Raw genomic sequence first — 144,179 nt, forward strand, 5'->3', positions numbered from 1 at the left:
CCTCCATATATCGGCATATTGGTGTAAGATAACCGTGAAAGATCAATATATATTTATAACATATATTTGGAAATTAAAATATTTATTCCTCTCTCTTTGTTTTTAGGTTTTATATATTTTCACACTATTGGATGTGGATCCTTGAATTTCTGCCTCGGTGGACGATTCGGCCCAATATGGACATCAGCGTCTTTATATCCATGCGTTATTTTAGACACATATTTGCATTTTTATGATATGACTGTTTATTGGAGAGTGATTATCACTTTATGACTGCCAAAATTACCAGCAATGGGCTCAGACTGCCGGCGGAGATCATGGAAATGCTCTCCTCTGACACTCACGGTCTTCTGGTCAGGTGTCTCGCTCGCAGGGTCGGGATCCCGGTCCAGAGGCTGGTGTATGTAGGAGATCCCTACAGCGGTCGCATACTTACAAAACGATCTTATTTCTACAACAGTCACATATATAATAAGAATAGAACTGTAGGGTGGAATTCCCTTAAGCAAAATGGTGCTCTTGCGCCGATCGCATGGAACGCATGCGCATGAACTCCACACTATGACTCACACTATGAGGTCAGTGTGAACATGCACAATGAGGAGTCGAAGACAGGCAATGGACGCAATGGTATATGTGGGCCCCATCGCCACTGAAGGCCGTGTTTCTGTGATCCACATGCAATAAGTCATTCATATAATTATGAATTTACCTAAACAAAGTATTGTACACATTTTTGCTTTCGTTGAGGGGAAGGTATCCCTAGAATTACACATTATATAGCACTTGTCACTTTATGCACTTGCACTTTATTGATTTGAACCAGATGTATGTAATTGCAATTGATTGTAACCACACCTTTATGGGTTGGACACTTTGTAAATGCCTTTATATGCTCTTACTTTCACTGTTATTATGCTTGAGGAAGGCTCTTGTGAGCCGAAACGTCGCAAGACTTGCCATATTATGGGTGAATAAATCACTGCTATTTTACCACATTTGGAGTGCAGTCCTACTTCTTCGCTTTATATATATTTATATATATATATATATATATATATATATATATACAAACTGCAAAACCAAAACCCACTTTTTTTTATTACAAGGTGCAAACTCAGCAATTTAAACAGAATACCAATGCCAGTAGATCATCCATGTATTTTATCATTTAGCTATAACAGCCCGTTCAGACCTGAGCGTTTTACAGCGCGTTCCCACGCGCTGTAAAACGCTCAACAGGCAAGAACCAATGATTCCCTATGGGAATGGTTCTCACCTGAGCGTTTTACAGCGCGTACGATCGCACTGTAAAATGCCCGACGCCCCAAGAAGTACAGGAGCTTCTTTGGGGCGTCTTGTCGCGCGTTCCCGTACATAGACTTCAGCGGGAACGCGCAACAATGGGCGTTCGCTTGTCTCTGTACAATCGCGCATACAGAGCGTACGTTCAGTACGCTCAGGTCTGAACCCAGCCTAATAGGCAGCCTACATTAAATGTGCTAGGTGCCATAGGTTTGCCACCACTGTGCTATTCTAACACATGGTAATATACCTTTTTTGATTATACCTTTTCTGAATAAACCTTTTTTGAAAGCAAAACAAACATTTTTTTAGGTAATCCCCAAAAATGTTATATAAGAAAAAATAATAATAATAATTCATAAGTCATAAAGGTCCCGAGAGCACGAATACTAGTCAGAATAGGAGGTAGTGGGCTGCGGGAAGACCCGTGCAGCACTTGGACCTTGGACTGGAGGAGGAAATTAATGATGCATCTAAGACATTGAGACATTGACGGCTGATTCAGTTGTTTCTTAGCATCATTGTCGTACACTCGCATTGGCATAGTTGTGCCTGCAAATATCTCCAGAACAGCTGTCAAGGAATAGGGATGAGCGAACTCGAACTGTATAGTTCGGGTTCGTACCGAATTTTGGGGTGTCCGTGACACGGACCCGAACCCGGACATTTTCGTAAAAGTCCGGGTTCGGGTTCGGTGTTCGTCGCTTTCTTCGCGCTTTTGTGACGCTTTCTTGGCGCTTTTTGAAAGGCTGCAAAGCAGCCAATCAACAAGCGTCATACTACTTGCCCCAAGAGGCCATCACAGCCATGCCTACTATTGGCATGGCTGTGATTGGCCAGAGCACCATGTGACCCAGCCTCTATTTAAGCTGGAGTCACATAGCGCCGCCCGTCACTCTGCTCTGATTAGCGTAGGGAGAGGTTGCGGCTGCGACAGTAGGGCGAGATTAGGCAGATTAACTCCTCCAAAGGACTTGATTAACTGATCGATCTGCAGCTGTGGATCATTGAGCTGCTGATCCTCAATTGCTCACTGTTTTTAGGCTGCACAGACCGTTTGTCAGTCACATTTTTCTGGGGTGATCGGCGGCCATTTTGTGTCTTGTGGTGCGCCAGCACAAGCTGCGACCAAGTGCATTTAACCCTCAATGGTGTGGTTGTTTTTTGGCTAAAGCCTACATCAGGGTGAAGCTGTCACACCAAGTGCATTTAACCAGCAATAGTCTGTTCATTTTTTGGCCATATACAAAATCAGGGGCAAGCTGCGCCTGTCACCAAGTGCATTTAACCCTCAATGGTGTGGTTGTTTTTTGGCTAAAGCCTACATCAGGGTGAAGCTGTCACACCAAGTGCATTTAACCAGCAATAGTCTGTTCATTTTTTGGCCATATACTAAATCAGGGGCAAGCTGCGCCTGTCACCAAGTGCATTTAACCCTCAATGGTGTGGTTGTTTTTTGGCTAAAGCCTACATCAGGGTGAAGCTGTCACACCAAGTGCATTTAACCAGCAATAGTCTGTTTATTTTTTGGCCATATCCCAGTCTAATTCTGTCACTAAATCCATACCGGTCACCCAGCGCCTAAATACTAGGCCTCAAATTTATATCCAGCTAAATCTGTCCCTAGTGCTGTAGCTGGGCGAGTTATTTAGTGTCCGTTCAAGCACATTTCTTGTTCTGGGTTGAAATACAATTCCCAATTTAGCAATTTCATAATTTAGTGGTTTCTGCTATATCAGAGCTATTTGAAATCTATCCCTAAAAGGGTATATAATATTCAAGGTGCACATTGGGTCATTCAGAATAACTTCACACACACCCGCTACTGTGTATTTCCAAGTCTAATTCTGGCACTAAACCCATACCTGTCACGCAGCGCCTAAATACTAGGCCTCAAATTTATATCCAGCTAAATCTGTCCCTAGTGCTGTAGCTGGGCGAGTTATTTAGTGTCCGTTCAAGCACATTTCTTGTTCTGGGTTGAAATACAATTCCCAATTTAGCAATTTCATAATTTAGTGGTTTCTGCTATATCAGAGCTATTTGAAATCTATCCCTAAAAGGGTATATAATATTCAAGGTGCACATTGGGTCATTCAGAATAACTTCACACACACCCGCTACTGTGTATTTCCAAGTCTAATTCTGGCACTAAACCCATACCTGTCACCCAGCGCCTAAATACTAGGCCTCAAATTTATATCCCGCTAAATCTGTCCTTAGTGCTGTAGCTGGGCGAGTTATTTAGTGTCCGTTCAAGCACATTTCTTGTTCTGGGTTGAAATACAATTCCCAATTTAGCAATTTCATAATTTAGTGGTTTCTGCTATATCAGAGCTATTTGAAATCTATCCCTAAAAGGGTATATAATATTCAAGGTGCACATTGGGTCATTCAGAATAACTTCACACACACCCGCTACTGTGTATTTCCAAGTCTAATTCTGGCACTAAACCCATACCTGTCACCCAGCGCCTAAATACTAGGCCTCAAATTTATATCCCGCTAAATCTGTCCTTAGTGCTGTAGCTGGGCGAGTTATTTAGTGTCCGTTCAAGCACATTTCTTGTTCTGGGTTGAAATACAATTCCCAATTTAGCAATTTCATAATTTAGTGGTTTCTGCTATATCAGAGCTATTTGAAATCTATCCCTAAAAGGGTATATAATATTCAAGGTGCACATTGGGTCATTCAGAATAACTTCACACACACCCGCTACTGTGTATTTCCAAGTCTAATTCTGGCACTAAACCCATACCTGTCACCCAGCGCCTAAATACTAGGCCTCAAATTTATATCCCGCTAAATCTGTCCTTAGTGCTGTAGCTGGGCGAGTTATTTAGTGTCCGTTCAAGCACATTTCTTGTTCTGGGTTGAAATACAATTCCCAATTTAGCAATTTCATAATTTAGTGGTTTCTGCTATATCAGAGCTATTTGAAATCTATCCCTAAAAGGGTATATAATATTCAAGGTGCACATTGGGTCATTCAGAATAACTTCACACACACCCGCTACTGTGTATTTCCAAGTCTAATTCTGGCACTAAACCCATACCTGTCACCCAGCGCCTAAATACTAGGTCTCAAATTTATATCCCGCTAAATCTGTCCTTAGTGCTGTAGCTGGGCGAGTTATTTAGTGTCCGTTCAAGCACATTTCTTGTTCTGGGTTGAAATACAATTCCCAATTTAGCAATTTCATAATTTAGTGGTTTCTGCTATATCAGAGCTATTTGAAATCTATCCCTAAAAGGGTATATAATATTCAAGGTGCACATTGGGTCATTCAGAATAACTTCACACACACCCGCTACTGTGTATTTCCAAGTCTAATTCTGGCACTAAACCCATACCTGTCACCCAGCGCCTAAATACTAGGCCTCAAATTTATATCCCGCTAAATCTGTCCTTAGTGCTGTAGCTGGGCGAGTTATTTAGTGTCCGTTCAAGCACATTTCTTGTTCTGGGTTGAAATACAATTCCCAATTTAGCAATTTCATAATTTAGTGGTTTCTGCTATATCAGAGCTATTTGAAATCTATCCCTAAAAGGGTATATAATATTCAAGGTGCACATTGGGTCATTCAGAATAACTTCACACACACGCTTCTGTGCATTTCCAAGTCTAATTCTGTCACTAAATCCATACCGGTCACCCAGCGCCTAAATACTAGGCCTCAAATTTATATCCAGCTAAATCTGTCCCTAGTGCTGTAGCTGGGCGAGTTATTTAGTGTCCGTTCAAGCACATTTCTTGTTCTGGGTTGAAATACAATTCCCAATTTAGCAATTTCATAATTTAGTGGTTTCTGCTATATCAGAGCTATTTGAAATCTATCCCTAAAAGGGTATATAATATTCAAGGTGCACATAGGGTCATTCAGAATAACTTCACACACCCGCTACTGTGCATTTCCAAATCTAATTCTGTCACTAAACCCATACCTGTCACCCAGCGCCTAAATACTAGGCCTCAAATTTATATCCCGCTAAATCTCTCGTTACCGCTGTCCTGTTGTGGCTGGGAAAGTTATTTAGTGTCCGTCAAAGCACATTTTTTGTTCTGGGTTGAAATACAATTCCCAATTTAGCAATTTCATAATTTAGTCGTTTCTGCTATATCAGAGCTATTTGAAATCTATCCCTAAAAGGGTAGATCATATTGAAGGTGCACATAGGGTCATTCAGAATAACTTCACACACACGCTTCTGTGCATTTCCAAGTCTAATTCTGTCACTAAATCCATACCGGTCACCCAGCGCCTAAATACTAGGCCTCAAATTTATATCCCGCTGAATTTGAATACAATACATTGGGCCAAATAATATATTTGTTGTTGTGGTGAACCATAACAATGAGAAAAACATCTAGTAAGGGACGCGGACGTGGACATGGTCGTGGTGGTGTTAGTGGACCCTCTGGTGCTGGGAGAGGACGTGGCCGTTCTGCCACATCCACACGTCCTAGTGTACCAACTACCTCAGGTCCCAGTAGCCGCCAGAATTTACAGCGATATATGGTGGGGCCCAATGCCGTTCTAAGGATGGTAAGGCCTGAGCAGGTACAGGCATTAGTCAATTGGGTGGCCGACAGTGGATCCAGCACGTTCACATTATCTCCCACCCAGTCTTCTGCAGAAAGCGCACAGATGGCGCCTGAAAACCAACCCCATCAGTCTGTCACATCACCCCCATGCATACCAGGGAAACTGTCTCAGCCTCAAGTTATGCAGCAGTCTCTTATGCTGTTTGAAGACTCCGCTGGCAGGGTTTCCCAAGGGCATCCACCTAGCCCTTCCCCAGCGGTGAAAGACATAGAATGCACTGACGCACAACCACTTATGTTTCCTGATGATGAGGACATGGGAATACCACCTCAGCATGTCTCTGATGATGACGAAACACAGGTGCCAACTGCTGCGTCTTTCTGCAGTGTGCAGACTGAACAGGAGGTCAGGGATCAAGACTGGGTGGAAGACGATGCAGGGGACGATGAGGTCCTAGACCCCACATGGAATGAAGGTCGTGCCACTGACTTTCACAGTTCGGAGGAAGAGGCAGTGGTGAGACCGAGCCAACAGCGTAGCAAAAGAGGGAGCAGTGGGCAAAAGCAGAACACCCGCCGCCAAGAGACTCCGCCTGCTACTGACCGCCGCCATCTGGGACCGAGCACCCCAAAGGCAGCTTCAAGGAGTTCCCTGGCATGGCACTTCTTCAAACAATGTGCTGACGACAAGACCCGAGTGGTTTGCACGCTGTGCCATCAGAGCCTGAAGCGAGGCATTAACGTTCTGAACCTGAGCACAACCTGCATGACCAGGCACCTGCATGCAAAGCATGAACTGCAGTGGAGTAAACACCTTAAAACCAAGGAAGTCACTCAGGCTCCCCCTGCTACCTCTTCTGCTGCTGCCGCCTCGGCCTATTCTGCTGCTGCCGCCTCGGCCTCTTCCTCCGCCTCTGGAGGAACGTTGGCACCTGCCGCCCAGCAAACAGGGGATGTACCACCAACACCACCACCACCACCTCCGTCACCAAGCGTCTCAACCATGTCACACGCCAGCGTTCAGCTCTCCATCTCACAAACATTTGATAGAAAGCGTAAATTCCCACCTAGCCACCCTCGATCCCTGGCCCTGAATGCCAGCATTTCTAAACTACTGGCCTATGAAATGCTGTCATTTAGGCTGGTGGACACAGACAGCTTCAAACAGCTCATGTCGCTTGCTGTCCCACAGTATGTTGTTCCCAGCCGGCACTACTTCTCCAAGAGAGCCGTGCCTTCCCTGCACAACCAAGTATCCGATAAAATCAAGTGTGCACTGCGCAACGCCATCTGTGGCAAGGTCCACCTAACCACAGATACGTGGACCAGTAAGCACGGCCAGGGACGCTATATCTCCCTAACTGCACACTGGGTAAATTTAGTGGCAGCTGGGCCCCAGGCGGAGAGCTGTTTGGCGCACGTCCTTCCGCCGCCAAGGATCGCAGGGCAACATTCTTTGCCTCCTGTTGCCACCTCCTCCTTCTCGGCTTCCTCCTCCTCTTCTTCCACCTGCTCATCCAGTCAGCCACACACCTTCACCACCAACTTCAGCACAGCCCGGGGTAAACGTCAGCAGGCCATTCTGAAACTCATATGTTTGGGGGACAGGCCCCACACCGCACAGGAGTTGTGGCGGGGTATAGAACAACAGACCGACGAGTGGTTGCTGCCGGTGAGCCTCAAGCCCGGCCTGGTGGTGTGTGATAATGGGCGAAATCTCGTTGCAGCTCTGGGACTAGCCAATTTGACGCACATCCCTTGCTTGGCGCATGTGCTGAATTTGGTGGTGCAGAAGTTCATTCACAACTACCCCGACATGTCAGAGCTGCTGCATAAAGTGCGGGCCGTCTGTTCGCGCTTCCGGCGTTCACATCCTGCTGCTGCTCGCCTGTCTGCGCTACAGCGTAACTTCGGCCTTCCCGCTCACCGCCTCATATGCGACGTGCCCACCAGGTGGAACTCCACCTTGCACATGCTGGACAGACTGTGCGAGCAGCAGCAGGCCATAGTGGAGTTTCAGCTGCAGCACGCACGGGTCAGTCGCACTACAGAACAGCACCACTTCACCACCAATGACTGGGCCTCCATGCGAGACCTGTGTGCCCTGTTGCGCTGTTTCGAGTACTCCACCAACATGGCCAGTGGCGATGACACCGTTATCAGCGTTACAATACCACTTCTATGTCTCCTTGAGAAAACACTTAGGGCGATGATGGAAGAGGAGGTGGCCCAGGAGGAGGAGGAGGAGGAGGAGGAAGAGGGGTCATTTTTAGCACTTTCAGGCCAGTCTCTTCGAAGTGACTCAGAGGGAGGTTTTTGGCAACAGCAGAGGCCAGGTACAAATGTGGCCAGCCAGGGCCCACTACTGGAGGACGAGGAGGACGAGGATGAGGAGGAGGTGGAGGAGGATGAGGATGAAGCATGGTCACAGCGGGGTGGCACCCAACGCAGCTCGGGTCCATCACTGGTGCGTGGCTGGGGGGAAAGGCAGGACGATGACGATACGCCTCCCACAGAGGACAGCTTGTCCTTATCCCTGGGCAGCCTGGCACACATGAGCGACTACATGCTGCAGTGCCTGCGCAACGACAGCAGAGTTGCCCACATTTTAACCTGTGCGGACTACTGGGTTGCCACCCTGCTGGATCCACGCTACAAAGACAATGTGCCCACCTTACTTCCTGCACTGGAGCGTGATAGGAAGATGCGCGAGTACAAGCGCACGTTGGTAGACGCGCTACTGAGAGCATTCCCAAATGTCACAGGGGAACAAGTGGAAGCCCAAGGCCAAGGCAGAGGAGGAGCAAGAGGTCGCCAAGGCAGCTGTGTCACGGCCAGCTCCTCTGAGGGCAGGGTTAGCATGGCAGAGATGTGGAAAAGTTTTGTCTACACGCCACAGCTAACTGCACCACCACCTGATACGCAACGTGTTAGCAGGAGGCAACATTTCACTAACATGGTGGAACAGTACGTGTGCACACCCCTCCACGTACTGACTGATGGTTCGGCCCCATTCAACTTCTGGGTCTCTAAATTGTCCACGTGGCCAGAGCTAGCCTTTTATGCCTTGGAGGTGCTGGCCTGCCCGGCAGCCAGCGTTTTGTCTGAACGTGTATTCAGCACGGCAGGGGGCGTCATTACAGACAAACGCAGCCGCCTGTCTACAGCCAATGTGGACAAGCTGACGTTCATAAAAATGAACCAGGCATGGATCCCACAGGACCTGTCCGTCCCTTGTCCAGATTAGACATTAACTACCTCCCCATAACCATATATTATTGGACTCCAGGGCACTTCCTCATTCAATCCTATTTTTATTTTCATTTTACCATTATATTGCGATGCTACCCAAAGTTGAATGAACCTCTCCTCTGCCTGTGTGCTAGGCCTAAATATATGCCAATGGACTGTTGCAGTGGTGGCTGACATGAAGCCTGATTCTCTGCTATGACATGCAGACTAATTCTCTGCTGACATGAAGCCAGATTGTCTGTTACGGGACCTCCCTCCTCTGCCTGGGTGCTGGGCCTAAATTTATGACAATGGACTGTTGCAGTGGTGGCTGACGTGAAGCCTCATTCTCTGCTATGACATGCAGACTGATTCTCTGCTGACATGAAGCCAGATTGTCTGTTACGGGACCTCTCTCCTCTGCCTGTGTGCTAGGCCTAAATATATGCCAATGGACTGTTGCAGTGGTGGCTGACGTGAAGCCTGATTCTCTGCTATGACATGCAGACTGATTCTCTGCTGACATGAAGCCAGATCCTCTGTTACGGGACCTCTCTCCTCTGCCTGTGTGTGTGCTGGGCCTAAATATATGCCAATGGACTGTTGCAGTGGTGGCTGACGTGAAGCCTCATTCTCTGCTATGACATGCAGACTAATTCTCTGCTGACATGAAGACAGATTCTCTGTTACGGGACCTCCCTCCTCTGCCTGGGTGCTGGGCCTAAATATATGCCAATGGACTGTTGCAGTGGTGGGTGACGTGAAGCCTCATTCTCTGCTATGACATGCAGACTAATTCTCTGCTGACATGAAGACAGATTCTCTGTTACGGGACCTCTCTCCTCTGCCTGTGTGTGTGCTGGGCCTAAATATATGCCAATGGACTGTTGCAGTGGTGGCTGACGTGAAGCCTCATTCTCTGCTATGACATGCAGACTAATTCTCTGCTGACATGAAGACAGATTCTCTGTTACGGGACCTCTCTCCTCTGCCTGTGTGTGTGCTGGGCCTAAATATATGCCAATGGACTGTTGCAGTGGTGGCTGACGTGAAGCCTCATTCTCTGCTATGACATGCAGACTAATTCTCTGCTGACATGAAGACAGATTCTCTGTTACGGGACCTCCCTCCTCTGCCTGGGTGCTGGGCCTAAATATATGCCAATGGACTGTTGCAGTGGTGGCTGACGTGAAGCCTCATTCTCTGCTATGACATGCAGACTGATTCTCTGCTGACATGAAGCCAGATCGTCTGTTACGGGACCTCTCTGCTCTGCCTGTGTGCTAGGCCTAAATATATGCCAATGGACTGTTGCAGTGGTGGGTGACGTGAAGCCTCATTCTCTGCTATGACATGCAGACTGATTCTCTGCTGTCATGAAGCCAGATTGTCTGTTACGGGACCTCTCTGCTCTGCCTGTGTGCTAGGCCTAAATATATGCCAATGGACTGTTGCAGTGGTGGGTGACGTGAAGCCTCATTCTCTGCTATGACATGCAGACTAATTCTCTGCTGACATGAAGACAGATTCTCTGTTACGGGACCTCCCTCCTCTGCCTGGGTGCTGGGCCTAAATATATGCCAATGGACTGTTGCAGTGGTGGGTGACGTGAAGCCTCATTCTCTGCTATGACATGCAGACTAATTCTCTGCTGACATGAAGCCAGATTGTCTGTTACGGGACCTCTCTCCTCTGCCTGTGTGTGTGCTGGGCCTAAATATATGCCAATGGACTGTTGCAGTGGTGGCTGACGTGAAGCCTCATTCTCTGCTATGACATGCAGACTAATTCTCTGCTGACATGAAGACAGATTCTCTGTTACGGGACCTCCCTCCTCTGCCTGGGTGCTGGGCCTAAATATATGCCAATGGACTGTTGCAGTGGTGGGTGACGTGAAGCCTGATTCTCTGCTATGACATGCAGACTAATTCTCTGCTGACATGAAGCCAGATTGTCTGTTACGGGACCTCTCTCCTCTGCCTGTGTGTGTGCTGGGCCTAAATATATGCCAATGGACTGTTGCAGTGGTGGCTGACGTGAAGCCTCATTCTCTGCTATGACATGCAGACTAATTCTCTGCTGACATGAAGACAGATTCTCTGTTACGGGACCTCTCTCCTCTGCCTGTGTGTGTGCTGGGCCTAAATATATGCCAATGGACTGTTGCAGTGGTGGCTGACGTGAAGCCTCATTCTCTGCTATGACATGCAGACTAATTCTCTGCTGACATGAAGACAGATTCTCTGTTACGGGACCTCCCTCCTCTGCCTGGGTGCTGGGCCTAAATATATGCCAATGGACTGTTGCAGTGGTGGCTGACGTGAAGCCTCATTCTCTGCTATGACATGCAGACTGATTCTCTGCTGACATGAAGCCAGATCGTCTGTTACGGGACCTCTCTGCTCTGCCTGTGTGCTAGGCCTAAATATATGCCAATGGACTGTTGCAGTGGTGGGTGACGTGAAGCCTCATTCTCTGCTATGACATGCAGACTGATTCTCTGCTGTCATGAAGCCAGATTGTCTGTTACGGGACCTCTCTGCTCTGCCTGTGTGCTAGGCCTAAATATATGCCAATGGACTGTTGCAGTGGTGGGTGACGTGAAGCCTCATTCTCTGCTATGACATGCAGACTAATTCTCTGCTGACATGAAGACAGATTCTCTGTTACGGGACCTCCCTCCTCTGCCTGGGTGCTGGGCCTAAATATATGCCAATGGACTGTTGCAGTGGTGGGTGACGTGAAGCCTCATTCTCTGCTATGACATGCAGACGAATTCTCTGCTGACATGAAGCCAGATTGTCTGTTACGGGACCTCTCTCCTCTGCCTGTGTGTGTGCTGGGCCTAAATATATGCCAATGGACTGTTGCAGTGGTGGCTGACGTGAAGCCTCATTCTCTGCTATGACATGCAGACTAATTCTCTGCTGACATGAAGACAGATTCTCTGTTACGGGACCTCCCTCCTCTGCCTGGGTGCTGGGCCTAAATATATGCCAATGGACTGTTGCAGTGGTGGGTGACGTGAAGCCTGATTCTCTGCTATGACATGCAGACTAATTCTCTGCTGACATGAAGCCAGATTGTCTGTTACGGGACCTCTCTCCTCTGCCTGTGTGTGTGCTGGGCCTAAATATATGCCAATGGACTGTTGCAGTGGTGGCTGACGTGAAGCCTCATTCTCTGCTATGACATGCAGACTAATTCTCTGCTGACATGAAGACAGATTCTCTGTTACGGGACCTCTCTCCTCTGCCTGTGTGTGTGCTGGGCCTAAATATATGCCAATGGACTGTTGCAGTGGTGGCTGACGTGAAGCCTCATTCTCTGCTATGACATGCAGACTAATTCTCTGCTGACATGAAGACAGATTCTCTGTTACGGGACCTCCCTCCTCTGCCTGTGTGCTGGGCCTAAATATATGCCAATGGACTGTTGCAGTGGTGGGTGACGTGAAGCCTGATTCTCTGCTATGACATGCAGACTAATTCTCTGCTGACATGAAGACAGATTCTCTGTTACGGGACCTCTCTCCTCTGCCTGTGTGTGTGCTGGGCCTAAATATATGCCAATGGACTGTTGCAGTGGTGGCTGACGTGAAGCCTCATTCTCTGCTATGACATGCAGACTAATTCTCTGCTGACATGAAGACAGATTCTCTGTTACGGGACCTCCCTCCTCTGCCTGGGTGCTGGGCCTAAATATATGCCAATGGACTGTTGCAGTGGTGGCTGACGTGAAGCCTCATTCTCTGCTATGACATGCAGACTGATTCTCTGCTGACATGAAGCCAGATCGTCTGTTACGGGACCTCTCTGCTCTGCCTGTGTGCTAGGCCTAAATATATGCCAATGGACTGTTGCAGTGGTGGGTGACGTGAAGCCTCATTCTCTGCTATGACATGCAGACTGATTCTCTGCTGTCATGAAGCCAGATTGTCTGTTACGGGACCTCTCTGCTCTGCCTGTGTGCTAGGCCTAAATATATGCCAATGGACTGTTGCAGTGGTGGGTGACGTGAAGCCTCATTCTCTGCTATGACATGCAGACTGATTCTCTGCTGTCATGAAGCCAGATTGTCTGTTACGGGACCTCTCTGCTCTGCCTGTGTGCTAGGCCTAAATATATGCCAATGGACTGTTGCAGTGGTGGGTGACGTGAAGCCTCATTCTCTGCTATGACATGCAGACTGATTCTCTGCTGACATGAAGCCAGATTGTCTGTTACGGGACCTCTCTCCTCTGCCTGTGTGCTAGGCCTAAATATATGCCAATGGACTGTTGCAGTGGTGGCTGACGTGAAGCCTCATTCTCTGCTATGACATGCAGACTAATTCTCTGCTGACATGAAGCCAGATTGTCTGTTACGGGACCTCTCTCCTCTGCCTGGGTGCTGGGCCTAAATTTATGACAATGGACTGTTGCAGTGGTGGCTGACGTGAAGCCTGATTCTCTGCTATGACATGCAGACTGATTCTCTGCTGACATGAAGCCAGATCCTCTGTTACGGGACCTCTCTCCTCTGCCTGTGTGTGTGCTGGGCCTAAATATATGCCAATGGACTGTTGCAGTGGTGGCTGACGTGAAGCCTCATTCTCTGCTATGACATGCAGACTGATTCTCTGCTGACATGAAGCCAGATTCTCTGTTACGGGACCTCTCTCCTCTGCCTGTGTGTGTGCTGGGCCTAAATATATGCCAATGGACTGTTGCAGTGGTGGCTGACGTGAAGCCTCATTCTCTGCTATGACATGCAGACTAATTCTCTGCTGACATGAAGACAGATTCTCTGTTACGGGACCTCCCTCCTCTGCCTGGGTGCTGGGCCTAAATATATGCCAATGGACTGTTGCAGTGGTGGCTGACGTGAAGCCTCATTCTCTGCTATGACATGCAGACTAATTCTCTGCTGACATGAAGACAGATTCTCTGTTACGGGACCTCTCTCCTCTGCCTGGGTGCCGGGGCCTAAATATCTGAGAATGGACTGTTCCAGTGGTGGGTGACGGGAAGCCAGATTCTCTGCTATGGAACCTCTCTCCAATTGATTTTGGTTAATTTTTATTTATTTAATTTTTAATTTAATTCATTTCCCTATCCACATTTGTTTGCAGGGGATTTACCTACATGTTGCTGCCTTTTGCAGCCCTCTAGCTCTTTCCTGGGCTGTTTTACAGCCTTTTTAGTGCCGAAAAGTTCGGGTCCCCATTGACTTCAATGGGGTTCGGGTTCGGGACGAAGTTCGGATCGGGTTCGGATCCCGAACCCGAACATTTCCGGGATGTTCGGCCGAACTTCTCGAACCCGAACATCCAGGTGTTCGCTCAACTCTATCAAGGAAGCCACGCACATATGTTGTCTGGATCTTGGTACCCTTTGTAAGAAAGGCCCCAGGCCCAGCACAATGCTGTCCTCTTGAGTTTCTGGCTTGTTTCAGGATAAATACTCAAGAACCTGACTATCAATCAGGTCTCTAGTACTTGTTCCTGAAACAGGCTGAGGAGGATTCCTTTTGCGTTTTGAACCCCTTGTGGTAATGTCTGCCTGTGGATACGGGACCTCGGGTGTTATTATGATCTCTGGCGGTGGTGTCACAGCCATTGGTGGAGTGTGAGCTGGAGAGGAGGGCTCCTGTGGTGACATCACTAGAGTGCTTTCTGCAGACTGTTGGCTTGCTGCGGGCTCATCTTCGAGGCTGTCGATGATCCTTTATAAGAGAATAAAAATAATAGAAATATATTTATGTGGATTGGTAATTAGTAAATTTATAATCCCAAAAAATCGACAATATTCCAACTTACAGTCTCATCTCAAAGATCGGCTTCAAAAATTGTACTTGCTGTGTGTAGAGATTCTGTGTGTAGAGAGGGCTTCTTTTTCTTTCCACCGCTACACTTTTTCCTTTACATGCTGTTTCTTCATGCTGGAATTGATCCCGGCAGGAATGCCATCAAGTCTTAAGATTTTTTACTGTGACTGAAATAAAAAATTATTTAAAAATGTTGTGGGGTTATTTTTGGAGAAAAAAAAAAATGATGTCTGTTTTATCTAGTGTACATGCATGTAGAGTCTAGCACGTGCAGCATGCTCAAAGAAGTTTTCAAACTTCTCTGAGGATGCTGCACATGCTATATACTACACGTATGTAGACTAGATAAAACTTACATCATGCTTGTGCACTTAGAAAATAAGTGCTGGCTGTTCAGAGAAGTTTGCAAACTTCTCTGACCATGCTGCACATGCTATATACTCCATGCATGTAGAGTACATAAAACTTACATCATGCTCGTGCACTTAGAAAATAAGTGATGGATGCTCAGAGAAGTTTGCAAACTTCTCTGAGCATGCTGCACATGCTAGAAAACCTAAACCCAATTTAATTTCAAATAAAAATTTATCTAGAAATATTAAAATATAAGTTTACTAGTGTTGAGAGTGAATATTCGAATAACTTTGCTAATTCGCGAATATTTCGAATATAGTGCTATATATTCGCTATATCGAATAGTCGTCATTTTTTAACATCTGAAAACATGATTCCTCCCTGCTTATTTCTTGTGGGTCAATGAGTCATTGGCCCACAAGCAACTTAAGCAGGAAAGAATTATATTTTCATATGGAAAAAAAATGATGAATATTCTAAAAAACAAATATATAGCAATATAGGGAATATATTAGCTATTTAGAATATTTGCATTTTTTTCCAATCTGTACAGTTGTTCGCATACTCCTCCCCGACAAGCTTCCCCGTCACCATGGGAACGCCTGTGAGATTGTGAAAACTCAGATCCGATGGTATAGTCTAACCCACAGGCGTTCCCATGGTGACTGTCGGGGAGGAGTATGCCAAAGTGGAATAACAGTACAGACTAAAAAAAAAAAAAGATGAATATTCTAAATAACGAATATATTTGCTATATTGCTATAACTTCGTTTTTTAGAATATTCGTCATATTCTAAAACAAAAAGTTATAGCAAAATAGCGAATATTCGTAAAATACACATATAGACTACAATTTAGCTAATATAGTGCTATAGTATTTTTTTTATAGTGTACATTGTTTCCAAATCTGAAGATCAGAAGAAAAAAAAAAGTGGACACAAAAAAAAAGATTATAGCACTATATTAGCTAAATTGCAGTCTATATGTGTATTTTACAAATATTCGCTATATGCTATAACTTCATTTTTTAGAATATTCGTAATATTCTAAAACAAGAATATATAGCAATATAGCGAATATTCGTAAAATACACATATTAGCCATAGCCAACTAATAGGAAAGTTGCCTTATATAGTTAAAATTGCAATACGCGAATAATTTAATAGCATTTGAATATTCGCAAAATTGAATATGGCACCTCCCGCTCATCACTAAAGTTTACTTACTAATCCTTTTATGGACTTTACCATCTCCCTTGGCCCACTTGTCCAACATGGTCGTGGTACAATTCTGAACAAGTTTCCCACAACTCTTTTTTTTCCTGGATAATAACTATCATCTTCTTCACAGAGAAAGCCATGTCAAGCAACTCACAACTCACAGCCAACTCACAAAATAGTTTTTCTCTGTCTGAATTTGCCCAGACAGACCTGTCGGATAATGTATAAATTTTTATTTGGGGCTGGGTCAATAAAATTGTGGACCTTGATCCGCAAAAATGCAGATTACATACGGAAACATTTAGACTTTTATGGGTCCACGGAACGTTTTATGCTGACAAGTATAGGACATTGAAGTTTATTTTTGCGGAGCCGAGGTACGGAATAACTATGCGGACAGCACACGGTGTGCTGTCCGCATCTTTTTAGGGCCCATAGAAATGAATGGATTCCCAGACCTTCTGCAAAATTGCGGAACGGGTGCGGATCCGGTCATACAGTCGCATGAATGGGCCCTAAGAATAAATAATTTACAAACAATTGTTTATTGAATATGTAAAATAAACACTGCATTTAAAGGGCATCTGTCAGGAGATTTGTACCTATAAAGCTGGGTGACCAGTTGTATGTACACTTGCCAGCTGAAGGCATATGTGTTGGTCTCATCTACCGTATATTTGTGCACCCATTGCTGAGAAAAATGTTGCAATGTATGCAAATGACCCTTTAGGAGCCATGGGGACATAGCTGGTACTCTTAAAGACTCCACTTTCTCTGCATCTTCTGCACCCTCTGCACTGATTGGCAGGCCCAGGTGTGGTGACATTTTCACTGTCTGGTCTTGTGAATCAAAGTGCAGAGGACATAGCAATTGCAGAGGGAACACAACCTCTAGGAGTAATGGCAACACCTCCCTTTCTCCTAGAGTCTCATTTGCAAGTATCAGCAGCATGCCATTGGACCACAATTGGGGAAAGGGGGGGGTGGTGCCATGGGGACACTGGTTTTAGAGTCTAGGGACTCTATCAGTGGGTACTTGTTCTGGAATTTTATAAGCAGGGATTTTTGTACTGGCACACATTTTAAACGGGCATTTATTTTCCACTGGCACACATAAGGGGGCATTTTTTGTACTTACATTATAAGGGGCATTTTTTTGGTCTGGCACACATTATAAGAGTGCAATATAACTACTGGGGGCATTATGGTGGCCTTTAATACTACTGGTGAACCATGGGGAACATTATTACCATCGGGGGCACTGTAGGGGCATTATTACCACTCTGGAAGAGTATTATTACTATTAGTAGTACTTTTGGGAGCACTATTGCTGTGGGCACCCTGGCACAGTATCAGTTTAACACAATTATTTTGGGAGGACACTATGTTTAAGGCACTATTGCTGTCAGGGTCACTATTTGATGGGCATGATTATTTTTGAGGGCACTCTATAATTACTGAAGGAGGCACTGTCTGCGTGGCAGTCGTATTTTCAAGGGGACTATCTGTTTCTGCAGTATAGTATTGGGGAACACAGTGGGCACAGTATAGGGAGTTGCAGGAAGGAGAGGAGGATGATAGAAAAGTTGGAAATTAAGATGTCTGTGTGTCAAACTCTGCAGATGAGATGCGGCTGAAAGAAGTCATAATGGCAGTCTGGTCCAAATAGAGAAGATGACAAAAGAAAACATTTATATCAGAGGAGACCTCACTGGATGATATGAGTTGTATTCTCCTGTATGTTTGGTAGCGCAGAATGTAATTTAAATAGTAATGATGTGAGGTTCAAAACATAATGTATTTTTCCCAATAGATACACAGGACACCGCTGGCTGGGCCCACTGAGGGAGTGCAGGGTGACATTGAACACCCCCATTGTGCATTAAAAATATGAAGCTATTTTAATATGTCACCTCTTTCAAAGGTTATTGGTGGTCACAGGCCCAACAACTGAGGTTCTGCAATGAACATTTCATGACAACAGGGGTATATTTGGACACACTGGGGCAGATTTACTAATAATGTCTAAAAGTAAGTGTAAATTTAGACTAATGTGACTGATCCTGGATGATAAATCTGTCGCATCTTTATGCGGTCTAGTCTAAGTTTATAAGTTGGCTTAGTTTTACTCCAACAATAGATTAAAATTTCTGGCGCACTGAGGTGTATTTAAGCCATGCCCCTTTTCCTGTGAAGCCATGTCCCTTAAAAAAAAAAACATTTTCAATAGCACATCTGCCCCACTATGATCTTAATCATGATTTTTGGCACTGGTATTGAGAAAAGGCAATAGCACAGCAGCATCATATTTCAGATCTTTACATTTCAGTATTCATAAGCATAGCAGGCAAGCATAGTAAGATATTTAAAAAAAAAATCATATTCATATTTTTTGGATGGATATTGAATGCCAGCACATTTCCTTTTATAGTCCTGCTCTATATCCAACAGCATATGAAAATGAGTTAACATTTTTATTTGTTTGTTTGTTTTTTTTAGTTGTCCAAACTTATGTATTTTAGGAAGAATATGGAACATCTCTTTTCTGGGATTTTTTAATGCCATGCGTTACATAGTGAGGGTGTTTTGACAAATAAAACACTAATTTGTATGTTGCAGGTAGCATCTTTCCTTTCCATTCAACCAGCACAGTGATAATGGGTTTTATATGACTTCAAACTTGAAAGTTAATATGCAAGTTGCATACTCTACTCTTTATTTATTTATAATTTTCAGCAGTGCAGAGCGCAACCGAAAATTAAAGTATATGAGGTGTAAAACTGTTGTAATCAGTGGCCAACTACATGCTTTGTAAAACATAGTCAATGGATATGATGACAATAGATTTCATTTACTGCTTGTTCTCGTATGTCCCCAAAGGGATAAACCCAAGGGCAATCAGTGCTTATGTTTGCCTTGACCTTTGGTTGAAAAGCACCTTTACCAGGTTAGATTTATCACAAATGTAAAATATTTAGGGGGGTGTTTATTATGGTGTTTACGCCATTACTATGGCATGAAAAATGTGCAAATTCTGACACACACCATATTTATGGCAAAGTTTCTAACTTTTCCCCCTCCTCATCACATTTCAGAAGAGTTGAGATAAGGGGGTGTGGTGAGAGCAGGAGGTGCTGGGTTAGGCCTCGTTCATGAAAATTCCACACATTGGACTTGCAGCTCCCGTCCTGACCTCTCAGCATTGACAGGGTCGAATAACATTAGATTGATTTATGATGTCATGCAACAGTTCTGGAATGTATTAGATAACAGTAACAGTATAATATAAGTGTTATACAATACATTCCAGACCTCTAAGGTTTGCATAGCATCATAAATCAATATAATGCTATGCGACCCCGTCAGTGTGAGTCCAATGTGTAGAATTCACTCGTCTGAAAGGAGCCTTCCTTAGGGGGAGCTCACATCACCATTATTTTTATGTTCTTCTGATCTGTCAGAAGAACAGAAAAATACATGTAAAGGGAAACAAAAAAGGAAAACAAAAAAGAATTTGGCATCCCTTTGAGCCATTTCCATCTGAGATCTGTTATTTTAGAAGGGAAAAAAGTATTGCATGCAGGATGCAACTGATGCACAGGATCAAAAAGAACGAAAAAATAACGGTGATGTGAACTCTACCTTACTTGCATTCACATCAGTTTTCTGGCCTGAATTAAAACATAAGTCTATGGCAGCTCGGCGACTGACATAGATTGTAGTCTGACACATGGTCGGCAGGAGGATGTGCCAAATTTATGAGATGCCTGCGCATACATTTTCTGCATCTGCCAGCTGCACAGGGGGAATCAAGACTGGTGATGAAAACACCTGTCTTTATAAATGTCCTGCTTAATGTTGTAAGATCTTAGTAAGGGCTCATTCAGACGACCGTTTGTGTTTTACGGTCCGTTTCAACGGATCCGTTGTTCTGTTTTCCATTCCATATTGTTTCCGTTTTTGTTCCGCATCCTTAACGTTTTCTTATACAATGATGCCTATATGTGTTCCGTAATTACTCTGTTTTTTGCGGATAAGAGAAAAAAAAGGAAAACGGAAATGGACACAATTCAGGCATTTTCCCTTTTTCACACCCCCAATATAAGCTGATCATGTGACTGCTGCACTATTGAGAGCTCAGTAAGAATCCTGTGCTTGACTGGCATTTGTTTCTGATTACTTCTAACTGTTGTATCATGGCTGACAGCTCTGTGGAGGACGCTCTCTTGTGCTGGGTGGTTTCTCGGCAATACGGGCAGCAGTCAACTATGCTGAATGCTGAACCTAGGAGGAGGAGACATTGAGTTTATCCAATTGTCTCTCAGCAGCGCAGTAAGGACCATTTCCACACACTGTACATGGATCTGCAACAGCATCCTGAGAAATTTCATGGATATTGTTGTGTGTCCGTGGCCAGTTTTGACATTTTGTTAGCGTATCTATGTTCTTCCATCACATACCAGAATACTAATATGAGGAGCTGCATTTCACCAGAGGAACGGCTCATTGTGACATTGAGGCACCTACACATTTGTGACAATACAATGTTTTGTTAGGATTTTGTCTGCCTTTTGGACAAGTTTCATGGAGTTCCTTTTAAAGGCATTCATTGTAGTGTGCATTGTAATGTTTTTAGTTTTTGTTGGTGTTGGTTGTGTAATGTTGGACTAAGAGTTAATTATCTTATATTTTCAGAATTAATGTGCAGTATTGTATATTGATAGTACTGTTATAATAATACTGTTTTGTTTTAGTTTTTTTAGATTCTTGGCAACCGGCAATTCATTTGCATCGCTGCATTATGAGTTTCTTCTAGGCATCTCAACTATTTCTCTGATTGTTCGTCAAACCTGTGAAGTGATTTGGCAGCAATTCTGGGACATGGTGATGCCAGAGCCCAAGGTGGAGGATTGGGTCCGAATTGCCATCCTTACAGATGGCACTGGACAACGCCACCCTGGTTATTCAAGCATGTGTGATCCTGCATAACTTTGTCAGGATTCATGGTGGTCTTGAGCAAAGTGGAACATCTTCATCAGGAGGATTGGACGAGTCCCATCATGGATGACCTGGAATTTAAGGGCTTGCTGTTCGGGAGATCTATGCAGAGTATTTCACCAGCTCTGAGGGAGCATTGCCATGGCAGATGGACGCAGTTCGTGGCAGACATTAATGTATTCTGGACTTTGGGTTCTTTAATTTTTTATTTATTTTCAAGGTAAATGAGCTGTATTTAATTTTCATGTAGATAGGGTTAGGGACTCGCAAGCAAATGAGGACCCTTGATGTGGGCTTGTAGGCTGCTGTATAATGTAGGCAAAAATCAAAGTCATGTTTATCAATTTTAGCTTATGTGCATGCCTCATTATATTTTTTTTTTACAAAAAACACTGTTAAGTTACAAATGCCAAAATGAGAAAACATACATATGTGTAATGTTTGTGTTTTTTCCATTATTACAGGAAATTATCCATCTTGTGGCATGGCGTGTGCAAACAAGTTAAATGGCGCTCTCCATGGTACCTGGATATTTTTCCACTGGACCGGGGGTCGAGTGGAGGGGTGGACCGTAGGCGCAAAAACGCAACCAGAGTATTTTTAGAAACCAATGTTTTTTTATTATTGCCAGGAGCTAGAAGCAGCGCTCTCTCCACCAGCGGTTTCCACCCACCGACTTGAAAAAGGGGTCCGCAGAACCCCGAAACGCGTTGTCACTATAACAATAATAAAAAAAACATTGGTTTCTAAAAATACTCTGGTTGCGTTTTTGCGCCTACGGTCCACCCCTCCACTCGACCCCCGGTCCAGTGGAAATATATCCTATTCATTGACCCAGACGGCGGCTTGGCCCCCGCCAAAGGGGAACGCGGACGGAATCGGCAGCATCAACCAGTGAGACGTAATCAGTCCTATCCACCTCCAGTCCAGTTGCACCAAACAATAGGTGCATCAACAACAGGTGAGCAGTACCACTCTTCCTGTTGCTCTGGAGGCTCGGCTCTTAACTTATTTACCCTATGAGCGCCTTTTTCTCTCCTTGGCCATTATCTACTCCATGGTACCTAGAAATGAACTTCTGACACTGCAAATACCAACAGGAACTATCTTGCTGCTAATACTGGAAAAGTATTAACAATTTCAGTGGACTAACGGTCCTATTACACATGCTGTCAATTGTCAGCAGAATCACCAAGTCCTATTATACCTGGTGATTCCGCTGTCAAATGTCAGGAATAAACCTGCCAATCCTCTGCTCTCAAGCATAGGAGAACACTCCTAATACAGGCAGTGAGATCCTCCTCATTATGTGCTCTAGCAATGAATAATTATATTGCTAGTCCCAGTGCTGGTCTTTTCTTGTCAGTAGATCATGCTGTATAATCTGGAATTTCGGGATTATACAACATGATCTATTGACAAGAAAAGATGTTTGCTAGCCGTTGCTAAGTATTCAAAGTACCCTGTAAGAAGGTATCTGAAATCATCTTGGATGGAAGGTATGTGTCACCCAGTGGCTGATCCAGAGCCTGGTCTCGGGAGGGGCACTTCCAGATTGTTTTGTGGGGGCGGACCCTCTAACTTTATTTAACCTCTAACCTTATTTAAAAAGTCACATTTATCTTTCCAAATTACAGATTTTAAAAATTACTAACAAATAGGTGACATTTAACCACGTGTAACTTTATTATTTAACAGTTTTGGAGACATTTTCATCAGGAGTTTGTATACTGATTCTAGAACAGAATATTCCCAGACAAAATAGTAACAAACCATCCACAATTATGTGTAAAAAGCTAGAAATATACTGATAACGGTGTCACTTTCCAAACACTAAAAGCAGAAGACACATTACATTTGTACATTAAATAACATGAACAATTTACAGAATTAGCTCAATTCTGCATTTTCCTTGCTTTGCAAAGAGCTCAATTATTCGTTCAGTATTCACAGGAACATCTCTGTGAATGTAAAGCAAACTCAATCCATTTAATCTTTCCTCTGACATTCGTGACCGAAGCCATGTTTTAACACGACGGAGGGTTGAGAATGATCTCTCTGCAGAGGCCACACTTACAGGTAGAGTTGTTAAGATCAGAAGTAAACTTCTGATGGTTGGAAAGAGGTCCTGGTCACACACATCTAAAACTTCAAGGACTGTTTGTGGAATTTCATTGTTTTGGGATAACTCCCTTTTCCACTTTGTGAGCCAGAGACAAATTTCTCCCTGAAGTAATGTCTCCACTATCCTCAGGCTACCATCAGCTAGAAGAGGGTGGAAACGGTTTGATAAAGAGTGGACAGCAACAGGATCCATGGCTTCAATTTTGTTTTTTACAAGTACGGATGGCATCAATATTTGAATCTGGAAACACTGCATCGAGTTTTCTGCAAACAAGCTTTTAAATCGTTAATAATGTTATCCAGCAAAGGAATATACAAAGATTTCCTGTAGAATTCTTCAGTTGATCCTGCATTGTAATTTGATCTGTGCGCTTGTCTTTCTACAAGACGTGGCAATTTTAGTTCCACTCCAAGTTCTGAGGCCAATTCTGTAGCCTCCATATGCAAAGTGGAAAAAGTCTGATCAGCGTTACATCGCATATTCTGCAGGGTTGTCATTGTGACATTCAGACATTCAGATGCGCTTGTCAAATCAAGTTTGGAGATTGAAGAAAACGGCTCAGAGGTAGTGTTACTTTCAGAACATTGATAAGTGATATCAAGGAAAAGATAAATTCTGCACTGCACAAAGAATGGATGAGAGTAGAGGCTGATAAGCTAGAGCTTGAGCATTTCCATTGAGATATTGCTGATAGTGTACTCACCACTTTAACTAGTCCATCTCGAAATCTTATAAGAGAATCATGGCGCTCTACCCATCTAGTTTCAGAAAGACTGGTCAGTTGAGAGCGTAACTCCTGCTTTGAAACAAAATGACGCTTTGCTGACTGGTTGACAATGAAATGGTTGATTTGACCACTGCTGCTGCATTGCAAACTGCTGAAACTTGTGAGGACTTTGAAATGGAATTGTTCAGAGAATGGTTGTAACAAGGACATCTGCAACTGTTGGGCGTTGCTTTAATAATTTCTGAAGCGGCACCAGCCACCTCTGAAGACATAACCCTGCAACTGTCTGTTCCAATGCCAACACAATGAGTGATATCCAGGGAGAGGTCTTTGATAAGTTGGATTACCATCTGACCTAAAACCTGTCCTGTAAGCCTTAGTTGTGAATCTGAACTATCCAATCCGGACTCACTCTGAGTTGCAAATTCATAGGCATCTACGAATTTTATAAAATCTTCATGAATAGATCCATTGTAGACATATCTAAAGTTAAGTGAAAGCTGTTCTATATGTGAAATATCTGTAGTTTTATCAAATATTACACTAAAATAGCAAACCTCTTTAATTCTACCAACAATAATATTGCAGATTTCATCACCACAACACTTGATTAAATCGTTTTGTGTGGATTTTGAAATGTACGTAGCACGTGAAGATAAGGTGCTTCTCTAACATTTTGTCTCCAGATGCAACGCGGTATCTCAGCAATTCCCGAAAGTCCCCTTCATTCACGTCCGGAGTGGAGTCATCCATTAATGCACCATCATCTCGGTGGCCACGTAGAGGTATATTTTGTCTACCCAAGAATATAATGGACTCAATGATAGGACGAATTCGCTCTTGGTTCTCCTTAACCTTCTGAAGACGATGTGAATTTATTTGATTGACAATTTCATTGTCAGGGGAATGGTAGGTTTTTAAAAATGCTTTTCCTTCAGTTACACTCTCTTGGTGATAAACAAGTCTTGCATGTACTTCCAAATCTCCTTCCTTACGCTTAAGCTTTTTAAAATTTGTAAGGGGCTCAGTTAACAATTTTCCAAGTGCCATGCCTTTGTTATGACCACCTTTGCGATGTTGTCTAAACAACGCACAGTACTCGCAGAACAAACCCTTCTTAACAGCTGAATATACTAGCCAAGGAAAACTGTCAATATGTTACATAGAAACATAGAATGTGTCGGCAGATAAGAACCATTTGGCCCATCTAGTCTGCCCAATATACTGAATACTATGGATAGCCCCTGGCCCTATCTTATATGAAGGATGGCCTAATGCCTATCCCATGCATGCTTAAACTCCTCCACTGTATTTGCAGCTACCACTTCTGCAGGAAGGCTATTACATGCATCCACTACTCTCTCAGTAAAGTAATACTTACTGATATTACTTTTAAACCTTTGCCCCTCTAATTTAAAACTGTGTCCTCTTGTGGTAGTTTTTCTTCTTTTAAATATGCTCTCCTCTTTTAGCTTGTTGATTCCCTTTATGTATTTAAAAGTTTCTATCATATCCCCTCTGCCTCGTCTTTCTTCCAAGCTATACATATTAAGGTCCTTTAACCTTTCCTGGTAAGTTTTATCCTGCAATCCATGTACCAGTTTAGTAGCTCTTCTCTGAACTACGGTTTTTGGAAGGCAGATTTTGCTGGACTGTTTTTTTTGACACCATGTCCCATTTGAAGCCCCCTTGATGCACCCCTAGAGTAGAAACTCCCAAAAAGTGACCCCATTTTAGAAACTACGGGATAGGGTGGCAGGTTTCTTGGTACTAGTTTAGGGTACATATGATTTTCGGTTGCTCTATATTACACTTTTAGTGCGGCAAGGTAACAAGAAATAGCTTTTTTAGCACTTTTTTTTTTTGTTATTTACAACATTCATCTGACAGGTTAGATCATGTGGTAATTTTATAGAGCAGGTTGTCCCGGACGTGGTGATACCTAATATGTATACAATTTTTTCTATTTATGTAAGTTTTATACAATGACTTCATTTTTAAAACCAAATAAATATTTTAGTGTCTCCATAGTCTAAGAGCCATAGTTTTTTCAGTTTTTGGGCGATTATCTTAAGTAGGGTCTCATTTTTTGCGGTTTAATTGGAATTATTTTGGGGTGCATATGACTTTTTGATCACTTGCTATTACACTTTTCGTGACGTAAGATGACAAAAAATTGCTTTTTTTACACCGTTTTTATTTTTATTTTTTTACGGTGGTCACCTGAGGGGTTAGGTCATGTGATATTTTTATAGAGCCGGTCGATATGGACGCGGCGATACCTAATACGCATACTTTATTTTTATTTATGTAAGTTTTACACAATGATTTCATTTTTGAAACAAGAAAAAATAATGTTTTAGTGTTTCCATAGTCTAAGAGCCATAGTTTTTTCAGTTTTTCAGCGATTATCTTGGGTAGGGTATGATTTTTGCGGGATGAGATGACGGTTTGATTGGTACTATTTTGGCGTACATGCGACTTTTTTGATCACTTTTATTACCTTTTTTGGGAAGTAAGGTGGGCAAAATTTCAATTTTCTCATAGTTGTTATTTATTTATTTATTTTTATGGCATTCACCGTGCGGGGAAAGTAACATGACCATTTTATATATCAGGTCGTTACGGATGCGGCGATACCTGATATGTGTAGTTTATTTTATTTTTTTAATTTTTATTCAGTGATAAGTGTTTTTTTTTCTTAACTTTTTTCACTTTTTTTTACATTTTTTTGACCCAGACCCACTTGGTTCTTGAAGATCCAGTGGGTCTGATGTATGTATAATACAGTACAGAACACTATATAGGGTTCTGTACTGTATTTTACTTACCCTGAACAGATCTATGCTTTTAGCATAGATCTGTTCAGCACCATGGACAGCAGGACGCCTGAGAAGGCGTCCTGTTGCCATGGGAACCTTCCCCGTCTGCCACAACTTCGCAGATGCGGAAGGGTGAGCACGGGGCTGCGGGGGGATGTCGGGGGGCTCTCTCCCTCTCCATCGGGGGGCTGCAAAGGCACAGCAGCCCCCGGATGGGAGAGGGAGGGAGCTCCCTGACCGATGACAGTTAACCTTTTCCATACCGCGGTCCGTACGGACCGCGGTATGGAAAGGGTTAAACGGCTGACATCTGCACAGATGTCAGCCGTCTATACCAGGGTGTCAGCAATGTGCTGACACCCTGGTATAACCACTAGAAGCCAACGAATTTTCAAGGGGAGGCGGGCGGGGGATTGCAACGTGCGCACCGCCTGCGACACCCCCCCTGCACCACCCGCCCACATAAATCATGCAGGGGTGCAGGGGGGTTGCAAATCGGCATTTTGGGCATTTTAAAAGTTTCTGATCCCCGCGGTCAGGGACCGCAGGGATCAGAAACTGCAGACATCGCAGCAAACCGCAGGTCTAAATTGGCCCCCCCTGGCGTTGTGACAGGATGTCGGCTGAATGATTTCAGCCGGCATCCCATTGCGATTAACCCCCGCGGCGACGGAATGCCTATTTAAAGTTAGGACGTACCGGTACGCCCTGAGTCCTTAAGGGGTTAAAGCACAATAAAGCTAGCCTTCTAATGTAATTAATTTTGCCAATAAAGCTTGCACTCTACTTCAGATATCAAATAAAGCTCATTTAACATCTGTGTTTAATAGATCGGTCAGTCTAGGTACACCCGGTTTGATAATTTAAGGTAACCCCCCCCCTCCCCACAATCTGTCACTCACTGATAGCAGGCTCAGGCTGGCAAGGCAACTTGAAATGTGCTAAAATGGCTGGGCTAGGGCCATTTTAGTGAACTCTTGTGAGAGTCAATTTGCATATGGTCACGCCGGTCATTAGGCCATAGTGTCACTATGACACTATGGCCTAATGGCTAGCGTGACCACATGCACATTGAAGCTCTAGACTATGGCCAGTCAGTGGCTCTAACTCTATGGAGTAAAAACCCCTTTAGGTTTAAAATACTAAAGCCGGGATGTCCAACCTGTGGCCCTCCAGCTGTTGTAAAACTGCAACTTCCACCATGCCCTGTTGTAGGCTGATAGCTATAGGCAGTCTGAGAATGCTGGGAGTTGTAGTTTTGCAGCAGCTGGATGGCCACAGGTTGGGCATGCCTACACTACAGAAAAGTAAAAACACATTCTGTGAAAGCCTCTCTAGGCAGGAAGGTACTCACCACTCTTCTCAGTCCAGGCGTTGAGCTCTTTGGATATATTTTTCTTTTACCCCAAGTAGGTCACAGTGTCTGAGGAGCCTAAAAAGCAGAACAATTAAGACAGCCCTGGGGGTAACTTACTCACTGACTTATAGCAGTGACACAGAGAAAGCATTACCTACCTCCTGAGTACACTGCACAGGGCTGGTGGGGGCCTGTGTAATTTCCAGTTCAAAACACTAGCATCCCATTATCCTAAAAATTAAAATAGAAATCAGTGACCGCCTTTGATCTACAATAGAACTGTAAAGCTTGCCACAGATGTATTCATTATAGATATAATCCAACAGCCTCATAACAGGTCTCTTTTCCTAAACTTTATGTGCTCATATGTAAAAATAAAATACTGCAGAACTCATGAGATTAGGAGACAGTATTTACATCCTTGACAATGTGCTAATTACATGATCAATGCAACTTAAAGGGGTCCTACAGTTTGTTTTAACTGATCTATCCTCTGGATGGATCATCAGCATCTGATCGGCGATGGTCCTTCTGACACCTGGGAGTGGGACCCCCGCTGATCAGCTGTTTGAGAAGGCAGCGGCACTCCAGCAGCGCCGCAGCCTTCTCACTGCTTACCGCAGTGAGACTACTCATGACATCAATGGGCCAGCGGTAAACAATGAGTAGGCCGCGGCACTGCTGGAGCGCCACTGCCTTCTCAAACAGCTGATCAGCGGGGGTCCTGGGTGTAGGACCCCGCCGATCAGATGCTGATGATCTATCCAGAGGATAGATCATCAGTTAAAACAAACTGCAGAACCCCTTTAACTGACTACAACAATTCTCCCATTGTTTTCAGAAACAAGAGGGCAGCAGAGCTCAAACATGCCAGTAAGTTTCTACAAAAGGCGGCAAGGCCACAGACAGATCATGACTCTGCTGCACTGCTGCAGCCCTATTTTCAAAGATGGAATTTGGAAAGCTGGCTCTGCTCTGTTCTACAAAATGTCTAAGTGTAGCCCGGCCCCCAGCGCAGCCAGCCAAACTATAGAGAACATGACTGTGTCACCTGTACCGATATATATGAGGCTTGAGCCTTTACGTGATTTCAGAATCTGTGCATTGAAGTTGAACTTGAAGCAGTAGCAGTTATGTTAATTAAAGGGGTTCTGCACTTTTTTTAAACTGATGATCTATCCTCTGGATAGATCATCAGCATCTGATCAGTGGGGGTCCGACACCCGGGACCCCTGCCAATCAGCTGTTTGAGAAGGCAGCGGCGCTTCAGCAGCGCCGCGGCCTACTCACTGCTTACCACTGGCCCAGTGACGTCACGACTTGTATCAACTGGCCTGGGCGGGGCTAAGCTCCATTCAAGGGAAGAGCCGACGCCTTCTCAAACAGCTGATCAGTGGGGGTCCTGGGGGTCAGACCCCCGCCGCTCAGATGCTGATTATCAATCCAGAGGATAGATCATCAGTTTAAACAAAGCGCAGAACCCCTTTAAGGGTCCATTCACATGTCCGCAATTTCATTCCGCATTTTGCGGAATGGAATTGCGGACCCATTCATTTCTACGGGGCAGCACGATGTGCTGCCTGGATCCGGAATTGCGGATCCGCACTTCCGGCTCCGCAATTCCGTTACCGAAAAAAATAGAACTTGTCCTATTCTTGTCTGCAATTGCGGACAAGAATAGGCATTTTCTATTAAGTGCCGGCGAAGTGCGGTCCGCAAAATTCAGAACGCACATCACCAATATCCGTGTTTTGCGGATCCACGGATCCGCAAAACACACACGGACGTGTTAATGGACCCTTATACTAACTAACTAGGGAGGTTACATTATCAACCTGTCCTGTGCCATCTCCTCCTGTCCGGGCCAGGCCCGGGCCGGGGGCATGGACAGGCAGCGCTATATGTCACACACACCCACTGTCCTGACTCCTGAGTGTCGTGTCCTCTGTCTGAAGGGTAACTGGGTAAGGCTTTTGATTTGACTGACCCCTTTTGAATTATAAAAATTTTTACACACATAATACACATGATCATCAATTTACTACTTAGTACTTACTTACTAATACTGCAGCCTTCTAATCTACTCCTCAAGTAAACTGTCTCACATTCAGTGACAGTCTCGACTCTCTCAACAAGCAGCGACTGTCAGTCAGACCCCTCAGTCCTCACCTCACTACTCTCTCAGACTGACACTGACATCAATTGATATAAAACTAGAATAGACTGGCTGGTGCTGGCAGCAGCTGGCCGTTGCCCCAGCCGCGTAGCAGGCACGCACGTGACGTCACTCACTGTGTCACTCACCAGCTCAGCCCCTCCCACTTTATTAATAAAGCAGGAGGACATGCTGGAGCAGGGCCGGCGCTGACGAAGTGAGTGACGTTGTTAGTTTACTACTTAGTACGCACGCTTTCCATCCATACACCGCTCCAGCTCCGGCCAGAGACTGAGTCAGAGACCTGCCTGCTGCTGTGCGCAGGCGCAACCTGCTGCGCTGCGCTAGTACTACTAATTCTGTGTGAGTGTGGTGAGTGACTGTTAGGTAGAGACAGTGAGACCCGTTGTGGCCAGCGGGGGGGAATCTCGGGGGGGGGGGGAATTGCCCCGTTGCCCCCCCCCCCCCCCCCCGGATCCGCCAATGGTGTCACCAAGGTTCGTGGCCTCGGTGGAGTAAGAGCCGGTATTTTATGTGTCAGCAACAGCTATTGCTAATTGACACCTTGAGAGTTAGCATGGCTGTCATAGCTGATCCGGAACGGCTCTTACTGGGAGTAGTCAAAGTGCTGGATGGGTGACTACTCCCCATGTACCAGGCCAGGTTTTTTCAGGCATAAAAAACAGCCAGCACTGTCAGGTGTGTGTCTTTACCTCGCTCTGACAGTGGAGCTCAGGAGTCTGTGTGCTGTGAACTGAGGGCTGTGCTGGGATCTGAGATTTAAACCACGCTGGAGGACTTAGGCCCCTCTAAAGGCAAACAGGCCACCTATGGACTTTGGTATTGTAATTGGCAGCAGGAATACTCTTGTAGCTTTTCGCAAACAAGCGGTCTTAATAATTCATGTTTGTAATGATTGTCACGATTATCTTCTCATTTCATGTATCAGCTTGATATTTATTGCTGAAATAATACACTAGAATACTTGCTTTTCCTAACAAAACATATATTTTAATAAAATAAAAAAAATAGCATCAAATAAAGACAATTGTGCTGTTTGTTTTTTAAAAACAATAAATAATGTAAACTGGCTCAAAAGTCAGCTGTGAAATATAAAAATAAAATACTGTATCTAAAATTACATGTCAAAGAGTTCCATACTGAAAGGGCCAGGTGGGGGTCTTTGTTAGCCTCCGATATCCCCATGTTGGGGATAATTCATGGGGTGAGTTGGGTATCCCTGCCTACTATAGAATTGCTGGTCCTGTGAGAACATAGGCTTAGATAAAGAACTCTGCCTTGGAGCCTGTGTTGGCATGCTTGCACCAGGCTGATCAACATTTTGCTGACCTACTGCCCGATATTTAATTTGATCCACTGTGCGCTGCAACTCCAGTGGTTCCATTGGGCTCTCTAAAATACTAATGACCCGAACTCAGCACATTAGTGAATATAGTTTTCTTCTCAGTATAGAAGATTCAGATGAGAGGAGCAAAGCCTTTAAGCAAGCGCTCCTCGGTCTCCTCTCCCCTGTTCCTGTTCAAATACTGGAGCACCTCAGCATTAATCACGACTCTAGTATCTGAAACAGGAACATTGGATACCCTAGCCCCCCTTCTTTTTTGGCGGTGGCGTGGCCTATCGTCAGGGCTTGATTGTAGAATAGGTGGTGCCTCACACATGGAGGATTCTTCCTGCCCTTCCTCGGGAGCAAGATTATCTTCTTGGCTGATTGGTGGTTCAGCAAGCCATGTGCCGGCAATATGGGGTTAGCCGACGCTGCCTCATCCTCACTGCTGCTGCTATCTTGGCCACCCTTAAATCCCAGCCAGATTTTTGCAAATCGGACATGTTTCACTATATGTGGTAATAACTTTGGAATGCTTTTTCTTATCTAAGCCATTCTCAGATAGTTTTTTCGTGACAGATTGTAATTCATGAATTTGAGTCAATATATTTCAACTTTATTTATGAAAAAAATCCCAAATTTACTAACAATTATGAAAAATATGCAATTTTCTAAATTTCTATTTCTCTGCTTTTAATATGTGTAGTGATACCCCATAAAATATTTATTACTTAACATTCTTCATATGTCTACTTTATGTTGGCATCATTTTATATATCAGATAATGGATGAAGGGATTCGCTCACCTTCGTCTTCTCAGGATAGGTGCTCTAATCCAAATATTACACCCTTCAAATGTTTAAGTAAATCTATGTTAGAATAGAGGATTGGCACTCATATATGGCACAATATGGAAAACACACAATTTATTAATGAGTCGGCTGATTGATAATACAATGTATTACTGCTAAAAGAAAAAAAAAGGGGTGGATTTTAACATACATAAAATAATAAGGTGGGTATATAAAAACGTTGACCACTGATAGGTACAATATATGTGGTTGATAAAAAATACAAATTGCAATAAAATGGTTATCACTGTAAAATTAGCAATAAGTATATAAAAAAGAGAATTAAAGCAGAGGCCTGGTGACACTAAATCTCCTCTCCTGCATCTTCCAATGCAGACCGGTGTCAGTCCTGGATGTTAGATACGGACTGATATGTAGGAGAAATAGTACAGTGTAACCAGTCTCCGCTCAATAGAGTGGTACTCCTCAATACATTCAATCTTTCAAAAATACTACTATAAAAAGTTCCGACAGATATTCCAACAATCACGCTATTTGCGTTAATACATCGCTATGTGTTGCTTCGTTACTGCTCCATGTCAGAGAGGTTGATATACGAGCACAGGTAATTTGTGCTAGGTGTCTCAAATAGCAAATGCCCCGGTCCACATATGCTTTATATAGTAACACTCCACATAGTCCACCCCTTTTATTTTTATTATTTTTTTTAGCAGTAATACATTATCAATCAGCCGACTCATTAATAAATTGTGTGTTTTCCATATTGTGCCATATATGAGTGCCAATCCTCTATTTTAACATAATTTTATATATGTCATTTTATTCTTTAAGGACATTAGAAGGCTTAGAAGTTTAAGTCAAATTTTCAACAAAATTTCCAAAACCATTTTTTTGAGCACCAATTCAGTTATAAAGTGATTTTGAGGGGCTTATGTAATGAAAACCACCCATAAATGACCCCATTTTAGAAACTACACCCCTCAAATTATTCAAAACTGATGTTACAAACTTTTTTAACCCTTGAGGTGTTCCACAAGAATTAAAGGTAAGGCTACTTTCACACTAGCGTTCGTCGGTCCGCTCGTGAGCTCCGTTTGAAGGGGCTCACGAGCGGACCCGAACGCTTCCGTCCAGCCCTGATGCAGTCTGAATGGATGCGGATCCGCTCAGACTGCATCAGTCTGGCGGCGTTCAGCCTCCGCTCCGCTCGCCTCCGCACGGACAGGCGGACAGCTGAACGCTGCTTGCAGCGTTCGGGTGTCCGCCTGGCCGTGCGGAGGCGTGCGGATCCGTCCAGACTTACAATGTAAGTCAATGGGGACGGATCCATTTGAAGATGCCACAATATGGCTCAATCTTCAAGCGGATCCGTCCCCCATTGACTTTACATTGAAAGTCTGGACGGATCCGTACGAGGCTATTTTCACACTTAGCTTTTATATGCTAATATAATGCAGACGGATCCGTTCTGAACGGAGCCTCCGTCTGCATTATTATGATCGGATCCGTTCAGAACGGATCCGATCGAACGCTAGTGTGAAAGTAGCCTAAATGGAGGTGAAATTTAAACATTTCACTTTTTTGGTAGATTTTTTTATGTTAATCAATTTTTTGTTGCAGCACAGCAAGGGTTAACAGCAAAATAAACCTCAATATATATTACTCTGATTCTGCAATTTACAGAAATACCCCATATGTGACAGTAAACTGCTCTATGGGTACGTGGCAATGGTCAGAAGGAAAGGAGCGCCATATGGATTTTGGAGGCAGATTTTGCTAGAATGTGACACCCATTTTGGAAACTACACCCCTTAAGGAATATATTAAAAGGAGTACTGAGCACTTTGACCCCCTAAGCATTCCACATCTGTAAAAATAAAGTTTGGTTTCTTCTCATAAAATGTTGCTTTAGCCCCATATTTTTCATTTTCACAAGGTGTAACAGGAGAAAAAGCACCCCATAATTTGTTACCCATTTTCTCCTGAATACAGCAACACCCCATATGTGGTGTGTGTAGTTCACCAACTGCTGTGGGGGCACATGGTAGGACTCAGAAAGGAAGGAGCGCCATATGGCTTTTACAGTGCAGATTTTGATGGATAAGTTTATGGGTGCCACTGGTTTTTATTTTTTAAATGATTGTCTTATGTGGGGGCTCATTTTTTGTGGGATGAGGTGACGGTTTGATTGGTACCATTTTGGGGTACATAAGACTTTTTAATCGCTTGGTATTAAACTTTCTGTGAGGCAAGGTGAAAAAATTTGCTGTTTTGGCATAGTATTTATTTTTTGCTTTTTTACAGCATTCACCTGAGGGGGCATATAATGTGATATTTTTATAGGGCAGGTTGTTAAGGACACGGCAATACCTAATATTTCTATCATATTTTTTTTGTTTTATACAGTGAAATCATTTTTGAACACAGTCAAATCTTGTTTTTGTGTTGCGATTTTCTGAGAGCCCTTTTTTTATTTTTTGGTCTTAGGTAGGGGTTTATTTTTTCTGAGATGAGATGACAGTTTGATTGGAACTATTTTGGGGTGAATATATCTTTTTGATTGCTTGGTATTACACTTTTGATTGCTTGATGTAAGGTGACCAAACATTTTTGGCACTGTTTTTTTTTTTTTTTTTTACAGCGTTCACCTGAGGGGTTAGGTCATGTGATATTTTTATAGAGCAGGTCGTTACGGATGTGTAAATACCTAATATGTATACTTTTTTTATTTAAGTTTTACATAATAAAATCATTTTTGAAACAAAAAAAATCATGTTTTAGTGTCTCCATAGTCTGAGAGCCATATTTATTTTATTTTTGGGGGGGGCGATTGTCTAGTTAGGGGCTCATTTTTTGTGGGATGAGGTGACAGTTAGATTGGTACTATTTTGGGGTGAATACGCCTTTTTGATCGCTTGGTGTTCCACTTTTAGAGATGTAAGGTGACATAAAAAGTTTTTTTTTTAGCAGTTTTTATTTAATTTTTTTGACGGTGTTCACCTGAGGGGTTAGATTGTGTGATATTTTTATAGAGCCGGTCGATATGGACGCGGCGATAACAAATTTATTTTTTTAACTTTATTTTGGGAAAAGGACGCTTTTTTTTTTTTTTAACTTACATTTTTGGGGTAAACCTTTATTTTTTTAACTTCTTTTTTAACTTTATTTTTTGTCCTACTCTGGGACTATGAATGTGCTTGTCTAAATTTTCTTGTAGTATATATTGAGGGTAGCTGCCTCTTTTAGATTGAGCACTACCCGCCCATCTGCCTGGGGCTTCTGAGCAGAGTATATATGGAGCTGATTTCTACACTGCCCTGAATATTGTAGGCTTATTCAAGCCCAGGAGAGACCGTTCTGTTAGTGTTAGGGACCTATCTGCAGAAGGCACCTTGACGCCTGGTAGATGGGCCCGACACACGTTTGATAATTTATAGTAGGTATAATACCACTTTAATTTAGAATAATCCCTATTTCCCAGTTTTATTGTTTGTTTGTGAGATGTTGTGCTGCCACACGTTTAAATTATAACTTTAGTCGTGACATTTATATTTTCAAACAAAAACATTCATGTGTCATGCTTTGCAAAAAAAAACATGTTGGTAATAATATAAGGGTAGATGCCATTGTAAGGATATTGGGGTTATTTATCAAACTGGTGTAAAGTAGAACTGTCTTAGTTGCCCCTAGCAACCAATCAGATTACACCTTTCATTTTGGACAGCTCCTTTGGAAAATTAAAGGTGGAATCTGATTGGTTGCTAGGGGGATGTAAGCCAGTTCTACTTTACACCAGTTTGATAAATGACCCTCATTATAACTAATGATGAAATGTAGGTCATTAGAGTTGTTGTTTTTAAAGTAAATTACATATATCATCTGCAGAAGTATAAAATCAACATGCGCATGGGTTGGCTTACCTAGCTTGCCATGCCTTGTTGGTTTGGCTGTGTCCCAATCTGTGCCGAGAATTATCTTCGTCATATCCACCCATGCATTCTCTTTGCAGACACGGTCATGGTATAAATCAGAACGGGTGTCCCATAAATGAGGCAGCTTCTGCACAAGATATATTAGCTTTTCCACATCAATGCAGGACATGTTTTGCTTGTCTGAGGCCTATTTAGATGCAACTTGTATTCCTCAGCAAACTCTACAAGTAGGCAGGGTCTATCACTACAGCATGGATCTGCAAAATACGGATTGCACACAGTGGCATTCCGTGTGCATTTGGTTTTTTTGAGTGCCTATTGACTTGAATTGAGCCATGAACAGTGATTTGCGCACAATAATAGGACACGTTCTATCTTTTTGCGGAGCAGATATGATAAGACTACAATGGAGTCTGTTTAGTTTCAGTTCAGGGTCATGATTTTTTGTTTTGTTTTTTTTTTGCAAGAAAAAAAAGTCCTGCATGCAGGACTATTTTGTTTGGTCTTTTTTTTTTACAGAATCTGTGATGGAGCCTCCAATGCAGATGTGAACATGCTCTAAGGTGTAAGCAACCATCCAGGAAAGTGCTGGATCATAGGTACTGGCCACTGAGGCTGCTACAATCTGTTATAAATCCCAGAAGGAAAATCTTTCATCCCACTTTTGAATCACCTGACGCCACGCCCATACACACCACTGAACTTATAGCACAACAATTTTGCTCATATTACAGTGAGTTATACAATTTGAGAGCCTCTGTTGCCAACACAGATCAAGAGAGTAGGAGCGCACAAATAGATGATTGGCTAGCCACACTGGATCTTCCAACCATAGATGGAAATGCGAAAGCAGCACTAATAAGACCTTTCACATATGCTGAGCAGGAAAAAGCCTTAATGGACTCTCCACCAAATAAGGCCCCAGGACTAGGGATGAGCGAACTCGAACTGTATAGTTCGGGTTCGTACCGAATTTTGGGGTGTCCGTGACACGGACCCGAACCCGGACATTTTCGTAAAAGTCCGGGTTCGGGTTCGGTGTTCGTCGCTTTCTTCGCGCTTTTGTGACGCTTTCTTGGCGCTTTTTGAAAGGCTGCAAAGCAGCCAATCAACAAGCGTCATACTACTTGCCCCAAGAGGCCATCACAGCCATGCCTACTATTGGCATGGCTGTGATTGGCCAGAGCACCATGTGACCCAGCCTCTATTTAAGCTGGAGTCACATAGCGCCGCCCGTCACTCTGCTCTGATTAGCGTAGGGAGAGGTTGCGGCTGCGACAGTAGGGCGAGATTAGGCAGATTAACTCCTCCAAAGGACTTGATTAACTGATCGATCTGCAGCTGTGGATCATTGAGCTGCTGATCCTCAATTGCTCACTGTTTTTAGGCTGCCCAGACCGTTTGTCAGTCACATTTTTCTGGGGTGATCGGCGGCCATTTTGTGTCTTGTGGTGCGCCAGCACAAGCTGCGACCAAGTGCATTTAACCCTCAATGGTGTGGTTGTTTTTTGGCTAAAGCCTACATCAGGGTGAAGCTGTCACACCAAGTGCATTTAACCAGCAATAGTCTGTTCATTTTTTGGCCATATACAAAATCAGGGGCAAGCTGCGCCTGTCACCAAGTGCATTTAACCCTCAATGGTGTGGTTGTTTTTTGGCTAAAGCCTACATCAGGGTGAAGCTGTCACACCAAGTGCATTTAACCAGCAATAGTCTGTTCATTTTTTGGCCATATACTAAATCAGGGGCAAGCTGCGCCTGTCACCAAGTGCATTTAACCCTCAATGGTGTGGTTGTTTTTTGGCTAAAGCCTACATCAGGGTGAAGCTGTCACACCAAGTGCATTTAACCAGCAATAGTCTGTTTATTTTTTGGCCATATCCCAGTCTAATTCTGTCACTAAATCCATACCGGTCACCCAGCGCCTAAATACTAGGCCTCAAATTTATATCCCGCTAAATCTGTCCTTAGTGCTGTAGCTGGGCGAGTTATTTAGTGTCCGTTCAAGCACATTTCTTGTTCTGGGTTGAAATACAATTCCCAATTTAGCAATTTCATAATTTAGTGGTTTCTGCTATATCAGAGCTATTTGAAATCTATCCCTAAAAGGGTATATAATATTCAAGGTGCACATTGGGTCATTCAGAATAACTTCACACACACCCGCTACTGTGTATTTCCAAGTCTAATTCTGGCACTAAACCCATACCTGTCACCCAGCGCCTAAATACTAGGCCTCAAATTTATATCCAGCTAAATCTGTCCCTAGTGCTGTAGCTGGGCGAGTTATTTAGTGTCCGTTCAAGCACATTTCTTGTTCTGGGTTGAAATACAATTCCCAATTTAGCAATTTCATAATTTAGTGGTTTCTGCTATATCAGAGCTATTTGAAATCTATCCCTAAAAGGGTATATAATATTCAAGGTGCACATTGGGTCATTCAGAATAACTTCACACACACCCGCTACTGTGTATTTCCAAGTCTAATTCTGGCACTAAACCCATACCTGTCACCCAGCGCCTAAATACTAGGCCTCAAATTTATATCCCGCTAAATCTGTCCTTAGTGCTGTAGCTGGGCGAGTTATTTAGTGTCCGTTCAAGCACATTTCTTGTTCTGGGTTGAAATACAATTCCCAATTTAGCAATTTCATAATTTAGTGGTTTCTGCTATATCAGAGCTATTTGAAATCTATCCCTAAAAGGGTATATAATATTCAAGGTGCACATTGGGTCATTCAGAATAACTTCACACACACCCGCTACTGTGTATTTCCAAGTCTAATTCTGGCACTAAACCCATACCTGTCACCCAGCGCCTAAATACTAGGCCTCAAATTTATATCCCGCTAAATCTGTCCTTAGTGCTGTAGCTGGGCGAGTTATTTAGTGTCCGTTCAAGCACATTTCTTGTTCTGGGTTGAAATACAATTCCCAATTTAGCAATTTCATAATTTAGTGGTTTCTGCTATATCAGAGCTATTTGAAATCTATCCCTAAAAGGGTATATAATATTCAAGGTGCACATTGGGTCATTCAGAATAACTTCACACACACCCGCTACTGTGTATTTCCAAGTCTAATTCTGGCACTAAACCCATACCTGTCACCCAGCGCCTAAATACTAGGCCTCAAATTTATATCCCGCTAAATCTGTCCTTAGTGCTGTAGCTGGGCGAGTTATTTAGTGTCCGTTCAAGCACATTTCTTGTTCTGGGTTGAAATACAATTCCCAATTTAGCAATTTCATAATTTAGTGGTTTCTGCTATATCAGAGCTATTTGAAATCTATCCCTAAAAGGGTATATAATATTCAAGGTGCACATTGGGTCATTCAGAATAACTTCACACACACCCGCTACTGTGTATTTCCAAGTCTAATTCTGGCACTAAACCCATACCTGTCACCCAGCGCCTAAATACTAGGCCTCAAATTTATATCCAGCTAAATCTGTCCCTAGTGCTGTAGCTGGGCGAGTTATTTAGTGTCCGTTCAAGCACATTTCTTGTTCTGGGTTGAAATACAATTCCCAATTTAGCAATTTCATAATTTAGTGGTTTCTGCTATATCAGAGCTATTTGAAATCTATCCCTAAAAGGGTATATAATATTCAAGGTGCACATTGGGTCATTCAGAATAACTTCACACACACCCGCTACTGTGTATTTCCAAGTCTAATTCTGGCACTAAACCCATACCTGTCACCCAGCGCCTAAATACTAGGCCTCAAATTTATATCCCGCTAAATCTGTCCTTAGTGCTGTAGCTGGGCGAGTTATTTAGTGTCCGTTCAAGCACATTTCTTGTTCTGGGTTGAAATACAATTCCCAATTTAGCAATTTCATAATTTAGTGGTTTCTGCTATATCAGAGCTATTTGAAATCTATCCCTAAAAGGGTATATAATATTCAAGGTGCACATTGGGTCATTCAGAATAACTTCACACACACCCGCTACTGTGTATTTCCAAGTCTAATTCTGGCACTAAACCCATACCTGTCACCCAGCGCCTAAATACTAGGCCTCAAATTTATATCCCGCTAAATCTGTCCTTAGTGCTGTAGCTGGGCGAGTTATTTAGTGTCCGTTCAAGCACATTTCTTGTTCTGGGTTGAAATACAATTCCCAATTTAGCAATTTCATAATTTAGTGGTTTCTGCTATATCAGAGCTATTTGAAATCTATCCCTAAAAGGGTATATAATATTCAAGGTGCACATTGGGTCATTCAGAATAACTTCACACACACCCGCTACTGTGTATTTCCAAGTCTAATTCTGGCACTAAACCCATACCTGTCACCCAGCGCCTAAATACTAGGCCTCAAATTTATATCCAGCTAAATCTGTCCCTAGTGCTGTAGCTGGGCGAGTTATTTAGTGTCCGTTCAAGCACATTTCTTGTTCTGGGTTGAAATACAATTCCCAATTTAGCAATTTCATAATTTAGTGGTTTCTGCTATATCAGAGCTATTTGAAATCTATCCCTAAAAGGGTATATAATATTCAAGGTGCACATTGGGTCATTCAGAATAACTTCACACACACCCGCTACTGTGTATTTCCAAGTCTAATTCTGGCACTAAACCCATACCTGTCACCCAGCGCCTAAATACTAGGCCTCAAATTTATATCCCGCTAAATCTGTCCTTAGTGCTGTAGCTGGGCGAGTTATTTAGTGTCCGTTCAAGCACATTTCTTGTTCTGGGTTGAAATACAATTCCCAATTTAGCAATTTCATAATTTAGTGGTTTCTGCTATATCAGAGCTATTTGAAATCTATCCCTAAAAGGGTATATAATATTCAAGGTGCACATTGGGTCATTCAGAATAACTTCACACACACCCGCTACTGTGTATTTCCAAGTCTAATTCTGGCACTAAACCCATACCTGTCACCCAGCGCCTAAATACTAGGCCTCAAATTTATATCCCGCTAAATCTGTCCTTAGTGCTGTAGCTGGGCGAGTTATTTAGTGTCCGTTCAAGCACATTTCTTGTTCTGGGTTGAAATACAATTCCCAATTTAGCAATTTCATAATTTAGTGGTTTCTGCTATATCAGAGCTATTTGAAATCTATCCCTAAAAGGGTATATAATATTCAAGGTGCACATTGGGTCATTCAGAATAACTTCACACACACCCGCTACTGTGTATTTCCAAGTCTAATTCTGGCACTAAACCCATACCTGTCACCCAGCGCCTAAATACTAGGCCTCAAATTTATATCCCGCTAAATCTGTCCTTAGTGCTGTAGCTGGGCGAGTTATTTAGTGTCCGTTCAAGCACATTTCTTGTTCTGGGTTGAAATACAATTCCCAATTTAGCAATTTCATAATTTAGTGGTTTCTGCTATATCAGAGCTATTTGAAATCTATCCCTAAAAGGGTATATAATATTCAAGGTGCACATTGGGTCATTCAGAATAACTTCACACACACCCGCTACTGTGTATTTCCAAGTCTAATTCTGGCACTAAACCCATACCTGTCACCCAGCGCCTAAATACTAGGCCTCAAATTTATATCCCGCTAAATCTGTCCTTAGTGCTGTAGCTGGGCGAGTTATTTAGTGTCCGTTCAAGCACATTTCTTGTTCTGGGTTGAAATACAATTCCCAATTTAGCAATTTCATAATTTAGTGGTTTCTGCTATATCAGAGCTATTTGAAATCTATCCCTAAAAGGGTATATAATATTCAAGGTGCACATTGGGTCATTCAGAATAACTTCACACACACCCGCTACTGTGTATTTCCAAGTCTAATTCTGGCACTAAACCCATACCTGTCACCCAGCGCCTAAATACTAGGCCTCAAATTTATATCCCGCTAAATCTGTCCCTAGTGCTGTAGCTGGGCGAGTTATTTAGTGTCCGTTCAAGCACATTTCTTGTTCTGGGTTGAAATACAATTCCCAATTTAGCAATTTCATAATTTAGTGGTTTCTGCTATATCAGAGCTATTTGAAATCTATCCCTAAAAGGGTATATAATATTCAAGGTGCACATTGGGTCATTCAGAATAACTTCACACACACCCGCTACTGTGTATTTCCAAGTCTAATTCTGGCACTAAACCCATACCTGTCACCCAGCGCCTAAATACTAGGCCTCAAATTTATATCCCGCTAAATCTGTCCCTAGTGCTGTAGCTGGGCGAGTTATTTAGTGTCCGTTCAAGCACATTTCTTGTTCTGGGTTGAAATACAATTCCCAATTTAGCAATTTCATAATTTAGTGGTTTCTGCTATATCAGAGCTATTTGAAATCTATCCCTAAAAGGGTATATAATATTCAAGGTGCACATTGGGTCATTCAGAATAACTTCACACACACCCGCTACTGTGTATTTCCAAGTCTAATTCTGGCACTAAACCCATACCTGTCACCCAGCGCCTAAATACTAGGCCTCAAATTTATATCCCGCTAAATCTGTCCTTAGTGCTGTAGCTGGGCGAGTTATTTAGTGTCCGTTCAAGCACATTTCTTGTTCTGGGTTGAAATACAATTCCCAATTTAGCAATTTCATAATTTAGTGGTTTCTGCTATATCAGAGCTATTTGAAATCTATCCCTAAAAGGGTATATAATATTCAAGGTGCACATAGGGTCATTCAGAATAACTTCACACACCCGCTACTGTGCATTTCCAAATCTAATTCTGTCACTAAACCCATACCTGTCACCCAGCGCCTAAATACTAGGCCTCAAATTTATATCCCGCTAAATCTCTCGTTACCGCTGTCCTGTTGTGGCTGGGAAAGTTATTTAGTGTCCGTCAAAGCACATTTTTTGTTCTGGGTTGAAATACAATTCCCAATTTAGCATTTTCATAATTTAGTCGTTTCTGCTATATCAGAGCTATTTGAAATCTATCCCTAAAAGGGTAGATCATATTGAAGGTGCACATAGGGTCATTCAGAATAACTTCACACACACGCTTCTGTGCATTTCCAAGTCTAATTCTGTCACTAAATCCATACCGGTCACCCAGCGCCTAAATACTAGGCCTCAAATTTATATCCCGCTGAATTTGAATACAATACATTGGGCCAAATAATATATTTGTTGTTGTGGTGAACCATAACAATGAGAAAAACATCTAGTAAGGGACTGCGGACGTGGACATGGTCGTGGTGGTGTTAGTGGACCCTCTGGTGCTGGGAGAGGACGTGGCCGTTCTGCCACATCCACACGTCCTAGTGTACCAACTACCTCAGGTCCCAGTAGCCGCCAGAATTTACAGCGATATATGGTGGGGCCCAATGCCGTTCTAAGGATGGTAAGGCCTGAGCAGGTACAGGCATTAGTCAATTGGGTGGCCGACAGTGGATCCAGCACGTTCACATTATCTCCCACCCAGTCTTCTGCAGAAAGCGCACAGATGGCGCCTGAAAACCAACCCCATCAGTGTGTCACATCACCCCCATGCATACCAGGGAAACTGTCTCAGCCTCAAGTTATGCAGCAGTCTCTTATGCTGTTTGAAGACTCCGCTGGCAGGGTTTCCCAAGGGCATCCACCTAGCCCTTCCCCAGCGGTGAAAGACATAGAATGCACTGACGCACAACCACTTATGTTTCCTGATGATGAGGACATGGGAATACCACCTCAGCATGTCTCTGATGATGACGAAACACAGGTGCCAACTGCTGCGTCTTTCTGCAGTGTGCAGACTGAACAGGAGGTCAGGGATCAAGACTGGGTGGAAGACGATGCAGGGGACGATGAGGTCCTAGACCCCACATGGAATGAAGGTCGTGCCACTGACTTTCACAGTTCGGAGGAAGAGGCAGTGGTGAGACCGAGCCAACAGCGTAGCAAAAGAGGGAGCAGTGGGCAAAAGCAGAACACCCGCCGCCAAGAGACTCCGCCTGCTACTGACCGCCGCCATCTGGGACCGAGCACCCCAAAGGCAGCTTCAAGGAGTTCCCTGGCATGGCACTTCTTCAAACAATGTGCTGACGACAAGACCCGAGTGGTTTGCACGCTGTGCCATCAGAGCCTGAAGCGAGGCATTAACGTTCTGAACCTGAGCACAACCTGCATGACCAGGCACCTGCATGCAAAGCATGAACTGCAGTGGAGTAAACACCTTAAAACCAAGGAAGTCACTCAGGCTCCCCCTGCTACCTCTTCTGCTGCTGCCGCCTCGGCCTATTCTGCTGCTGCCGCCTCGGCCTCTTCCTCCGCCTCTGGAGGAACGTTGGCACCTGCCGCCCAGCAAACAGGGGATGTACCACCAACACCACCACCACCACCTCCGTCACCAAGCGTCTCAACCATGTCACACGCCAGCGTTCAGCTCTCCATCTCACAAACATTTGATAGAAAGCGTAAATTCCCACCTAGCCACCCTCGATCCCTGGCCCTGAATGCCAGCATTTCTAAACTACTGGCCTATGAAATGCTGTCATTTAGGCTGGTGGACACAGACAGCTTCAAACAGCTCATGTCGCTTGCTGTCCCACAGTATGTTGTTCCCAGCCGGCACTACTTCTCCAAGAGAGCCGTGCCTTCCCTGCACAACCAAGTATCCGATAAAATCAAGTGTGCACTGCGCAACGCCATCTGTGGCAAGGTCCACCTAACCACAGATACGTGGACCAGTAAGCACGGCCAGGGACGCTATATCTCCCTAACTGCACACTGGGTAAATGTAGTGGCAGCTGGGCCCCAGGCGGAGAGCTGTTTGGCGCACGTCCTTCCGCCGCCAAGGATCGCAGGGCAACATTCTTTGCCTCCTGTTGCCACCTCCTCCTTCTCGGCTTCCTCCTCCTCTTCTTCCACCTGCTCATCCAGTCAGCCACACACCTTCACCACCAACTTCAGCACAGCCCGGGGTAAACGTCAGCAGGCCATTCTGAAACTCATATGTTTGGGGGACAGGCCCCACACCGCACAGGAGTTGTGGCGGGGTATAGAACAACAGACCGACGAGTGGTTGCTGCCGGTGAGCCTCAAGCCCGGCCTGGTGGTGTGTGATAATGGGCGAAATCTCGTTGCAGCTCTGGGACTAGCCAATTTGACGCACATCCCTTGCTTGGCGCATGTGCTGAATTTGGTGGTGCAGAAGTTCATTCACAACTACCCCGACATGTCAGAGCTGCTGCATAAAGTGCGGGCCGTCTGTTCGCGCTTCCGGCGTTCACATCCTGCTGCTGCTCGCCTGTCTGCGCTACAGCGTAACTTCGGCCTTCCCGCTCACCGCCTCATATGCGACGTGCCCACCAGGTGGAACTCCACCTTGCACATGCTGGACAGACTGTGCGAGCAGCAGCAGGCCATAGTGGAGTTTCAGCTGCAGCACGCACGGGTCAGTCGCACTACAGAACAGCACCACTTCACCACCAATGACTGGGCCTCCATGCGAGACCTGTGTGCCCTGTTGCGCTGTTTCGAGTACTCCACCAACATGGCCAGTGGCGATGACACCGTTATCAGCGTTACAATACCACTTCTATGTCTCCTTGAGAAAACACTTAGGGCGATGATGGAAGAGGAGGTGGCCCAGGAGGAGGAGGAGGAGGAGGAGGAAGAGGGGTCATTTTTAGCACTTTCAGGCCAGTCTCTTCGAAGTGACTCAGAGGGAGGTTTTTGGCAACAGCAGAGGCCAGGTACAAATGTGGCCAGCCAGGGCCCACTACTGGAGGACGAGGAGGACGAGGATGAGGAGGAGGTGGAGGAGGATGAGGATGAAGCATGGTCACAGCGGGGTGGCACCCAACGCAGCTCGGGTCCATCACTGGTGCGTGGCTGGGGGGAAAGGCAGGACGATGACGATACGCCTCCCACAGAGGACAGCTTGTCCTTATCCCTGGGCAGCCTGGCACACATGAGCGACTACATGCTGCAGTGCCTGCGCAACGACAGCAGAGTTGCCCACATTTTAACCTGTGCGGACTACTGGGTTGCCACCCTGCTGGATCCACGCTACAAAGACAATGTGCCCACCTTACTTCCTGCACTGGAGCGTGATAGGAAGATGCGCGAGTACAAGCGCACGTTGGTAGACGCGCTACTGAGAGCATTCCCAAATGTCACAGGGGAACAAGTGGAAGCCCAAGGCCAAGGCAGAGGAGGAGCAAGAGGTCGCCAAGGCAGCTGTGTCACGGCCAGCTCCTCTGAGGGCAGGGTTAGCATGGCAGAGATGTGGAAAACTTTTGTCAACACGCCACAGCTAACTGCACCACCACCTGATACGCAACGTGTTAGCAGGAGGCAACATTTCACTAACATGGTGGAACAGTACGTGTGCACACCCCTCCACGTACTGACTGATGGTTCGGCCCCATTCAACTTCTGGGTCTCTAAATTGTCCACGTGGCCAGAGCTAGCCTTTTATGCCTTGGAGGTGCTGGCCTGCCCGGCAGCCAGCGTTTTGTCTGAACGTGTATTCAGCACGGCAGGGGGCGTCATTACAGACAAACGCAGCCGCCTGTCTACAGCCAATGTGGACAAGCTGACGTTCATAAAAATGAACCAGGCATGGATCCCACAGGACCTGTCCGTCCCTTGTCCAGATTAGACATTAACTACCTCCCCATAACCATATATTATTGGACTCCAGGGCACTTCCTCATTCAATCCTATTTTTATTTTCATTTTACCATTATATTGCGAGGCTACCCAAAGTTGAATGAACCTCTCCTCTGCCTGTGTGCTAGGCCTAAATATATGCCAATGGACTGTTGCAGTGGTGGGTGACGTGAAGCCTCATTCTCTGCTATGACATGCAGACTAATTCTCTGCTGACATGAAGACAGATTCTCTGTTACGGGACCTCCCTCCTCTGCCTGGGTGCTGGGCCTAAATATATGCCAATGGACTGTTGCAGTGGTGGGTGACGTGAAGCCTGATTCTCTGCTATGACATGCAGACTAATTCTCTGCTGACATGAAGACAGATTCTCTGTTACGGGACCTCTCTCCTCTGCCTGTGTGTGTGCTGGGCCTAAATATATGCCAATGGACTGTTGCAGTGGTGGCTGACGTGAAGCCTCATTCTCTGCTATGACATGCAGACTAATTCTCTGCTGACATGAAGCCAGATTGTCTGTTACGGGACCTCTCTCCTCTGCCTGTGTGTGTGCTGGGCCTAAATATATGCCAATGGACTGTTGCAGTGGTGGCTGACGTGAAGCCTCATTCTCTGCTATGACATGCAGACTAATTCTCTGCTGACATGAAGACAGATTCTCTGTTACGGGACCTCTCTCCTCTGCCTGTGTGTGTGCTGGGCCTAAATATATGCCAATGGACTGTTGCAGTGGTGGCTGACGTGAAGCCTCATTCTCTGCTATGACATGCAGACTAATTCTCTGCTGACATGAAGCCAGATTGTCTGTTACGGGACCTCTCTCCTCTGCCTGTGTGTGTGCTGGGCCTAAATATATGCCAATGGACTGTTGCAGTGGTGGCTGACGTGAAGCCTCATTCTCTGCTATGACATGCAGACTAATTCTCTGCTGACATGAAGACAGATTCTCTGTTACGGGACCTCCCTCCTCTGCCTGGGTGCTGGGCCTAAATATATGCCAATGGACTGTTGCAGTGGTGGCTGACGTGAAGCCTCATTCTCTGCTATGACATGCAGACTAATTCTCTGCTGACATGAAGACAGATTCTCTGTTACGGGACCTCCCTCCTCTGCCTGGGTGCTGGGCCTAAATATATGCCAATGGACTGTTGCAGTGGTGGGTGACGTGAAGCCTCATTCTCTGCTATGACATGCAGACTGATTCTCTGCTGACATGAAGCCAGATTGTCTGTTACGGGACCTCCCTCCTCTGCCTGGGTGCTGGGCCTAAATATATGCCAATGGACTGTTGCAGTGGTGGCTGACGTGAAGCCTCATTCTCTGCTATGACATGCAGACTGATTCTCTGCTGACATGAAGCCAGATTGTCTGTTACGGGACCTCTCTCCTCTGCCTGTGTGCTAGGCCTAAATATATGCCAATGGACTGTTGCAGTGGTGGCTGACGTGAAGCCTCATTCTCTGCTATGACATGCAGACTGATTCTCTGCTGACATGAAGCCAGATCGTCTGTTACGGGACCTCTCTGCTCTGCCTGTGTGCTAGGCCTAAATATATGCCAATGGACTGTTGCAGTGGTGGGTGACGTGAAGCCTCATTCTCTGCTATGACATGCAGACTGATTCTCTGCTGTCATGAAGCCAGATTGTCTGTTACGGGACCTCTCTGCTCTGCCTGTGTGCTAGGCCTAAATATATGCCAATGGACTGTTGCAGTGGTGGGTGACGTGAAGCCTCATTCTCTGCTATGACATGCAGACTGATTCTCTGCTGACATGAAGCCAGATTGTCTGTTACGGGACCTCTCTCCTCTGCCTGTGTGCTAGGCCTAAATATATGCCAATGGACTGTTGCAGTGGTGGCTGACGTGAAGCCTCATTCTCTGCTATGACATGCAGACTAATTCTCTGCTGACATGAAGCCAGATTGTCTGTTACGGGACCTCTCTCCTCTGCCTGGGTGCTGGGCCTAAATTTATGACAATGGACTGTTGCAGTGGTGGCTGATGTGAAGCCTGATTCTCTGCTATGACATGCAGACTGATTCTCTGCTGACATGAAGCCAGATCCTCTGTTACGGGACCTCTCTCCTCTGCCTGTGTGTGTGCTGGGCCTAAATATATGCCAATGGACTGTTGCAGTGGTGGCTGACGTGAAGCCTCATTCTCTGCTATGACATGCAGACTGATTCTCTGCTGACATGAAGCCAGATTCTCTGTTACGGGACCTCTCTCCTCTGCCTGTGTGTGTGCTGGGCCTAAATATATGCCAATGGACTGTTGCAGTGGTGGCTGACGTGAAGCCTCATTCTCTGCTATGACATGCAGACTAATTCTCTGCTGACATGAAGACAGATTCTCTGTTACGGGACCTCCCTCCTCTGCCTGGGTGCTGGGCCTAAATATATGCCAATGGACTGTTGCAGTGGTGGCTGACGTGAAGCCTCATTCTCTGCTATGACATGCAGACTAATTCTCTGCTGACATGAAGACAGATTCTCTGTTACGGGACCTCTCTCCTCTGCCTGGGTGCCGGGGCCTAAATATCTGAGAATGGACTGTTCCAGTGGTGGGTGACGGGAAGCCAGATTCTCTGCTATGGAACCTCTCTCCAATTGATTTTGGTTAATTTTTATTTATTTAATTTTTATTTTAATTCATTTCCCTATCCACATTTGTTTGCAGGGGATTTACCTACATGTTGCTGCCTTTTGCAGCCCTCTAGCTCTTTCCTGGGCTGTTTTACAGCCTTTCTAGTGCCGAAAAGTTCGGGTCCCCATTGACTTCAATGGGGTTCGGGTTCGGGACGAAGTTCGGATCGGGTTCGGATCCCGAACCCGAACATTTCCGGGATGTTCGGCCGAACTTCTCGAACCCGAACATCCAGGTGTTCGCTCAACTCTACCCAGGACCCTATGAACTGCCTGTCCCATATTAAAAAACTTTTAAGTCCCTCCTCCTCCCTCAACTACTGAACATCTGAAACAGCACATTGTCAGGGAATCAACCCCCCTCCAGATGCTTAATGCGTATATCTCGATCATACCCAAAGAGAAAAAAGACCCTACATAATGCGCAAATTATAGGCCTATCTCCCTACTGAATAATGACCTAAGGCTCTTTGAAAAAATGTTAGCGAATGGATTAAAACCCTTCTTACCAAAATGTATCTCCCCTGAACAAGTAGGGTTCACTGCAGGCAGAGAGGGCAGAATGAGCACAATGCGCTTACTACACATCATTCAATATGCCAAATTAAACTCAATCCCATTAGTCTTTCTTAGCACAGATGCTGAGAAGGCATTTGAAAGGGTGAGTTGGCTATTTATGACCAGAACTCTCCTAAAAGTTGGCATTTTTCATATCAGCTAACATGTCTATGTACAGCTCCCCAAGTGCACAAATATGGGTCAACAACAATCTATCTCCGCGGTTTAAGATTGGGAATGGCACACGACAGGGTTGCCCATTATCCCCCCTTCTCTTTGCCTTGACATTAGAAACTGTACTGCAGGCCTTTCGTCAAGACCCTAGAATACAAGGAGTCCAAATGGGATCATACACTCATCAACTAGCATCCTTTGCAGATGATGTACTAATGTTTATATCCAACCCAGTTGAAGCCCTCCCTGCAATTATGTCTATTTGTGATCACTTTGGGCAGATGTCAAACTTCAAAATCAACCCCACAAAATCCCAGATTTTAAACATCACACTCTGTCATGAACCAGCGGGTGTGGACCCACTGTGCCATGTGTCCTACCTCCTCTAAGAACATTCCGAGGGGAACACTAGGTCACTACCTCTTAAGTAGGATAAGCACATGAGGCAGCTGGTCCAGGCGGACCAGGGGATACCTGAGAAAGGTACCAGAGGAACAGGTGTTGTCGGCAGTCTGAGTCGTAACCAGGAGCAACAGTGCAGGACCGAAGGATGAGGAAGAGGGGAAGTCAGACAGGCAATAGGTTAGGGCAGGTAGAACAGGTACAAGTCAGGCAATTTGGGTTGGCAACAGGAGAGTCAAGGCAAGCAAGGTCAAACAGGTAGCAGAGTCCAGGAACACAAGCGGATATCAGGAACCTCAGCAGGACACAAGGGCCTTGACACTGAGCCATCTGAGAAGGGGGCTGAGTCACTTATATATGTGCAGAAGAGCAAGGATTGGTCAGGCCCTTAAGGAAATGCTGCAGGAAACAAGCAGAGCTGAAAGGAAACACTGGCAGCAGATCACTGCTGAAATGGCATCCGGGAAGCGGCGATAAGCAGGGAAACAATGGCGCACAGCAGCCGCTGTTACAAGCAAATTACATTTATCATCTAGGCAAAGTTACTAATGTATTGTTATTGTCCATATTGCCTCTTTTGCTGGCTAGATTCATTTATCCATCACAATATACACTACCCGTTACCATGGTTATAACCAAGCAGTGGTCCTGCTTGTACACTATAGGAAAAAGCGCTGGCTTCTCTGGTGGCTGTGACTGTGAGTGCATAGTCCTGCATTTTTTTCTCTAGTGTGCAAGCAAGGCCACGGCTGTTGAATTGCAGGGTGGTTGTAACCATGGAAACCAGCAGTGTATAATGTGATGGAAAAATGAATCCAGCCAGCAAAGGGAGTAATATGGACAATCACAATACATTAGTAAGTGCCTTGTATTAACTTTCTCTACATGGTAAATGCCATCTGCTGAAGTGAGAAAACTCCTTTAAAGTATGCCTTGTAGAGGTGTAATTGAACATGTAGCACAAATACAAGATCATATAGCTTGTGTCATAACCATTGTGAAGGAACACCTACAAAGGGCACAGAAAGTTCAAATCCGAATATTATGGATGAGCGAATCGAAGATGATGAAGTGGAATTCGATCTGTATTTCAGGAAAAATTTGATTCACACCGTAGTCGAATTTCAACGCGCTTCATGGTAACAAATCGTCTTTTTTCCTTAAATGGCTGCTGCACATGTTAGGACATGGAGCAAAGAACTGTGGATACAGCCAATCAGCAGTGCATGCAGCCAATGAGCAGCCAGCCCCTGTGATGTCACAGCCCTATAAATACCCTCAGCCATCTTGTAAGCTGCTTTTTTCCAGTGTACTTAGTGCAGGGAGAGACAACAGCAAACGCTAGGAACAATGGTAGGAAATATTTTATTGTGCTGAAAAAAACTATTTAGAAGTTCAGGGAAAGATTATTCATCGTGTAGGGAAAGGATAGGGAGGCATTATCTACACTAGAAAAGGAGAACAGGGTCCAATAGGGGAATGTACAGCCTGGGTAATAGGAGCGATTCTAGTACACCTTGCTTCACTGATTTGGGGATCCAAATTGCTGTTATACTGCTGCTTTTAGGTTTTCACTAAATTATAGTTCAGTAATTCTAGCAAACCGTGCTTGTTATTGGGGTGCAAGTTCTGTGTGATACAGCCATTTACGGGGTGTATATATAGGAAATATACGTACGTCTTATTAGTCGTTCTGCAGTGAACTTACATTGCTATACAGCCATTTACGGGGTGTATTAATAGGTAATATATGTGCGTCTTATTAGCCGTTCTGCAGTGAACTTACATTGTTGTACAGCCTTTGTTGGGATGTATGAATAGGAAAAAAAGTATGTCTTTTTTGCTGTTCTGTGGTGAAGTTACTGTAACAGTGACCTCTGTGCTGCACTGTTCCGTCACTCGTCAACATGGTCCCAGCCGCCGTGCTCATCTGTGATCTTTACTTCCAGACTCTTTTGCAGCTTTGGACTCTGCCTGTGCGGTTAGCATTACCTATATGGAGATTCTGCTCCACAACTTCCATTTAACCTGGACACTGCTTGTACTCGGCTGCTGATGTAGCAGTACGCATCACTCCCTTGGCCGGGCTGAGTCATGTCATGTGATCTTGTTAGCCTACCCTGGCTCTCCTGCAGGTATTTAAGTGGCTCAGCCCTTTACCCAGACGCCTCAGAGTCAAGGTCCTAATCTTGTGCTAAAGAGCTTGCTTACCACTTGTGTTCCTGACTTCATACTTCGTTCCTGGACTTTGTTTATTGTCTAATCTCTGCTGTTGCTGACCCGGATTGTTTGACCTTGTTCCTGTGCCCTGACCCATTTCTTGTTCTGACTACATCTCTGCCTCTTCCTCCGATTCCTGTCTTGTTGCTCCTGGTAATGACCCAGCCTGTCTGAACACATCTGTACTGTCGGTACCTTCACAGGTACCTGCTGGTCTGCCTGGACCAGCTGCCACAGACTGGTTTACTCTCTGAAGTAGCCCGTGGCAATTACCGACGGTCAAGCCTATCCTCACCATCTGAGGCTTTAGTGAAATCCAGGTAGTTGCTTAGTTACTCCCCTCCAGAGTATTGCTAGTCAGTGGCACAGTTGGTTCACATCCGCTGATCCGTGACAGTTACATTGCTATACAGCCATTTTACGGGGTGCATTTATAGGAATAAACAAACATCCTATTAACCGTTCTGCAGTAAATTTACATTGGTATACAGCAATTTATGGGGTGTATTAATAGGTAATATATGTACATCTTATTAGCCGTTCTGCGGTGAATTTCCATTGCTCTACAGTTTTTTTGGGGTGTATTAATAGTAAAAAGGTACAAATTGTTAACCGTTCTGTGGTGAAGTTACATTTTACAGCCTTTTTTGTAGTGTATTAATTTACTTTTAATTTAATTTAAATCCTTTTTTTACATTATGTCAGACAAGTGACAGGCCCTTTAAAGGGAACAGGCAGTGGCCAAAATGTTTCTGTAGCGGGCAGAAGTAGCAGCAGAAGAAGTTTTGGTGGCAACAGGAGTTGCAGTGAGAGGCCTTAGCTCCCAGTGTCAGCGGTAGTTTCTTGACCAGCAACCCAGCGGTGCTTAAAAAGCAGCTTTCTTATTGTATATGCGTTGTTGAAAGAGGAAAACTCTGTGAGTATAATAACGTATACTGAATGCTTTTAACTACGGGTCTGCTATATGTTGATTTCCTTTAAAGAAACATACGCTAATGTTTGCTGCCAGCTGATTTATATACTGGGAAGGAATGATGAATATGCTCGTTGCTGGTCGGTTCAGAGTCTGTGGAGGTGAAGAAAGAAGATCAAGTGGAACAGCCACCTGAAAAATCTGTAGTTTTTGTGCAAGCTTCTATCAAAGTTGTTTCAGCACGGACCAAAAAATAAATACAAATAAAATCTATATACAGTACAGACCAAAAATTTGGACATAGCTTCTCATTCAAAGAGTTTTCTTTATTTTCATGACTATGAAAACTGTAGATTCACACTATGAATTAACACATGTGGAATTATATACATAACAAAAAAGTGTGAAACAACTGAAAATATGTCATATTCTAGGTTCTTCAAAGTAGCCACCTTTTGCTTTGATTACTGCTTTGCACACTCTTGGCATTCTCTTGATGAGCTTCAAGAGGTAGTCACCTGAAATGGTTTTCACTTCACAGGTGTGCCCTGTCAGGTTTAATAAGTGGGATTTATTGCCTTATAAATGGGATTGGGACCATCAGTTGCGTTGTGGAGAAGTCAGGTGGATACACAGTTGATAGTCCTACTGAATAAAAGTAAAGAAAAATGAGTGGCCATCATTACTTTAAGAAATGAAGGTCAGTCAGTCCGAAAAATTTGGAAAACTTTGAAAGTATCCCCAAGTGCAGTCACAAAAACCATCAAGCGCTACAAAGAAACTGGCTCACATGCAGACCGCCCCAGGAAAGGAAGACCAAGAGTCACCTCTGCTGCGGAGGATAAGTTCATCCGAGTCACCAGCCTCAGAAATCGCAGGTTAACAGCAGCTCAGATTAGAGACCAGGTCAATGCCACACAGAGTTATAGCAGCATACACATCTCTAGAACAACTGTTAAGAGGAGACTGTGTGAATCAGGCCTTTATGGTAGAATATCTGCTATGAAACCACTGCTAAGGACAGGCAACAAGCAGAAGAGACTTGTTTGGGCTAAAGAACACAAGGAATGGACATTAGATCAGTGGAAATCTGTGCTTTGGTCTGATGAGTCCAAATTTGAGATCTTTGGTTCCAACCAACGTGTCTTTGTGCGACGCAGAAAAGGTGAACGGATGGACTCTACATGCCTGGTTCCCACGTGAAGCATGGAGGAGGAGGTGTGATGGTGTGGTGGTGCTTTGCTGGTGACACTGTTGGGGATTTATTCAAAATTGAAGGCATACTGAACCAGCATGGCTACCACAGCATCTTGCAGCGGCATGATATTCCATCCGGTTTGCGTTTAGTTGGACCATCATTTATTTTTCAACAGGACAATGACCCTAAACACACCTCCAGGCTGTGTAAGGGCTATTTGACCATGAAGGAGAGTGATGGGGTGCTGAGCCAGATGACCTGGTCTCCACAGTCACCGGACCTGAACCCAATTGAGATGGTTTCGGGTGAGCTGGACTGCAGAGTAAAGGCAAAAGGGCCAACAAGTGCTAAGCATCTCTGGGAACTCCTTCAAGACTGTTGGAAGACCATTTCAGGTGACTACCTCTTGAAGCTCATCAAGAGAATGCCAAGAGTGTGCAAAGCAGTAATCAAAGCAAAAGGTGGCTACTTTGAAGAACCTAGAATATGACATATTTTCAGTTGTTTCACACTTTTTTGTTATGTATATAATTCAACATGTGTTAATTCATAGTTTTGATGTCTTTAGTGTGAATCTACAATTTTCATAGTCATGAAAATAAAGAAAACTCTTTGAATGAGAAGGTGTGTCCAAACTTTTGGTCTGTAGAATAAAAATAGAGAATGGAGGGCAAATGAAGAGAAAAGAGGACGACCTCCTCTTACCATTCCATTTTAATCTCATCCTGCAGTTTTTCTCTATGCTCTTGGGGGTTGACGGACTTGTGATGATGCGCTGTGCAGTTCCTTTAATAAATGTACAAGACCTATGATGATGATGATGATGATATCATCACAGGTCCTAGGAGATGTTCCTATCTATCCTGGGAACTTATACCATGCTCTGTTCAGTTCCTTTACAAAATGTAAAGGACCTGTGTTGCTGAAGATGATGTAATCACAGATCCCGGCAGATGTTCGTATCTAACCTGGGAACTACACAATTCTTTGTGTAGTTCCTTTACTAGATGTACAGAACCTGTGATGACATCATCACAGGTGAGTTAGCTGTCTATACTGATGATAAGGATAGTATCCTGGAGCTGGACAGTAATAGAGTGAAATTGGGGGTGAGGCCTTTGGTTCACTGCAAGCCCCTTTTCCCTATGCGCCCCATAGCAGCTGCATGGTCTGCATCTATTGGAGGTACACCACTGTCTGTACCTTCAGATATTAAAGGGGATATTTAGCATTTCCCTGCACCAGGTTTTTAGCAGAAGAAAATCCACAAGCACCATGTTCACGACTTTTTAAACGCTGCCCTTGTCATATTCTGAAAAAGGCGCATGGTAAGGACAGGGAGGGATGGATCAAGAGAGCTGACCGCATTTTTCTGCATTTGCGCATGAAATCTACAGAGGAGGCAAGTGTTATGTAGCCTGTGCGCGCTGTTGGCCTGGTCTCCCAGGAGGGCATGTGCACTGCCTTGCTCACTCATAGGGGGCACACACGCTGTAATTCTTCCCCAGGCTATGCCCTTGCGCACCTTCATAGCTAACATTTACCTCTCACATCAACTGTTGGTCAGAAAGCCCTTTTGGCAATAAATATTACCCCTTTTACCCATGACAGCAACAAGGTAAATGTGTGCAGACCTTATATATAGCCAGCTCACAACATGGGACTTCCTTCATGAGCTACTGTACGCACCAAAAGTAGGAACTGGTCATGATAATGTGACTTGACCACGTAGGTTGAAAGCTCTTGTGAGCAGGGCCCTCAATCCTCTTGTTGTAATTGTTGATTTTTTGTAATGTATGATTTATTTATTTTTTTACATTAACAATTTGATTGTAAAGCGCTGTGGAACATGTTGGTGCTATATAAATTTTTTTATTATGGTACCAGATAACATCTTTCCCCTCACAGAAGCAGTAAACTGACAATGGATTACAGTGGCGTACACACAATCCACGGGGCCCCGGTGCGAAACTGATCCATGGGGCCCCCTTCCCGTCGACGCCCCCCCCCCCAACCCGCTGCCGCACGTGTATGCATGTGTGTGTGTATATATATATATATATATATATATATTATATACTGTATATTACTATATACAAGAGGATGATATTCGGTATAACCCACGGTATTCCCACGTAAAACCAGCTCTGCTACATTATGTAGCAGTGCTGGTTTTGTCATGCATTTCTTTTGCCTTCATATAGTAAAATACTTCATTGGCCTATCAATGGCTTTATAACTAACTCTGCTATATTTCTGTAGCCTACAACCTCTGACTGCCCAGCTGAAACTACTACACCCAACATGCTCTGGCAGTAATAGTAAATGGATATTGGTGCAATTCTGAGCTACTAGTCTATATAATAAATATGTAGGCTACATATGTATTATATAGACTAGTAGCTCAGAATTGCACCAATATCCATTTACTATTACTGCCAGAACATGTTGGGTGTAGTAGTTTCAGTCCAACTGAGCAGTCAGAGGTTGTAGGCTACAGAAATATAGCAGAGTTAGTTATAAAGCCATTGATAGGCCAATGAAGTATTTTACCATATGAAGGCAAAAGAAATGCATGACAAAACCAGCTCTGCTACATCCAAGCATATACTAGAAGCTCAATAGAAGTGCCTACACAAAAGAGCTGCACCCCAAGACAACAGAAAAAAACCATTACTTCATAGCACAAGTCACCAGTCATAACTTTACATACATTGCCCAACTCTCAGCCCCCATCAGACCTCACTCACTCTGAAAGCCGGACAGGCTTCGCTGCGCAGAGCTCTCCCTCTCTGTTTCTTTTCCGGCGCCTTCTCCCTGTCCCTGCATCTCAACGTCATGTCCGGCACGGGAGGAGACTCAGGGGCAAGAGCGTACATAAAAATCACTGGGCCCCATAGCAGGAATCTAAATTGGCCCCCCATTCCCCTTTAATAGCCCCTCCCTTTGTTCCATGAACTATTCTTGCTGCTGCGTTTTATAATTTATGCCATCAGGGCCGGATTGGGATTACAAAACAGCCCTGGCACACAAAAGAGGTATAATAGATGCAGTGTGTACAGATGTATATTATATACAGCAGTGTACAGTTATATGAGGTACGCGGTATAATATATGCAGTGTGTACAGGTATATAGTATATTCCCTAGTGTTCTGATATGTGAGATACAGGGTATAATATATGCAGTGTGTACAGGTATATAGTATATACAGCAGTGTACTGATATGTGAGGTACGGGGTATAATATATGCAGTGTATACAGTATATACAGTAGTGTAATATGTGAGGTATAATAGATGCAGTGTGTACAGGTATATAGTAAATACAGCAGTGTATTGACACCTCATACCTCACATATCAGTACACTGCTGTATATACTATATATCTGTACACACTGCATCTATTATACCTCATACCTCACATATATAGTATATACAGCAGTGTACTGATATCTGTACACACAGCATCTATTATACCTTGTACCTCACATATCAGTACACTGCTGTATATACTATATATCTGTACACACTGCATCTATTATACCTCATACCTCACATATATAGTATATACAGCAGTGTACTGATATCTGTACACACAGCATCTATTATACCTCATACCTCCCATATCAGTACACTGCTGTATATACTATATATCTGTACATATTGCATGTATAATACTGTGTAATATATGCAGTGTGTGTGTATGTGTATATATATATATATATATATATATATATATATATATATACACACACACAGAGCAGTGTATTGATGTGAGACATAGAAGGTATAATACTGTAGATGCAGTGTTTACAGATATATGTGGTCAGTTATACATTATGGTCACTGTGTGTGTGAGGTACATGAGGTAGTAGTGGTCACTGTAACTGTCTAAAGTATTATATATGAGTGAGCAATGAGTAAAAACAGGGCATGGAGGGGGGGTAAATGATGAGAAGTGGAGGACCTCCTCTTACCACTCCAGTCCAGTCTGTATGAATTAACGCAGAGCTGATTGTGAACTTCTAATACTTGCTGTTAGGGGTTGAAGGACCTGGGATGATGTCATCACAGGTCCTGGCAGATATACCTTTGAAACCTAGGAACTACACCATTTTTGGTGCAGTTCCTTTGCTAGATTCTGCAGGACCTGTGATGTTGAATATGATGTCATCACAGGTCCTGGCAGATGCACTGTTATAACCTGGGAACTACACTTTACACTGTGCAGTTCCCTTACAGGACCTCTGATGACATCATCAAAGGTCCTTTAGCTTTAGAAAGATAAATAGGAGCAATTAGGGGGCGGGGCCTCTCCTCCACTTCGGGTCCCGTCTCCCTATATGGTAGGTAGCCACTGCTCAGGGGGAGGAGACTCAAGGGAGGGTAGGGCTGGCAGCAAGGAAACTCAACACTGGGGGGCGGGCCCCGGGCCGGCCGCCTGGGTTATACAGGCACAGCACTACTGCAGGGCGGGTCCACAGGCGGCCGGGGAGGAGACTTAGGGGGAGGAGACTCAAGGGAGGGTAGGGCTGGCAGCAGGGAAACTCAACACTGGGGGGCGGGCCCCGGGCCGGCCGCCCGGGTTATACAGGCACAGTACTACTGCAGGGCGGGTCCACAGGCGGCCGGGCCCCCTGGAGTGCCGGGCCAGGTCGCAAGTGCGACCCCTGCGACCCCTGTATGTACGCCACTGATGGATTAAATATCTACATAGGAGTTTATTTCTCTGTGCTGACTGCTGCTGAAGGACAATATTTTGTATTTAATTTTTGAAGGTATGGTACTGCCAAAAATGATATAAAAATGGTATACTATGAATATTGAGTTAAAAAATATTCCCTTTAAACAAGTCATATCCTCAGTGCCCTTATTTATCAATACAGAGTCAGTCTACAGACTGAAGCGATGCCCTTCACTTAAGAAAATTAGCATTTTTTAAATTAAATGTTTTTATTTTGCAAATAGGTTCATTGTTCTTGCAGCTGAATTTAAGTGATTATTTATGGTCACTATTTCCCAAGCTTTTCTTTATCACCACACATGAAATATGATCTCAATCATATCTCAATCATATTCCATTCCATAAACTGAATTCAGAAATGCATATGGCACTGTGATATTTCCAGTGTTGCTTACATATTGAATATGATGATGTAATTTAGTTGCATAAAATGTTTTGAGCTTCTTGATCACCATTTACTCTCAACAGTGCACTTCTCAACATTGCCAAGAAAATGTTACATTAGAAAATGTGTCTGAAATGAAACTCCTTTCCTATTAAAATGACCAGTATAACAACTCTAATTACACGTGAAATATTGAGGCATAAACACATCTTCTCTTGCCTTGTCGTACTGTAAATACTCCTTCTGTGTATATGATTGCCATCATCTCGCAAATGAAAAAAAATTGTCATAAGTATCACTACAGGCATCATACAACATTAAAGTTTAATATTGCTGAATTGTTAATTTTCGGAGGAAGCCGAATTTGAATTGGGATGTCTATTGTCAAATGAAATATAATCCCACATAACAGAAGAGATTGAATGTATAAGCTGCCAAGAGATAAAAGGTTATTAATTTTCTCATTCTTTTATAGTGAACTGAATCATAAAATGTGACTACATGACTCCCTTTACCACTAAAACTGCTTTACACTACAAGATTATTGAATATTAAGCCTAGCAATTTAACAATTTTAGAAAATCTACCAAAAATACAGTTCATGAGAATGTAAAAGCTTGTGAATATTTTCAGAAAATAGAAACCTAAGAAAATACATAGATAGTTATATGGGTGGTGGTATAAAAAAAATAGCATTACATAATTGAATAGTTACATAGGTTGTTACTACAGTTGAGCGAAGTGTTAAAAAATTCGATTTGGACGCTTCACTGAATTTTCCAAAAACAGTTAGATTGTATCCAAATTAATTAGTGACGAAGCATGTTAAAAATTAGCTATTTCCCGGCTTCAGGGAGTGTGTATCTCGGTGTGCATCGCTGTGCAGAGCAGAAACTTGTATAGCTAGTCCGCTATTGCTGTGAAAGAGTTATTGTGTGTCAGTATGACAGGCATGTAAGAGTTCAGTGCACACGCATATATAGGTTTTCGTATTTATTGCATAATCCTTCTAATGTTTACATATAATTCTCCAAAATCAGCAATGTATAGTTGTGCATACAGATGAATAAAATGATGATGTTTCGGTGAAGATGAACTTTGTCAAGTCTCATCTGCACTAATTTGAAGAGGGGAATAGGCTGCTGGAGAGAAGGAAACTTTATTATTCTCATCTAAATTTTGGGAAAAATACAGGATGAGTTCCAGATTGATTAAATGTATTTGCTTATCTTTAGTATATATATTTATACATACCTTTTTGTGCTTCATAGATCAATTTTCCCTCTTTTTTTCATTACATTTTTTTATAATTGTTTTTTTATTGCTCCATGTAATGCTTCTTTGGAAAAGAGACATACAAGCTACTATTTTCCAAAAGAAGGAAATATGTGTTTCATAGCAGCTCCAGCATCCAGCTCCTTTTGGGTAACTACGCTTTAACAGAGTTGAACAAAGAAACTTTGTGTGGCTGCCAGTGAGGCGTTGGTTGGGGTGCTATTTCTTCTTATGGAAGGCACCAAGTATGCATGAGGTAAGCCAGTCAATGTTTCTCTGAGTTTCTGGGAAAAATACATGAAAATTAGCACATCTGCTGGTATAAGATTGGATAGCTTTCCCAGAAACCCAGAGGGACATTGTCTGGCCTACAATACCATGTACTAGGCATACTACATGCTCTCCAAAATGAGAAAGAGTATCCTCTAGACAACAAATATATTGCAGAGAGCAGCATACTAGTCTCTCTCTCCCTTCAACATGCCTGAAATAAAAAATTCTGTTTCATTAAAATCCAAACTTTTTGGGAAATTTAGAACAGATTACGAACTAGTTGAATTGACTCGCTCATTCTAAATCTATACTGTATTAGCCAGTAAATAGAACATTTTAAAAATGAGATTCCTTAGTGGTTGATACCCTTTTAATGGCTTACTGAAAAGATGATGACAAAATTCCAAGCTTTCGATACTACTCAGGTCTCTTTATAAGGCATTTTCTAGTACATAGAAATAGTGAGGTAGTTGAGACAGGTGATGTAAAGTAGATCAATATGAGTGTAGTAGCAAATAAACAGCTGTAGCTGTAAATTGTTGTAGCAGTTATAAAAGGAGTGTGAAACACAAGTAGGCAGCGTCAGCAATAGGATAGAGCAAAATACTGTCCCATCAGAACCGTATACCATAGTGTAGCACAATATATTGCCCCAAAAGCTGCCCCTATGCGGTGGCCATCAATAGATGTCATTTATTGTGGGCATCTGTCCACCGGGATATTTCACTGTAAGGTCTATGGCCAATCCACCTATGGCACCTGATAGATATCCAGTCCATGAATGTGATGAACCCAAGAGATCTATAGGCAAATTACTTAAGAGATGTAGAAGCAGTCAGGGCATAAATCCATGTGACACATTTATTCCTGATCTGTGTGTCAAAAGTTGTCATGCTTGTATGGCTGGCAGCTATATTATTATATTATAATTATTATTATAACTGTCCCTATATAGTGTAGAACATCTGTTCCCTTTCTCCCGGCCTTCTCAATAGTGAGTGCTCACTGCCCCCTGAAATTCATCTTGTCTGCTTACACAGCACTGCCAGCATATAGGCATACAGAGTGAACATTCACTGTAGAGATCACAGCCAGGCAGGGAACATATAAAATATATAGAGACAGTTTTAGGGCTATATAGGATAGGACCATAAGAATGTGCTACCTTTAGGCCCCTTTCACACGGGCGAGTTTTCCACGCAGGTGCAATGCGTGAGGTGAACGAATTGCACCCGCACTGAATCCGGACCCATATATTTCTATGGGGCTGTGCACATGAGCAGTGATTTTCACGCATCACTTGTGCGTTGAGTGAAAATCACAGCATGCTCTATATTGTGCGTTTTCCACGCAACGCAGGCCCTATAGAAGTGAATAGGGCTGCGTAAAAATCGCAAGCATCCGAAAGCAAGTGCGGATGCGGTGCGATTTTCACGCGTGGTTGCTAAGATGACAGTCTATTCACTGTATTATTTTCCCTTATAACATGGTTATAAGGGAAAATAATAGCATTCTTAAATACAGAATGCTTAGTAGAATGTTAATTGAGGGTTAAATTTTTTTTATCATTATTAACTCGCCTCTTCCTCTTGATCACGTAGTTGCCGATCTCTTCTTACTTCTTTAATCATGAGATGCCGGCTAAAGGACCTGTGGTGACGTCACATCACATGGTCCAATCACATGGTCCATCACTGTGGTGATGGACCATGTGATTGGACTATGTGACGAGCTCAGTGACGTCACCACAGTTCCTTTGACAGGTCCTGAAGAAAGAACAGGAGATCGGCAGCTACGCGGATCAATTGGAGGAGGTGAGTTAATTATTATTATTTTTTAAACCTCAAACCCACCCGAGTAGGTATGCAATTGCAGTCAGTTTTGACTGCGATTACGTTCCGTTCAGTTTTTATCGCGCGGGTGCAATGCGTTTTGCATGCTCATGATAAAAAACTGAATGTGGTACCCAGACCCGAACTTCTTCACTGAAGTTCAGGTTTGGGTTCGGTGTTGTGTAGATGTAATTATTTTCCCTTATAACATGGTCTTTAATACAGAATGCTTAGTACTAAGCATTCTGTATTAAAGACCATGTTATAAGGGAAAATAATTACATCTACACAACACCGAACCCAAACCTGAACTTCAGTGAAGAAGTTCGGGTCTGGGTACCACATTCAGTTTTTTATCATGAGCATGCAAAACGCATTGCACCCGCGCGATAAAAACTGAACGGAACGTAATCGCAGTCAAAACTGACTGCAATTGCATACCTACTCGGGTGGGTTTGCCGCAATGCTCCCAGAACGCATCTGGACCTAATATGGACACGGTTGTCTGCAAGGGGCATTACTGTCTAGTCCAAATATGGTATTTTATGATCCTCAATCTTCTGTATAAATTCAATGCTTGTTTCTCTCAGAAGTCTCTTTGAACAAAGTTGCTCTTTCTGGCAGCTTTCACTCACAGGAATAGTGTTTTCCTGGAAAACAGTTCTTTCAGTACTAAGCATTCTGTATTAAAGACCATGTTATAAGGGAAAATAATTACATCTACACAACACCGAACCCAAACCTGAACTTCAGTGAAGAAGTTCGGGTCTGGGTACCACATTCAGTTTTTTATCATGAGCATGCAAAACGCATTGCACCCGCGCGATAAAAACTGAACGGAACGTAATCGCAGTCAAAACTGACTGCAATTGCATACCTACTCGGGTGGGTTTGCCGCAATGCTCCCAGAACGCATCTGGACCTAATATGGACACGGTTGTCTGCAAGGGGCATTACTGTCTAGTCCAAATATGGTATTTTATGATCCTCAATCTTCTGTATAAATTCAATGCTTGTTTCTCTCAGAAGTCTCTTTGAACAAAGTTGCTCTTTCTGGCAGCTTTCACTCACAGGAATAGTGTTTTCCTGGAAAACAGTTCTTTCAGGGCTTACTTGGCAGAGCACACCAAAATAGGTCTTTACTCTAGCTTGGCCTGCTAAGAACTTCCTATTGCTAGCCAGGAGGAAAATGGGACTAACCTATTACTCTGCAACTGTAACCAAGGCTGCCAGTTTAACTATTTCCTACCATACATAGCCTTTCTGGATCACATAGTGCATAAGTGATGGGTCACTGCACATGTAATGGACTTCAACATGATTTGCTCAATAAAAAGAATGTATTTATTTTGTTTGACTTTCCGGATATTATTTCAGTGTTAATTGTGGGGAGAATACAACATTTTTGTTAAGCACTCATAGGGAGTACTGTTAATTATACGCCATCATCACTGACAACTAGCAAACGTTTTCACAGCAATTTACAAGTGTCTTGCAAGGGACCTATAATCAGTTATCTTATCTTGCATTTATCTCTAAGGCAAAATCACGAATTTCACAGAATTTACACATAGAAAATGACTCTGCAAACTAACTTAATTGTGCACAATCAAGCTATACTAGCTATCTTTTAATTGTTCTTCATACTTTTAGAAATTAATCAAGTAAAAAATGGGAAAGATACATTTGAATTGCGGTGAGGGAAATGCAATATTTCAGAAAATATAGTGCACAAAAACTAAAGGCCCTTTTACATGCACCAAGGATTAGGGAAATTGTTGAGAATGATTGTTGTATGAACACATTCTTTCCAGACTATCATCTCTCTGCCAATGGTGATCACCAGACGAATGAGCAAATGCTTGTCTATGATTGCATGTTTTATGCAGCACATAAAATGTGCAGACAGGGGTGTGCTGCCAGCAAACAATCAATCCATTTGGGAATAAGCAATCATACTATGGATCCTTTATCTCCATATTGTCACGCCCTGCACTGTGGGTGTTCTGAGACGATCTGTCAGAGTTGCTGCACGTGACTCGATCTGACAGTTTGTTTTGTTTTGGGTTTGAACAGAATCCCACCTCCCATCAGGTGTGGTTCGTTTGTCATTGGGGATGCTATTTATTCCTCCCTCTCTCTATAGCCTTTGCGGGTTATAGTTCTTCCTTGTTTGTGTGCTGAAAGTTTTGGTGGATTGTCTGCTCCTACTCATCTAAAGATAAGTCCTTTTCCCTTTTCCCTACTGCTGAGGGTTTGGTCCAGTGTGTTTTTAGCTTAGGTACGTGGGCATGTGCATATCTACCATCGAGATATGCACATGGGCATAGCAGCGTAGGGAAAGTCTTTTAGGGATTGCTAGGAGGTGACCCCTTTGTTCCCTAGCTTTTGGGGGCCCAGTCAGTTGTTTTTGTTTGCTTCGCAGTTTCCTGTTTCCTTCCCTTATCTTACCTACCGTGACATTATAACCTGCCCTACCGTCATTTTTTGCAAAATGCAGACCATTGATGCTTTGGTTGATCGCATGCAGGGATTGTCTTTGGAGGTAGCTGACCTCCGCAATTCGGTTGCACAGTGTCAGAGTACTTTGGCGTCTGGTGCTGCCGGAGGAAACCAGGTCTGCATGGAACCTAAGGTCGCTCTCCCTGATAGGTTTTCCGGGGGAAGTGATAACTTTGTCCGGTTCAGGGAGTCCTGTAAATTGTATTTTCGTCTGCGTCCGATTTCAAAACCAGAGAGTTGGAATTATTATTTTTCTGTTAAAAGGTGACGCTCAGTCCTGGGCTTTTTCTCTGCCGACCGGTTCTCAGTCCCTCTGGTCGGTGGATGAATTTTTCGGAGCCCTGAATTATGATGACCCTGACTGGGTCTCCATGGCTGAATCTAAATTGCGCAGCTTGTGCCAGGGAGAACGTACTGCTGAGTCGTATTGTGCTGAATTTAGAAGATGGGCGACTGACTCGGAGTGGAATGATCCTGCACTCCGTAGTCAGTTCTGTCAGGGGCTATCTGAGAGATTAAAAGATGCCCTTGCATTTCATGAAAAACCTGATTCCTTGGAGACGGCCATGTCTTTGGCCGTACGGAATGATAGGTGTCTTAGGGAGAGATGCAAAATTTCCTTTTAGCAGGGGGTGCTGTCTGGTGGGGAATCAGTCCCTCCTGTCCCTCGGGGTACTCTGATATCTGAATTAGGGGCTGGAGAGGAGCCTATGCAATTGGGTCAGGTTACTTCTTGCTCTGGTAATAGGAATTTTAGGAAATTGAATAGACTGTTTCTTCTGTAGTAAAGAAGGTCATTTCGTTAATGTGTGCCCTTTTATTAAACCTCAAAGTGGTAATGAAAAACAAATAGGGGATCCCTTTAAAGGAAACAATCTCGGTTATATAATCTCTCTCAACCTGAAAGAGTAGCTATGAGGGAGTACATTTCCGAGAGTTTGGCAAAGGGACATATTAGACCATCTAAGTCTCCTATGGCCGCTGGCTTCTTTTTAGAAAAGAAGAAGGACACATCCCTTAGACCGTGCCTACATTTCCAGAAACTGAATCTCATTACAGTCCATGATCCTTATCACTTTCCCTTGATTCCAGATCTTTTTGATCAGATTGTTGGTGCTAAGGTGTTTTCTAAGTTGGATTTAAGAGGGGCTTATAATTTGATCAGAATCAGGGAAGGAGATGAGTGGAAAACAGCCTTCAATACCCCCGAGGGTCACTTCGAGAACCTAGTCATGCCCTTTGGTTTAACTAATGCTCCAGTAGTCTTTCAGCGCTTTATCAATGACATTTTTCATCATTTGGTGGGGAGGTTCGTGGTTATATACCTCGATGACATACTAATTTACTCTCCCGATATAAAGACTCATCAGGATCATTTGAGACAAGTGTTATTGATCCTTCGGGAGAATAAATTGTATGCTAAGTTGTAAAAATGTGTGTTTGCTGTTCAGGAGCTGCCGTTTTTGGGGTACTTGCTTTCTTCCTCCGGTTTTCGTATGGATCTCGAAAAGGTCTGTGCGGTACTGGAATGGGATCAGCCGGAGAATTAGAAAGCCCTGATCCAATTTTTAGGATTTACTAATTAGTACAGAAAGTTAATTCTGAATTATTCCACCATTGTCAAACCTTTCACAGATATGACTAGGAAGGGCGCTGACTTCTCTGTCTGGTCGGATGAGGCATTACATGCTTTTTCTGCTATTAAAAAATGTTTTGCTTCTGCGCCCATTCTGATGCAACCTGTTTCAACCCTACATTGTGGAGGTTGACGCCTCAGAAGTGGGAGTCGGAGCAGTCTTGTCGCAGGGTCCCTCTCCTAGCAAATGGCGCCTATGTGCTTTTTTCTCCAAGAAACTCTCGGCCGCCGAGAGAAATTATGATGTTGGGAATAGAGAGTTGTTGGCCATCAAATTGGCCTTTGAAGAGTGACGCCATTGACTAGAAGGGGCTACCTATCTGATTACGGTATTTACTGTCCATAAGAATCTGGTCTATCTGCAATCTGCAAAGTGTTTAAATACTAGGCAGTCTAGATGGTCATTGTTTTTTGCCAGGTTCAATTTTGTTGTCACCTATCCCCCTGGGATTAAAAAACGTCAAAGCGGATGCGTTGTCACGTAGCTTTCCGGGGGGGGGGGGGGGGTTCAGAGGATCCCGCTCCGATTATGTTTGATGGGGTGGTGGTTTCTGCTCTTTACCCCGAGCTGAAGACGGAAGTGTTGGGGGCTCAAGAGGAGGCTCCTGATTCTTGTCCTCCAGGACATCCTTGAAGTAGATCCACTGTAGATCTTATTTCCCGGAGATTCTGGTGGCCTGGGTTGTGTAAAAGTGTTGAGAGTTATGTAGCAGCTTGTGAGACCTGTGCGCTGGCGAAGTTGGCGCACACTCGGCCATCAGGATCCCATCTTCCTTTGTCTATCCCATCTCGTCCTTGGACGCATTTGTCCATGGACTTCATTACTGATTTGCTGAGTTCCTCTGGGAAAACTGTGATTTTGGTGGTAGTGGACCGCTTCAGCAAGATTGCTCACTTTGTACCATTATCAGGTTTGCCCAATGCGAAAAAACTCTTGCTCAGGTTTTTATTGATAACATTATGAAATTACATGGCATTCCCTCTGATGTGGTGTCTGATAGGGGGATGCAATTTGTTTCCAGGTTTTGGAGAGCGTTTTGTTCTCGTCTGGGTATTCAGTTGTCTTTCTCCAAAACCTGGAGACCTATTTGAGGTGTTTTGTTGCTGAGAATCAGGATGAGTGGTTCTCGTTCTTGTCTTTAGCTGAGTTTGCCTTGAACAACCGTAGGCAGGAGTCAACTGATAAGTCACCATTTTTTGGCGCATATGGTTTTCACCCTCAGTTTGGTACTTTTTCTGGGACTGAATCTTCTGGGATACCAGAAGTGGAGAGATTCTCTTCCTCTTTGTCATCTATCTGGCGGAATATTCAAGTTAATTTGAAAAAAAATGGGTGAAAGATATAAATGGATGGCTGACAAGAGACGTATGACTGGTCTGGACCCGTGTGTGTGGGTGATTTGGTGTGGTTGTCTACTAAAAACATTAAGCTGAAGGTACCCTCTTGGAAATTGGGTCCAAGATTTATTGTCCCTTACAAAATCTAGGCCATTGTCTGAAACTTCCACAGGTCTGGAAGATCCATAATGTGTTTCACAGGTCCTTGTTGAAGAAATATGTGGAACCTGCGGAACTATCTCCTTTGCCTCCTCCTCCTGTTTTGGTTGATGGTAATCTGGAGTTTCAGATCTCCAGAATTCTCAACTCACGTGTTCTTCGGGGTTGCCTTCAGTACCTGGTGCATTGGAGGGGATGCGGTCCCGAGGAGATTATCTGCGTAGCAGTTACTGATGTTAACGCTAGCTGCCTTGTTAATGCCTTTCACAGGGCACACCCGGATAAAGTTGGGCATGGGTGTCCGGAGGTCACCTGTAGAGGGGGGGTACTGTCACGCCCTGCCCTGAGACGATCTGTCAGAGTTGCTGCACATGACTCGATATGACAGTTTGTTTTGGGTTTGAACAGAATCCCACCTCCCATCAGGTTTGTTTGGTCATTGGGGAGGCTATTTATTCCTCCTCTCCCTATAGCCTTTGCGGGTTATAGTTCTTCCTTGTTTGTGTGCTGGAAGTTTTGGTGGATTGTCTGCTCCTACTCATCTAAAGATAAGTCCTTTTCCCTTTTTCCATCTGTGTCTGTTTTTACTAGGCCCCTAGAGTGACGCTAGCTCCTTCGGTGGTTGAAGGAGCTGGTAGTCTCTTTCCCTTTTTCCCTACTGCTGAGGGTTTGGTCCAGTGTGTTTCAGCTTAGGTATGTGGGCATGTGCATATCTACCATTGAGATAAGCACATGGGCGTAGCAGCATAGAGAAAGTCTTTTAGGGATTGCTAGGAGGTGACCCCTTTGTTCCCTAGCTTTTGGGGGCCTAGTCAGTTGTTTTTGTTTTGCTTTGCCGTTTCCTGTTTCCTTCCCTTATCTTAACTACCGTGACACATATAGACCCGGAATCAATAATCAGGCAATTAGCCTATGTGAAAAGACCTTACCTGCCATCAGGAAATGCACTGCAATCTGCCGGCAGCATGTTAAAAAGCTGGAAGAGCTGAGCAGATTGATATATAGTTTTATGGGAAAAGATTTAGCAAAACTTCAAATTTATACATATAAATCTCTGACCGCCCTGTTGGTTGCCAAGTGCTAAGTTCAAGATTAGAGTAAGGTCCAAGTACCCGAAAGGCTGAATTCCTGAACGAAGTGAGATAAGTTGAAGGAACGTGTCATCCTCTTGCAGTTTGAGCTGGAACCTGCTATCTACCACTGTCACACCGTGCCTGTTGTATGAAGTCGCAGCTTGCATACCTTTTTGAACCAACGAATTATCTGTATGGACATCACTTATTTCAAGGCAAACCTTATCAAGTAAAAGTTCTGTTGTTACAACAATTGACTCCTCATCCTTTCTACACTATCTCTCAACGCACCTTATGGTTCTGGCATCACAAACACCAGGGACCCTGCCATCAAGGCACCCAAAGCATCTACACCATCAAGGGGTCCTCAACTTCCATCTGGCTGGGGATCCCTGGACAAATAGCGAGTGCCCCGAGGGAATTTGTGTCGTCCTTTCCTTCACTGTATGCCGGCCCAATAAGCTGCAGAACAGTGAGTAATACTACTACCCCCATCGGCCCACCATAACACTCACTCACATATTGCCCCTGCGGTTTGGTCGCCACAAATGCTGTTAATCAAACACTGTTAATACCTCCTCCATGTACAACTGAAGTCAGAAATAGCAGAGATTTAAATGTATAAATTACACATTTTAGTGAATTCTTAACCACAAATCCAGGGGCGGACACAGGCAGCAGAGGGCCCCTCTGAAAAATAATGCGCCTGAGCCCCCCTCCCCCAAGCCAAATTCTCAACCTAACCTATTCCGTCCTAACATTATTTATAGCAATACAAAACATACAGGGTAATGCAACTTTCACACCTGCGGCACTATGCTCAGGCCACCTGATCCTGCAGAGAAGGCAAGGAATTGGCCGGACACAAACTTGAGCATGCAGTGGTTTGTGTCCCGCTGATTCTCTGCATTTTTTCCAGATTGTGGCCACATCTCTGCCAGACCCCATTATAGTTTTTGTGGCCGGCGGGCATTCTATCTGCATCTAGCAGTGCTGGAGCATTTCGGCAGGCTGTTTTCGCTGGAAGAGCCTGCCAGAATCACTACCACAGATGTGAAGGTACAGTACCCTAATACAGGTCCACATACCTTTTACATCCAGGGAAGTCTCCTTTGATGTAGATGTTCTCTGTCTTCATCTTCTCCTTTCAGACCACACTGCCATGATGATTTCTTTCAGCCATCTCTTCTCTCTGCAGAATTTGACAGACAGACATCTTAGTTTCCTAGTTATCCATCATCCTCCCACCTTCTGAACACACCATCCTTCAATCATCCTCACACCTTCTGAACACCTTCATCCTTCCACCACCAATACTGTGACTGCTGTGCCCCTATACTATTTACACACAGATTGTTCCCCTTGAAAAATTATTGGCACACAGTGTCCTAAAAAATGAATGTGCCCAGTAAACAGTGTCCCTGACACTAATAGTGTAAACATAATGTTCCTCAAAAATAATTGTGCTAAGCTGATATCGTGCCAGGGTGCCGCCCCCCCCCCCCCCCCCCCCACAGTAATAGCGATCCCCAAAGTCCCACCAATAGAAATAATTATCTACCAAACAACACGTAGTAGTAATAGTGCTCCAATTATGATTCAAAAGGGTGTTTCTTCAGGGAGGAACAAAAATACCAAACTTCAAAAAAGCGGAATTTAGCCAACTAAGAGAGGCCATAGGACTAACTAACTGGGACAAAGTCCTCAAAAATAAAAATGCAGCCACAAAATGGGATATTTTTAAAAGCATCGTAAAATCTAATTGTGAGAGGTACATACCTTATGGGAATAAAAGGTTAAGGAACAAGAAGAAACCAATGTGGATACAAACCGGATTCCCAAAAAGTTGGGACACTATACAAATCGTGAATTAAAACTGAATGCAATGATGTGGAGGTGCCAACTTCTAATATTTTATTCAGAATAGAACATAAATCACGGAACAAAAGTTTAAACTGAGAAAATGTACCATTTCAAGGAAAAAAAATGTTGAATCAGAATTTCATGGTCTCAACAAATCCCCAAAAAGTTGAAACAAGGCCATTTTCACCACTGTGTGGCATCTCCCCTTCTTCTTACAACACTCAACAGACGTCTGGGGACCAAGGAGACCAGTTTCTCAAGTTTAGAAATAGGAATGCTCTCCCATTCTTGTCTAATACAGGCCTCTAACTGTTCAATCGTCTTGGGCCTTCTTTGTTGCACCTTCCTCTTTATGATGCGCCAAATGTTCTCTATAGGTGAAAGATCTGGACTGCAGACTGGCCATTACAGTACCCAGATCCTTCTCCTACGCAGCCATGATGTTGTGATTGATGCAGAATGTGGTCTGGCATTATCTTGTTGAAAAATGCAGGGTCTTCCCTGAAAGAGATGACGTCTGGATGGGAGCATATGTTGTTCTAGAACCTGAATATATTTTTCTGCATTGATGGTGCCTTTCCAGACATGCAAGCTGCCCATGCCACATGCACTCATGCAACCCCATACCATCAGAGATGCAGGCTTCTGAACTGAGCGTTGATAACAACTTGGGTTGTCCTTGTCCTCTTTGGTCCGGATGACATGGCGTCCCAGATTTCCAAAAAGAACTTCGAATCATGACTCGTCTGACCACAGAACAGTCTTCCATTTTGCCACACTCCATTTTAAATGATCCCTGGCCCAGTGAAAACGCCTGAGCTTGTGGATCTTGCTTAGAAATGGCTTCTTCTTTGCACTGTAGAGTTTCAGCTGGCAACGGCGGATGGCACGGTGGATTGTGTTCACTGACAATGGTTTCTGGAAGTATTCCTGAGCCCATTCTGTGATTTCCTTTACAGTAGCATTCCTGTTTGTGGTGCAGTGTCGTTTAAGGGCCCGGAGATCACGGGCATCCAGTATGGTTTTGCGGCCTTGACCTACGCACAGAGATTGTTTCAGATTCTCTGAATCTTCGGATGATGTTATGCACAGTTGATGATGATAGATGCAAAGTCTTTGCAATTTTTCGCTGGATAACACCTTTCTGATATTGCTCCACTATCTTTCTGCGCAACATTGTGGGAATTGGTGATCCTCTACCTATCTTGGGTTCTGAGAGACACTGCCACTCTGAGAAGCTCTTTTTATACCCAATCATGTTGCCAATTGACCTAATTAGTGTTAATTGGTCTTCCAGCTCTTCGTTATGCTCAAATTTACTTTTTCCAGCCTCTTATTGCTACTTGTCCCAACTTTTTGGGGATTTGTTGACACCGTGAAAATTTGAATCAACGTATTTTTCCTTTAAAATGATACATTTACTCGGATTAAACGTTTGATCTGTCATCTACGTTCTATTACAAATAAAATATTGACATTTGCCATCTCCACATCATTGCATTCAGTTTTTATTCACAATTTGTTTAGTGTCCCAACTTTTTGGGAATCCGGTTTGTAAATAGAACTGTAAAGAAAGCAATAAATGACAAAAATAAAGCATTAAAATCACTAAAACAGGAGGGTAGTGAAGAAGCACTGAAAAACTATAAAAAAATAGAATATGTAAAAAACAAATAAAAGGTGCCAAACTAGAGACTAAGAGATTAATTGCCAAAGAGAACAAAACAAACCCTAAAATGTTCTTCAATTATATAAATGGTAAAAAGTATAAATCTGAAGGTGTCGGCCTTTTACAAAGTCATGAGGGGGAGTTGCAGATAGTGATGAGGAGAAAACAAATCTATTAAATATTTTTTTCTCTACTGTATTCACTGAAGAGAAAGATGAAATGCAGAATATAAAAGTAAATTCCCCAATACAAGTGCCCTGTCTAAACCAGGAAGAAGTACAGCAGCATCTTAAAAAGATTAAAATAGACAAATCGCCAGGACCAGATGGCATACACCCCCGTATCCTAAGAGAATTAAGTAATGTCATAGCCAGACCCTTATTTCTGATATTTAAGGGCTCAGGGGCCCGGCTGCCTGTGGACCCCTGGCCCCGACCTGCAGTAGTACTGTGTGTGCTGCACTGCTGCGCCTGCCTTGCCTGTATAATAACCCGGGCGGGCGGGCCGCCCGGGGCCTGCCGCCCAGTGTTGTGTTTCTGTGCGTCAGTGCCTGCTAGGCCAGGCCTACCCTCCCTTGAGTCTCCTCCCCCTGAGTCTCCTCCTGGTGTGGCGTGCCTCCACATTGTCATGGTCTTACCTCCTTGCTGTTCTCCTTTGTTTGACATGTGCTGGCGGCCATCTTGGTTTCTGGGTTTCTTGTAGCCTCCCACCCTGCGGCTCCTCCTTCCCACTGGGAGGAGCTGGATGCCTAGCTCATATATATAGGAGGTCTGTGGCTTCAGTTCCTTGCTTGGTCCTCCTGTGCTCACATGCTTCTAAGACTGCTGCTGCTTCTGGTTCCTGATCCTGGCTTCGTCTGACTACCCTGCTGATTCCTGATCCTGGCTTCGTCTGACTACCCTGCTGGTTCCTGATCCTGGCTTCGTCTGACTACCCTTCTGGTTCCTGATCCCTGGTTTCGCAAGACCCTGCTTCGGTTTAGCCATCCGTTTGGACTTTTGCCTTACAGCTTTATTTTCAATAAAGCCTTCTTATTTCCACTCATCTCTTGTTGTACGTCTGGTTCATGGTTCCATGACATTAGGACCAAGCCATGAATTCTGACGGTACAGGGCCATCCTCGCTACCTATGCTGGTTGCCAGACTTGATCAGCAGGATCACCTGTTGGGTCGGTTCGCTGTGGCGTTGCAAACCCTGCTTGAACGCATGGCTCATTTAGCTTCCGTTGCCGATGGGTCGGTTGTCGCTCCTGGGCCCGCTCCTACTGCCGCTCCGGTTGTTGCGCCAGAGTCTACCCCGACACCTGTTGCTGCGCCTGCGGTGTTTCGGGGTATGACCGGTTCTGCCCCCCTTCCACAGCGCTTTGGGGGAGAGCCAACTCAGTGCCGAGGTTTCCTTAACCAGGTGGGCATTTACTTCGAGTTGCTGCCACATGCCTTTCCTACTGAGAGATCAAAGGTGGGCTTCTTGATCTCGCTGCTCTCGGACAAGGCCTTGGCCTGGGCCAGCCCTTTATGGGAGAACAACAATCCGGTGGTTGCCGAGTTTTCTGGTTTTGTTGCTTCTCTTCGGAAGGTATTCGATGTGCCGGCTCGTGCTGCCTCTGCTGCGAAGCTCCTTATGTCCATCAGACAGGGTTCACGATCCGTAGCTGAATACGCCATTGAGTTTCGTACCCTGGCAGCAGAGGTGGGCTGGAATAATGAGGCTCTGGTCGCTGCTTTCTCTCATGGTCTCTCGGATGCCTTGAAGGATGAGGTTGCAGCTAAGGACCTACCAGTGGAGCTCGAGTCTCTTATTTCTTTCCTGATTTTGATTGACACCAGACTCAGGGAGAGACCTTCCTTTAAGGAGAGCCTGCGGAGGTCTTCTAACAGATTGGCGCCTACGTTTGCTGTCCCACCCGTGCCTCCCTCTCCTCCCACGCCTCCTGGGGATGACTTGTCTGGGGCTGAACCCATGCAGCTGGGGTTTGCTCGCCTGTCCGAGGGGGAGAGGGTACTCCGGAGACGCGAGGGCCGATGCATGTACTGTGGTCTCGGTGGGCATTTTCGGTTGGCATGCCCGAACCGTCCGGGAAACGCTCGCACCTGAGATCCTGTCGGGGGCAGATCTTGGGTGGAGTCTCCTCGTCCCCGGTTTCCCGTGTTGACAAACCACTGATTACTGTTGTCCTCTCCTGGGTCGGGGGCTCGGTGACGACCCAGGCGTTGGTGGACTCTGGTGCTGGTGGTTTGTTCATTGATAGTGTGTTCGCTGCCGCCAATTCCATTCCTCTGCAGCCTCGAGGTTCCCCACTGGCTCTTGAGGCGATAGACGGCAGACCCCTTCTGCCGCCACACGTGACTCATGAGACCCTTCCAGTGGGGATGGCCATTGGTGCCGTTCACAGAGAGTCGGTCTGTCTCCAGGTTATTTCGTCTCCACACTACTCGGTGGTCTTGGGGTACCCCTGGCTCCAGAAGCATAATCCGACTTTCGATTGGAAATCGGCCGAGATCCTCTCGTGGTCACCGCAGTGTGGGGCTAGTTGCATCCATGGGCCTGTCAAGTTGCTGTGTACTTCCTCGGACTCTCTGTTGCCTCCTGAATACGAGGAGTACCGGGATGTATTCGATAAGGTGCGTGCGGTTGCCCTACCTCCGCACCGCCCATACGATTGTGCCATAGAGTTACAATCTGGTGCCGTTCCGCCTCGTGGCAAAGTCTATCCACTGTCGGTAGCGGAGAATGAGGCCATGGAGGAGTACGTGAGGGAGGCGCTTTCACGCGGACACATTCGCAAATCCTCGTCCCCGGCAGGGGCTGGATTTTTCTTTGTGAAAAAGAAGGGCGGTGAGTTGAGGCCTTGCATCGATTACAGGGGTCTCAATCGCATCACGATCAAGAACGCTTACCCGATACCCTTGATTTCCGAGCTGTTCGATCGCCTCAAAGGGGCCACGGTCTTTACCAAACTCGACCTGAGGGCGGCATATAACCTGGTAAGGATCAAGGCGGGCGATGAGTGGAAGACCGCGTTTAACACCAGGTCATTATGAATCCTTGGTTATGCCCTTTGGGTTGTGCAATGCGCCCGCAGTCTTCCAGGAATTCATCAACGATGTTTTCCGTGACCTGTTGCAGCAGTGTGTGGTGGTCTATTTGAATGACATCTTGGTATATTCAGAATCCATGGAGGCCCACATTCTGGATGTCAGACGAGTGTTGCAACGGTTACGAGAGAACAAGCTGTTCGGTAAGCTTGAGAAATGCGAATTTCACCGATCCCAGGTAACCTTCTTAGGTTACATCATTTCCGCTGAGGGGTTCTCCATGGATCCTGAGAAGGTTTCGGCTGTCTTACAGTGGCCCCAGCCCAGTGGTCTTCGTGCCCTGCAGCGCTTTTTGGGCTTCGCCAATTATTATCGGAAGTTCATCAGGGACTTTTCCATGCTAGCCAAGCCTCTCACGGATCTGACCAGGAAGGGCAGTAATCCCCAGGTCTGGCCGCCCGAGGCCATCCGAGCTTTTGAGGCTCTAAAGTCCGCCTTTGTGTCGGCTCCGATTCTGTCGCATCCCAACCCTGGGTTGCCGTTTGTCCTCGAGGTGGACGCGTCTGAGACGGGAGTAGGCGCCCTCCTGTCTCAGCGTAGAACACCAGAGGGTCCTCTGCTTCCTTGTGGGTTTTACTCCCGGAAACTGTCTTCCGCGGAGTGCAACTACCAGATTGGTGACAGGGAGTTATTGGCCATCGTGCAGGCCCTTAAAGAATGGAGGCACTTGCTCGAGGGCTCGGTGGTTCCGGTTCTCATCCTGACGGACCACAAGAATCTGACCTACCTCTCTGAGGCCAAGAGATTGACACCACGTCAGGCCAGATGGGCTCTGTTCTTGTCACGTTTTAATTACGTGGTCTCCTACCTACCCGGTTCCAAGAACATCAGAGCGGATGCCTTATCACGGCAGTACTCCGAGCTGTCCGGGGAGGAGTCGATTCCGACTTCGGTCATACCTCCGAATCAGATCCTGGCCGCCATTCGCACCAGCCTAACCTCTCCCCTGGGTGAGCAGATTTTGGCGGCTCAATCTGGTGCTCCCTCTGGGAGACCCAACGGCAGGTGTTTTGTGCCTGAGGAGTTGCGCACTCGGTTGTTGCGAACCTACCATACAGGGAGTGCAGAATTATTAGGCAAGTTGTATTTTTGAGGATTAATTTTATTATTGAACAACAACCATGTTCTCAATGAACCCAAAAAACTCATTAATATCAAAGCTGAATATTTTTGGAAGTAGTTTTTAGTTTGTTTTTAGTTTTAGCTATTTTAGGGGGATATCTGTGTGTGCAGGTGACTATTACTGTACATAATTATTAGGCAACTTAACAAAAAACAAATATATACCCATTTCAATTATTTATTTTTACCAGTGAAACCAATATAACATCTCAACATTCACAAATATACATTTCTGACATTCAAAAACAAAACAAAAACAAATCAGTGACCAATATAGCCACCTTTCTTTGCAAGGACACTCAAAAGCCTGCCATCCATGGATTCTGTCAGTGTTTTGATCTGTTCACCATCAACATTGCGTGCAGCAGCAACCACAGCCTCCCAGACACTGTTCAGAGAGGTGTACTGTTTTCCCTCCTTGTAAATCTCACATTTGATGATGGACCACAGGTTCTCAATGGGGTTCAGATCAGGTGAACAAGGAGGCCATGTCATTAGATTTTCTTCTTTTATACCCTTTCTTGCCAGCCACGTTGTGGAGTACTTGGACGCGTGTGATGGAGCATTGTCCTGCATGAAAATCATGTTTTTCTTACCTTGCAGACTTCTTCCTGTACCACTGCTTGAAGAAGGTGTCTTCCAGAAACTGGCAGTAGGACTGGGAGTTGAGCTTGACTCCATCCTCAACCCGAAAAGGCCCCACAAGCTCATCTTTGATGATACCAGCCCAAACCAGTACTCCACCTCCACCTTGCTGGCGTCTGAGTCGGACTGGAGCTCTCTGCCCTTTACCAATCCAGCCATCTGGCCCATCAAGACTCACTCTCATTTCATCAGTCCATAAAACCTTAGAAAAATCAGTCTTGAGATATTTCTTGGCCCAGTCTTGACGTTTCAGCTTGTGTGTCTTGTTCAGTGGTGGTCGTCTTTCAGCCTTTCTTACCTTGGCCATGTCTCTGAGTATTGCACACCTTGTGCTTTTGGGCACTCCAGTGATGTTGCAGCTCTGAAATATGGCCAAACTGGTGGCAAGTGGCATCTTGGCAGCTGCACGCTTGACTTTTCTCAGTTCATGGGCAGTTATTTTGCGCCTTGGTTTTTCCACACGCTTCTTGCGACCCTGTTGACTATTTTTAATGAAACGATTGATTGTTCGAAGATCACGCTTCAGAAGCTTTGCAATTTTAAGAGTGCTGCATCCCTCTGCAAGATATCTCACTATTTTTGACTTTTCTGAGCCTGTCAAGTCTTTCTTTTGACCCATTTTGCCAAAGGAAAGGAAGTTACCTAATAATTATGCACACCTGATATAGGGTGTTGATGTCATTAGACCACACCCCTTCTCATTACAGAGATGCACATCACCTAATATGCTTAATTGGTAGTAGGCTTTCGAGCCTATACAGCTTGGAGTAAGACAACATGCATAAAGAGGATGATGTGGTCAAAATACTCATTTGCCTAATAATTCTGCACGTAGTGTAACTCCAAGGCCGCGGGGCATCCTGGAAAGAATCAGCTGTCCTGGGCTGTTTCACGTCTGTTCTGGTGGCCTTCTCTACGTTCGGACATCGCCGCATATGTAGCGGCATGCTCCGTTTGTGCCCAGAGTAAGTCCCCTCGGCACCTTCCGTTGGGCCTTTTGCAACCCATAGCCACCGGGGAGCGTCCATGGTCACACCTGGGGATGGATTTCATTGTGGACCTCCCTGCATCCCGAGGCCATACGGTCATTCTCATGATAGTGGATCGGTTTTCCAAAATGTGCCACTGTGTTCCTCTCAAGAAGTTACCCTCTGCACAAGAGTTGGCCTCGATTTTTGCCAGGGAGGTCTTCCGGTTGCACGGTTTGCCCAAGGAGATTGTGTCGGATCGGGGGAGTCAGTTTGTGTCCAGGTTCTGGCGCGCCTTTTGCTCCCAGTTGGGGATTCATCTCTCTTTCTCCTCGGCCTACCACCCTCAGTCCAATGGGGCCGCAGAACGATCCAATCAGGCCTTGGAGCAATTCCTTCGTTGCTATGTCTCCGATCACCAAGACAATTGGGTTGACCTCCTGCCTTGGGCTGAGTTTGCCAGGAACACGGCGGTGAACTCTTCCTCTGGGACGTCTCCCTTCATGGCCAATTATGGGTTCCAACCTGCCGTGTTACCGGAGGTATTCTCTCCCCAGGATATTCCGGCTGTGGAGGATCACCTTTCCATCCTACGTGCTTCTTGGGTACAGATCCAGAGGTCCCTTGAGGTCTCTGCGCAGCGCCAGAGACTCCAGGCTGATCGCAGACGAGCGCCCGCTCCTTCCTACCAGGTCGGAGACCGCGTATGGTTGTCCACCCGCAACCTCAACCTTCGAGTGCCCACTCCCAAGCTGGCGCCTCGCTTTGTTGGTCCCTTCCGAGTGCTTCGCAGGGTAAATCTGGTAGCCTATGCCCTTGCGCTTCCTCCTGGCATGCGGATCTCCAACGTGTTTCATGTCTCCCTGTTGAAGCCACTGGTGTGTAATCGTTTCACTTCCTCGATTCCTCGGCCTCGTCCGGTCCAAGTGGGCAATCGTGAGGAGTATGAGGTGAGCAATATCCTGGACTCACGCCTGGTCCGCGGCCGGGTGCAGTTTTTGGTCCATTGGCGTGGTTATGGTCCAGAGGAGCGTTCCTGGGTTCCCTCCGCAGATGTCCATGCTCCTGCCTTGCTCCGAGCCTTCCACGCACGCTTCCCTCAGAAACCGTTCCTTACTCCGCGGAGGAGGGGCCCTTGAGGGGGAGGTACTGTCATGGTCTTACCTCCTTGCTGTTCTCCTTTGTTTGACATGTGCTGGCGGCCATCTTGGTTTCTGGGTTTCTTGTAGCCTCCCACCCTGCGGCTCCTCCTTCCCACTGGGAGGAGCTGGATGCCTAGCTCATATATATAGGAGGTCTGTGGCTTCAGTTCCTTGCTTGGTCCTCCTGTGCTCACATGCTTCTAAGACTGCTGCTGCTTCTGGTTCCTGATCCTGGCTTCGTCTGACTACCCTGCTGATTCCTGATCCTGGCTTCGTCTGACTACCCTGCTGGTTCCTGATCCTGGCTTCGTCTGACTACCCTTCTGGTTCCTGATCCCTGGTTTCGCAAGACCCTGCTTCGGTTTAGCCATCCGTTTGGACTTTTGCCTTACAGCTTTATTTTCAATAAAGCCTTCTTATTTCCACTCATCTCTTGTTGTACGTCTGGTTCATGGTTCCATGACACACATTTCCTGTTGGGGCGGCCGCACTGGACACGACGCTTCCCTACTGCGCACAACAATGACGCTGAGATGCAGCAGGGAGAAGGGAGTGCGCGAAGAAGCCGGTGCCGAGTGCCGACCGTCCGGATTGTGTGTACGTACGTGGCGCCACTGATTCACTGAAGATAAGATTTGTAAAAAAAAAAAAAAAAAAAAGGGTCTTCACAATTGCTTACCGGTTACCACATTTATGGTTTGGTGAGTTCAGACTCAGAGTGGGGTCTGATGGGATCTGAGAGTTAGGCAATGTTACTGTGTCTGTATTGCCTTCATAATATGGTATGGTAAAATACTTCATTGGCCTATCAATGGCTTTTAACTCTGCCATATTTCTGTAGCCTGCAACCTCTGACTGCCCAGTTGGACTGAAACTACTACACCCAACATGTTCTGGCAGTAATAGTAAATGGCTATTGGTGCAATTCTGAGCTACTAGTCTATATAATACATATGCAAGCAGCGGTTTGGTGTCTGCATCCAGAGCGGAATGGAGGCGGAACGGAGCCAAACTGATGCATTCTGAACAGATCCTTTTCCATTCAGAATGCATTGGGGCTGAACTGATCCATTTTGAACCGTTTGTGAGATCTCTGAAACTGATCTCACAAGCGGACCCAGAAATGCCAGTGTGAATGTAGCCTAAGGCTACTTTCACACTGGCGTTTTGAATTCCGTTTGTGAGATCCGTTTCAGGGATCTCACAAACAATTCAAAATGGATCAGTTCAGCCCCAATGCATTCTGAATGGAAAAGGATCCGTTCAGAATGCATCATTTTGGCTTCGTTCCGCCTCTGTTCAGTTTGGCTCAGCCGTTACTTTCAATGTAAGTCATCCACAGATGCCCTAATATACTATAGCTAAACCTGTGAGAGGGGGAGGGTTGCGGCGGGGCCGGTGCGGTCACTGTACTCCGGCCCCGCCGCTCACTCACTGCTTTATTGCTTAAACCTCTTATAATAACTTTAATTAACGTTCCTATTCCCAGCCCCATCTGTACTGTACTAAATGTCCTGTAGCAGGCAGAGCAGGGCGGGCGGCCGGCTGGTGGAGGGAGGTTGGGCGGGCGGCGACGGGGAGGGGGCCCCATGAATCAGTTTTGCACCGGGGCCACATGGATTGTGTGTACGCCACTGATTGGCACATAGCAAATGTGGTGCCAATATTAAAAAACGGTCCAAAAACAGAGCCTGGAAACTATGGGCCGGTAAGTTTAAAATCGGTCGTGGGTAAACTGTTTGAAGTTTTTCTAAGAGATGCTATCCTGGAGCACCTCAAGAAAATAAGCAAATAACGCCATATCAGCATGGCTTGATGAGGGATCGGTCATGTCAAACAAATTTAAACAGTTTCTATGAGGAGGTAAGTTCTAGACTTGACAGCGGCGAATCAATAGATGTCATATATCTGGACTTCTCCAAAGCATTTGACACTGTACCGCATAAAAGGTTAGTATATAAAATGAGAATGCTCGGACTGGGAGAAAATGTCTGTATGTGGGTTAGTAACTGGCTCAGTAATAGAAAACAGAGGGTGGTTATTAATGGTACACACTCAGATTGGGTCAGTACTGGGCCCTATCCTCTTCAATATATTTATTAATAATCTTGTAGAAGGCTTGCACAGTAAAATATAAATTTTTGCAGATGACACTAAACTGTGTAAAGTAATTGACACGGAAGAGGACAGTATACTGCTACAGAGTGATCTGGATAGATTGGGGCTTGGGTAGGGAAGTGGCAGATGAGGTTTAACACTGAAAAAGGTTATGCATATGGGTAGGAATAATGCAAGTCACCCATACATACTAAATGGTAAAACACTGGGTAACACTGAGGTGGAAAAGGACCTAGGAATTTTAGTGAACAGCAAACTAAGCTGTAAAAACCAGTGTCAGGCAACTGCTGTCCAGACCAATAAGATAATGGGTTGCATCAAAATGGGCATAGATGCTCGTGATGAGAACATAGTCCTACAACTTTACAAATTTCTGGTCAGACATGGAGTACTGTGTACAGTTCTGGTCTCCTGTGAACAAGGCAGACATAGCAGAGCTGGAGAGGGTTCAGAGGAGTGCAACTAAACTGGAATGAGGGAACTACTGTACCCTGAAAAATTATCAAAATTAGGGTTATTCACTTTAGAAAAAAGACAACTGAGAGGAGATTTAATTACTATGTATAAATATATCAGGGGTCAGCACAGAGAACTCTCCCATCATCTATTTATCCCCAGGACTGTGACGAGGGGACATCCTGTGCGCCTGGAGGAAAGAATGTACACAAACATAGAAGAGGATTCTTTACGGTAAGAGCAGTGAGACTATGGAACTTTCTGCCTGAGGAGGTGGTTATGGTGAGTTCACTAAAAGAGCTCAAGAGGGTCCTGGATGTATTTCTGAAGTGTAATAATATTACAGGCTATAGCTAATAGAGATGAGTCGTTGATCCAGGGAGTTATTCTGATTGCCTGAGTCGGAAAGGAATTTTTTTCCCCTTAAGTGGGGAAAATTGGCTTTTACCTCACTTTTTTTTTTTACCTTCCTCTGGATCAACTTGCAGGATAACAGGCCAAACTGGATGGACAAATGTCTTTTTACGGCCTTAGATGCTATGCTACTACTATGTTAGTTATAATGTCCCAACTATGTCCCAGAAGTAATAATGCTCCAATAGTGCTCATACTAGTATTCATGTTCCCAATAGTCCGGCAACTGAAATCAATTCCACCATAACACCGTAATGCCCCTAGTAGTAATAATTCCCTTTATAATGTGTAACAGTAGAAAAATGTCCCCTTGTAATCTGCCCCAGCACATAAAAGTATCCTGTTGTGTGGCAGTAGAAAAAATAATTTGTCTTAGTGCCCCCTGTAGAGCCAATGTCCTAATAGTGCCCTCATAATGTGTGCCAATGCCCCCTACTGTGTGCCCCAAAAATCCCTCTTAGTGCCCCCAGTTGAGCCAAGGTCCCCATAGTGCCCTATAATTTGCACCAGTATAAAATACTCCTATATCGTTCCCCAATAGTGCGCATGCCCTTGTCCCCATGGTTCCTGACAATGTGCCAGTATAATGCCCCTATATAATGACCCCAATAGTGTCATATCCCCCCATTCTCCATAGTGGCCCCCCCCATGTGTGCCAGTATATAACATAGGGACCCCATAGTGCTCATCTCCCCCCTTCTCCATAGTGACCCCCATGTGGGCCAGTATATAAGATAGGGGCCCTAGTAGATGCCCCCATAGTGCTACCCCCTTTTCCATAGTGCCCCTATGTGTGCTAGTATTAGATACGGCCCCCATAGTGCTCCTCCGCCTCTATAGTGCTCCCCATGTGTTCCAGCATATAAGATAGAGCCCTATATTGCTCCTCCCCCTCCACAGTGCTCCCCATGTGTGCCAGCATATAAGATAGAACCCCCTTATTGCTCCTCCCCCTCCATAGTGCCCCCCATGTGTGTCAGTTTACAAGATAGGGCCCCCCATAGTGCTTCTCCCCCTCCATAGTCTCCCCCATGTGTGCCAGTATATAAAATAGGTCCCCAATAGTACTCCTCCCCCTCCATAGTGCCCCCCATGTGTGTCACTATTTGAAATAGAAAGTAAAAAATTGGGCTGAGCACTGAAATACTGCATGTATAGGGTCATAAATTATTTATTCTCTGCAAAGCATACACAATAAAAACAATATAAAACTGACATATATAGCAATTACGGACATAAGATAAATTCAGCATAAAATGGATCCAAATAAATGTGACGATATAATGCAATATAATCTCAGTTGATCCTCTCACATGAAGGGGTTAAATCAGGGGTGTATCTATCACATTTGCCTAGGGCGGCACTTGCCAATGGGGCGGCAAAATGCCTTGTTTGTTTAGTGATAGTTACACAATATGCTAAATACTTTTTTTGCCCCTTGTCCGATCCGATCCTTCACTATGCGAGCGGCATCGCCAGCGCCGCATATTGAAGGAGTTGAAAAACTTACTTCCTCCTCCTCCTGACTTCCTTTCGACCTCCCCTGCCTTTTGCGTTCACGCGTTGCTGTCGTGACGTCACACGGAGGTGGAGTCACGGGCCGGCAACGCTAGGGTGAGCCTTATCTCCTCCAAGTGCAGAACGGATCCTACACACGGTCACCGTGAACATTGAGGCCAGGCCCCGGCCACCAATGCACTGATCCCTGAGCCTGCTGTCTTCAAAAACTGTAGGTACTTAAATTACAGTAATTCACCAAAAATCTATTACTTAGTTGTTTGATGGGGTAAGGGGGTTGGGACCCGTTAGGTGGTTAGAGGGGGGCGAATTAGGGAGGGGTTAATACTATCTCTAGCTGCACATTGTTTAAAAAAAAAAAAGTAATCTGTAAAATACATTTGTGTTAGAAGTTGTGCTTTTTTAATTTTTAGAATAATGATACAGCCTTTTTATTTAATGTATTTGTGCTAATTTCTGTGCTGTTGGAGGGTGGGTGAGGGACAGTATTACACAATCTTTATATATTTTTTTATACATATACAGATTGTGTAATACTGCCCCTCACCCCCCTCCAACCAACACAAAAATTAGCACAAATGTATTAAATAAAATGGCTGCCTGTATCATTATTCTAAAAATTAAAAAAGCGCAACTTCTGACACCCATACTTAGTATTTTACAGATTTTTATATATTTTTTATACATTATTCACTTTTAAATACAGAAAGGAATATGTTAAACTCTAACAGGAAAGGGTGGAGCCTAAAGATGAAGGGGTGGGGTTTACAGAGGAAGGGGTTAGGCCTTGACAGGAAGGGGTGGGTCAAATTTATATTCAGGGGTGCCCGAGTTTAGTCTCGCCTAGGGCAGCACAAAACCAAGATACACCACTGGGTTAAATGCATTTAGTAGTAGAATCAGCAGGTTTGGTGTGTGTATCCACCTCAGGTTATAATGGTGAGTGTGTATACACCCCAAGTTCAGTTTGTCATTGTCATTAATAGATTAATCAGCAGGTGTGTTCCTCCACCTGGAGGAATAGACCCACTCTATTCCAAGACAGATTGGTAACAAATGAAGCGGTCATAGGTAATCTGTAAAACAATCATAAAATAGGCGATATGGCAGAAATATGTGCTGTGTATGTGTGGCGTCCCACTGTACCGCACTGCCTAAAACGCCTTTTACCTTTCCGGACGGCTTCTATTGCTGTAAGTGTCCTTTGTGAACAGACCCATTCATATGATCCTCAATTGACCAGGTTTGTGGTGATTATTACAGGGATCTCAAGGTGTGTAATTCAGCCAGTGTCCGGCAACACTAGGGAGTCGGTGGGGTTCCAGAGAGATATCTTTCAATCTGGATTTTTCAAAGAAGACGGTGGATAAAGGCAAATATGTTGTTGTTCCTCTGTACATACAGCAGGTCCTAACCATATTTGAAATAGGCCCCCCATAGTTCTCCTCCTCCTCCATGTGTGCCAGTATATAAGGGCCCCCAGTAGATTTCGCCATGAGTGCCAGATAGGGCCCCTAGCAAAGCATAAATTAAAAAAATAAACACTAATACTTACCTCCATGAGGCTGGCAGTGATGCGATGCAGGCCTCTTCCGGCCTGTGTCCCGCGCTGTACTGCTCACATGACATCATTGTGCTGCCTGCGCTGGCCTCTGATAGGCTATAGGCACTAGGCCTGCAGCCTATGAGAGGATCGGGGAAGGGAAACGCCTCTCCCCTGCCCCACTGGAGCATCCATCTGTATCACTGTTCTGAGGACAGCGATACAGATGAATATAGAGAGTTGAGCACTTCCACAATGGAAGTGCTCATCTCCCTCTGCTGCCGGTAAGAAGGGACCCCCTCCCGCACTGGGCCCCTGTGCAGCAGAACCAGCTGCACAGGCTGTATGTCCACCCCTGCACAAAGCTATATATCAATCTGCTCAGCTCCTTCTGTTATATAGCATTCTGCCAGCATTAGTGGTGACAGATTCTCTAAACAAGACCTGTCATCTCTCCTGACATCTTTGTTTTAGTAACTATTTGAATTGCCCATGCAATAAAGATCCAGTTGGGTGTTACCAGTTGGAGGATGTCCCTGCACAGTGTGACAATGCAACAATGATAGGATAGTGTCAGACTGTACAGGGACACCCTCCCCCAACTTGTAACAACTACAAACTGTTGACCATAAAAAAACTTTTAGTAGGAATAATACAGGAACAACACACTATAGGGTTATAAAAAGATGTTTCACAATTGTTATTGCATAAGGAATGTAGTTACTAGAACAGAGATATCAGAATAGGTGACACGTTTTCTTTAAGTGTATTATTTACAGTATAGTCTTTATTAATATCATTCAGAGTAATCTTAATAGATAACATACAATAGAGAAAAATGAAAATTAAATATGTGTGCTTGGGAAAACTTAACTCGATCTGCAGGGCTCCTGTGCACTCCCAAGAATGTCAGAAAGACTGTGATTACCTTCTCACACTTTACATTTTCGGTCATCTTTGCCCACTCTGGTTACTCTGCCACGACACTCCAGCATGCTCCTTGCAATAGCAGATGAGGTGCTGGCTTATTTAATATGGCCTATAAGTCTCCTCACACTGATTAAGGTGCTCTCTCCCTAAGGAGAGTTAGTTCCCCCTCGACCCAGACACAGACCTCTCACCCAGTTAAGCCAGTACTCTCTGCTCTGCACTGATGAGGGGCAATCACCCCACAGCAGCTGTCTGCAGATGAGGTGCTGGCTTATTTAATATCCAAGTCATGTCTCAAGGCTTATTTTAAGAGCTGTACATTGACTTATAGGATAGCATCCTTTCCCTCCCAGAATTCCAGAGGAGCATATATGGCCTATAAGTCTCCTCATACCGATTAAGATGCTCTCGCCCTAAGGAGAGTTAGTTCCCCCCTGACCCTTACAATACTGCACTGCTCTTTCCAACAACTTGACCACTGACAACAATACAGGTTAGATTAGTTCTGGTAGCATATATATTTCTTCAGATTAGTTCTGGTCAGTGGAGTAGAAAAAGGCTCATGGGCCTTGGTATAAAAGTTAAGCTAGAGCCCCTCCCTCCTTCCCTCAGCACTTTGTGGCAAGGGACAGGGGTGCACCTAGCTTTTCTGCTGCCTGTTGCAAAAACTGAAACAGCCCCCTTCCTCCATGCCGATTTATCAACCTAAACCATTCCATTCAGTCCTACTGTTAAAGGCGTGGAACTGCACCAGATTAGGAAAATTACAAGACACATTTTATGGACAGCTGGCCAGAGGTATAAATGTCATGGAGAAGAATATAATTTTGTTGATGGCGCAGAACAGTGCCATATTTGGAGCCCAATGATATTTACAGACAACTGACGAGAAGTACACTACGAATGCCGACTGAATTAAATTTTGGTGAAGACACACAACTGCACTACATATTTTATGAAGAGCTGGCCAGAAGAAATAAATATCTGCGAAGGTGCAGAACTATGTCACATTTGGAGTACAATGAGATAAAGTTTTTGTGGACAGCTGGCCAAAAGTACAAATGCAAAAGTACAGAAAATTTTTTGGTTAAGGTGTGGATCCGCACCATATTGAAGGTGCATTCAGACAACTGTATTTCTGGGTCCCCATCCGTTCCATAGTTTTGTAGAACAGGTGCAGACCATTCATTTCAATGGGGCAACAAAAGATGCGGACTGCACACCGTGTTCTGTCCGGAATCCGTAGTTCCATTCCGCAGCCCCGCAAGAAATATAGAGCATGTCCTATTCTTGTCCGCAATTGCATACAAGAATGGGCATTCTTAAATAAGGATCTGTGGATCCGCAGTTTGAGGGCCGCAAAACACTTACTGTCAGCTGAATGTAGCCTTAGAGAAAGACAAGACACCTTTTCTGACAGCTGGCCAGAAGTACAAATACCATAGAGTAGAATATAATGTGGGTGAAGGTGCAATATTTGGAGAATAACAAGACACATTTTATGGACAGCTGGCCAGCAATAATAACATTTCCTGCTGTAATAAGTATTTAGGAAGTTGCAGACCTGCACCACATTTGGAAAAAGATGAGACACTTTTTATGGACATAATAATGCCTGCTAAATTAACTTTTTGTGAAGGAGCAAAACTGTGCCACACTTGGAGAATGACAAGACAAATTTTAAAGACAGCTGGCCAGAAGCATGAATGCCATAGAAAAGAATACAATTTGGATGAAGGCGCAGAGCTGTGCCACTTTCAGAGAACAATGACAGCTGGCAAGAAGTACACTATTAATGCCTGCTGAATTGAATAAAATTTTGGTGAAGGAACTGCACCATATTTGGAGAATAATAAGACAAATTTTAAGACAGCTTGTCAGAAATAATATTGTGTGCTGAATTAAATTTTGGAGAAGGCATGGAACTGTGCCACATTTGGAGAATGACGAGACAGATTTTATGGAAAGTTGGCAAAAAGTAATAATGTTGACACGTAGGGATGTAAGGCCCTGAACTCTACCCGCACCACTGTCACTACATGCTTGTATGAGTCCCACTAAATGACAGCCCACAACTGGACGGCAGTCCCTTCCTAACTAAGCATTGCCACATTTACAACAACTAAGTGATAAGGGAACAAGGTCACTGCCATCAATTTTGCCAGGTGGGAGTTCACCCACAAACTCATGGTCACACACTCCATTATTTATGTCTCACGATGGAGCAGAGGAATCTGAGCAGAGAAGAAAGAAGTAGCTGATGATAATGATGACAAGGACACTGTATTGCTTGGGGATACAGCTTGGCTGCCATAATAAAAGGCCAAGAGAAGGAGTACAAAGTTGTTCCAAATGCTCGCAATTTTCTTGTTGAACCAATGGTGTCTTATGTGCTGCAATAGAGCACTTATGTTTGCTTGTGAATGCCCACGGCTTATTTTAATCTTCTAAACATTGGTTTTGTGTGCAGGTCTTGTGGAGAAAAATTGCTATACGAGAGATACTCACAGAGTTGGCACAGTGGTTCCACAAATATTGTCTGCAATAGCAACAGTATAATAATGTTGAATTTAACGAGTATTATAATGCAACAGTATAATGCATTGAATATAACTGCTTTATTAAGGCAACAGTATAATATGTTGAATTTAACTGCTTTATTAACACACCAGTATAACACAATGAATTTAATGGGTATAATAATGCAACATTATAATGTGTTAAATTTAATGGGAATAGTAATGCAATAGTACCTCACAGTTATTTTTGCGTTCCTATGGATCAACTTGCAGTATAACAGGCCGAACTGGATGGACAAATGTGTTTTTTCGGCCTTATATACTATGTTACTAAGTTACTATGTAACAGTGTAATGCATTGATTTTAAGGAGTTCAATAACACAACAATATAATGTGTGGATTTGAACTGCTTTATTAATGCAACAGTATGATGTTTTGAATTTAACTACATTATAATGGAAACAGTATAATCCTTTTATTAGCGCAATAGTACAATGCGTTGAACTGCACAATTTTAAATGGTAGCAAAATTGCAGCTTGTTTATAGAAAGGAAATAGCGCATTTGCGCAGCATAGCCAACAAAATGTATGCTGCAATGCTGGGATTGCCCAGGAATATGCTTATAAAACACTGTAGAAACCTCAGGGTTTTTTAAAACTGGCAGCTGAATAAAAATGTGTTTTTTATTGTCTCTTCAACACCCTAGGATTGCTGGCTTGTATACGAAATTGCTTTTTGCCAGACACATCCAATAGAAATTCTCTCATATTGCAACTAACATTTAGAATGGCTTAGATAATCAAAGACCTGCCAAAATCCTGCCCCCTGATTGGCTTACAGCCTGTCTGTCAGCCTCTGAGCCGGAAAAGAAGGGTGAATAAAAAGGCCAGTGGAGCGCCAGATAGCAAATGGTGATATAGAAGAGAAGCTGAAATATACATTTGATCCACGATCAGCCTCTGAGTCAGTCAGTGCAAGCCTCCCTCCCAGGGTCATGCGATATGTCACGGTCTCTAACATGACAGGTGTCAGAAGATCTAAGAGACTGTCTCCACGTGATGTGATCTGACAACTTCTTTGATTTCACTGGTTTCAGTGAAAGTCCTCTTTATTATATCCCTTCTCCAGGAATCAATCCTGGATCAGTGAACTTTGTTTATACCCCTTTGCAGTCTTTTCCTTTTGGAAGAGATTATGGTTTTGGCTCATATACCAGGTTATTTTTTCAAGCTGGTTTTAAAAGCCAGATAGTAACTTATAGGGTAGCTATCACATAGGTGGCACTACAGAGCTAACTTTTGTCCTCTTGGATAAGAGACTAATTTACATATTTTTAGCAAGCATTGCCTGGCCTAAGAAATTCCCGCCAACGTAGCAGTCTTAACAAGAGGAAACTTAATTCCCCCACACCAACATCAAGCCAATACCCTGCTCAACACAGAGGGGGGGTGACTGAAAAATCCGCAGAGCTCCACGATAGCAGAACACTTAAAAATGCAAAGGAGAGAGATAAAAAAGCGTATTTTGCTTGAATATGTGCATTGCCTATGTGGTCTGTATTTGCAAATGGTATTAATAGGCCCTATCCACAGCCTCAACTAGATGGGGCTGGTGGCACAACCCCTCCCCTTTATATAGAGAGGGAGGAACACTCTAGAAAGAATCTGAGGGAACTAGTCAGTCTGAGCTTAGGCTCAGTAGTGAGAGGAGCACATATTGTGGGCTCACGAGTCAGTCTTGAACAGGGTCCATTCAGAGCTGGGCTAGAATATCTATAAAAGCAGACCAGATTTAGAGAAAGTGACTCTAGTGAGGCAGATGTAGTGAAAACCCAGTAGAGAAAACCTGTCACACCAAGTGCATTTAACCAGCAATAGTCTGTTTATTTTTTGGCCATATACTACATCAGGGGCAAGCTGCGCCTGTCACCAAGTGCATTTAACCCTCAATGGTGTGGTTGTTTTTTGGCTAAAGCCTACATCAGGGTGAAGCTGTCACACCAAGTGCATTTAACCAGCAATAGTCTGTTTATTTTTTGGCCATATACTACATCAGGGGCAAGCTGCGCCTGTCACCAAGTGCATTTAACCCTCAATGGTGTGGTTGTTTTTTGGCTAAAGCCTACATCAGGGTGAAGCTGTCACACCAAGTGCATTTAACCAGCAATAGTCTGTTTATTTTTTGGCCATATACTACATCAGGGGCAAGCTGCGCCTGTCACCAAGTGCATTTAACCCTCAGTAGTGTGGTTGGTCAAGCTGTCACACCAAGTGCATTTAACCATCAATAGTGTGGTTATTTTTTGGCCATATCCCAGTCTAATTCTGTCAGTAAACGTATACCTGTCACCCAGCGCCTAAATGCTAGGCCTCAAATTTATATCCAGCTAAATCTGTCGTTACTGCTGTAGCTGGGCAAGTTATTTAGTGTCCGTCAAAGCACATTTTTTGTTCTGGGTTGATATACAATTCCCAATTTAGCAATTTCATAATTTAGTGGTTTCTGCTGTATCAGAGCTATTTGAAATCTATCCCTAAAAGGGTATATCATATTCAAGGTGCACATAGGGTCATTCAGAATAACTTCACACACCCGCTACTGTGCATTTCCAAGTCTTATTCTGTCAGTAAACCTATACCTGTCACCCAGCGCCTAAATACTAGGCCTCAAATTTATATCCAGCTAAATCCGTGGTTATTGCTGTGGCTGGGCAAGTTATTTAGTGTCCGTCCAAGCACAGTTTTTGTTCTGGGTTGAAATACAATTCCCAATTTAGCAATTTCATAATTTAGTGGTTTCTGCTGTATCAGAGCTATTTGAAATCTATCCCTAAAAGGGTATATCATATTCAAGGTGCACATAGGGTCATTCAGAATAGCTTCACACACCCGCTACAGTGAATTTCCAAGTCTAATTCTGTCAGTAAACCTATACCTGTCACCCAGCGCCTAAATACTAGGCCTCAAATTTATATCCTGCTAAATCTGTCGTTACTGCTGTACTGTTGTGGCTGGGCAAGTTATTTAGAGTCCGTCCAAGCACAGTTTTTGTTCTGGGTTGAAATACAATTCCCACTTTAGCAATTTCATAATTTAGTGGTTTCTGCTGTATCAGAGCTATTTGAAATCTATCGCTAAAAGGGTATATCATATTCAAGGTGCACATAGGGTCATTCAGAATAACTTCACACACACGCTACTGTGCATATCCCAGTCTAATTCTGTCAGTAAACCTATACTTGTCACCCAGCGCCTAAATACTAGGCCTCAAATTTATATCCTGCTAAATCTGTTGTTACTGCTGTACTGTTGTGGCTGGGCAAGTTATTTAGTGTCCGTCAAAGCACAGTTTTTGTTCTGGGTTGAAATACAATTCCCAATTTAGCAATTTCATAATTTAGTGGTTTCTGCTGTATCAGAGCTATTTGAAACCTATCCCTAAAAGGGTATATCATATTCAAGGTGCACATAGGGTCATTCAGAATAACTTCACACACCCGCTACTGTGCATTTCCAAGTCTAATTCTGTCAGTAAACCTACACCTGTCACCCAGCGCCTAAATACTAGGCCTCAAATTTATATCCAGCTAAATCTGTGGTTATTGCTGTGGCTGGGCAAGTTATTTAGTGTCCGTTCAAGCACAGTTTTTGTTCTGGGTTGAAATACAATTCCCAATTTAGCAATATCATAATTTAGTGGTTTCTGCTGTATCAGAGCTATTTGAAATCTATCCCTAAAAGGGTATATCATATTCAAGGTGCACATAGGGTCATTCAGAATAACTTCACACACCCGCTACTGTGCATTTCCAAGTCTAATTCTGTCAGTAAACCTATACCTGTCACCCAGCGCCTAAATACTAGGCCTCAAATTTATATCCTGCTAAATCTGTCGTTACTGCTGTACTGTTGTGGCTGGGCAAGTTATTTAGTGTCCGTCCAAGCACAGTTTTTGTTCTGGGTTGAAATACAATTCCCAATTTAGCAATTTCATAATTTAGTGGTTTCTGCTGTATCAGAGCTATTTGAAATCTATCCCTAAAAGGGTATATAATATTCAAGGTGCACATAGGGTCATTCTGAATAACTTCACACACACGCTACAGTGCATTTCCAAGTCTAATTCTGTCAGTAAACGTATACCTGTCACCCAGCGCCTAAATACTAGGCCTCAAATTTATATCCTACTAAATCTGTCGTTACTGCTGTACTGTTGTGGCTGGGCAAGTTATTTAGTGTCCGTCCAAGCACCGTTTTTGTTCTGGGTTGAAATACAATTCCCAATTTAGCAATTTCATAATTTAGTGGTTTCTGCTGTATCAGAGCTATTTGATATTTATCCCTAAAAGGGTATATAATATTCAAGGTGCACATAGGGTCATTCTAAAAAACTGCACACACCCGCTACTGTGCATTTCCAAGTCTAATTCTGTCAGTAAACCTATACCTGTCACCCAGCGCCTAAATACTAGGCCTCAAATTTATATTCAGCTGAATTTGAATATAATACATTGGGCCAAATAATATTTTTGTTGTTGTGGTGAACGATAACAATGAGGAAAACATCTAGTAAGGGACGCGGACGTGGACATGGTCGTGGTGGTGTTAGTGGACCCTCTGGTGCTGGGAGAGGACGTGGCCGTTCTGCCACATCCACACGTCCTAGTGTACCAACTACCTCAGGTCCCAGTAGCCTCCAGAATTTACAGCGATATATGGTGGGGCCCAATGCCGTTCTAAGGATGGTAAGGCCTGAGCAGGTACAGGCATTAGTCAATTGGGTGGCCGACAGTGGATACAGCACGTTCACATTATCTCCCACCCAGTCTTCTGCAGAAAGCGCACAGATGGCGCCTGAAAACCAACCCCATCAGTCTGTCACATCACCCCCATGCAAATCAGGGAAACTGTCTGAGCCTCAAGTTATGCAGCAGTCTCTTTGCTGTTTGAAGACTCTGCTGGCAGGGTTTCCCAAGGGCATCCACCTAGCCCTTCCCCAGCGGTGGAAGACATAGAATGCACTGAGGCACAACCACTTATGTTTCCTGATGATGAGGACATGGGAATACCACCTCAGCAAATCTCTGATGATGACGAAACACAGGTGCCAACTGCTGCGTCTTTCTGCACTGTGCAGACTGAACAGGAGGTCAGGGATCAAGACTGGGTGGAAGACGATGCAGGGGACGATGAGGTCCTAGACCCCACATGGAATGAAGGTCGTGCCACTGACTTTCACAGTTCGGAGGAAGAGGCAGTGGTGAGACCGAGCCAACAGCGTAGCAAAAGAGGGAGCAGTGGGCAAAAGCAGAACACCCGCCGCCAAGAGACTCCGCCTGCTACTGACCGCCGCCATCTGGGAACAAGCACCCCAAAGGCAGCTTCAAGGAGTTCCCTGGCATGGCACTTCTTCAAACAATGTGCTGACGACAAGACCCGAGTGGTTTGCACACTGTGCCATCAGAGCCTGAAGCGAGGCATTAACGTTCTGAGCCTTAGCACAACCTGCATGACCAGGCACCTGCATGCAAAGCATGGACTGCAGTGGAGTAAACACCTTAAAAACAAGGAAGTCACTCAGGCTCCCCCTGCTACCTCTTCTGCTGCTGCCGCCTCGGCCTCTTCTGCTGCTGCCGCCTCGGCCTCTTCCTCCGCCTCTGGAGGAACGTTGGCACCTGCCGCCCAGCAAACAGGGGATGTACCACCAACACCACCGCCACCTCCGTCACCAAGCATCTCAACCATGTCACACGGCAGCGTTCAGCTCTCCATCTCACAAACATTTGAGAGAAAGCGTAAATTCCCACCTAGCCACCCTCGATCCCTGGCCCTGAATGCCAACATTTCTAAACTACTGGCCTATGAAATGCTGTCATTTAGGCTGGTGGACACAGACAGCTTCAAACAGCTCATGTCGCTTGCTGTCCCACAGTATGTTGTTCCCAGCCGCCACTACTTCTCCAAGAGAGCCGTGCCTTCCCTGCACAACCAAGTATCCGATAAAATCAAGTATGCACTGCGCAATGCCATCTGTGGCAAGGTCCACCTAACCACAGATACGTGGACCAGTAAGCATGGCCAGGGACGCTATATCTCCCTAACTGCACACTGGGTAAATGTAGTGGCAGCTGGGCCCCAGGCAGAGAGCTGTTTGGCGCACGTCCTTCCGCCGCCAAGGATCGCAGGGCAACATTCTTTGCCTCCTGTTGCCACCTCCTCCTTCTCGGCTTCCTCCTCCTCTTCTTCCACCTGCTCATCCAGTCAGCCACACACCTTTACCACCAACTTCAGCACAGCCCGGGGTAAACGTCAGCAGGCCATTCTGAAACTCATATGTTTGGGGGACAGGCCCCACACCGCACAGGAGTTGTGGCGTGGTATAGAACAACAGACCGACGAGTGGTTGCTGCCGGTGAGCCTCAAGCCCGGCCTGGTGTTGTGCGATAATGGGCGAAATATCGTTGCAGCTCTGGGACTAGCCGGTTTGACGCACATCCCTTGCTCGGCGCATGTGCTGAATTTGGTGGTGCAGAAGTTCATTCACAACTACCCCGACATGTCAGAGCTGCTGCATAAAGTGCGGGCCGTCTGTTCGCGCTTCCAGCGTTCACATCCTGCCGCTGCTCGCCTGTCTGCGCTACAGCGTAACTTCGGCCTTCCCGCTCACCGCCTCATATGCGACGGGCCCACCAGGTGGAACTCCACCTTGCACATGCTGGACAGACTGTGCGAGCAGCAGCAGGCCATAGTGGAGTTTCAGCTGCAGCACGCACGAGTCAGTCGCACTGCGGAACAGCACCACTTCACCACCAATGACTGGGCCTCCTTGCGAGACCTGTGTGCCCTGTTGCGCTGTTTCGAGTACTCCACCAACATGGCCAGTGGTGATGACGCCGTTATCAGCATTACAATACCACTTCTATGTCTCCTTGAGAAAACACTTAGGGCGATGATGGAAGAGGAGGTGGCCCAGGAGGAGGAGGAGGAGGAGACAGAGGGGTCATTTTTAGCACTTTCAGGCCAGTCTCTTCGAAGTGACTCAGAGGGAGGTTTTTTGCAACAGCAGAGGCCAGGTACAAATGTGGCCAGCCAGGGCCCACTACTGGAGGACGAGGAGGACGAGGATGAGGAGGAGGTGGAGGAGGATGAGGATGAAGCATGGTCACAGCGGGGTGGCACCCAACGCAGCTCGGGCCCATCACTGGTGCGTGGCTGGGGGGAAAGGCAGGACGATGACGATACGCCTCCCACAGAGGACAGCTTGTCCTTACCCCTGTGCAGCCTGGCACACATGAGCGACTACATGCTGCAGTGCCTGCACAACGACAGCAGAGTTGCCCACATTTTAACGTGTGTGGACTACTGGGTTGCCACCCTGCTGGATCCACGCTACAAAGACAATGTGCCCAACTTACTTCCTGCACTGGAGCGTGATAGGAAGATGCGCGTGTACAAGCGCACGTTGGTAGACGCGCTACTGAGAGCATTCCCAAATGTCACAGGGGAACAAGTGGAAGCCCAAGGCCAAGGCAGAGGAGGAGCAAGAGGTCGCCAAGGCAGCTGTGTCACTGCCAGCTCCTCTGAGGGCAGGGTTAGCATGGCAGAGATGTGGAAAAGTTTTGTCAACACGCCACAGCTAACTGCACCACCACCTGATACGCAACGTGTTAGCAGGAGGCAACATTTCACTAACATGGTGGAACAGTACGTGTGCACACCCCTCCACGTACTGACTGATGGTTCGGCCCCATTCAACTTCTGGGTCTCTAAATTGTCCACGTGGCCAGAGCTAGCCTTTTATGCCTTGGAGGTGCTGGCCTGCCCGGCAGCCAGCGTTTTGTCTGAACGTGTATTCAGCACGGCAGGGGGCGTCATTACAGACAAACGCAGCCGCCTGTCTACAGCCAATGTGGACATGCTGACGTTCATAAAAATGAACCAGGCATGGATCCCACAGGACCTGTCCATCCCTTGTGCAGATTAGACATTAACTACCTCCCCTTAACCATATATTATTGTACTCCAGGGCACTTCCTCATTCAATCCTATTTTTATTTTCATTTTACCATTATATTGCGAGGCTACCCAAAGTTGAATGAACCTCTCCTCTGTCTGGGTGCCGGGGCCTAAATATATGACAATGGACTGTTCCAATGTTGGGTGACGTGAAGCCTGATTCTCTGCTATGACATGCAGACTGATTCTCTGCTGACATGAAGCCAGATTCTCTGTTACGGGACCTCTCTCCTCTGCCTGTGTGCTGGGCCTAAATATATGACAATGGACTGTTCCAGTGTTGGGTGACGTGAAGCCTGATTCTCTGCTATGACATGCAGACTGATTCTCTGCTGACATGAAGACAGATTCTCTGTTACAGGACCTCTCTCCTCTGCCTAGGTGCTGGGCCTAAATATCTGACAATGGACTGTTGCAGTGGTGGCTGACGTGAAGCCTGATTCTCTGCTATGACATGCAGACTAATTCTCTGCTGACATGAAGACAGATTCTCTATTACGGGACCTCTCTCCTCTGCCTGTGTGCTGGGCCTAAACATATGCCAATAGACTGTTGCAGTGGTGGCTGTACGTGAAGCCTGATTCTCTGCTATGACATGCAGACTAATTCTCTGCTGACATGAAGACAGATTGTCTGTTATGGGACCTCTCTCCTCTGCCTGTGTGCTGGGCCTAAATATATGCCAATGGACTGTTCTAATGTTGGGTGACGTGAAGCCTGATTCTCTGCTATGACATGCAGACTAATTCTCTGCTGACATGAAGCCAGATTCTCTGTTACGGGACTTCTCTCCTCTGCCTGGCTGCTGGGCCTAAATATCTGACAATGGACTGTTGCAGTGGTGGCTGACATGAAGCCTGATTCTCTGCTATGACATGCAGACTGATTCTCTGCTGACATGAAGACAGATTCTCTGTTATTGGACCTCTCTCCTCTGCCTGGGTGCTGGGCCTAAATATATGCCAATGGACTGTTGCAGTGGTGGCTGACGTGAAGCCTGATTCTCTGCTATGACATGCAGACTGATTCTCTGCTGAGATGAAGCCAGATCCTCTGTTACGGGACCTCTCTCCTCTGCCTGGGTGCTGGGCCTAAATATCTGACAATGGACTGTTGCAGTGGTGGCTGACGTGAAGCCTGATTCTCTGCTATGACATGCAGACTAATTCTCTGCTGACATGAAGACAGATTCTCTGTTACTGGACCTCTCTCCTCTGCCTGTGTGCTGGGCCTAAATATATGCCAATGGACTGTTGCAGTGGTGGCTGACGTGAAGCCTGATTCTCTGCTATGACATGCAGACTAATTCTCTGCTGACATGAAGACAGATTGTCTGTTACGGGACCTCTCTCCTCTGCCTGTGTGCTGGGCCTAAATATATGCCAATGGACTGTTCCAATGTTGGGTGACGTGAAGCCTGATTCTCTGCTATGACATGCAGACTCATTCTCTGCTGACATGAAGCCAGATTCTCTGTTACGGGACCTCTCTCCTCTGCCTGGGTGCTGGGCCTAAATATCTGACAATGGACTGTTGCAGTGGTGGCTGACATGAAGCCTGATTCTCTGCTATGACATACAGACTGATTCTCTGCTGACATGAAGACAGATTCTCTGTTACGGGACCTCTCTCCTCTGCCTGGGTGCTGGGCCTAAATATATGACAATGGACTGTTGCACTGGTGGCTGACGTGAAGCCTGATTCTCTGCTATGACATGCAGACTGATTCTCTGCTGACATGAAGCCAGATTCTCTGTTACGGGACCTCTCTCCTCTGCCTGGGTGCTGGGCCTAAATATATGCCAATGGACTGTTGCACTGGTGGCTCACGTGAAGCCTGATTCTCTGCTATGACATGCAGACTGATTCTCTGCTGACACGAAGACAGATTCTCTGTTACGGGACCTCTCTCCTCTGCCTGGGTGCTGGGCCTAAATATCTGACAATGGACTGTTGCAGTGGTGGCTGACGTGAAGCCTGATTCTCTGCTATGGGACCTCTGTCCAATTGATATTGGTTAATTTTTATTTATTTTATTTTTATTTTTATTCATTTCCCTATCCACATTTGTTTGCAGGGGATTTACCTACACGTTGCTGCCTTTTGCAGCCCTCTAGCCCTTTCCTGGGCTGTTTTACAGCCTTTTTAGTGCCGAAAAGTTCGGCTCCCCATTGACTTCGGGTTCTGGACGAAGTTCGGATCGGGTTCGGATCCCGAACCCGAACATTTCCGGGAAGTTCGGCCGAACTTCTCGAACCCGAACATCCAGGTGTCCGCTCAACTCTAGTGCTGAGTACAACCCTAGAATAGCCTGTAAGATATGTCCATTAAACCCAAATTTCCTGAGAGTCTGGTCCAGGAACCCCCAATGCACTCTGTCAAACGCTTTTTCAGAATCTAAGGAGACAAAGATCGTGGGGGCTCTGGACCACCCTGAAATCTGGATTAAGTTTATCATTTTTCTAGTGCCATCTCTTCACCGTCTTCCTGGCACGAAGCCAACTTGGTCAGGATTTATCAGGGTAGGTAGTACCTTATTAAAGCGGGAGGCTAGTATCTTAGCAAACAGCTTGAGGTCTGAGTTCAACAAGGAAATTGGTCTGAAATTCTCAGGGGCATCAGAAGTTTTCCCCTGTTTAGGTAGGGTGACTACAGTGGCTTTTAGCATTTCTGGGGGGATATCCCCAGAGGTCAGAAATGTGTTATAGAGCTTAGTTAAATAAGGGAGTAACGTAGAGTGAAATGTTTTATAATATTCCACTGGGAATCCGTCGAGTCCAGGGGCCTTGTTAGATGGGGTAGCTTTAATGGTGTTGGAAATTTCTTCGGAGATGATTGGCCTATTTAGAACGCTTTAGTCATCTATAGATACTTTGGGAAGCTTAAGGGAGTCTAGATATGCTGAAATTGCCTCCACGGATGGCTGGATGGTATTGCTGTCCAACCGCAGGTTGTATAAGGAGGAGTAATATGACGCCAAGGCATCAGTTTTTTCCTGAGGATGTGTAAACACTTTGCTATTGTGCTTTAAGCTGGTTATTCTAGCTGCAGCCTTTCTACTTTTTAGTCTACGCGCCAATAATGCACCAGCTCTATCTCCTGCGTGATAAAAGTTTGTCTGCATTCGTTTCATACCTAGTTCTTGGCGATATATAAGAAGAGTTTTGAGCGCAGTTCTGCATCCTTGGAGGGAGGCTAACGTTGTAGGGTTATTATTTAGTTTGTGGCTCTGTTCTGCATTTTGCAGACGGGTTAGGGCATCTTGGATAGCTTTATCTCTGCTCTTATTCATTCTCATCGCTGTGAGATGACCCCTCTCATGAATGCCTTATGTGTAAGCCAGAGAGTGTTTACACTAATGTCGGGAAGATCATAAAATTTCAGAAACTCCTGCAAAGTGTCTGTGATCCCTTTAACTCTGTCTGGGCATTTGAGTAGGTAGGTATTCATTCTCCATTGCGGACGAAGTAGGTTAGGGAGGCCATCTTCGATAACAATTCTCACTGGGGCATAAACTGACCATGTCGGTCCCCCAATTTCCGACCTCGTGACCCTATGCAGAAGGCTTTTGGAAACTAGGATGTAATCAATTCGAGACTGAGATAAGTGCGCAGTAGATATGAACGTGTAGTCTCGCTCTTCATCGTTTTGCTGTGAGCCGCTTGTTAAATGTTAAGTCCGGAGCAGACGCGCTATGCGACTGGCGTCATCGGCATGCAGGCCACACCCCCTTCTTTTCTTCTCTCTTGTCCTCCTTACCCCAACACTCTCTTCCATTCTCTTCCCCCCCCTCCTCCCTTAAAAGACACACCGGCTACTCACGTCAGGGGTAAAAACCTTAACTTCCCCATAACTTCACTGCTAAACAAACCAAAAATGACAGACCTGAAGATAACCACTTTTAACGTTAAGGGTTTAAACTCGCCTCAGAAGCGAGGCCAAGTGATGCTTGCGCTACGTAAAATGCGCTCCCATATAGTTTTAATGCAAGAAACTCACCTCCATCAGAGGAAAATGCCAAAGCTACCGACCCGCCCATTAAACCAATAGTTCCTTAGCACTCACCCCACATCGACTTCCAAGGGAGTATCTATTTCCATACACCATTCAATACCATTTATACTGAATCAGCAGCAATCAAATGCTGAGGGTAGTCTCCTAGTTTTGAAGGGAGAAATAGCTTCAAGTAATTCACCCTAGCTAACTTGTACGCTCCGAACACATCCACTGTACAATGGCTCCTAAAAGCCCTAGATACTATTAACCTATTTGCGTAAGGAGCTGTGATCTTAGGTGCTGACCTTAACTTACTAAATCCCGTACTAAATCCCGAGATGACTCATCCACATCCACATCCAAATCACACATTGCGCAGAAACACATAATAGAAAACTACACGATCTGCATCTGATAGACATATGGAGAAGCCTCAATCCTACAGTTAAAGACTACTCCTTCAACTCTAACCCACATGGCTCCTACCAGAGATTAGATCATATATTAATATCCGTTTCTCTCCTACCTATCTCTAGTGCTGCCGAGATTGGGAACATCACCATCTCTGATCACGTACCTTGCCAAGCGAATCTGACCCTGGCCTCTCCCAAGAAGGGAGCGGAACTGGATACTCAATGAGTCCCTGCTGAACAACAGGCTTGAATTCGAAAAGGTCAGGACCCAATTAGAATTAAATTTTGAGGTCAACTCCACCGCACACAGCTCACCCCCCATTATATGGGAAGCCCATAAGGCATATGCCAGAGGATGCTTTATTTCATTGGGTGCCAGGGTAAAAAGGGAGCAGCTAAAGGCCTTGGATTCACTTTTAGATCAAATAGCAACGGTTGAAAAGCTAAACAAACCCTCTTCAAGCAGGGAGAAACAAGGTGATCTCACAGAGCTCAGACTACAACTTAACAAACTCTTAACTCAGAAGGTAGGGAAACAGATGTCAAATTTACAACATAAAGTATACGCCGACGGGAACACGGGGGGTAAGCTAATGTCCTTATTGCTTAAAAAGGCAAGGAATGTGACATACATCCCAAAAATAAGAACAGATGGCCTTGTTACCCAGGAAACACCTGAGATAGCAAAAGCCTTCCAAGAATTCTATGCAACACTATACAATCTTAACCAAACAAAAACCCAAGATCAAGATAATATCAGACAGACACATATTAAAGAACTCTTACACTCACTTAAGCTGCCAATAGTAGCCCCAGCCATTACAAAGTCATTAACTAACCCGGTCACGGCAGAGGAAGTTAGACATATACAAAGTTTCCCGCCGGGCAAAACTCCAGGCCCAGATGGTCTACCTTTATTGTATTATAGGAAATTTCAGGACATCCTCATACCTAGACTAACAGATGTATGCAATGCATTATTGCAGGGAGGACACCTACCTTATGCACACTAATACATAAAGAGGGCAATGACCCCCAAAACTGTAAAAGTTATAGACTGATATTCCTCCTTAATCTTGACCTAAAGATTTGGGCTAAAATATTAGCAACCAGATTAGGTAAAATACTACTCTCCTTAATAGGTCCAGAACAGTCGGGCTTCGTTCAAGGTAGGGAAGGAAAAGACAACTCCCACTGGGTCTTTCATGCAATACACTCAGCTCACAAAAAGAGGTTCCCGTTAGTTCTGTTGAGCATTGATGCCGAGAAGGCATTTGACAAGGTCAATTGGAACTTCATAAGGTTGACCCTGAAAAAATTTGCCATCCCTGACTCATTCATACACTCGATATTCACCCTATATCAGCAGCCACATGCCAGATTAAAAGTTAACAGCACACTTTCCCTGACATTTGAAATCACAAACGGTACAAGACAGCCCATTGTCCCCATCCCTATTCATTCTTGTGGTAGAGACCCTTATACAGCTAGTCAGACAAACAACTGAAATCAAGGGTATAAGCTATGGAAAGAGGGAGTTAAAATGCACTGTTTTCGCAGACGACCTGCTGTTCTTAGTTGCCAACCCTGATAAGGGATTGGATTACTTAGTCAAAAAAAAAATCAAGGAATTCAGCCTGATTTCGGACTTTAAGGTAAATCATTCCAAATCCGAAATATTAAATATCTCCCTAAAGACCAATTCCGCTAAAGACCTATCTCCTTTTTCACTAGACCAAAGGACCCATAAAATATCTAGGGATACAGATACCAAGAGACTTGGAGGATTTATACAAATGTAACTATATACATTACACAACTACTAGAAAAATAAAGCTTACCCTCCCTATCTTGGATGGGTAGGAAAAATGTTCTTATAGCTTATGTCCTACCCAAGATCCTATACGTAATGCAAATGGTACCAATACATCTGCCAAAAAGATTCTTCCTTGATATCAGGAGGATGTTCTCTAGATATCTGTGGAACGGGAAGAGACCCCAAATCTCACATAACATTCTAGTTAGGCATAGGGAAAAGGGAGGACTGGGAGTCCCAGACGTGACTAGATACTACCAAGCAATAGAATTGAACAGATGGTTAGAGTTGGTTGACAACTGGATGTAAAGAGATATGCGAATACAGCGTAGGCCCCTCACTACAAAGCTACCTATGGCTTCCTGATATAAGCTCAAATTAAGCAAAGATCTAGATCCCATGTTAAAGGGGATACAAGAGACCTGGAGAGAACTCAGTAAAGAACTAGCTCCCGTCCCATCCCTCCTAATGCCTGCAAGTCTCATCCCCGATTTTTTGGGAAACAAAAGGGATATCTTCCCGGAGGTGTGGTCTTCATTATCTCAGGCTAGAATTGGGGAACTAACTCCTGATATAGAATCCTTAATAATGGATAGGGTATCCGAGAAAATAAAGAATTCCCCAGGTTTTTTCCTTAAAGGATCCTATATTAGACCTGTGTGCAGTGGGATGAAAGAGAAATGCAATTCCCGGAGACCCTTGACAGATTTAGAAAAGATAATACTATCTCCAGAACCCAAACAAAGGAAAATTGCAGCATTATACCATCTTGTAGGAGGTGAGGGTGAGGTGAAAAAATTACTATATCTTCGAGAATGGGAGAGAGAGCTAAACATAGTTTTCATGGATCAGGAAACCCAAAAACCCACAATTCTCACATGGGTTCTCTCCATGTGTTCGTCTCCAAGAAAACCACTGCAAACTTCTCTCCAGATGGTACAGAACTCCGGAGTTTCTTTTTAGAAGGGGACTGTCCCCTGATCAGCGATGCTGGAGATGTGGAGAAGGAGTAGGCTCAGTATCCCATATTTGGTGGACATATCCCTTAATTATACCATACTGAGAGGGTGTAAATGCATTAATAAATAATTAACAGCCTCTGAACTTAAGATCACAATAGAAATGGTATTCTTTTCTAAACCAACTGACCTCTATTGCCCGTCAAAGTGAAATCTAGTAACTCCTCTTATCTCGGCTGCTAAAGCCATTATACCTCTTCATTGGCTTGACGCTGGCCCACCCTCAGTACAAGAATGGAAGGCGAAAGTGAGTCAGATTTGCCAATTTGAAGAAATGACAGTCTGGATTAACAGGTGTCACGACAGATTCTTAAAAGTATGGCAACCTTGGAAGTCCTTGGAAGATAGAGTGCTTTAAAAAGAAATTGAGTGGTGGGTTGATAGTTGGCCTCACTGGCTGCAACTTCTCAAGCACAGAATCTAACCCCCCCCCCCCCCCCCCTCCTTTCTTCTCCTTCTCTTTTTCCTTTTATCTTTATGGGTCCAAAATTATGTTTAATGGTTTTTTTTTTATGATCAATCCAGCACTATGTATCCTGCGATAAATAATGGAGTTTATGGAGTGTCTGAGGAGACCTTATCTGTTGAAATGTCTATGGCTTATAAACAATAGAAGTTATTCTATGTTATTTTTGATGACTTGTACAACTTCCTTTATATGATATCAGACTCTGGCCATCAGGCTCCTGTTAGTCTGTTTGAAAATGTTAAAATAAAGAATTAATAAAATAAAAAAAAATAAAAAACTTTTTATCGCAAGTAGGACAATATGTCCCTCTCTTGATTATGTGGATCACCGTGATATTTGTGAACACAACACAGCGTATGTTAGGTTTGCTAAGAGAAGGATGTCAGACCTCCGGACATACAATTCCTCTCCTTTATTTGCTATATCTCCATAGTTTGTTAATGTTCAAGGACTAAAAAAAAACGAATACTTACAAAAGAATAGCATGTTAATTAGCATCTTTATCTTCAATTAATTGCACACCCTTGAGATCTCTAATGTTAAGACAGCGATGATAGATGCTGATGTTACAAAGTGTGAACTGAACCTCTAGTGTTTAGAAATCTGTCAAGAATAACTTCTGCCTGGTTGTCACTGATACAAAGAGAATTCATTAATAAATGCATGACTTGATGAGACATAATGAAAATAATCTCTGCAACATTCAATATCTCTCAATTAATTGTTATAAAATAATAGTGTTAATCTTCTCAGACAAAAACGTGCGACGTGTGCAAAGATAGAGCTGTGTAATCTATTAATGGAAGGTCATTTAATACCATTCAGTCTGAATGTGCCTGGGACATTGTTCATTGCAAGGACACCATGCATCTCAATAATTAATAGAAGACAAGTATAGTCATGTAGAATTTACCATGCAATATTTGCTAAAGAAATATAGGTTTTCAGTGCATAAGATTTAATATTTTTGGTGTGTTTGAATCACAAGTTTCAAATCATTATGGAAGTGGTCATTAGCATGGGGGAGGCGCGGGGTGCGGTGATGGAAGCACTGTGCTTGCTCTACTCACCCTTCCTGGTCTTCTTCAGTGCCCAGTTCTCACTGCATCCTGACTGCACACAGTGTCAAGATATAGTGCACATAGATGCACACACTATGATCTGAAGCTATGCAATGTCAGTTCACAGTGCAGCATGGCCCGGAAGAAGACCAGGAAGCGGCGAGTGAGTGTCAGCATCATATGGTAAAAGCAATTTAAGTTCTTTTTTTTCTTTTTTTTTTACAGTTTGTCCTTGTGGTCTGATCTGAGGCTGATTGGGGTCTGATCTGAGGCTGATGAGGTCTGATCTGAGGCTGAATTTCATCAGCAGAACATCCACTTAGAATGTTGCTGTGTTTCTAAAGAAAAATCTGCAACTAATCATACGGCATGTGGATGGTGTAAACATATGTGTAATGTAAGATACTGCTTTTGAACCATTTATTGTTAAATGTATGGTTTGAAGCTGTTTTTGCAGCAAATTTACAAATTGATAAGTCTAGTAAGTGGTTCATGCTTTATGATAAATTTGGCTCATGTTGTTAGATGATTTTGTCTAACTTTACACCACCTGTTGATGAGTTTACTTTATGCCAATATTTTGGCCATATTTTGGCACACAGTTTTCTCATTCTGAGCCCTGCAGCCAAGCCTAATTCAGTGAGGCACAACAAGTGTTTAAAATAAATAATATTGTGAAATCAGTGCAAAGCCTTTTGGTGCAAATTGGTCCAGAGTTCTGCCACATTTAGCTTAGTATGTCTGAGATAGAAATATTAGTTTGCAAGCCTGAATGAGGACTAGAGTAAATGTTGATAACCTCTAAATAGTGCAGCAGAATATAGAAGAGCTATACAAGTGCAGTGACTCACCAGGCCACTGCTAGGGGTTGAAACATAATTATTATATGTGACATAACTCTGATAATTTATACTGACGTAATATGTTCTACTGTCTTATGCCATTTACTCAGGTTATAAGCTGAAGCAAGAGTTAACGCTGCTCTTGGGAGGCAGTGCTGAGCTTCTGGGCTTGGCTTCTCCTCTAGCTAATTAATGCGGAATGAGGCAGGAGTGCACTGAAGCAAGGCTGTAAACTACCTCCAGTCCTATAAGTAAGCCAGCTCATTTGAGACTCAGAGAACTCCAGTGAATATGTACTGTCTTCTCTGCATAGTTGTTAATGTGAGTGCTCATGTGTGTGCCTTCAGCACCATCTAGTGACCTTTAGCTGTAAGTGCATCTTCTGCCTTTTTAAGTTATGCATATTCATTAGGTTACCTGACTTCCTGCTCACAGTGCTTTCTGGGAAAGAGACAAGCTCCTGCTTCCTTTTCTCCTCACCTCATGGAAGGAGCAGCTGCACATTGTGTGTCTCTTACTAAAGCATCGTCGGTAAGGGATTTATTTATGTTTTTGTATTGATTTTGTGTACATTGTGCTGTATACTCAGTTATTGTATGTTCACTTTCCTATAGTTTACCTTATCTACTGCCGGTTAATAAAAACCACAGACTACAGAAACAAGTCTCATATTATTAACTAGTAGAATGGTGATATCTGCCTGTTGAACTGCATACAGACCCCGGGGGTACATGTTGTGAGAACAGGACAGAATAACTGAAATAGTATGTGGATAAGAGCCACCTAAGATTGTTGAGCAGCTGAAAGAGGGATTGCAGGATTTAGCCTATGACGGTAACACACATCTATGGATTATAGACATCACAGCATTGGACTGGGTGTAAAAGCTTCTGTGTTCCAGTCATATCAAAGTGGCAGTTGGAAAATGTTGTTTTGGAGTCTGCACTATGAATCTAGTAACTGCAGACATAACAAAAGACGCAGGACTTAGGTGCACCCCTCAGCTGAGTTGGTACACTTTATTTGAAACTGTATCTCAGAGGAGCTCTGGGGGAAAACCCTGCTAAAGCCAGAATTTGTTAGAACTGTTTAAGTTTGGTGCCTCCATCTGGTGTGGAAGTCTTTGTACATTTGTATTTCACTAAAGACTCTTGTTACATTGTCCAATTGCTCTTCCTCTCTGGTCTCCAGTATTTAACCCACACTGTAACACAAAGAGCACCCAACTTTGCATCAAGAAGGAAACTGCAACCAGGGTTTGCTCCATGCAAAAAAAAAAACACGTAAAGTGGCCCCATGTTGTAGGTTAGCAGAATCGAATACCACAGTGCAGCACAAAATACTGCTTCCCAGACCACAGTATATCATCATCTTGTCACACCGGTGACAGGTTTTAGAAGGTCTGAAAGATTATTTGCATATTAGTGATCTGACAGCCTCTTTAGGTTTTGGTTTCACTTTGTCGTGTTGCTTGTATGTCCACACCTCCTGTTCAGGGGTGGATCATGTGACCTTTACCTCACCCTATTTAGTCTGACTTTACCCATCACTCCTTGCTCTGGATAGCTTCATTTGGTTTTGGGAAGAGCTGGAGTGTGGTTCTAGTTGAAGTCCTGTTCATCCATCATCCATCAGCCTCAGAAGTTAAGTGTTCTGCTTGTTGTATTTTGTATTCCCCCCACCTTTGTTGTTTACTAAGCCTCAGCGAGACGCTGGTTCCTTCATCAGGGAAGGAGCGGGTTGTCTCTGCCCTGTCATTACCATTAGGGCATCCAAGGCCCACCGGGGTTTTCTAGGTTCCTGTGTATGGGCATCTCTACCATCGAGAGGTGTCCATACGGATAGGAGTTAGGGCCAGGAGCAGGGTTTTATAGGTGGTAACCCTTTTCCTTCTCTAGCGGTGAGGCCTAGTGTCTTTTCCCTTCCTTCTTGCTGTTCTCCCCTACTACATCCGTGACACATCTTGAGGAGAGCAGAACAGTTGAATTCAGGAAGTACTTGCATCCGCTAGCCAGGTGACTAAGTGCCCGATGCTCCTACTTTAATTAATGCTGAGTGCATTAGATATTTATGTAACTGGTGGGCGGCCATGAGGAGGGCTTGGGTGTCTGCCTAGGTTTCAGCCCACCAGGAAATATCCCTGTAGGGTCTATGGCCACTCCGCCCCTGGTGCTAGCCCTGGGAGTGAGGTAAAAGGATCCAGCGACCTTGTGGACCATGACAATCACCACTGTTAATGCGATTACCACCCCTATTTTCTCTTGACAAAAATGACAAAAATAGTAACCATAAGCATCTGTGGGCCAACTTGCAAATGTCTAAATGATGAGAAAACAGAGGATAAGTGCAATAGAAATGGTTAAAAATGGTAGATATTACTGACCTAAAAAACACTGAGGTCTACATTTTTGCATTTGATTTAAACAAGAAAAGATCTTTATCTTTACTATCGCACTACTATACATCAACTAGGAGTTGTAAAAAGCTCTTCACAAAGCCTCTCCTGATTAAATGTCCTCCCATGTCAAATAAATGTAATAGCAAAGTATGAACATCAGGTATAATACATATATAAATATATATAGTGTAAGGTGGCAGCAGGTAAAGTGTTAAATTGTGTATATATTCCACCTAGGTTTCTCACCTATACATGGTGAGCGGCTCCGTTCCCAGCCCTGGAACAATTTACTCTGCAGCCACTTGATTAATGCAGCTGGGCTGAGGCCTACTTAACCCCTTAAGGACCGGGCTCATTTTCACCTTAAGGACCAGGCCATTTTTTGCAAATCTGACCAGTGTCACTTTAAGTGCTGATAACTTTAAAACACTTTGACTTATCCAGGCCATTCTGAGATTGTTTTTTCGTCACATATTGTACTTCATGACACTGGTAAAATAAAGTCAAAAAAATTAATTTTTTTGCATAATAAAATACCTAATTTACCAAAAATTTGGAAAAATTAGCAAATTTCAAAGTTTCAGTTTCTCTACTTCTGTAATACATAGTAATACGCCCAAAAATTGTGATGACTTAACATTCCCCATATGTCTACTTCATGTTTGAATTATTTTGGGAATGATATTTTATTTTTTGGGGATATTACAAGGCTTAGAAGTTTAGAAGCAAATCTTGAAATTTTTCTGAAATTTACAAAAACCCAATTTTTAGGGACCACTACAGCTCTGAAGTCACTTTGCGAGGCTTACATAATAGAAACCGCCCAAAAATGACCCCATTCTATAAACTACACCCCTCAAGGTATTCAAAACTGATTTTACAAACTCCGTTAACCCTTTAGGTGTTGCACAAGAGTTATTGGCAAATTGGGATGAAATTTGAGAATTTCATTTTTTTGCCTAATTTTCCATTTTAACCCATTTTTTCCACTAACAAAGCAAGGGTTAACAGCCAAACAATACTGTATCTTTATTGCCCTGACTCTGCTGTTTACAGAAACACCCAATATGTGTCCGTAAACTACTGTACGGCCACACAGCGGGGCGTAGAGTGAAAGGTGCGCCGTATGGTTTTTGGAAGCCAGATTTTGCTGGACAGTTTTTTTGACACCATGTCCCATTTGAAGCCCCCTGATGCACCCCTAGAGTAGAAACTCCATAAAGTGACCCCATCTAAGAAACTACACCCCTCAAGGTATTCAAAACTGATTTTACAAACTTCGTTAACCCTTTAGGTGTTGCACAAGAGTTATTGGCAAATTGGGATGAAATTTGAGAATTTCATTTTTTTGCCTAATTTTCCATTTTAACCCATTTTTTCCACTAACAAAGCAAGGGTTAACAGCCAAACAAGACTGTATCTTTATTGCCCTGACTCTGCTGTTTACAGAAACACCCCAAATGTGGCCGTAAACTACTGTACGGCCACACAGCGGGGCGTAGAGTGAAAGGTGCGCCGTATGGTTTTTGGAAGGCAGATTTTGCTGGACAGTTTTTTTGACACCATGTCCCATTTGAAGCCCCCCTGATGCACCCCTAGAGTAGAAACTCCAAAAAAGTGACCCCATCTAAGAAACTACACCCCTCAAGGTATTCAAAACTGATTTTACAAACTTTGTCAACCCTTTAGGTGTTGCACAAGATTTAATGGAAAATAGAGATACAATTTCAAAATTTCACTTTTTTGGCAGATTTTCCATTTTAATATTTTTTTTCCAGTTACAAAGCAAGGGTTAACAGCCAAACAAAACTCATTATTTATGGCCCTGATTCTGTAGTTTACAGAAACACCCCATATGTGGTCGTAAACTGCTGTACGGGCACACGGAAGGGCGCAGAAGGAAAGGAATGCCATACGGTTTTTGGACGGCAGATTTTGCTGGACAGTTTTTTTGACACCATTTCCCATTTGAAGCCCCCCTGATGCACCCCTAGAGTAGAAACTCCAAAAAAGTGACCCCATTTTAGAAAGTACGGAATAGGGTGGCAGTATTGTTGGTACTAGTTTAGGGTACATATGATTTTTGGTTGCTCTATATTACACTTTTTGTGCGGCAAGGTAACAAGAAATAGCTTTTTTGGCACGTTTTTTTTTTTGTTATTTACAACATTCATCTGACAGGTTAGATCATGTGGTAATTTTATAGAGCAGGTTGTCACGGACGCGGCGATACCTAATATGTATACAATTTTTTTTATTTATGTAAGTTTTATACAATAACTTCATTTTTAAAACCCAAAAATTGTTTAGTGTCTCCATAGTCTAAGAGCCATAGTTTTTACAGTTTTTGGGCGATTATCTTGAGTAGGGTCTAATTTTTTGCGGGATGAGATGACTGTTTGATTGGCACTATTTTGGGGTGCATATGACTTTCTGATCGCTTGCTATTACACTTTTTGTGACGTAAGATGGCAAAAAATTGCTTTTTTTACACTTTTTTTTTTCTTTTTTTTTACGGTGGTCACCTGAGGGGTTAGGTCATGTGATAATTTTATAGAGCCGGTCGATACGGACGCGGCGATACCTAATATGTATCCTTTATTTTTATTTATAAAAGTTTTACACAATTATTTTATTTTTGAAACAAAAAAAATCATGTTTTAGTGTTTCCATAGTCTAAGAGCCATAGTTTTTTCAGTTTTTGGGCGATTATCTTGAGTAGGGTCTCATTTTTTGCGGGATGAGATGACGGTTTTATTGGTACTATTTTGGCGTACATGCGACTTTTTTGATCACTTTTATTACCTTTTTTGGGAAGTAAGGTGGGCAAAATTTCAATTTTCTCATAGTTTTAATTTTTTTATTTTTATGGCGTTCACCGTGCGGGGAAAGTAACATGACCGTTTTATAGATCAGGTCGTTACGGACGCGGCGATACCTAATTTGTGTAGTGTATTTTTTTATTTTTATTTTTATTCAGTGATAAATGTTTTCTTATTTTATCTTAACTTTTTTCACTTTTTTTTAAAAAAAATTGGACCCAGACCCACTTGGTTCTTGAAGATCCAGTGGGTCTGATGTCTGTAAAATACAGTACAGAACCTATATAGGTTTCTGCACTGTATTTTACTTACACTGAACAGATCTATGCTTTCAGCACAGATCTGTTCAGCACCATGGACAGCAGGACGCCTGAGCAGGCGTCCTGTTGCCATGGGAACCTTCCCCATCTGTCACAACTTCGCAGACGGGGAAGGGTGAGGACGGGGCTTCGGGGGGCTCTCTGGGGGCTCTCTCCCTCTCCCATCGGGGGGCTGCAAAGGCACAGCAGCCCCCCGATCGGAGAGGGAGGGAGCTCCTTGCGCTGTTAACCTTTTCCATACAGCGGTCCGTACGGACCGCTGCATGGAAAGGGTTAAACGGCTGACATCGCATCACCGATGTCAGCCGTTTATACCAGGGTGCCGGCAATGTGCTGGCACCCTGGTATAACCCACTAGACGCCAACGATTATGCAATGGGAGGCGGGCGGGGGATCGCGATCCCGCCTGCCGCACCGCCCGCCTCCCGCAACGCCCCCACCGCCTGCGACACCCCCCCTGCACCACCCGCCGCCATCAAATCATGCAGGGGTGCAGGGGGGGGTGCGCAATATTGATTTTAGGCACTCTGAAGTTTCTGATCCCCGCGGTCAGGGACCGCGGGGATCAGAAACTGCAAAAAGCGCAGCAAACCGCAGGTCTGAATTGACCTGCGGTTTGCTGCGATCGCCGACACGGGGGGGTCAAATGACCCCCCCCTGCATTGTTACAGGATGCCGGCTGAATGATTTCAGCCGGCGTCCCGTTCCGATTAACCCCCGCGGCGCCGGAATGCAGATTTTAAGTCAGGACGTACCGGTACGTCCTCGGTCCTTAAGGACTCGGGAAATAGGGCGTACCGGTACGTCCTCGGTCCTTAAGGGGTTAAAGGCAACCTGTCATGTGGATATTTGATTATAATCTAACTAATTATATACAATCATTAACTACTAAAAAGTATCTTAGATGTATTCACTTACTGGTGTAACAGATGGTTACATCATAATTTACACACAAAGATGCCGCATGTCGTATGCTAATGAGCTGATTGGAGTCCGGCGTGATGTCATTGAGTCCAGCGTATATTTAATTCAGAGCTATAGCCACTCCCCTGCCCACCTGCTGCTGATTCATATGGAAAATAACTGTCATTCAGCAGCAGGTGGGCGGGGAGAGTCAGGAACTCATAAATATTAATGACTCATCATTATCAGCTGGAGCTTTTCAATACAAGATGTTGGCAGATTGACTGGGTCAATTAAAGAAAGCGACCCAGCATTTTGCTAAGATAATCAGTCACTTATTTATGTTGCCCTTAGTTAGGACACCATAAAACTGGTGACAGGTTCCCTTTAAAGAGCCAGGCTGCATTATGTGGGAGAGAGCCAAACAGGGTAGTTGCTCTGTGTGAGCAGAAGGTACAGGATGCTGTTATTCTGTTTTATTTGGGACAGCCAGGTACGGTACTGTCTAGTTTGTGCTCGGACGAGCAGCAGTTTCTTTATGTTATGTTTTCTTTTTGAACAGTGCATCCTGTACATGTGCTGCCTGTTTACTCTGACAATAAATGTCGGAAAGGACCACGCTTTAAAACCTTAAAGTCTGTCTGGGTCTCTATAGGATTGGACTTGCTCAGACCAGTGAGCTAAGTACAAAAGTCCACAACAATATACCAATAGATATTGTTGTATATCACACAGGCACATGACCAGCAAACAGTGGAATGCAACATACATTCATATTCTGCAGCACTGAGATATACATAAAATCATATTGGATTTCAAAACATGTAAGGGGTAGCAGCACAAAATAATAGACTGTCACCTCATGCACTTAATTTCATTGGGAACATTGCCATCTTAGGCCAATTTGTCTTATGATCTGAGTGATGTGAATTCCTTATAAATGCTGTAATTTGAGTGATTTTGAGGCTAGCTGAAAGGATCATATTTCTTGGCGGCACAATATTTTATTTCTGCCTGGCAATCTATAAAAAAAAAAAGCTTTGTAAGAAAACATTTTGTTTTTATAGCCGTGGTGATTTCTATCTCTGGAGATTTGCTGCAGTAGTACCATTAAAATTACTCTGCAAAGAGGAAACCTCTGCTTTTATGTTGCTCTACAGTATATAGCAAAATACAGTAGTTTGTACATTTAAATGTGCAGTCACAGGGGACAGCTTTCTCTTTTCTGTATAGCTCTATCTGGAAATTATGAGGCATGGCTTGAGTTTACCGTCCTGTCCAGTTTAATTTATCTCTATGGTCATTCATGACAGATTTCATACTGAATGGCGCTCTATCATATTCTCTACAATGAAATTTATATGCTTTTAGATTTCTGTCTCTGACACCATTACTTAATTGTGTTTTTTTAACCCCCCATTTATTTTAAACCCCTCTTCCTAATATTCACTTCCACATTCACAAAAGATGAACCAGAACATTTTTTTTTTTAAGCATATTGGGGGGGTCAAAGAAGGGCTTAATTGATCATGTTGGTCCTTAGTGTCCTGCTACTGGATCCCTGATTATATGCTACTGAAATAACTATTTGTTTCCAAATGTTCACAATTGTTAACCACTTCAGTACCAGAGTGTAACTGTTCTGCCCATTTTGTGCATAATAAATGTATGTAATGTGCTGTAAAGATTATACTGAAATGTTATGTTTGACATTGCTGCCATCTAGTGGTCAAAGTTAGTTTCTACTTTGCCAGAACTTTACAGGAAGTGTATCTTTCTCAGAGTCAGAGGCAGTAACCTTTAACCTGGAATTGTATTTCCTCCATTTCATGACTGCTCCTGGATCTAGCAGGCTGCATGCAGAGGAGCTCTTGATGTATTCGTGGACTTATCATGGAATTGTCTGTGAGTACTCTCACTGATGGAGTGAGGCTGCTGTATTATGTTTAATATGCTGACACATATGTTTTGTTTATGTTTATATTGTAGTTTTACAAAGTTATTCAGAAAAACAATACATACAGATCTGATGTCTCACGTTTCTTGATTTTTGAATTGTTGTTAAGCTGTCTTATACAGCAGTTCAATAACGCGAAGCATAAAAGAGTAAAAAGACAACCCACGTGGGGTTCTGGAATAAGTGGAGACGCCATTACTGCAGCATGAGTCTAAGATCAGGAACAAAGTACCAGGCTGATGCCGTGCTACTACCGACACAGCAAGGCAGGGAGAACATTCCCAGTGCCCAGCAAGACGATTCAAAGTTGCATGTGTCCAGAACCTCACGGGCTAGCAAGTGGTCCTCAGCAAGTTCCTCAGCAGTTAGAGCTCGTGCCAAGGCAGAAGGATCCCGCGTCCAGCTACAGTACACAGAAAAAGAAGCCATGATGATGCAGGAGTTAGCAGCAAAGAAAGCTGCCATAGCACGAGAGAGAGCTAAGGAAGCAGCTAGGGAAGGTGCCATAGCACAAGAGAAAGCAGCTGGAGAAGCTGCCATAGCACAAGAAGAAGCAGTTTTAGAATTGCTCATCCTGCAGCCACAGACTGCAGCTGCTGAAGCAGAGGCCGCTGCCTACATGGGAACTAGTCGGTCAGGAAGTGAAAAATCATATAAAGACTCAGAGGTTCCAGAAAAACCTCTATTCTCTGCAGATCTTACAAGTGAGTACGTCCAGAACCTTACTGATGCGCATACAAAGGAACAGTCTCTTAAACCTGAAGCAAAGGAATTCAGGCCGAGATCAACAAACCAAGAATGAAGCACCAGAAACCCCTAAGAACAAAAAAACAAGTGTTCCTATCACCTCAACCCATGCATGAACAACAATGTGCAGTGGATGTCGCCAAATATCTCATCCGCAAAGAAATGGTTAGCTTGGGCTTTCTCCAATTTGATGACTGTCCTGAAAACTATTGGGCATGGAAATCTTTCTTTCTGAATGCCACTGTAGATCTGAACTTATCACCAGCAGAAATGCTTAATTTAATGATAAAATGGCTTGACACCGAGTCAGCAGAGCATGCTAAGAGGATGAGAAGAGCAAACCTGTTCAACCCTGCAGCAGGACTCAACATGACCTGGAGAAGACTAGAAGAAACATATGGATCCCCAGAGGTAATAGAAAGAGCACTGTTGAACAAACTTGAAGTCTTTCCCAAGGTGGGCTACAGAGACAACGTGCGGCTACAAGAATTAAGTGATCTTCTACTAGAGATAGAGGCACTAATCCCATAGTAGAGAAACTACCCTCAAATCTGCAAGACAAGTGGATGTCTGTAGGAGGTAAATTCAAAGAAGATTATGGAGTCGCTTTTCCCCCTTTCTCTGTGTTTTCTAGGTTTGTCTGACAGCAAGTGTAAATCTGAAGTGATCCCAGTTTCGCCTTCACCACCAGCGGCAATCAATCACACAGACCTGAGAGACATCACAGACCTCACGGTAGGACCTATGTATCCACACACAAAACAGCTGTACCTTCAGAAGTCACAGACTACCAAAGCTCCCACAAGGTACACACCATAGAAAACCCTGATAGACATTTCCCGATACACAAAAAAACACATCCACTAAAGAAATGCAAAGGCTTTAGAAGCAAACCCATTGCAGAGCGGATGTTCTTCCTTAAACAAAACGGCATCTATTTCAAGTGCTGCGGATCTACTTATCACATTGCAAAAGACTGCAAAATACCAGTAGAATGTACAGAATGTGGCAGTGAGAGACATATTGCAGCTTTGCACCCTGGCCCTGCTCCTGCCCCACTAGAGACTGTAGAACCCAGGAAATATCAGGGCAGGGAGCAACAAGAGATCCCACTCTCCTCTGTAATGTCTAATTGCACCGAAGTATGTGGACAAGACAAGAGTGCACGATCATGTTCTAAAATCTGTCTAGTGACTGTGTATCCCACTGGCAAGAGAGAAAGGGCAGGGAAAATATATGCAGTGCTAGATGAACAGAGCAACAGATCCCTTGCAAAGTCAGATTTCTTTGATCTATTTAACCTTAAGGCAAGTGCATTTCCATACACTCTAAGGACATGTGCGGGGACAATTGAAACCACAGGGAGAAGAGCTACTGACTTTACCATTGAATCCTTCAATAAGAAAGTGCAGTTTCCACTTCCTACCCTAATAGAGTGTGGCATGATACCTGACGACAAAACTGAGATTCCATCTCCAGAAGTAGCTCATCACCACCCTCACCTCCGCTCAATTGCTCACCTTATCCCAGTTGTTGAGCCAGATGTTTCTATCCTTCTACTTCTTGGAAGAGATATCCTTCAGGTACACAAGGTACACCAGCAAATCAATGGACCTTATAATGCCCCCTATGCACAGAGACTGGACCTGGGGTGGGTCATTGTAGGAGAAGTTTGCCTGAGGACAGTGCAACAGCCTGACAACATTAGCACTTTGAAGACGTCTGTGTTAACAAATAGACGCACATCCCTTCTCAGTCCCTGTCACAACAACTTCATTGTCAAGGAAAGCTTTGGCAGGTCAACACAACACTGGGACTCTTCTACACTATATGGTAAAGAAGAAGTCAATTACAACATTGAGACAGACAATCTAGGGATAACAGTATTTCAGAAAACTAAAGACGATGATAAACAGGCCCTCTCTATAGAGGATCAGATCTTCTTGCAGATTATGGATAAAGAGGCTTACCAAGATGACAATTACAGTTGGGTGGCCCCTCTCCCCTTTCGCAAACCCAGACGTATTTTGCCTAGTAACAGGGAGCAAGCCATGAAGCGTTTGCATTCACTCAGCAAAACACTGCACAGGAAGCCAGAAGTGAAAAGAGATTTCACTGAATTCATTAAGGGGATGCTAGACAATGATCACGCTGAAGTTGCAGGACCACTTAAGACAGACAGGGAACACTGGTACCTACCAATGTTTGGTATTTACCATCCACACAAACCTAACCAAATCAGAATAGTTTTTGATTCCAGCGCAGAGTATAAAGGAGTGTCTTTAAATGACGTACTGTTGAGTGGCCCTGACCTAAACAATACTTTGCTAGGTGTCCTCATGTGCTTCAGAAAAGAGCCTGTTGCTTTCACAGCAGATGTGCAACAAATGTTTTATTGCTTTCTTGTCAGAGAAGACCACAGAGACTTTCTACGTTTTCTCTGGTACAAAGACAATGACATAGACAAAGAAATTGTTGAGTACAGAATGAAAGTGCACATATTTGGCAATAGCTCCTCTCCTGCTGTCGCTATATACTGCATGCAAAAGGCTGCCCAGAAAAATGCAGAGTGCTATGGACAAGAAGCCAAGCACTTTGTATTGAGGCATTTCTATGTAGATGATGGACTCCCTTCTACTAGCACACCTGAAGATGCAATCTCCATCCTCAGTAAAGCAAAGCAAATGCTGGCAGAATCCAATCTGTATCTTCATAAAATCGCTTCCAACAGCCAAAAAGTAATGGAAGCCTTCCCTGTAGCAGACAGAGCTGAGGACCTTAAAGATCTTTGCCTAGATACAGACACCCTTACCCTGCAGAAAGGCCTATGTTGGGATCTAGAAACAGTTTTGTTTTTAGTTTCCTCAGAGGAAAAGCCTTTTACACGTAGAGGCATTCTATCCACCATAAATAGCATCTATGATCCCCTAGGGTTTGTATCACCTGTTACTATAAGAGGTAAGGCCTTAGTTCGTGAACTGTCATCTGGGAAAAGTGAATGGGATGCATTGCTTCCACAAGAGAGACTATGTGAATGGGTTCAATGGACAGAATCCTTGCAAGCGTTAGAGCACCTAAAGATACAGATGCTATGTTCCCGTATCTCTATCATCAGCTTGCAGGAAAGAGCTATGCATCTTCTCAGACGCATCCACCACCGCTATAGGTGCAGTAGCTTACTTGAAAGTATTTGATGCAGAAAATGTGTGCCATGTTGGATTTGTCATGGGAAAGTCCAAATTAAGCCCTAAACCAGCCCACACTATTCCTCGTTTAGAGTTGTGTGCTGCTGTACTTGCAGTCGAAATGTCTGAGCTAATCAAAGATGAACTAGACACTGATTTTGATGCTGTGAAATTCTTCACTGATAGCAAGACTGTCCTAGCGTACATTTGCAACACCACTAGGAGGTTCTATCTGTATGTCTACTCCAACAGAGTGAATAGAATCAGGCAATCTACACACCCAGATCAGTGGTTCTATGCATCTACAGATCAAAACCCTGCAGATTATGCCACTAGGCCTACTCAAGCAGCATGCCTTCAGAACTCTATATGGTCCTCAGACCCAGATACACCTATGGTCCTTACCCCAGCAATGTTGTTGACACAAAAGGTGAACTCTTTGTCTGCTCCATCTGGAACCATAAGTACAACACAAGTTCATGCTAAACAATGGAAGCAAGTACAATGCTTGGCAGACACCTTTTGGAAAATATGGAAGAGGGAGTATCTGTCACATCTGCAACGCCGTAGGAAATGGACTGAGGATTGCCCAAATGTAAAAGTGGGTGATGTTGTTCTGTTGAAGGACAGCCAAGAGAGCAGGAACGAGTGGCCTGTAGGACTTATTGTCAATGTTCTACCAAGCAGGGATGGCAATGTTAGGAAGGGGGATAATAATCTTGATCTAGGAGGAGGAAGTCCATATGGAGTAGGAGGTTGAGGCGGTGGTGGATGTGGCAATGTAGGTGGAAGCGGTGGTGGAGGAGGTAGCCAACACTGTTTTTTTGTTTCATTTTTTAAGTTATTAAATTTATTTTATATTTTTTTGTTTAAATTTGGGTAGACCCCAAAACATTGGGAAATATAAAAAATAAAACAAAGACAAAGTGCGGGTGAGGACGACAATGGCTGGGTGAGGACGATATACATCTATTCTACCTAAGCTTTCGGACAAATCCTGTGGGATCCCTGCCTAGTTCATTTTAATGAACGTGAGCATGTCCACATTGGCTGTGGACAGACGGCTGCGCTTGTCTGTGATAACTCCCTCCTGCCTTGCTAGACAATTGTTCAGACAATACTCTGGCTGCAGGGCAGGCCAGCACCTCCAAGGCATCAAGGGCAAGCTCAGGCCATGTGCCCAATTTGGAGACCCAGAAGTTGAAGGGGTAGACCCATCAGTCAGTACATGTAGGCATGTGCACACGTACTGTTCCACCATGTTGCTAAAATGCTTCCTCCTGCCAAGACGTTCTATATCAGCCAGTGGTGCTGGTTGTTGTGGCTTGCTGACAAAACTTTTCCACATTTTGGCCATGCTAGCCCTACCTTCTGAGGTGCTGGTGGTGCCCCAGCTGATTTGGCAACTTCTTCCTCCTCCTTAACCTTCGCCTTTTGCTTCCACTGAGCCCCCGCTGTCAGGTGGGAATGCCATGAGCAGTGCATCGACCAGCGTGCGCTTTTACTCACACATTTTACGATCATGCTCCAGTGATGTACGGTACATTGTCCTTGTATTGGATATCCAGCAGCCTGGCCACACAGTAATCAGCAAAAGTTAGAATATGGCCAACTCGGCGGTCATTGCAGAGACATTGCAGCATGTAAATCGCTCATGTGTGCCAGGCTGCCCAGAGGCAACAACAAGCTGTCCTCTGTGGGATGTGTATCGCCTGTGTCCTCTGTATCCCCCCAGCCACTCACCAGTGATGCCCATGAGCTGGTTTGGGTGCCACCCTGCTGTGAACACTGTTCCTCCTCCTCCATCTCCTTCTCTTCGTCATCCTCCAGAACTGTGCCCCGGCTGGACAATTGTGTACCTGGCGTTTGTGGGTGCAGGAACCCTCCTTCGGAGCCACTTGTTAATGACTGGCCTGAAACCCTTGCAAATGATCCCTCTTCCTCCTCCTCCTGTGCCATATCCTCTTTCATCATCGCCAGAAGCGTTTTTTCAAGGAGGCATAGAAGTGGGAGAGTAACGCTGAGAACGGTGTCATCAAGGCACACAGGTCTCGCATGGAGGCTGCAGCTGAACCTCCACTATCGGCTGATGCTGCTCGCACAGTCTGGCCAGCATTTGCAAGGTGGAGTTCCACCTTGTGGGCACGTCGCATATGAGGCGGTGAGTGGGAAGGCCGAAGTTACGCTGCAGCGCTAACAGGCGAGCAGAAGAGGGTGAGAATGCCGAAAGCTTGCACAGACGGCCCGCACTTTCTGCAGAAGCTCTAAAATATTGGGGTCATTTTTTAGGAATTTCTGCACCACCAAATTCAGCACATGTGCCAGGCAAGGAATGTGCTTCAAGCCGGCTATGCCCAGAGCTGCTACAAGATTTTGCACATTATCGCACACTGCCAGGACGGGTTTGAGGCTCACTGGCACAAACCACTCATCCGTCTGTTGTTCCATGTCTGTCCACAGCTCCTGCACGGTTTGTCCCCCAAACAGATAAGTTTTAAAACTGCCTGCTGTCATTTACCCCTGGCTGTGCTGAAGTTGGTGGTGAAGGTATTAAGCTGACCGGATGAGGAGCCGGTAGAGGATGAGGAAGCAGAGGAGTAGGAGGAGGCAACAGGAGGCAAACTGAAGCACCCTGCAATCCTCGGTGGTGGAAGGACATGCGGCAAACTGCTATTTGCCTCAGGCCCAGCCGCCACTGCATTTACCCAGTGTGCTGTTATGGAGATATAACTTACCTGACCGTGCTTACTGGTCTACGTATCCGTAGTTAGGTGGACCTTGCCACAGATGGTGTTGCGCAGTGCACACCTGATTTTGTCCCCTAATTGGTTGTGCAGGGAAGGGATGGCACGTCTGGAAAGGAAGTGGCGGCTGGGCATGATGTACTGTGGGACATCCACCGCCATAAGGCTTTTAAAACTCTGTGTCTCCACTTGACGGGATGACAGCATTTCAAAGGCCAGTCATTTTGAAATGCTGGTATTCAGGGCAAGGGATTGCAGGTGGGCAGGGGGGTACTTCCTCCTTCGCTCCAGTGTTTGGGAGATAGAGGGTTGAACGCTTTCCTGGGACAATGTGGAGATGCTTGGTGACCCAGGTGGTGGTGTTGCTAGCAGATCCTCTGTTTTCGGGGTGGCAGGTGCCACTGTCACTCCAGAGGTGAAAGAAGAGGCCAAGATTTCAGCAGAAGAGGAAGCAGGAGGAGCCAGAGACCTTTTGGTTGTTTTTGAGGTGTCTACTCCACTTCAGCTTGTGCTTTGCACTTAGATGCCTGGTCAGGCAGGTTGAGAATGCTTATGCCTCGCTTCAGGCTCTGATTGCACAGCGTGCAAACCACTCGTGTCTTGTCGTCAGCACATTGTCTGAAGAACTGCCATGCCAGGGAAATCCTTGGAGCTGGCTTTGGTGTGCTCGATCCATTGCTGCTGTGGCCAGTAGCAGGCATACTGTCTAGGGGACGGCCGCTCCGTTTTTTCACCCTGCTCCCTCTTTTGCTGTGCTGGTGGCTCTGTGCGACCACAGCATCTTCCTCCAAACTACACAGATCACTCACATGAACTTGATTCCATGTGGGGTCGAGGATCTCATCGTCCTCCACATCATCTTCCACCCAGTCTTCACCCCTGCCCTCCTTGTCGGTCTGCACACTGCAGAAAGCCCCAGCTGCTGGCACCTGTGTTTCGTCATCATCCGAGACGTGCTGCAGTGGTCCTCATCCTTAAACATAAGTGGTTGGACATCGGTGCACTCCATTTCTTTAATTTTTTCGGCAGGGCTATGTGGATGGCCCTGGGAAACCCTGCTAACAGAGTCATCAAAAAGCTGAAGAGACTGCTGCATGACTTGGGGATTAGACTGCTTGGCTGATTTTCAAGGGGGTAAGGTAAAAGTCTGATGGCCATGGGCTGCAGTTGCCAACGCTGATGTTTCAGCATGGGACTGGGTGGGAGACAATGTGAAGGAACTGGAGGCACTGTCAGCAACCCAATCTACTACTGTACTTGTTCTAGCCTCACCATTCATAGAACGGCATTTGGGCCTACCAAATAATGCTGAAGGTTCTGTCGCTTACTCGCACCTGAGGAAGGTATTTCACTTGTGCGTGTAGCTGTAGCAGATCGACCACGTTCTCTCCCTGCAACAGGAGCTCCACCAACACTAGCAGCACCATGACCTGGGCCACGTCCCTTATTTGACGCTCTCCTAATTTTTTGAGTTCACCAACTAACAGATGTTTTATTTTGGGGCGACAATGTAATTGACAATAGTCAAAAATGGAGTCTGTCACCAGCATTTCACTTTTTTAACCCTTCCCACAGCTCCCTAGCATGCTTACAGTTAATACAAATGTTACCTCTGGCATCAATCCTGGACTTATAGAACCATCAAAAACAATCTTTATAAGATATGCAAATAAGGGCTCACAAATACCCCACCTGCGCACTCATTCCTTTGGCCGGCGCATGCATAGTAATTATTTCGCATGGGCCAGCTAACGACGCGAAATGAGGCGGTCCATCAGCAGATGTGCAATAGTTACTGTGATGCCGTACATTGCAGTGCGCATGCGCCGGCCAAAGGAATGAGTGTGCAGGCGCGGGATATCGGCAGAATAACAAGTTAGTAGAAAGGCGGTCAGAGGGAAAGGATGGGCGGGCGGAGGGTAGGAAGGGGCAGGGGGACGCAATGAAAAGGCTGAGCAAGCAGGGCACCTAAGAGAGTACCGCCGCCCCTGGGCACTTGCAAGCCCTCATTTGCATATCTTATAAAGATCGTTTTTGATGGTTCTATAAGTCCAGGATTGATGCCAGAGGTAACGTTTTTATTAACTGTAAGCATGCGAGGGAGCTGTGGGAAGGGTTAAAAAAGTGAAATGCTGGTGACAGACTCCCTTTAAGTTCACCGACAGTAAGGCTGTGCCCGTGTCATAAATTTATTGAGGTCACACAACAGCGTGACAAGTGAATTTAATACAATTACTTCACAGTCACAAAAAATTTGAATTTGTCAACCAACAATGATTGGTTTTATTAGACTGTCAGAAATGCAGCGCAGGCCACAAATATACTATGTAGCACAACAAAGGTGTTGCTTTATTTTTTTTCCAAAGAAAAATATAACAGCAGCATTTAACGGTTGTATTGGACTATCAGAAATGCAGCGCAGGCCGCAAATTTATGATGTAGCACAAAAAGGGTGCTTTTTTTCCAAGCAAAATATAACAACAGTATTTAACGGTTATATTGGACTGTCAGAAATGCAGCACAGGCTGAAAATGTACGATGTAGCACAAAAAGGGTGTTTTTTTTCAAACAAAAATATAACTGCAGTATTTAACATTTGCATTGGACTGTCAGAAATGCAGCGCAGGCAGCAAATGTACAATCTTGCACAAAAAGGGTATTTTTTTTTTAAACCACAATATAAGAGCAGTCTTTAACGGTTGTATTGGACTGTCAGAAATGCAGCCCAGGCCGCAGATGTACGATGTAGCACTAAACGGGTGTTTTTTTTTAAACCCCAATATTACAGCAGTATTTAATGGTTGTATTGGACTGTCAGAAATGCAGCGCAGGCCACAAATGTACGATGTAGCACAAAAAGGGTGTTTTTTTTCTAAGAAAAATATAATCAGATTTGCAGTGCAGGCCGCAAAGGTACTTTATGGAAAAAAAAGATATGATTTTTTCATCCACAAATGAAAGAGATGGATTTAACAGATTTTTCTTTCACCATCACAAATGCAGTGCAGGGCACAAATGTACTTTTTTGCAAAAAAATAATAATTTGTCCCCCCAGAATCTAACAGATGGATTTACTGAATTGATTACATTCACATATGCAGCACAGGGGTACTTAACAGAAAAAGAAAATTGGAATATGTCACCCCCTGGGTCCTTGAACTCACAGACGGAATACCTATATTATTTACCTTCCTCTGGCACATATGCAGTGCAGGTGCACTTAAAAAATGATATACTGTATGTTGCCCACTGAACTAAAAGAACAGGATTAAATTATTGTCCCTGACACATATGCAGTGCTGGTGCATTGAACGTGCACAAAATGGCTGCCAACGCCGACCTAACTAACAGACGGATAAAGCTTATTTTTCTGTCACTGGGCTCAGGGCAGGGTACAAAAATGTATTGCACCCACAAAAAAATAAAATAAAAAATCGCTGTAGATCGCAGTTAAAAACAAGTTCTGATACCAGATAGATTCTTTAGTATTCTCTCCCTCACAGCAGCAGCATCCTATCCCTACACTAGTAAGAGCAGAGTGACGTGCGGCGCTACGTGACTCCAGCTTATATAGAGGCTGGGTCACATGCTGCACTGGCCAATCACAGCCAATTAGTAGGCATGGCTGTGATGGCTTCTAAAGGCACACTAGTTAAACACTTGTTGATTGGCTGCCCTGCAGCCTTTCAAAAAGCACTATTAAATTACCCAACACCGAACTCGAACTTTTACTGAAATGTTCAGGTCCGGGGTCCTAAAATCCTAAAGTTCGCTAAACCCTACCCATAACACATGTAGTGTCCCACTAGGTAGGAGTGGGTACTACACAAGGGTCAATTGGGTCACGTGTTACTTCTGCTCACAAGGGACAGTGATATTATATTTATCTATGCATTTCATGCAATTTACTGTGTGTTTTACATATGTTGTTTCCCCTGTGACATGCATAGCAGGCCTATCTGGGTGTAGTTAGACATCCTAGACACTAGAGTGAGATAGGGAGCCCCTAGTATAAATGTCCAGGCCCAGAGAGGGAGGGGTTAGGTCATAGTCAGGAGTCTGTGGAGACAGAAGTGAGAAGGCACCAGCCAGAGATATGCTTAGGGCCTCCTCCTGACATGCAGCTGGATAGTCCAGGCTTCTACTGTAGTTGCCCCAGGAGGCTAGTGAAGGAGTACAGCCTGCCTGGAGACCAGTAATCCAACAAGCGCAGAAGAAGTAACCCCAGTAGTAGGAATGAACCTCCTGGGAGAAACCTGCAGCTTCCCTCACAACAGGAACAGAACAACCAGCTGAGAGAAGTAAGCTGAAAGGCAGAGGTACTTTAAGATAGAAGCAAGGGTCAATACTGGAGGAATTAATACCAAGGATTAAAGCCAGCATTTAGGCATCCGGGCCTTGGGATCCAGCCAGCTAGAATAGCTGAGGGGATAGAGCAGCCTTGACTGTGAAGCATTAACTGTATACCCTCCAAGTATCTTGCAAGATTGTTACCTGCCATATAGTGAAGTAAACCTGCTTGTGAATTATATGATTTAAGGGACTGCATCGTAACCAACTGTCTGTATAAAGTTTGGACTGTTTTCCAAGTAAAGCAACGTTTGGTTTACCATACCAGCTGTGTACCTCAATTACTACTCCTATAAATCGGTGTGCCACCGTTACAGGCACTGCCGTCACGATCCTTAAAGGGACCTTGCCCTAGGCACTCTAAATACCTGCAACATCCAGGGCACCTCATCCACCACCAGGCCTGGTCCCTACATCCAGAGTGTGGCACAGAGGAACTTGTGTCTACCTCTCCTTCCCTGCCGCATGCCTGCCCAGGGTTCACCTTTAAAAAGTGGGTAACCCTCGATTGCCTATAACCGTGACCTCACTATCGCAATACCCTGCAGGTCTGGTGTGCTGCACACACATTGGGTGGGACAGGACAGCCAATTGAGACGTTTCAGCACATCGACACACCCCCACACTCTATAACAGAACCTGATCTGGCTGCCATTTTACATTCTGTATTTTGTCAGTGTAGGGAGAGGTTGATTTGTGGAGCAGGGACAGGCTGTTAGGGACCCCAAACGCTAGCTAATAGGGCCACAAAAGTCCTTATAAGGAATGATATACGTGTGCTATCTATAGCTGTGATATAGAGATGGGTGTGATATACAGTACTTATAGAGACCCCCATATAAAAAGCATAAAGGGCAAGGACCAGTGCTGGGTGGCAACATACTTAGACCCCCGGTACAAACACAAAACGGCGGACATGTTACCAGCATCACAGAGGGCTGGCAGAATGAAGCATTTCCAGGCCTTTCTGCGAGAGATGCTGCATTCTGCTGTTGCGGGCGCTGGCAGAGTAATTTCCACCCACAGTAAAACAGGTGTGGGTACCATCCCTACCGCGTTTGAAAGAAGAGGGCGGTTTGAAGATGTGTTGGTCACTACAGATATGAGATCATTCTTGCATCCAACCATCGACAACTACATCCAACTACATCTGGTTAACAGCCGATGAGGACGGTCTGATAAGCAAGGAACCTCTAGACTACTAGGTGTGCAGGCTTGACCTGTGGCCAAAGCTGGCACAATTTGCAATGGAACTCTTGGCTTGCCCCTCGTCAAGTGTCCTGTCTGAAAGGACGTTCAGCGCAGCAGGGGGGATAGTGACTGATAAGCGCACTCACCTAGCTCACGACAGTGTAGACTACCTCACAATTATAAAAATGAATGAGGCATGGATCTCGGAGGAATTCAACACCTGTGACGACCACGTGTAATTGAATTTCCTCATGCCAGCCCACACATATCCGCCACCACTAAGACCAAAGAATGGTCCTTGTCTTATGTATATATAGAGGCAAAAAAGGCCTATTCTGTCAGTTGAATGCCTAGTGTACCTCCAGCCACAGAATCACAAGTTATTTTCTGTCAGGTGAATGCCAAATTTTTGGGGCCTTTACTCCAGTGGCCTAAAATAAAAAAATTCTAGGCTCCAGCAGGGCACATTTTTGAGAGTTTCCAATTAAGACGCGTAAAAGTGGCCCCTGATCAAAATACATATTTTTTGTGGGAATTTTGCGAAACTTGAAAATTTTTTATATCGTGCAAAAGTCCAAAAGTGGTGCAAGCAGGGAAAAGTCACAGATTAGCAAATCTGCTACTGATATATGCCACCAAACTGGCATATATCAGTAAATAAATGAGCCACATAGTGTTTATTATACCATGAGGAAGGACACTATGTCAGCATTTTTACTCTTCTATGCAGCCTTTTTAATTATTTTTAAGTAAAGGATTTGCACTTCTTGTGGCACCTGCACTGGAGTTGCCTTTGTTTTTTGTGCATTTACCTCACCTGAGTTGGCGAGCCGCTCCTGCACAGTGATGCATTGTGGCCCACATGGAATAATCTAAGCATAGATCATCTCTTTGTTTCCAAATCATACTATACACAGGTTTTCGAGCTTTAGGCAGCCTATGTAGGATGTGGATCCAGTGAGAAGGGGACATGTTTGTTTAATGTTACCATTCCTTTTGAATCTTCACCTGGTTTTGGCTCAAAAATCGGAATTAGAGATTCCATCCTTACATGTTTTGGCTGTTACCAAAGTGCCCAAAGCTGGAAGGAATGATGGTGAATGGGAGAGGCTAGGCAGATCAGTGTCATAATCACCACCTTCTCTCCACAGCTCCCTGCTCCATCTGCATTAAGTTCAAATTCTTGTTTATTATATTTTATTTTATTTAATATGGTCAGAACAAACTTGAGCTGTAATCAAGCAACATATATAATTTTTTATTTTACTACCCAGCACTAGCAGAAGAAAACACTTTTTTCAGATTTTCCATATAGTTATATGACAACCATGAATCCACTCCTGTCTACCGACCTCATACAGGAAACACGGTCACCTCCAGAAACGCAACTCATGCACAGAAACAACAACATTCTATAGATTCACTATACACAGCATGCATGGGGACCTTGGTCATGTGATTATTATGTAACCAAATCCATACTCATTTTTTCTTGCTGCAGATTTGCAAAATATTTTTTTTTTTTTTAACTGTTGTTGAAAACATTATGGGCGCTGACCTTTTTTTTTTTTTTTTTTTTTTTACCAAGATGGTAAAATATTCAACGCATTAGTCCAAAGAAGGGGTTCTGACTCTGGAGAAGGTCCCGAAAGACTTTATTCTCACACATTAGAGAAGCCTACAGAGAAAACTCCTAACCCCCCCCCCCCCCCAAAAAAAAAAAAATGCTGTGTATCCAGGCTTTTCAGTATTTTACTATAAACCTTAAGAAGATGTAGCTGACCTGCTCATGCCATACTGATGCTATTCCAGCGCTGTCAGTCCTGTGGTCCCAGTCTGGTCACAGTTTGCTCCAGCGATGGTATGCTGCACTGACATGTGACCACTTTAGGCAATCACTGCCTACATCAATTATGTGCCATAACGTTAGCACCAACACTGTGGCAGGTGAGTGGTAGCAGTGACCGTATAGCATATAATTGCTGTACAAGTACGGAAATAGGACCATTGGCAGCAGGAAAAGTAAGCTCTGATTTCAGCAGCCGACCTGTGTTACATGTTAACTGTTGAGTTGCCTGCAAGTTCTTTCAGTCTGTGCTTTTTTGGTAGAATATCCATAATTTCCCCATTAAAGTGTTACTAATATCCGTGGCGAGCATGCGTGCAGGCGCACGTAGGTGACACGCACACCTCCCTCCATAATGGTGAACGCCCAATCCTTCATGTGAGATGCCGCCGCTATGGATGACTGACCCGCGACTTTTGAATGTGAATCCTGCGGTGGATCACTGTTGAAGTTGCCGTCTCCATGTTCTGTTTATTACGAGCGGAGGGTCTGTGAAGCTGGACCCTACTGAATGGTTTATGTCCTGGACAGAGATTGGGGCTGGAATACAGGTGAAGCCCGGTGTTGGTGCTTGGTGGAAGGCTGTTTCTCCGGTCTAAAGGTTTTCCATCCTCCCCCTCCCTGATGAGATTGGGAGCGGGTGAGAAGTGCAGTGTATGGAGTGAGGCGGATCGAGATCCGGTGCAAGGGGGGGTGAGGGGAGTGGAGGTCGTCATTAAACGGCTCTAAAGCTTTAACACGGGAGCCGATTGTGGTCTCCCTCTCCCCCCTGAAGTATATGCACAGTAGACAAGGCTGTACCTCGGAGTTGGAGGGAGAGGGGCTAATGCCACCGATGGTGATACAGTAAGTGGAAACCGGCAGAGTAACGCTATATTAACTGGATCAAAAATCCGTCTTTGTGAATCCTCCCTCCCCAAACCTGGTGGGACATCAGCCTGGTATTCTAAAAAACTGGGATATTTGTTGGAGTCCATGGGTATGAGGAATAATCTAGATACTAGCCACCGATTTTATGTAATCCCCCTGTGAGTTTAGCAAAGGACATATTTTTTTTTTTTATGACTGGAAGATTATAATCCTTGGAGTTCTCTCTCCCTGTCCCTTCAGGCCGGCCTTTGCCTGTTGGTATTGCTGCTTGCTGGTAGCGGAATACGTAGTAGATTGGAAGGTTCTGGACTGGCCCCTAACTCCAAACTCTCCTTTATTTTATTCTCTATGCATGATTGTAGTTCCTGGCTAGCCCAATAATAGTACTGGGACAAGTTTGACCTCCTCGATTGTACAAGCTGAATTGACTGAAAATCAGGAATATTGCTCGGCGATTGCTAAGCTAGGAGCGGCTGGCTTGACTACTTTGAGTTGGAGCAGGTTTATAATCTGGTGCTGGGCGAAAGTCGAGTCGCAGTTGATGAACTACTTCTGGAGAACTGCTTCATGAATTATTAATTATTTATGTATACTGAATTATTCTGTCTTGCCCTTCACTAAATTTATTAATTGGTTGATTGTATTAGAAGAGGGGGAAGGGGAAGGAAGGATGAAAAGAAAAAAAAAAGTTGAAATGTCTAGACAGGGGGCAGGAAAAAAGTGGAGAACCCAACCAGAATTAAATACCTCGATCTCTCCTATGTTTAAGAGAGCAGACAGATCAAAACAACAATTATTGATTAACACATGTGGACAAATCAGCCCCCCTAGGAGAAAGAAGGATGCTATATCTCAAATTCCTGAGGGGGAACCTACTTGTTTTATAGAGAAATCTAATGAGACCACCGGTTGATGAATTCCAGTCTGGAGGGAGAGGCAATAATCAGTTAAAAGAGGTGGAAAGAATTATCCCTGCCCAGGAGGAGCAGGGGCCAAGCAGGATATATTTCAATAAATAAAAAAATGTAACCTGGCAATACAGGATCTCTCTCTCCAGAGAGAAAAAATAAACGGTGGGACTCCTTAGGACAGACTTACAAAAATATAAAGACAGGCTGGTAGAAGTAGAGAGAACATCTGATGCTGAGAACCTGCTACAGACAATAGTTAAAGAAAAAAGTGTATTAAAGGAGGAAAACAGAGAACTTAAAAATAAACTATTGGATTTGGAAAATAGATCCAGGAAGCCCAACTTGAGATGTTTGGGGTTTCCGGAGGGCGTGGAAGGATGCAACCCTTGTGGCTTTATACAAACCTGGTTAAGGGAGCAATTAGGTCAGGATATTTTAGATTATAAAAACTTTATAAAGCAAGTTCATAGATTGTCAGCAAGGTTGCCCCTTACGGGTACAAGACCACGACCAATTATAATTAACTTTTTATCGGTTAGTAATTAGGAGGAGGTTATACGCAGGTCAAGAATTAAGGGCAAATTAGAATATGCGGGTACAGCAATAATGTTATTCTCTGATTATGCAGAAACAGTAAGAAAAAGAAGTCAATTTATTGACATAAAAAAAATGTTGCGCTTAAAAAATGTAAAGTGCTCAATGATGTTTCCAGCTAAGTTGAGAGTTGAATGGGAGAATAAAACTTGGTTCTTTGACACAGTTGAGGTGGTGCGAGAATAATAAAATTAAAGAAAAGATAAAAACTTGAGGAAATAGGGCTGGGGCCTAGTCGGGAGGGAGCAATGCAGGAGAGAGGGCCAGGTTCGGATGTTATCCTGGGCCATTCAAGTAGGGTGGGTTAGGGAGGGGTCTGTAACCTGTTGCGACGTTTACTCCTGGGTAGGAGGAAAAAGGGGGAATTTATTTATTTATTTTTTGCTTCCCCTTTTCCCCCCTCCTCTGCTCCCCCTGGTGCCCTCCCCCCCGGTTCATATTGATAGACAGGAAATAGATTACCGCCATAATGAGATTGGATGAGACTTATCTCAGGGAATATTAGGGGATTTAGTAGGGGAATAAAGAGAGTTGCGGTTTTTGATTCAATACATAGGATTCTTCCCGCCATAGTCTGCTTACAAGAAACACATCTGACAGGCGAGACGACAACAGGGCTTGATAGGCCATGGGTGCAATATGCCTTTCATTCGGTTTTCTCATCATATGCGAGAGGAGTGAGTATATTGATCCATCGAAACATAGACATTAAAATAGTAAATACAGCTATAGATGAGGAAGGTCGATATGTCCTTATGGATTATATATTGGAAGGCAGTCCATGGATAATAGCTAATGTGTATATATACCCCCCCCCCTTTTAGATCAGATGTTTTATTAAAAATAAATGAGTTTGTGCTCAAGGTGGGAGACTCCTAGTTATGGGAGATTTCAATAATGTAATGGATGGTCAAATGGACAGATATAGATTAAATAATCCCCAATTAATTAATACCGGGTCAAAACTAAGAGATATAACAACAAAATTAGATTGAATCGATATTTGGAGGGAGATGTACCCAAAGCTAAAAAGATATTCATGTTTTTTAAAAACACATAGGCGTTTATCATGGATTGATTTAGTTTTTACCGATAATAAATGTGCACAGGATATTGAACAGGTTAAGTATGGAAGACGAGGGATTTCGGATCACAATTCAATTATTATAAATATAAAAACACAAAAAAAAAATGGAGGGATGAATATAAGTTTAGGATGGATTAATATAATGGGTATTCACAACAAGATATTAAAAGAGATTAGGGAATATTTTGAGATAAATGAGGGGTCAACTGAAAATGACATGGTATGGGATGTCGCAAAGGCTTTTATAAGAGGGATTATCACTAGGGTTAAGCGAACCCGAACTGTAAAGTTTGGGTTCGTACCGAACTTTAGGATTTTTGGACCCCCAAACCCAAACCCGAACTTTTTCGTAAAAGTTCGGGTTCGGTTTTCGGCGCTTTATTGGCGCTTTTTGAAAGGTTGCACAGCAATCAACAAGCGGTTAACTGTCTGATCTTAGAAGCCATCACAGCCATGCATACTAATGGAATGGCTGTGATTGGCCAGAGCAGCATGTGACCCAGCTCTATATAAGTTTGAGTAATGTAGCGCTGCGCGTCACTCTGCTGTTGCCAGTGTAGGGAGAGGATGCTGCTGGACTTGTGATTTCAGGGAGAGAATAGGAGAGAATCTAACTCGGCGATCTACAGAGAAATAGTTGTGTTGGTGCAGGACACAATCGTTTTACCCTGCCCTGAGGCCATTGACAAAAAAAAAATATAACTTTTATAATTCTGTTAGTTAGGTGGGTGGCGGCGGCCATTTTATGCAAGCTCAGTGCACCTGCACTGCATCTGAGCTTTTGGGACATTGCAAATCACAATTTTTTGGGTAAACTACAACATCTGGATTAGTCAGTGTGCAATTTAAGGTAGAAGTACACCCATCATTTTCTGGGGTTATAAAAAAACACCCAAAAAAACTGTATTTTCCTGTTCTGCAAGTGTTAAATTCAAGTTTAATATACAGTACAGACCAAAAGTTTAGACACACCTTCTCATTCAAAGAGTTTTCTTTATTTTCATGACTATGAAAATTGTAGATTCACACTGAAGGCATCAAAACTATGAATTAACACATGTGGAATTATATACATAACAAAAAAGTGTGAAACAACTGAAAATATGTCATTCTAGGTTCTTCAAAGTAGCCACCTTTTGCTTTGATTACTGCTTTGCACACTCTTGGCATTCTCTTGATGAGCTTCAAGAGGTAGTCACCTGAAATGGTTTTCACTTCACAGGTGTGCCCTGTCAGGTTTAATAAGTGGGATTTCTTGCCTTATAAATGGGGTTGGGACCATCAGTTGCGCTGTGGAGAAGTCAAGGGGATACACAGCTGATAGTCCTACTGAATAGTCTTAGAATTTGTATTATGGCAAGAAAAAAGCAGCTAAGTAAAGAAAAACGAGTGACCATCATTACTTTAAGAAATGAAGGTCAGTCAATCCGAAAAATTGGGAAAACTTTGAAAGTGTCCCCAATGTGCAGTCACAAAAAACATCAAGCGCTACAAAGAAACTGGCTCACATGCGGACTGCCCCAGGAAAGGAAGACCAAGAGTCACCTCTGCTGCGGAGGATAAGTTCATCCGAGTCACCAGCCTCAGAAATCGCAGTTTAACAGCAGCTCAGATTAGAGACCAGGTCAATGCCACACAGAGTTCTAGCAGCAGACACATCTCTAAAACAACTGTTAACAGGTGTGAGAGATGTGTATCTGGTTTGAAACATTATTCTGTAGTACACATTTTTGTCCACAAGATGGCCGCAAGCCAGAGCCATGTGTGCATTCTTTTGTTTAAGGTAAATAAGGGAGGGGGAAGAGGGGATTACATTACAGTTTACAAATATACCTATGAACACAGTTGAAGTTGCTCAAACCACACCTATCAGGTTAAGGAGCCAATAGTCTCTTCTTAAGGAACACCCCTTTTGTGATGTCATGTCTGCTATTTAAGTCAATGTAATGTGAATAAAGGGCGGCGTCTCTTCTACCATGGCTCAGGGAAGAGAGAAGATGCTTTCATGAAACCACCTAGTGTGTCTGGTCTCATTGTAAAGCAGTATGGTATACACATACTTATACTTCTAATTGATTTGGCACCATACAAAGAAGAAGGAAAGCGCATGAATTGCGCTGACACAGGAGACTATGTGAATCAGGCCTTCATGGTAGAATATCTGCTAGGAAACCACTGCTAAGGACAGGCAACAAGCAGAAGAGACTTGTTTGGGCTAAAGAACACAAGGAATGGACAATAGACCATTTAGACTCTGATGAGTCTAAATTTGAGATCTTTGGTTCCAACCACTGTGTGTTTGTGCGACGCAGAAAAGGTGAACGGATGGACTCTACATGCCTGGTTCCCACCGTGAAGCATGGAGGAGGAGGTGTGATGGTGTGGCGGTGCTTTTCTGGTGACACTGTTGGGGATTTATTCAAAATTGAAGGCATACTGAACCAGCATGGCTACCACAGAATCTTGCAGCGGCATGCTATTCCATCCGGTTTGCGTTTAGTTGGACCATTATTTATTTTTCAACAGGACAATGACCTCAAACACACCTCCAGGCTGTGTAAGGGCAATTTGACCATGAAGGAGAGTGATGGGGTGCTGCACCAGTTGACCTGGCCTCCACAGACACCGGACCTGGACCCAATCAAGATGGTTTGCGGTGAGCTGGACCGCAGAGTGAAGGCAAAAGGGCCAACAAGTGCTAAGCATCTCTGGGAACTCCTTCAAGACCATTTCAGGTGACTACCTCTTGAAGCTCATCAAAAGAATGCCAAGAGTGTGCAAAGCAGTAATCAAAGCAAAAGGTGGCTACTTTCAAGAACCTAGAATATGACATATTTTCAGTTGTTTCACACTTTTTTGTTATGTATATAATTCCACATGTGTCAATTTATAGTTTTGATGCCTTCAGTGTGAATCTACAATTTTCATAGACACGAAAATAAAGAAAACTCTTTGAATGAGAAGGTGTGTCCAAACTTTTGGTCTGTACTGTACAGGTCCTTCTAAAAAAATTAGCATATTGTGATAAAGTTCATTATTTTCTGTAATGTACTGATAAACATTAGACTTTTATATATTTTAGATTCATTACACACCAACTGAAGTAGTTCAAGCCTTTTATTGTTTTAATATTGATGATTTTGGCATACAGCTCATGAAAACCCAAATTTCCTATCTAAAAAAATTAGCATATTTCATCCGACCAATAAAAGAAAAGTGTTTTTAATACAAAAAAAAGTCAACCTTCAAATAATTATGTTCAGTTATGCACTCAATACTTGGTCGGGAATCCTTTTGCAGAAATGACTGCTTCAATGCGGCGTGGCATGGAGGCAATCAGCCTGTGGCACTGCTGAGGTGTTATGGAAGCCCAGGATGCTTCGATAGCGGCCTTAAGCTCATCCAGAGTGTTGGGTCTTGCGTCTCTCAACTTTCTCTTCCCAATATCCCACAGATTCTCTATGGGGTTCAGGTCAGGAGAGTTGGCAGGCCAATTGAGCACAGTAATACCATGGTCAGTAAACCATTTACCAGTGGTTTTGGCTCTGTGAGCAGGTGCCAGGTCGTGCTGAATAATGAAATCTTCATCTCCATAAAGCTTTTCAGCAGATGGAAGCATGAAGTGCTCCAAAATCTCCTGATAGCTAGCTGCATTGACCCTGCCCTTGATAAAACACAGTGGACCAACACCAGCAGCTGACATGGCACCCCAGACCATCACTGACTGTGGGTACTTGACACTGGACTTCAGGCATTTTGGCATTTCCCTCTCCCCAGTCTTCCTCCAGACTCTGGCACCTTGATTTCCGAATGACATGCAACAGTCCAGTGCTGCTTCTCTGTAGCCCAGGTCAGGCGCTTCTGCCGCTGTTTCTGGTTCAAAAGTGGCTTGACCTGGGGAATGCAGCACCTGTAGCCCATTTCCTGCACACGCCTGTACACGGTGGCTCTGGATGTTTCTACTCCAGACTCAGTCCACTGCTTCCGCAGGTCCCCCAAAGTCTGGAATCGGTCCTTCTCCACAATCTTCCTCAGGGTCCGGTCACCTCTTCTCGTTGTGCAGTGTTTTCTGCCACACTTTTTCCTTCTCACAGACTTCCCACTGAGGTGCCTTGATACAGCACTCTGGGAACAGCCTATTCGTTCAGAAATTTATTTCTGTGTCTTACCCTCTTGCTTGAGGGTGTCAATGATGGCCTTCTGGACAGCAGTCAGGTCGGCAGTCTTACCCATGATTGCGGTTTTGAGTAATGAACCAGGCTGGGAGTTTTGAAAAGCCTCAGGAATCTTTTGCAGGTGTTTAGAGTTAATTAGTTGATTCAGATGATTAGTTTAATAGCTCGTTTAGAGATCCTTTTCATGATATGCTAATTTTTTGAGATAGGAATTTGGGGTTTTCATGAGCTGTATGCCAAAATCATCAATATTAAAACAATAAAAGGCTTGAACTACTTCAGTTGGTGTGTAATGAATCTAAAATATATAAAAGTCTAATGTTTATCAGTACATTACAGAAAATAATGAACTTTATCACAATATGTTAATTTTTTGAGAAGGACCTGTATACAGCTTTCATATTCTGTTACCAAAAAAACACTTTTTTCACAATCTACAACATCTTGATTAGTCAGTGTGCAATTGAAGCTATAAATACACCCATCATTTTCTTGGGTTTGAAAAACACACATTTTTTTTTTTTACAAAAAACACTATTTTCAGGCCTTGCAGCATCAGCACGTGTGAAATTACAGGCTTATATACTGCTGTCAAATTCAGTTGTTAAACAAGCACTTGTTTGGGCACAAAACATTTAGTTGGCAGCCTTTGGTGCAGATGTCATTGTGAGATACACCCTTAATACATTTTGGGTTACATTCAGAAATTTTAAATACCTCCAATCTGGTGCACCAATATTGAATTAAGGCCTATACTGGCTCAGGCCCTGTGAGATACCTCCTCTACATACAGGGGTTTGATTCAGGGATTTGAAATACAGCCATTTTGTGCAAATAAATATTTACTTCAGGCCTACACTGGTTCAGGCACTGTGAGATACCCCCTCTATATACAGGGGTTTGAATCAGGCATTTGAAATACAGACATTTTGTGCAAATAAATATTTACTTCAGGCCTACACTGGTTCAGACCGTGTGAGATACAACCTCTACATACAAGGGTTTGATTCAGGGATTTAAAATATAGCCATTTGATATACAGCCATTTTGTGCAAAGAAATATTTACTTCAGGCCTACACTGGTTCAGACCGTGTGAGATACCGCCCCCCCCCCCCCCCCCCTACATACAGGGGTTTGAGTCAGGCATTTTTTAAATACAGCCATTTGAAATACAGCCATTTTGTGCATAGAAATATTTACTTCAGGCCTACACTGGTTGTGGCCCTGTGAGATACACCCTCTACATACAGGGGTTTGAATCAGGCATTTGAAATACAGCCATTCGAAATACAGCCATTTTGAGCAAATAAATATTTAACTTAGGCCTACACTGGTTCAGGCCCTGTGAGATACCCCCTCTACATACCGGGGGTTGATTCAGGGATTTGAAATACAGCCATTTTGTGCAAAGAAATATTAACTTCAGACCTACACTGGTTCAGACCATGTGAGTTACCCCCTCTACATAAAGGGGTTTGAATCAGGCATTTGAACTACAGCCATTTTGTGCAAAGAAATATTTACTTCAGGCCTACACTGGTTCTGGCACTGTGATATACACCCTCTACATACAGGGGTTTGAATCAGACATTTGAAATACAGCCATTTTGGGCAAAGAAATATTTACTTCAGGCCTACACTGGTTCTGGCCCTGTGAGATACACCCTCTACATACAGGGGTTTGATTCAAGGATTTGAAATACAGCCATTTGAAATACAGCCATTTTGGGCAAATAAATATTTAATTCAGGCCTACACTGGTTCAGACCGTGTGAGATACACGCTTTACATACTGTCATTTTATTCTACTATTAATTAAACACCCATTTAGGGCAAGATCCAAAATTTGAAAAATATGAGGAAAGCTTCAAATAAGGGACATGGCCCATGTCGTGGTGCTGCTGGTGGAGCTCCTGTTGCAGGGAGAGGATGTGGTCGATCTGTGTCAGCTACACGCACAAGTGAAACCCCTTCTTCAGGTGCGAGTAGGCGACAAAACCTTCAGCGGTATTTGGTCGGGCCTAATGCTGCTCTATGAATGGTGAAGCCTGAACAAGTACAGGCGATAGTACAAACCGGATTCCAAAAAAGTTGGGACACTACAAATCGTGAATAAAAACTGAATGCAATGATGTGGAGGTGCCAACTTCCAATATTTTATTCAGAATAGAACATAAATCACGGAACAAATGTTTAAACTGAGAAAATGTACCATTTTAAGGGAAAAATATGTTGAATCAGAATTTCATGGTGTCAACAAATCCCCAAAAAGTTGGGACAAGGCCATTTTGACCACTGTGTGGCATCTCCCCTTCTTCTTACAACACTCAACAGACGTCTGGGGACCGAGGAGACCAGTTTCTCAAGTTTAGAAATAGGAATGCTCTCCCATTCTTGTCTAATACAGGCCTCTAACTGTTCAATCGTCTTGGGCCTTCTTTGTTGCACCTTCCTCTTTATGATGCACCAAATGTTCTCTATAGGTGAAAGAGCTGGACTGCAGACTGGCCATTTCAGTACCCGGATCCTTCTCCTACGCAGCCATGATGTTGTGACTGATGCAGAATGTGGTCTGGCATTATCTTGTTGAAAAATGCAGGGTCTTCCCTGAAAGAGATGACGTCTGGATGGGAGCATATGTTGTTCTAGAACCTGAATATATTTTCTGCATTGATGGTGCCTTTCCAGACATGCAAGCTGCCCATGCCACACGCACCCATGCAACTCCATACCATCAGAGATGCAGGCTTCTGAACTGAGCGTTGATAACAACTTGGGTTGTCCTTGTCCTCTTTGGTCCGGATGACATGGCGTCCCAGATTTCCAAAAATAACTTTGAATCGTGACTCGTCTGACCACAGAACAGTCTTCCATTTTGCCACACTCCATTTTAAATGATCCCTGGCCCAGTGAAAACGCCTGAGCTTGTGGATCTTGCTTATAAATGGCTTCTTCTTTGCACTGTAGAGTTTCAGCTGGCAACGGCGGATGGCACGGTGGATTGTGTTCACTGACAATGGTTTCTGGAAGTATTCCTGAGCCCATTCTGTGATTTCCTTTACAGTAGCATTCCTGTTTGTGGTGCAGTGTCGTTTAAGGGCCCGGAGATCACGGGCATCCAGTATGGTTTTACGGCCTTGACCCTTACGCACAGAGATTGTTCCATATTCTCTGAATCTTTGCATGATGTTATGCACAGTTGATGATGATAGATGCAAAGTCTTTGCAATTTTTCGCTGGGTAACACCTTTCTGATATTGCTCCACTATCTTTCTGCGCAACATTGTGGGAATTGGTGATCCTCTACCCATCTTGGCTTCTGAGAGACACTGCCACTCTGAGAAGCTCTTTTTATACCCAATCATGTTGCCAATTGACCTAATTAGTGTTAATTGGTCTTCCAGCTCTTCGTTATGCTCAAATTTACTTTTTCCAGCCTCTTATTGCTACTTGTCCCAACTTTGGGATTTGTTGACACCGTGAAGATTTGAACCAACGTATTTTTCCTTTAAAATGATACATTTACTCGGACTAAACGTTTGATCTGTCATCTACGTTCTATTACAAATAAAATATTGACATTTGCCATCTCCACATCATTGCATTCAGTTTTTATTCACAATTTGTTTAGTGTCCCAACTTTTTGGGAATCCGGTTTGTAGATGGGATTGCTGACAGTGCCTCTAGTTCCTTCACATTGTCTCCCACCCAGTCTCCTGCTGACATACCACAGTTGGCACGAGCAGCCGATGTCCATCAGTCTTTCACCTCACCCCCTTGCAAATCAGCCAAGCAGTCTGAAAGTCATGCAGTAGTCTCTTCTGCTTTTTGATGACTCTGCTAGCAGGGTTTCCCAGGGCCATCCACCTAGCCCTGCCCCAGAAGTGGAAGAGATTGAATGCACCGATGCCCAACCACTTATCTTTCAAGATGAGTACATTGGAGGACCATCGCAGCACGTCTCGGATGATGACGAAACACAGGTGCCAACTGCTGGGGCTTTGGAAAGTGTGCAGACCGACAAGGAAGGCAGGGGTGAAGATTGGGTAGAAGATGATATGGAGGACGATGAGGTCCTCGGCCCCACATGGAATCAAGGTCATGCGAGTGACCTATGTAGTTCGGAGGAGGAGGAGGCGGTGGTCGCACAGAGCCACCAGCACAGCAGAAGAGGGAGCAGAATGTAAAGCGGAGAGGCCATCCTCTAGACAGTACGCCTCCTACTGCCCACCGCAGCAAGGGACCGAGCACACCAAAGCCAGCTCCAAGGAGTTCCCTGGCAATGTGCTGCCGACAAGACACGAGTGGTTTGCACGCCTGAAGTGAGGCATAAACGTTCTCAACCTTAGCACAACCTGCATGACCAGGCATTTAAGTGCAAAGCACAAGCTGCAGTGGAGTAGACACCTCAAAAACCAAGAAAGGTCTCTGGCTCCTCCTGCTTCCTCTACTGCTGAAATCTTGGCCTCTTCTTTCACCTCTGGAGTGACAGTGGCACCTGCCACCCTGAAAACGGAGGATCTGCTAGCAACACCACCACCTGGGTCACTAAGCATCTCCACATTGTCCCATGAAAGCGTTCAACTCTCTATCTCTCTCTATCTAACACTGGAGCGAAAGAGGAAGTACCCCCCTGCCCAGCTGCAATCCCTGCCCTGAATGCCAGCATTTCAAAATGACTGGCCTTTGAAATGCTGTCATTCCGTCAAGGGGAGACACAGAGTTTTAAAAGCCCACGGAAGCGTTCAGCTCTCCATATCCCAAACTGCTGGAGAGGAAGAGGAAGTACCCCCTTACCCACCCGCGATCCCTAGCCCTGAATGCCAGCATTTCTAAATTACTGGCATTTGAAATGCTGTAATTCCGTCTGGTGGAGATGGATAGTTTTAGAGGCCTTATGACGGTGGCTGTACCACAGTACGTCGTGCCCAGCCGCCACTACTTTTCAAGGCGAGTCATCCCTTCCCTTCACAACCAAGTAGGGGACAAAATCAGGTGTGCACTGCGCAATGCTATCTGTGGCAAGGTGCACCTGACTACGAATACGTTGACCAGTAAGCATGGTCAGGGCCGTTATATCTCCATAACAGCACACTGGGTAAATGCAGTGGCAGTTGGGCCTGAGGCGGATAGCAGTTTGGCGCATGTCCTTCCACTACTGAGGATTGCGGGGCGCTTCAGTTTGCCTCCTGTTGCTTCCTCCTCCTACTCTGCTTCCTCATACTCTACCAGCTCCTCATCTGGTCAGCGCAACACTTTCACCACCAACTTCAGCACAGCCAGGGGTAATTGACAGCAGACAGTTTTAAAACGTATCTGTTTGGGGGACAAACCCCACACCGCTCAGGAGCTGTGGACGGGCCTTGAACAACAGACGGATGAGTGGTTTGTGCCAGTCAGCCTCAAACCCGGCCTGGTGGTGTGCGATAATGGGCGAAAATCTCGTAGCAGCTCTGGGACTAGCCGGTTTGACGCACATCCCTAGCCAGACGCATAAGCTGCATTTGGTGGTGCAGAGATTCCTTAAAAATTACCCCGATATGTCAGAGCTGCTGCAGAAAGTGCTGGCAGTCTGTGCGCGCTTTCTGCGTTCTCACCCTGCTGCTGCTCACCTGTTAGCGCTGCAGCGTAACTTAGGCCTTCCTGATCACTGCCCCATATGCGACGTGCCCACAAGATGGAACTCCACCTTGCACATGCTGGCCAGACTGTGCGAGCAGCAGCAGGCGATACTGGAGTTTCAGCTGCAGCACACACGGGTGAGTCGCTCGGTGGAACAGCACCACTTCGCAACCAATGACTGGGCCTCCATGCGAGACCTGTGTTCCTTGTTGC

Source organism: Bufo gargarizans, chromosome 2, assembly GCF_014858855.1.
Source record: "Bufo gargarizans isolate SCDJY-AF-19 chromosome 2, ASM1485885v1, whole genome shotgun sequence".
In the NCBI taxonomy this organism is placed as follows: domain Eukaryota; kingdom Metazoa; phylum Chordata; class Amphibia; order Anura; family Bufonidae; genus Bufo; species Bufo gargarizans.